The sequence below is a fragment of the Ailuropoda melanoleuca genome, chromosome X (assembly GCF_002007445.2).
Source record: "Ailuropoda melanoleuca isolate Jingjing chromosome X, ASM200744v2, whole genome shotgun sequence".
In the NCBI taxonomy this organism is placed as follows: Eukaryota; Metazoa; Chordata; class Mammalia; order Carnivora; family Ursidae; genus Ailuropoda; species Ailuropoda melanoleuca.
Window position 1 is genome coordinate 40,403,571 of NC_048238.1, and position 144,179 is coordinate 40,547,749.

General features: G+C 42.7%; 2 protein-coding genes and 3 pseudogenes across 7 annotated transcripts; 3 read left to right on the plus strand and 2 right to left on the minus strand.

Moving 5' to 3' along the window:
• Positions 1–5,801: 5,801 nt before the first annotated feature.
• Positions 5,802–43,160, plus strand: ZNF157 (zinc finger protein 157). Of its 4 annotated transcripts, none has more exons than XM_019798119.2 (5): positions 5,802–6,005; positions 7,772–7,979; positions 39,984–40,110; positions 40,402–40,497; positions 41,452–43,160. In XM_019798119.2, exons 2-5 carry the CDS (start codon positions 7,908–7,910, stop codon positions 42,672–42,674), a joined length of 1,518 nt encoding a protein of 505 aa, XP_019653678.1. In that variant the 5' UTR covers positions 5,802–6,005; positions 7,772–7,907; the 3' UTR covers positions 42,675–43,160. The 4 variants fall into 4 exon arrangements, with proteins under 4 accessions (XP_019653678.1, XP_034504722.1, XP_034504721.1 ...); XM_034648831.1 differs by having other exon boundaries at positions 40,029–40,110; XM_034648830.1 differs by lacking the exon at positions 5,802–6,005 and adding an exon at positions 6,018–6,189.
• Positions 43,161–55,923: 12,763 nt separating this feature from the next.
• LOC105237004 lies at positions 55,924–56,672 on the plus strand (annotated as a pseudogene).
• Positions 56,673–57,476: 804 nt separating this feature from the next.
• On the plus strand, positions 57,477–57,938 carry LOC117797376 (annotated as a pseudogene).
• A 4,487-nt stretch (positions 57,939–62,425) lies between these two features.
• On the minus strand, positions 62,426–106,088 carry ZNF41 (zinc finger protein 41). 3 transcript variants are annotated; one of them, XM_011223133.3, is made up of 6 exons: positions 105,658–106,084; positions 96,961–97,196; positions 87,342–87,677; positions 74,111–74,237; positions 73,749–73,844; positions 62,426–68,860 (listed from the first exon to the last, which is right to left on the minus strand). In XM_011223133.3, exons 3-6 carry the CDS (start codon positions 87,411–87,413, stop codon positions 66,828–66,830), a joined length of 2,328 nt encoding a protein of 775 aa, XP_011221435.1. In that variant the 5' UTR covers positions 87,414–87,677; positions 96,961–97,196; positions 105,658–106,084; the 3' UTR covers positions 62,426–66,827. The 3 variants fall into 3 exon arrangements, with proteins under 3 accessions (XP_011221435.1, XP_011221434.1, XP_034504720.1); XM_011223132.3 differs by lacking the exon at positions 96,961–97,196 and having other exon boundaries at positions 105,658–106,088; XM_034648829.1 differs by lacking the exons at positions 96,961–97,196; positions 105,658–106,084 and adding an exon at positions 91,399–91,460.
• Positions 106,089–132,061: 25,973 nt separating this feature from the next.
• LOC100481995 lies at positions 132,062–132,790 on the minus strand (annotated as a pseudogene).
• Positions 132,791–144,179: the final 11,389 nt, after the last annotated feature.

Here is a 144,179-nt window from a genome sequence, read left to right on the forward strand (position 1 = left end):
TCTCCTTGTGGTTATTGGGCTTGCCTCATGTTGTCAGAGGGACTTCCATTTGATCCGGGGGAGAAATGAACCTGCTTAAGCTGCCTCATGTTCCCAGGTTGGGTGTCAGGAAATGCTGGGCCTGAGTTGCTTTCTGTTGGGTTGGGGGGTGGGGAATATAAGATACCCTGCAGTCGGACTGTTCCTCCAGTCTTGGGTTGCTAAATGAATTCACTTTTTACCCCCCTTCATAGTTTTCTCTTGATGCTCTCTTGTTTTATTTTTAGGGTCAATATTTGCACTTAGCAGGAGGGAGCAGGGAGAAACAGGTCTATGGTATCTTGTTGGGACTAGAAAACTCTATTTTTTAACCACCCACACCTCTCAGGGCTGACCTCAAACCTGAGCTTCTGTTAACTCTTCCACCATCCGTGCGACTTTGGTCTGTCCTTGAACGTGGGCTTCTGTCAACAATTCAACACTGTTTGCCATCTTTTATACATCTTCAAACCTGGCCTCTATGAACTCTTCTACCATCCATGCCTACCTGGTCCACAACTCCAAACCATGCCTCTTTAATTTGACTATGATCAGTGGCATGTTGTCTAGAAATATGCCATTTGATACAGCAGACACCAGCCACATATGGTTATGGGATACTTGAAATGAAGCTAGTGAGACTGAGCATTTTATATATTTTTTAAGATTTTATTTATTCATTTGAGACAGAGAGATACAGAGAGAGAGAGAACATGAGCAGGGAAAGAGGCAGAGGGAGAGGGAAAGCAGACTCCCTGCCGAGCCAGCAGCCAGACGTGGGACTCGATCCCAGGACCCTGGGATCATGGCTTGAGCCGAAGGCAGACGCTTAACCATCTGAGCCACCCAGGTGCCCCTCAGAATTGAATTTTAAATTTGATTTATTTTAATTAACTAAACATTTAAAATAGATACTCAATTCAGTTACTGGAAAACTTCTCAAGTTCGTTTGGAAGAATTTGTGAATATTAATCTGTTTTCAAAATTAAATGTTATGAAATCTGAATGCAAATCAAGTATTTCTGGTGGAAATGTAGTATTCCAACCGAGACATCTTGTAAGTGGAAAATACACATCTGACTTCGCAGACTTATTTACAACAAAGAGAATGCCACATATCTCGTTTGTAATTTAAAAAATTGATTACAAGTCAAAATGATAATGTTTTGGATATGTCATTTAAATAAAATCCGTTATGACATTTCATTTGTTTCTTTTCCTTCCCAATCTGTCACCTTTCTGCAGGCAACAGTGAGAGGCTTCATTCTTATCGATAGACTTTGGAAAGGCAATGCTATTTCGGCATAGTAACAGGGATGTTCACATTTCATTGGCCATGGAAACTAAAGCCTGCCTCCCACAGGGAGCCATTGGCCAGCTGCATCCTTGGTCCAAAGCAACCTCAGGCCTTAACCCCTCCCACTTCCACTTCCATCCTGGATCTGTACCCCCTCAGAGGATGCCCTGCCCCCTCCCTGCATTGGGCAATAGGGACTTCGACTGGTTTACAGACCTGCCACCTTATTTGAGTGGGGAGGCCAGAGCCTGATTCTTACGCTCAGCCATTCGCTAACTGCACCTTCTGTCTACAGCTTCTCAGGTGCCACTTTGGCTGGCTCACTTCACATGGCACTGGGGTTACTACATAGTAACAGGCCACCATAGGCTGAAGTCCAACTTCTCCTGCAGTCATTGGCTAACCCTTTGTCTGCAGCTCCTCAGGTTAGACCCTGCCTCTCCTCCTCAGCACATAGCAACAGGGTCTTCTCCTTAGTAACAGGCTGCTCCTTCATCTCATTGGCCACCACAAACTATACCCCACCTCTCTGACACAGCCATTGGCCAGCTCTACCGTTTATCTACAACCCACGCGCTTGGTCTAGACAAGAGAGCTCAAATTGCTGGCTTCTGTTAACTCTTCCACCACCACTGCTCATCGAGCTGGCCCTTGAACTTGGTCATTTGTTACCTAATCCACCATCAATGACTCTTGTCAAAATCTAAACTCCAGGCCCCTTTTAACATTTTTACCACCTCTGGACCAATTTCTAACCCCATATATTATTCTAGTCTGACTCAGAGCTCTGATAACTCTTCTACCCTCAGTGCTTTTCTGGCATGGCTTAGTGTTCAGCCTTCAATTAATTACTCCTCCATCAATGCCCCTTTGATCTGGAGCTTCAATCCAGGTCTGTTAAATTTTCCACCATCAGTGCATATGAGGACTGATCTCAAACGTGACCTCTGTGAACCCTTCCAACATTAATGACCTTGATAAAGCCTACCTGATAAAGACCACCAGGGTCACATCCATAGTCTGACATTCATGGGCTTATTAACGTGCTGTAGCAAGGGAGACCACACACCGCAAGGACTGTGGGGGATCTCACCCACGGTGGCCAACTTGTTCAAGTTTGTCTGTGACTTGACTGGTTTCAGCAATGATTAGCCCTTGTCCCAGTAAATCCCTCAGTTTGGGCAAAGAAGGATGGTTGATCACCTTAGTTTTGGCAAACAAAGGAGGAAATGGGATTACCATAGGGTTTTGGGGAAGAGTTGAGTTTAGTTAAAATTTAAATGAGGGGTGCCTTCCACTCAGGTCATGATCCCGGGGTCCTGGGATGGAGCCCATCGGAGCCCATCGGGCTCCCTGCTCAGTGGGGAATCTGCTTTTCCCTCTGCCTGCTGCTCCCCCTGCTTGTGCTCTCTCTCTCTCTGACAAATAAATAAAACCTTAAAAAAATAAAATTTAAATGAAGCAGGGTTTTGATTAGCCCAAAGCAAAGCAAGTTGGTATATAAAAGAGTCAGTGTTAAGTCTGGACTGTGAAGTGGATTCAGGGGCCTTTTTATTTAGAAACACTAAAGTAAAAATAGATGTGACATGTTCACAGATGCCCCTTATTTGAACCTCTGAACTTGGGCTGGAAATTGAGGCCTGCTCCTGTATGTCAAAGCGACTTCGATCCTCCAGGCAGAGTAGGATGTTTTATTCTTATTGATCTAATTTCAAATAGCAAAGTTTCTGATAGTCTATGATTTTAGAGAAGAAGTTTCTTAGCAGGGCTGGGACTAGGGTGAGGCACTCACCTCAAAGTGTAAAGTTTAAGCGGGCACCAAAAAAACTCAGTAATCAAGATAAATAACATTTAGTGTGATGTTTTCTTTTTAAAATTTTATTTTTTTGAAGAATTTATTTATTTATTTTTTATTTATTTGACAGAGAGCACAAGCAGGGGGAGTGGCAGGCGGGCGGAGAAGCAGGCTCCCTGCTGAGCAGAGAGCCGGACAGACGGACAGACAGACAGACGTGGGACCTGATCCCAGGACCCTGGGATTGTGACCTGAGCCAAAGGCAGACGCTTAATTGACTGAGCCATGCAGGCGCCCCAGTGCAACGTTTTCAAAAGTCAAAATTAATGCAAAAATCCATGATGGGGGCGCCTGGGTGGCACAGCGGTTGGGCGTCTGCCTTCGGCTCAGGGCGTGATCCCGGCGTTCTGGGATCGAGCCCCATATCAGGCTCCTCCGCTATGAGCCTGCTTCTTCCTCTCCCACACCCCCTGCTTGTGTTCCCTCTCTCGCTGGCTGTCTCTATCTCTGTCGAATAAATAAATAAAATCTTTAAAAAAAAAATCCATGATGAACAAAATACCAAAACTTTAAATGCTTGTATTGTTATCTACTGCTGCACAGCCAATTACTCTTAAACGTAAAGGTTAAAACAAGAAACATTTATTATCTCACAGTGTCTGTGGGGTTAAGAACTTGAGAGTGGCTTGGCTTAAAGAGTCTGTCTCAGGGTCTCTAACTGAGTTGTTGCCTGGGGCTGTAGTCTGCTGAGGCTGGAGGTTGGCTCATTGATACGGCTACAGGCTAGCGGCCTCAGTTTCTCCCTGGCTATTGGCAATGTGCTTGGCACATGGGCCTTTCCAAAGGCTATCTGCTTGAGTGTCATTATGACATAGCAGCTGGCTTCTCCCAGAGTGAGTGGTATGAGGCATGAAGGGAGACACACAGAGAGAGAGAGAGAGAGAGAGAGAGAGAGAGAGAGAGGTGGAGAGAGAACAAGATGGAAGCCTCAGTCTTTTTAATCTGTTCTCTGAAGTGACAAACCATCACTTCTGACCTTGAACCCTGGGCCTCCATTAGCTATTCCATGTCTTATCTTAGGCACATATGAACTTTTCAACATCATCAATCTCCCTGATTTGACCTAAAAACATATGCTAATGATTTTGCCAGAAATCACCATCTTGTTTTACTGACGATAAGCCCAGCCTTGTAAGCAATCTTCTACCATGAATGAACTTGTACTTTTGATGGTCCTCAGGTCCAGTTCTTGAACTTGGGCCTCTGTTATTCTTCAGACATCATTTCCCCTCTGGTTTGAACTGGAACCCAGTCATGTGCAACATATGTCTGTTTTGGAGGTCTAATCCAAAGGCCATTGATGGTGGAAAAGTTAACCATGGTCCAATAGTTGAGATCTAGACCAGAGAGGCATTGATAGTGGAAATTAAGAAATGCCTAGTCTCTCAGTCTATAAAAAAAGGGCACATGTGGTAAAAGAGTTAGCAGAATCTTGGATTCATGGTCAAAATACAGAGGCACTGGTGATGAAATCATTAATAGAGGATATGAATTCAGATCAGAAGAGTGCAACAAGGTGTTGGTAGAGTTAAGAAAGACCTAGGTTTGAGATCAGCCCAGGAGGCACTGATGCTAGAAGTTAGCACAGTCCAGGACTTGAGATGTTGCCCAAAAGTCATGACAAGGATGTTTGGGAAATTTCAGTAGAAGTGTGTGTGCTACAATAACGTTCTCACATTTGACCCTCTTTCTTCCACTCCATTCACAAATACTGAGAGGGTGACACTCTAACTCTCCAGATGGTTGTGCTGAGACCCAGAGAGAGGGTCTGAATATTCTTAGGGGACCCAGCAATCCATGCCCAACCTTAGCTAGGGTCTACCTGCTGTGTTTGAAATGCCTTCAGCAGGGCAAAGAGCCCTCTACCTCTTGTCAGAGAAGGCCTGCAGGAGGGGTATATGTAGGAGTAGGTTTTGAAGAATGTTTAGGTTAGGAGTTCAGAGGTGAAGAACACCTAGAATTCTCTCTTCTCTCCCCAGAGTACGTAGTAGCTCCTAGATTCCCAGGTAAGAGAGGTTAAGTGGCTGCAAACTGGTTGACAGGAGGAGTTAGGGTTGTGCCTCAGAGATGTATTTTCAGCGAAAGTATGTTTACAATGTTTTCTAAATATTTTTCTATTGGCAATTTGCTTGAAAATATTAGTTGTCCATATCAAAGGTTGTTATTATTATTATTATTATTATTATTATTATTATTATTACTACTATTTCTAGCCACTAGCATTTTAGTGGGGTAATGGAGGTAATGGAGATTGAGGGGGTTTCAATTCCCCTCTATACCTATTCCTTCACATCAATACAATGTATCACTACGACCCCTCCTCGCTCTTCTCCAGTGGTATCACCCAGGAATAACCTGACTTTCCCCACCTCTTCCCAGTGGTATCTCCAAGGAGAGGACTGTACCACACCGACTCTTTCCCTCTCTTGCCCAGTGGTATCTGCCAGGAGGGGGACTGTACCATTCTAATTTCACCTTTCCTCCGAGTGACATCTTCCCGAAACTAATTCTGGTTTTCCCCCCTCTCCCCACTGGCATTTCCCTTAAAGATCAGGACACATCTCCCCTGCCCCCGGCACCTCTGCTTCTGTAAACTTTGCACAAACCTACAGAACTCAGTTCCAAAGACCAACTCCTCCCGGAATGCTTGCCCTCAGGTTTCTACCCCTGAACAACGCCCCCCGCCCCCGCCTTCGGTGGAACAGCCCACTGTACGGAATGGGCGCTAAGATGGCGGCCTCCATGCAGGAAAGCCTCGGCACAGCCATGTTTCTCGCCCAGCAACTGCACTCATGGACAAAGTCTCTGCAGATCCGTAACTGCACCTTGCTCAGAGTGAGTAGACCACAGCATCACAGCCCTTACGATGTGTGCGAGACCAACACCCCAGAAGGGGCACTGTCAGGGGTGAGGACAGGAAACGGAAGTGGCCCTCAGAGGACGTTTAAGTCTTGTTGGCGCGCGGCGCTAAAGCGAGTGCACGAGGTTTTATGGAGTGACAGTCATCAGTGATTTTGAGGTGATGGCTTTGTTGGCTTTTGGGAATGACGAATTGTCAGTTTGTAAGGTCCACTGGTGGGGAGTTGAAGAATCTGGTGAATGAGAATCTGTGCAGGTCAGGGATGGGGGCTCCTGGAGTAATCAGTTTTTAGATTCTTGCTGCGTCTTGTTGTCAAGTCTTCATAGAGTGTGTTTAGATTTTTTCCTTATCAGTCTCCCCAGAGGTGTGCTAATCTTACTAGTCTTTCCAAAGAACCAACTTTTGGTCTTGTTGATCCTCTCTGATGTACCTTTGTTTTCTATTTCCCAAATTTCTGCTTTTACCTGTACCATTTTCTCTTTAACTTTTTGAATTGGATGTTAATTCATTAATGTTCAGCCTTTCTTCTTTGTTAAAAACCATGTAGAACATGAATTTCTCTAAGAATCTCTTTAGCTGCATTCCACAAAATTTTACATACGTCATCTTATTATTATTGAGCTTTATGTTTCTTCTTTATTATTTACGTTACTTTAATAAAATGCTTTTTGGGAGGGTTGACATTTTTATTACGTCTTATCCAAGGATATGGTGTATCTGTGTGACTATTTTATATTTGTCAATTTTTTTAATTGTAGAAGTTCAACTCCTTCTTGCTGTCATTAGTGATGGGTTTTTTCCCGTTTTCATGTATCATTGCTATCATAGAGGAAAAACTATCTGCTCTTATAATTTTATCTGGTATCCAGCCCCTTTTCAAATTGCCCTATGAATGCTAGTAGTGGCTGTTTTTTCTATGTATAAAATCATATCCTTGGCAAAGAAAGCCACACTTCCATTTCCTTGCAGTATCCATTCTGATTGTTTCATCTTCCATAGTGTGAGCTAGATCCAGTGAAACAATTTTGAGTTGTATGAGACATCCCTATCTTGTTGATAATTTTAATGGCAATAGCTTCATCATTTTACGTTTTAGCATAATAGTTCAGGGCTATGTTTTGTAAATGATTTTTGTGATATTTAAGTGATGTACATCTTCCCTAATTTTCGCTGGAGTTGTATTGGTAATGTCTCCTGAATTGTGTCAGATGTTTTTCTGGTGTAAGTTAATAGCAGCATGCCCCCTGCCATTTGTTGATTAATAAATATTATTACTGCTGGACCATCTTCTGGAAAGAAGAAGCTAAGGGCTTCTTGTAGGAGAATTGAAGAGGGATTTTTCACCCTAAAATGGCAAAATAATTAAAGAGGGCAGAAGAGATACCTTTCAATCAGATTACCAGGTTTCCAGGGTTCCTGCCTCCACAGTCACCCAGCAGGTCCCCATGGACAAGTCCTTCGTCTGTCCACCCCATAGGGCTTTAGCACCATTCGCTGCTCCAATTCTGCCCTCCCTGCAAACCCAGATCCACCTTGAACCTAGAATTGAACACTAGGCTGGCTAGGTAAGGTGTGAAGCCACCTGTGGAGGCATTCCAGAAGAAAGGACTCTGAGGTCATTAATTTGACTTCAGATATCATGATTGTTTCCATAATCCACCCTAACACTCAGAGTGGGGGTTGCTGAACTTTGTGGTGTAAACGTGGAATGACACTGATGACACGGATACTGTCCTTTTAGGATTTCTTGGTGTGTCTGTGGAGCTGTTGAGGTTTCTCCTTACTGGAGGCTGCAGAATCTTCCATTCATTCTGACCGCAGCCCACATACCAGACTCCCCTCCAGCTTTGGAAGGTGGGCTGAGCCCCAGGGTGAACATGCCTGCTAATGGGAAATCACCCCAGAGGTTCCCTGCCCTGGTTCCAGGACAGCCTGGCAGATCGTTTGAGGTAAGGAGGAGGAGCCTACTTAAAATTTTATTTCTTTTATATTTTTAAGATAAATTTTAATTTTGAGGTAATTGTAGATTCGAATGCAATGTACCATTTACCCAGTTTCCCCCAATGGGAACATCGTGCAAAACCTTGGTACAGTATCACAACCGGGGTATTGACATAGGGAACATTTCCATCATGACAGGGACCCCTTGTCTTGCCTTTTAATAGACACTTCCCTCCTCTCCCACTCCCTCCTCTCCCACTCCCTCCTTAACTCCTGGCCAGCACTAATCTATAATTTTGTCATTTCCAGGATGACATATAAGTGGAATAATACAGTATGTAACCTTTCAGGACTGGCTTTTTTTATACAGCACAATTCTCTGGAGATTCATGCACGTTGTTGAGTATGTGAATAGCTCATTCCTTTTTATCGCTGAACAGTATTCCACGGTATCAATGTACCACGGGTTGCTTAACCAACCTCTTGTGGAAGGACATCTTGGCTGTTCCCAGTTTTTGGCTGTTATCAATAAAGATGCTCTGATTGTGTAAGGATTTTGTATGAGATGAATGCACATGAATGCAATTGTTGGCTTGTATGCTAAGTGCATTTCAAACAATTGACTTAATTTTTTTTAGTACAGCTTTAGATTTCTAGAATAATTGAGAAAATGGTACATAGAGTTTCATATACTGCTCTGCACCCTCCTATATTAATATGGATACCCTATTATTAATTATAGTCTGCAGTTTATAGTAAGGTTCATTCTTTGTGTTGTACATTCTTTAGGGTTTGACAAATGCGTAATGACACATATCCACCATTACAGTTTCACACAGAACAGTTTCATCTGTGCCTTAGCTGTTCATCCTTTGTCTCCCTCTGCTTGAACCTCTGGCAACCACTGTTTTTTTTTTTTTTATTGTCTCTATACTTTTACCGCTTTTAAGATGTCATATAGTTGAAATCATATAGTCTGTAGCCTTTTCAGATTAGCTTCTTTCACATAACAGTTTGCATTGTAGCTTCCGCCGTATCTTTTCATGGGTTTATAGCTCATTTATTTTTTATCACTGACTAATACTCCATTGTATGGGTGTACCACAATTTGCTTATCCATTCACCGATTGAAGGACATCCTAGTTGTTCCCAGTTTTTGGCAATTAATGAATAAAGCTGCTATAAACATTTCTATACAGGTTTTTGTGTGCACATAAGTTTTCAGTTCACGTGGGTAAATAAGTAGGAGTGCAGTTGTGGGTCATATGGTAAAACTGGCTTTGCAAGAAACTGCCAAACTGTCTTTCAAAGTTCTTCACCATTTTGCATTCAAATCAGCAATGAATGAGAACATTCTTGTTGCTCCATATCCTCGTTAGCATTTGCTATTGTCGGGTTTTTGGATTTTAACCATTCTAATAGGTGTATAATGGTATCTCGTTGTTTCGATTTACAATTCCCTAATGAAAAATGACGTCGAACATAGTTGTACATGCTCATTTGTCATCTGTATATGTTTCTATTCAGATCTTTTGTCCTTTTTCTTTTTTTTAAGATTTATTTATTTATTTGACGGGGCATCTGGGTGGCTCAGGCGGTTGGGTGTCTGCCTTCGGCTCAGGTTATGATCTCAGGGTTCTGGGATTGAGCCCCATGTCGGGCTCCCTGCTCAGTGGGGAATCTGCTTCTCCCTCTCCCTCTCCCCCTCCCCGCTGCTTGTGCACTCTCTCAAATAAATACATAAATAAAATCTTAAAAAAATAAGATTTATTTATTTGAGAGAGAGAGAGCACGTACGCATGTGCACACACGCACAAACGTGCAAGTGGTGGGGGGCAGAGGAACAAGCAGACTGACACTGAGAATGGAGCCTGACTCAGGGCTTGATCCCATAACCCTGAAATCATGACCTGAGCTGAAATCAAGAATCAGAAGCTTAACCGACTGAGCCACCCAGGCACCCTGGGTCTATTTCCCTTCTGGTTTTTCCACTGATATATTTGTCTATTCTTTCACCAATACCATGCTCTTTTTTTTTTTTTTTAAAGATTTTATTTATTTATTTGTCAGAGAGAGTACAAGCAGGGGGAGCCGCAGGCAAAGGGAGAAGCAGGCTCCCTGCCGAGCAAGGAGCTCAATGTGGGGCACGATCCTAGGACCCTGGGATCATGACCTGACCCAAAGGCAGACTCTTAACCGACTGAGCCACCCAGGGATCCCTACCATGCTTTTTTTTTTATTGAGGTCTCACTGACTTACAACATTATATTAGTTTCAGGTGTACAACATAGTCATTCGATACTTGCATGTATTACAAAATGATCGCCACAATAAGGCTACTTAACATCCATCACCACATGTAGCTCTAGAATTTTTTCTTGTGATGAGAACTTTTAAGGTTTACTCTCATAGCAACTTTTAAATATGTGATACAGTGTAATTAACTATAGTTGCCCTGCTGTACATTATATCCCCATGACTTATTTTATAACTGGAAGTTTCTATCTTTTGACTCCCTTCACCCATGTTGCCTAAATCCCACATCTGGCAACCGACAGTCTGTTCTCTGTACTGTGAGCTTTGTTTTTGTTGTCGTTGTTGTTTTTAGATCCCACATATAAGGGAGATCATATAGTATTTGTCTTTCTCTGATTTATTTCCCTTAGCATAATGCCTTCAGGGTCCGTCCATATTCTTTCAAATGGCAAGATTCCCCCATTCTTTTATGGCTGAATAATATTCTATTGTGTACACACACACACCCACACACACACCATATTTTCTTTATCCATTCATCTATTGATGGACACTTAGGTTGTTTCCATATCTTGGCCATTGTAAATAATGTGGCAATGAACATGGGGTGCTTATTTTTCTTTGTTAGTGTTTTTTTATTTCCTTTGCATAAATACTCAGAAGTGGAATAGCTGGATGGTATGGTAGTTCTATGTTTAATTTTTTGAGGAACCTTCATACTGTTTTCCATAGTGGCTGTACCAGCTGTTATTCCCATCAACAGTGCTCAAGGGGTCCCTTTTCTTTACATCCTCACCAACTTGTCTTTTGATTTGCATTTCGCTGATGTTTAGATTAGTGATTTTTTAAAAGTAGGCTCCACGCTCAGCGTGGGGCTTGAACTCACAGCCCTGAAATCAAGAGTTGCGTGCTCTAACGACTGAGCCAGCCAGGCGCCCCTAAATTAGTGATGTTGAGCATCTTTTCATGTACTTGTTGGCCATTTGCATGTCTTCTTTGGAAAACTGTATTCAGATCCTCTGCCCATTTTTTTTTTAAAGATTTTATTTATTTGAGAGAGAGAGCATGCGAGAGAGAACGTGAATGGTGGGGAGGGGCAGAGGGAGAGGGAGAAGCAGGCTCCCTACTGAGGGGGGAGCCCAACACAGGGCTCGATCCCAGGACTCTGGGATCATGACCTGAGCCAAAGGCAGATGCTTAACTGACTGAGCCACCCAGATGCCTCTCCTCTGCCTATTTTTAAATGATTGTTTTTTGCTATTGAGTTATATGGATTTTTTATATATTTTGGATATTAGACTCTTATCAGGTATATGATTTAGAAATGTTTTTTTGCCCTTCGATAGGTTGTCTTTTCATTTAGTTGATGGTTTCCTTTGCTGTGCGGAAGCTTTTTAGTTTGATATAGTTCTGCGTGTTTAATTTTGCTTTTGTTGCCTTTGCTTTTGGTGTCAAACCCAAAAAATCACCAACACTGACTGATGTTAGGGAGCTTACTGCCTTTATTTTCTTAGAGTTAGTTTTATGATTTCAGGTCTTAGGTTCAAGTCTTTAATCCTTTTTGAGTTAATTTTCATATATGGTGTAAGATAGTGGTCCCCAGTTTCATTTTTCTGCATGTGGCTGCCCAGGTTTTCCAACACCATTTATTGAAGAGACTGTCCTTTCTATATTGAATATTCTTGGGTCCTTTGTCTTAAATTAATTGGCCGGGGGCGCCTGGGTGGCTCAGTTGTTAAGCGTCTGCCTTCGGCTCTGGGTGTGATCCTAGAGTCCTGGGATCGAGCCCCACATCAGGCTCCTCTGCTGGGAGCCTGCTTCTTCCTCTCCCACTCCCCCTGCCTGTGTTCCCTCTCTCACTGGCTGTCTCTCCCTCTGTCAAATAAATAAATAAAATCTTGAAAAAAATAAATTAATTAATTGGCCGCATAAGCATGGATTTATTTCTGAGCTCTCTGTTTTGTTCTGTTGGTCTATGTGTCTGTTTTTATGCCAATACCATACTGTTTTGATTACAACAGTTTAGTATGGTAATTTAAAATCAGAAAGCATGATCCCTCCAGCATTGTTCTTTTTTCTCAAGATTGCTAGTCATTAATTTACAAGTTTTGTACATGTTTTGTTAGATTTATACTTAAGTATTTCATATTTCTGAGTGATTATGAATGATTTTATATTTTTTATTTTGGAGTCCACATTTTCATTGCTAACATAGAAATACAGTGGGGTTTTGTATTGTATCTTGTTTCCCGTGACTTTGCTGAAATCAATTATTAGTTCTTGGAGGTTTTTTTTTTTTGGAGATTTTTTGTGATTTTCTCCATAGACAATCATGTCATCTATAAATGAGGACATTTTTATTTTTTCTCCTTTATTCTGTATACCTTTCATTTCCATTTCTTGCCTTATTGCACATTATTAGAGCTTGTGTGTTGAATAAGGATTGTAAGGATGGACATTCTTGCCTTGCTTTTAATATTGTCTTTCACCATTAAGTATAATGTCAGCTGTAGTTTTGGTTTAGATGCTTTTTATCAAATTGAAGAAGTTCCAGTCTATTCCTTTTTTTTAAAGATTTTTATTTATATATTTGACACAGAGAGAGAGAGAGAGAGATAGAGCACAAGGAGGGGGAGCGGCAGGCAGAGGGAGAGGAAGAAGCAGACTCCCCGCTGAGCAGGGAGCCTGATGTGGGACTCGATCCCAGGACCCTGGAAACGTGACCTGAGCCAAAGGCAGACACTTAACTGGCTGAGCCATACAGGCTCCCTGTTCCTGTCTATTCCTATTTCTATTCCTATTTTTCGCAGAATGAGTGTTGAATTTCCTTAAATTTTTTTTTTACATTGGTGGGTATGATCATGCGATTTTTAAAAAATCCTGTTAATGTGGTGAATTCCATGGGTTGATTTTTGAATATAGGACCTGTCTTGCATTCCTGGAATAAACCCCAGTTGGTCATGGTGTAGAATTACTATCTTGTGGAATTATATTTGCTAATATTTTGTCCAGAATTTTTGCCTCTGTATTCATGAGTGATATTGCTGTGTAGTTTTCTTTTTTTATAAAATATTTGTCTGATTTTGTAAGCAGGGAATGTGTTAGTTTCATGTGGCTGCTGCAACAAATGACCACAAACTTGGTGGCTTAACACAACAGAAATGTATTCTCTCGTAGTTCTGGAGGCCTTCAGTCCAAAATCAGTATCTCTAGGCCAAAGTCAAGGTTTTTTTTTTGTTTTTTTTTTTAAAGATTTTATTATTTATTTGACAGAGAGAGACAGCCAGCGAGAGAGGGAACACAAGCAGGGGGAGTGGGAGAGGAAGAAGCAGGCTCCCAGCGGAGCAGGGAGCCCGATGCGGGGCTCGATTCCAGGACCCTGGGATCACGCCCCGAGCCGAAGGCAGAAGCGTAATGACTGAGCCACCCAGGCGCCCCCAAAGTCAAAGTTTTGGCAGGGCTGTACTCCCTCCAGAGCCTTTAGGGGAGAATCTGTTCCTTGCCTCTTCTAGCTCCTGGGGGGTTGCAGCTATTTCCTGGCTTCATCATTCCGTTCTTACGGCCCGCATCTTCAAATCTCTCTCTGTTCTGTCTTCACAGCACTGCCTTCCGAGTGTGGGTGTCCAATTTCCTTTTGCCTCCCTCTTATCAGGATCCATGTGATTACTTTTAGGAGCCACCTGGAGAATTCAGGGTACTCCTCTCATCTCAAGATCCTTAATCCCATCGGCAAAGACCCTTTTGTTCCTGCCATGTAAAGTCGATATTCACAGGTTGCCAGGATTAGGATGTGGGTATCTTTGGGAGCCCCTTTTTAGCCTGTTACAGGTAAATACTAGTTTTATAGAGTGAATTAGGGAAAGTTACCTCCTCTTCTTTTTTTCTGGTAAGAGGTTTTGTAATTGGTGTTAATTCTTTATAAGAATTTGATAAAATTCTCCAGGAAAACCATCTGGGCCAGAGCTTGATTGATTGATTTCTTTTTTGGTGAGTTTTAAATTATGGATTAAGTTTCCTTAGTAGTGCTAGGGCTGTTCAAATTATCTATTTCATATCAGGCAGCTTGTTTTAGTTGGTGTTTTTGTTAAAGAGTGAGTGTATTTCGGCGCACCTGGGTGACTCCGTCCGTGAAGCGTCTGCCTTCAGCTCAGGTCATGATCCCAGGGTCCTGAGATCGAGCCCCGCATCGGGCTCCCTGCTCAGTGGGGGAGCCTGCTTCTCCTTCTCCACCTCCCCCCAACCCACCCCACTTGTGCACACTCTCTCTCTGTCAAATAAAAAAAATTCTTTTTAAAAAAGATTTTATTTATTTATTTGTCAGAGAGAGACAGCGAGAGAGGGAACGTAAGCTGGGGCAGTGGGAGAGGGAGAAGCAGGCTTTCTGCTGAGCAGGGAGCCTGACACGGGGCTCTATCCCAGGACCCTGGGATCAGGATCTGAGCTGAAGGCAGATGCATAACAACTGAGGCACCCAGGCGCCCCTCAAAAAAAAATCTTAAAAAAACAAAAAGAATTACTCTGCTTTATGGAATGCCTGGGTTAAGCATCTCATCCCCTCTCCTACTGCCATTTTCCCTGCCCCCCTACCCCACCTTGTGCTCTCTCACTCTTGCTCTCTCTCAAATAAATAAATAAATAAATAAATAAATAAAATCTTTAAAAAAAGAATTAGTCCATTTTATCTAATTTTATCAAATATATAAATGAAGAATCATTCATATTTGCGTTAGTATCCTTTTGGTGTTTGCGGGGACTGTAGTGAAATCCTTTCATTCCTGATACTGGTTATTTGTATCCTCTTTTTTTCAGTCTTGCCAAAAGTTTGTCAGTTTTATTGATCTTTTCAAAGAACCACCTCTTTGTTTCTTTGATTTTTGTCTGTTATTTTTCTGTTTTCAACTTCATTGATTTCTGCTCTTTTCTGTTTCCTTCCTTCTGCTTGCTCTGGGTTTATTTTGGTCCTTTTAAAAAATTAAAATGTGGGATGCCTGGGTGGCACAGAGGTTAAGCCTCTGCCTTTGGCTCAGGGCGTGATCCCAGTGTTCTGGGATCGAGCCCCACGTCAGGCTCCTCTACTGGGAGCCTGCTTCTTCCTCTCCCACTCCCCCTGCTTGTGTTCCCTCTCTCGCTGCCTGTCTCTATCTCTGTCGAATAAATAAATAAAAAAAAATCTTAAAAAAAAATTAAAATGTAATTGATATATAACACTGAGTAAGTTTAAGGTGTACAATGTGTTGGTTTGCTACATTTAGATATTACAATATGATTACCACTGTAGTGTTTGCTAACATCTCTGTCACATCACATAATTATCATTTCTTTTTTGTGGTTGGAACAATTTAGGTCTAGTTCCTTTTTTTTTTTAAGATTTTAGTTATTCATTCAACAGAGAGAGAGACACCCAGTGAGAGAGGGAATACAAGCAGGGGGAGTGGGAGAGGAAGAAGCAGGCTCCCAGTGGAGGAGCCTGACGTGGGGCTCGATCCCAGAACGCCAGTCACGCCCTGAGCCGAAGGCAGATGCTTAACGACTGCGCCACCCAGGCGCCCCGACTTCTTTTTTAAAAGATTTTATTTATTTGTCAGAGAGAGAGTGCAAGTGAGCACAAGCAGGGGGAGCGGCAGGCAGAGGGAGAAGCAGGCTCCCCCACTGAGCAAGGAGCCCGATATGGGACTGGATCCCAGGACCCCGGGATCATGACCTGAGCCGAAGGCAGTTGCTTAACCAACTGAGCCACCCAGGCACCCCTTGTCTTAAATATTTCATCTACATATATTTAAAACCTCATCAAATAGTGTTATAATTTTTTGCTTCAACTGTCAAACATAATTTGGAAACCTCAAGAAGCGAAGGAGGGGCGCCTGGGTGGCTCAGTCGTTAAGCGTCTGCCTTTAGCTCAGGTCATGATCCCAGGGTCCTGGGATCGAGCCCCACATCCGGCTCCCTGCTCAGTGGGGGAGCCTGCTTCTCCCTCTCCCTCTGCCTGTTTGTGTTCCCTCTCTCCCAGTCTCTCTCTGTCACATAAATAAATAAAATCTTAAAAAAAAGGTAATGTAATTCTTAAAAAAAAAGAAGTAAAATCTATTGTATTTACCCATATTTTTGTTTCCCATGTTCTTTCTTCTTTTGTGGTGTTGCAAGGTGTCTTCTTCTGTCTTTCATTTTCTGTTTAGGGAACTTCCTTTAGCCATTCTTTTAGGGTAGTTTTGCTGGGCACAATTTCTATTAGTTTTTTTTTTTCATCTGAGAATGTCTTGGTTTCTCCTTCATTCCTGAAGGATATTTTCATTGTTGACAGTTCTGTCCTTTCAGCTGGCAAATGTCGTGCTACCTGCTGTGGCCTCTGTGGTTTCTGATGTGAGCTCTGCTTCACTCAAATTGTGTCTGTATGTAAGGTGCCATTTCTCTCTCATGGCTTTCCATATGCATATTTTAAATCTTTGGTTTTCAAAAGCTTAACAGTATGTCTTGGTGTGGATTTTTTTGCTTTTATCCTGTTTGTGGTTTTTTCTGTACTTCAGTCTGTAAATTTATTTTTATTTATTCATTATTATTTTTTAATTTTATTTTTAAGTAATTTCTGCACCCAACGTAGGGCTCAAACTCACAACCTCAAGATCAAGAGTTTCATGCTCTTCTGACTGAGCCAGCCAGGCACCCCTGTAAATTTATGTTTTGCCAAATTGGGACATTTTTAGCCACTATTTCTTCATGTACATTTTTTCCTTTTTTAAAAAATTTAAATTAAGGGGCACCTGGGTGGCACAGTCATTACGCATCTGCCTTTGGCTCAGGGCGTGATCCCGGCGTTCTGGGATCAAGCCCCACATCAGGCTCCTCTGCTATGAGCCTGCTTCTTCCTCTCCCACTCCCCCTGCTTGTGTTCCCTCTCTCGCTGGCTGTCTCTCTCTCTGTCAAATAAATAAATAAAATATTTTAAAACATTTAAATTAAAGTTAGTTAACATATAGTGTACTATTAGGTTCCGGGTAGAGTTAAGTGATTAATCAATTGTGTATAATACCCAGTGCTCATTTCATCAGTTGTCCTCCTTAATGCCTTCTACCTAATTACCCCATCCCTCTACCCACCTCCTCTCTAGCAACCCTCAATTTGTTCCCTCTAGTTGAGAGTCTCTTACAGGGACGCCTGGATGGCTCAGTTGATTGGGCATCTGCCTTCAGTTCAGGTCATGGTCTCGGGGTCTTAGGATCGAGCCCCACATCGGGCTCCCTGCTCAGCAGGAAGCCTGCTTCTCCCTCTGCCTGCTACTCCCTCTGCTTTGCTCTCTCTCTTTCTGACAAATAAGTAAATAAAATCTTTAAAAAACAGTTAAACTTTAAAAAAAAAGTCTCTTACAGTTTGTCTCTCTCTCCATTTTTATCGTATTTTCTTTTTCTTTTCCTTCCCCTATGTTTATCTCTTTTATTTCTTAAATTCCACATGAGTGAAATCATATGGTACTTCTCTTCCACTGACTTATTTTTCTTACATAATACACTCTAGTTTCAACCACGTCATTGCAGATGGCAAGATTTCATTATTTTTTATGGCTGAGTAATATTCCATTGTGTATATATACCACATTTTCTGTATTCATTCGTACATCAATGGACATCTGGGCTCTTTCCATAGTTTGGCTATTGTGGACATTGCTGCTATAAACATTGGGGTGCAGGTGCCCCTTCAAATCACTATTTCTGTATCCTTTGGATAAATACCCAGTAGTGCAATTGCCGGGTTGTAGGGTAGCTCTATTTTTAACTTTTTGAGGAACCTCCATACTGTTTTCCGGAGTGGCTGTACCAGCTTGCATTCCCACCAACAGCATAAGAGGGTTCCCCTTTCTCCACACCCTCCCCAACATCTGTTGTTTCCTGAGTGGTTAATTTAAGGCCTGTCTTTCTTTTCTCCTTCCTGTTTTCTGATGACATGATGTTGGTTCTTTTGTTGTAGATCCTTGAGGTCCTTTTTTCCTCCGGTCAGTTTTGTCTCTGCTGTTCAGATTGGGTAATTTCTGTTCCCTCTGTTCTGTTTCGGGGACCATCCATTGAATTTTTTAAATTTTAGTTATTGCATTTTTCAGGTCTGAAATTTCCATTTGGGTCTTCCTTATGTCTTCTGTTTTTTTTTTTTCCTGAGATGGACTGACTGAAGCATTTTTGTGATGGCTGATTCAAAGTCTTTGTTGGATAACTTTCTGTTATCTCAGTCTTGGTACCAATTGATTTTTTTTTCCATTCAGTTTGAGATTTTTTGGTTTTTGATGTGAGTGATTATCTGTTGAAACCTAGATATTTTTGATATTATTTTATGAGAATCTTGTTCTTATTCAAACTGTTGTATCTGGCTTCCTCTAATTTCAATACAGCTGGGGAAGAAAGGGTACCATCTCATTACTGCCATGTCGGGGAATGAGTCCAGGTTTCCCATTTGGCTTCCGTTGAGCCCAAGATGGAGAGCTCATTACTTGTGGACAGGGGTGGAGTTTTTTTGGGTTTTTTTTTTGTTTTTAAAGATTTTATTTATTTATTTGACAGAGAGAGACACAGAGAGAGAGGGAACACAAGCAGGGGGAGTGAGAGAGGGAGAAGCAGGTTTCCCGCTGAGCAAGGAGCCCGATGTGGGGCTCAATCCCAGGACCCTGGGATCGTGACCTGAGCCGAAGGCAGACGCTTAACGACTGAGCCACCCAGGCGCCCGGAGGTGGAGTTCTAGCTTTCCATTGCGTCTTCCCTCATACCTTCCAGGGTGGGAGGGTGTTCGCCTCCTTAGCAGTGGAGAAAGTCCTGACTCCCCACTAGCCCCTCTCTGATACGACTCCAGCAGGATGGAGGAAGGATGCCTCATTACTGCTGATTTGGGATGGAAGTCTAGTCTCCCCATGGTTTCTCGACTGAGAACACCGAGTGAGGAGGCTCATTACTGCCCAGGAGAGATGAGCCTTAGCTCCCTACTTTGTCTTTTTTGATAGCACCCCAGTGTTGTAGGGGGAATAGCGCCAGACAGAAGTGGAGGTCTATGCTCCCTGCTTGGCTTTTGCTGATGGGATGGAGGTGAGACCCACGGGTTTTTTGTTTTTGTTTTTGTTTTTTTTTCATGATACTTGGCTGGAATAAGGTGGTTATCACTTTAAAGTTTTCTTGCTAGGTTGTCGCTTTCCTGGTCCTTTGACCAGATAAAGCAGCCTTTCTTAGAGCTCTTTCTGTCTGTGCCCGTCGGCATTGTTGGTTTGCTGGCTTCTCCAGCACCTAGTCTGGGATATAAGAGGTAAAAAGAAAACTCAGGGGACTCACTGCTGTGTTGTTCCTAGGTTTTTAAGTCCCCTGCTGCTCTGCGTTATCTCCAGGTGGCACCGTCTTCTCTTCTTCGTTTTACTGTATTTTTTGAATTAAATTTATTTTATTATGAGCCACATACGGAGCAGCACAGGTAGGAAAGAGTTATTATTTTTGACTACTGAAATATATTGTATTTATTTAAGTTCTTAATTTGACTATAGTTGGCACACAGTGTTACCTAAGTTTCAGGTGGACAACATAGTGGTCTGACAAACTTACACATTATGTTATGTTCACCACAAGTGCAGCCACCATTATGCTGTGGCTTCTGCTCCCATGATTTATTCATTTTATAACTGGAGGCCTGTATCACCCATTCCCCTCCACCCATTTTGCCCATTCCCCCACCCCCTCCCTTTGGCAACCATCAGTTTGTTTCCGGTATTTATAAATGTGATTCTGCTTTTTTTTTTTTAAATTCATTTAGTTTTTTTTTTTTTTTTAGAGTCCACATATGAGTGAAATCACATGATATTTGTCCTTCTCACTCTGACTTATTTCACTTAACCTAATACCTTCTAGGGCCATCCGTGTCACAAATGGCACAATACCATCCTTTTTGATGACTGTAATATTTCATTATATATACACCACATCTTCTTTATTCATTCATCTATCAGTGATCACGTGGGTTGCTTCCTTATCCTGGCTAATGTAAATAATGCTGCAGTGAACATAGGGCTGCAGATATCTTTTCATTTTTTAAAAAAATATTTTATTTATTTATTCGACCGAGATAGAGACAGCCATCGAGAGAGGAAACACAAGCAGGGGGAGTGAGAGAGGAAGAAGCAGGCTCATATCAGAGGAGCCTGATGTGGGGCTCGATCCCATAACGCCAGGATCACGCCCTGAGCTGAAGGCAGACGCTTAACCGCTATGCCACCCAGGCGCCCCCCATGATTATTTCTTAAAGACGTTTTTCTAGAAATTGAATTTTTGTGTCACGGGAGAAGGATCACTAAGTTGTAAGGAATTCAGTGGATGACAGTGAAATGTCTTCCTCTTCATACCCGACATGGTCCTACTATTTGGAGGCTGATGATTTTGGGCCATGCGTGGCAACTTTTTCCTTGCTGGCACTGCACCCCACCCCAACTCTTCCTTCCCAGATCTTCCAAAGAGGAGTTAGAAATGACCACATCCCCAGTCAGTTTTTATTTGTTCATTTATTTACTTGTTGCTTTTGTTTTCCTGTGGTTTTTAGGAAGCTTCTAAGTATAAGTAGGTAAGTATTAGGATCAAAGAGGGAGTGAAAAGAAGAAAATAGGAACATAAGTTTTAGAATGTGGGCATGCAGGTAGACAGTCCTGCAGAGCTAGATACTTTGAAGTCCAGATTGATCTCTGAGATTTTGGGAAGAAGTGCAATCAGACACGTGAACTACAATATCTCCATAAAGAAATCAATAACTCCTCCATAGTAAAGATTTCCTGATACTTGGGGGTCAAGACATCTTTTGATAGGTCTTCATATGGATGATGGAACCGATATCTTCAATTACAACCTCCTCATACATGCCATCACGGCTCTTCTGTAGCTGTTTTTCTTTTTGAAAAGATTTTTCATTCGGTGTTTGTGATTAAAACCTACAAGATTTGGGGCGCCTGGGTGGCACAGCGGTTAAGCGTCTGCCTTTGGCTCAGGGCGTGATCCCGGCGTTATGGGATCGAGCCCCACATCAGGCTCCTCCGCTATGAGCCTGCTTCTTCCTCTCCCACTCCCCCTGCTTGTGTTCCCTCTCTCGCTGGCTGTCTCTATCTCTGTCGAATAAATAAATAAAATCTTTAAAAAAAAAAAACCTACAAGATTTGCTTGCAGTTGATGAGTGATACGAGAAAGGCTAAAGCATAGATTATCATCTGATCAGTTAATTAAAATGCATCTGATCCAGAGGCAAGTTACTCAGCAACATACCAGTTACTTTGTCCTGGCTTAAGAGTTTTTTTTTTTTTTAAAGATTTTATTTATTTATTTGACAGAGATAGAGACAGCCAGAGAGAGAGGGAACACAAGCAGGGGGAGTGGGAGAGGAAGAAGCAGGCTCATAGCGGAGGAGCCTGATGTGGGGCTCGATCCCACAACGCTGGGATCATGCCCTGAGCCGAAGGCAGACGCTCAACCGCTGTGCCACCCAGGCGCCCCCTGGCTTAAGAGTTTTAGAGCAAAATCCTTCTAAGCAAGACATGCCATCTAAGAGCATAGTGATACTGGGTATATGAAATACCACATAAGAAAGCTGATGGAAGGGGTGGCGCCTGGGTGGCTCAGTCTGTTAGGCGTCTGCCTTTGGCGTAGGTCATGATCCCACGAGGGGCGTTGGGCTTCCTGCTCAGCAGGCGTCTGCTTCTCCCTTTCCCTCTGCCCCTCCCCCTGGCTTGTACTCACTCTCTCTCTCTCTGCGTCTCTCATTCACTCACTCTCTCTTTCTCAAATAAATAGATAATAAAATCTTAAAAAAAAAAAAAAAGAAAGCTGATGGGAGTTATTTGCGCCAGACTTTTAGACTTTTAAGGCTTCTGACAGTTGGTTACCATATGCAGGGACTTCACAACCAGTTGGTTATTTATCTTTTGACTTTCCAAGTTAGAATGTTACCCCACCCCAGGTGAATATATAGATTATGGATTACAGGTTATAGAATCTTTTTTTTAAATTAAAGTATAATTAACATACAGTGTTATATTAATTTCAGGTGTACAACATATTTTTTAAAATATTTTTTAAAAATTTTATTTATTTGACAGAAAGAGAGGCAGTGAGAGAGGGAACAGAAGCAGGGGGAGTGGCAGAGGGAGAAGCAGGCTTCCCACTGAGCAGGTAGCCTGATGCAGGGCTCGATCCCAGGACCCTGGGATCATGACCTGAGCCGAAGGCAGACACTTAACCGACTGAGCCACCCAGGCGCCCCAGGTGTACAACATATTGGTTCAGCAATTCTGTATATTACTCAGTGTTCACCACGTAAGTGTAGTCACTGTCACCATATGTTATTATTACAGTATTATTAAGTATATTCCCTATGCTGTACTTTACTTTTTTAAAAAAAGATTTATTTATTTATTTGAGAGAGAGGGTGTGCATGCAAACAGGGGGAGGGGCAGAGCAGATGGACAGAAAGAATGTCAAGCAGACTCACCTCTGTGTGCAGAGCCCGACACAGGGCTCTATCTCACGACCCTGAGATCATGACCTGAGCCAAAATCAAGAGTCGAAACTTAACCGACTGAGCCACCCAGGCACCCCCCTATGCTATACTTTTCATGTGTGTGACTTATTTATTTTACAATTGGAAGTTTCTACCTCTTAATCCCCTTTATCTATTTTGCTCGTTTCCCGGCCCACCTACACTCTGGCAGCCACCAGTTTGTTCTCTGTTTATGAGTCTGTTTGTTTTGTTTTTTAGATTCCATGTATAAGTGAAATCATATGGTTCTTGTCTTTCTCTGTCTGACTTATTTCACTTAGCATAATACCTTCGAGGTCCATCTGTGTTGTCCTAGATGGAAAGGTCTCATTCTTTCTTAGGGCTGAGCAATATTCCATTGTGTGTATGTATCTTCTTTATCCATTCATCTATGGACGGACACTTGGGTTGCTTCTGTGGCGTGGCTATTGTAAATAATGGTGCAATAAATGTAAGGGTGCATATGTCTTTTCAAATTAGTGTTTTCATTTTCTTTGGGTAAATACCCAGTAGAGGAATTACTAGATCATATGGTATTTCTATTTCTAATTTTTAAAGTATCTCCATACTGTTTTCCACAGTATATGCTTGTACCAATTTACATTCCCATTAATGGTGCACTAGGGTTTCTTTTTCTCCATATCCTTGCCAACACTTGTCATTTCTTTTCTTTTTGGTGCTAGCCATTCTGATGGGTATGAGGTCGTGTCTCATTGTGCTTTTGATTTGCATTTCCTTGATGAGGAATGATGTTGAGGATCTTTTCATGTGTCTGTTGGCTATTTGTCTTCTTTTGGAAAATGTCTATTTAGGTTCTCTGCCCAGTTTTTATTTTATTTTTTTTAGTTTTTAAAGATTATATTTATTTGAAAGAGAGACAGAGAGAGAGAGAGTGAAAGCGGGCACACAGGCAGGGGGCGGAGAGGGAGAAGTAGGCTCCCGCTGGGAGCCCAATGTGGGGCTCGATCCCAGGACCTGAGCCGAAGGCAGATACTTGACTGACTGAGCCACCCAAGTGCTCCACTCTGCCCATTTTTTATTTTTTATTTTATTTTTATTTTTTTTTAAAGATTTTATTCATTTATTTGACAGAGATAGAGACAGCCAGCGAGAGAGGGAACACAAGCAGGGGGAGTGGGAGAGGAAGAAGCAGGCTCATAGCAGAGGAGCCTGATGTGGGGCTCGATCCCATAACGCCGGGATCACGCCCTGAGCCGAAGGCAGACGCCTAACCGCTGTGCCTCCCAGGCGCCCCTGCCCATTTTTTAATCAGATTTTTTTTTAGTGTTGAGTTGTATAAGTTCTTTATGTGTTTTGCATATTAACCCCCTTATCAGATATATCATTTTCAGATATCTTCTCTCATTCAATAGGTTGCCTTTTCATTTTGTTGTTGGTTTTCTTTGCTGTGCAGAAGCTTTTTGTTTTGACACATGAAAAAATGTTCAAAATCATTAGTCATCAGGGAAATTCAAATCAAAACCNCATTAGCCATCAGGGAAATTCAAATCAAAACCACACTGAGATACCACCTTACGCCAGTTAGAATGGCAAAAATAGACAAGGCAAGAAACAACAAATGTTGGAGAGGATGTGGAGAAAGGGGATCCCTCCTACATTGTTGGTGGGAATGCAAGTTGGTATGGCCACTCTGGAAAACAGTGTGGAGGTCCCTTAAAAAGTTAAAAATTGGGCTACCGTATGACCCAGCCATTGCACTACTGGGTATTTACCCCAAGGAAGATATAGTGAAGAGAAGGGCCATATGCACCCCAATGTTCATAACAGCATTGTCCACGATAGCTAAATCGTGGAAGGAGCCGAGATGCCCTTCAACAGATGACTGGATTAAGAAGATGTGGTCCATACATACAATGGAATATTACTCAGCCATCAAAAAGAATGATTTCTCAACATTTGCTGCAACATGGACGGGACTGGAGGAGATAATGCTAAGCGAAGTAAGTCAAGCAGAGAAAGACAATTATCATATGGTTTCACTCATTTATGGAACATAAAAAGTAGGAAGATCGGTAGGAGAAGAAAGGGAAGAAGAAAGAGGGGGGATAAATAGAAGGGGGAATGAACCATGAGAGACTATGGACTCTGGGAAACAAACTGAGGGCTTCAGAGGGGAGGGGGGGTGGGGGAATGGGATAGGCCGGTGATGGGTAGTAAGGAGGGCACGTATTGCATGGTGCACTGGGTGTTATATGCAAAGTAATGAATCATGGAACTTTACATCAAAAACTAGGGATGTACTGTATGGTGACTAACATAATATAATAAAAAATATTATATAAAAAAAGAAGCTTTTTGTTTTGGTGTAGTCCCAGCAGTTTTGTTTTGTTTCCCTTGCCCGAGGAACATATCCATAAATATGTTGCTAAGGGTGATGGCCAAGAAATTATTGCCTATGGTTTATTTTAGGAGTTGTATGGTTTCAGGTATTACATTTCGGTCTTTAATCCATTTTGAGTTTATGTGTTTGTATGGTGTAAAAAGTAGTCCAGTTGCATTCTTTTGCGTATAGCTGTCCAGTTTTCCCAGCACCATTTGTTGAAGAGACTGTCTTTTTCCCAATGTATATTATTCCTCCCTTGCTGAATATTAACTGACATATATGTGTGGGTTTGTTTCTGGGCTCTCTGTCCTGTTCTACTGATCTCTGTGTTTTAACTCACAACCACTAAACAGGATTAAAGAAACACTTGAAAATGTCGATTAGTTGGAAAACCTAAAGCAGTCCTACTTCCCCAATAGAATTTTTTAAGTTTTTATTTACATTCCAGTTAACATACAGTATAAAATTTGTTTCAGGTGTACAATTTAGTAATTCAACACTTCCATATAATATCCAGGGCTCATCACAGCAGGTGCCCTCCTTAATTCCCCCAGGAGAATTTTCGTTGAATTAAATGATAAGAGAAACAATGATTAGCGTACACATTGTACTAGTCTCACTACATCTGTTGAGTAGAATTTGCATTCCACGTGTTTCCATCTTCACCATCATCTTCAGTGCTTGATCTATTACCCTTCTCTTTTTAAGTCTTTCCCTTCCTTTTGTGACACTGTCCTGGCTGGTCGTTTTTCAGTTTGTTTGTGAGTTGCTGTATGGTGCCAACTTGAGCGTTCGGATGACGTTGTCAGATATGTCTGTACAGGTGGTCAGTATCCAATTGCTAATCAATATCCAGATGACAAGTCAGGGATAAAGAAGTACTGGACCCAGCAGTGTCCAACTGTCTCCATCGGAAGAGTGTACCATGTAGTTGGTCTTTCTGGATGTTCAGCAAACTGCCGTGCTTTTTCCCTGTTCGAGTCCAGAGGAAACTGATTTATAAAGGAAGAACCACCAGGAAGACAGAATTGAGTTATTGCAATAGTGCTTCTTTGTCTTGCATAATAAGATTCATTCTTGAGCTTCTGGGCCTATGGCGACACTTCTCGCCTCTGCAAAGCCTGCAGCTGGCCCATTGGTCTCTACCTCTGGGCCCACGCTTCTATTCTGAGGCACCTGGGGCTCTACCTTTTAAGTCATTCTTCCTTTTTTTCTTGCAGAGTAGCACGCATTTTACAGCTAGGTAGTTCCATCAGCTGGTTTCCTACCTATAAAATTTTGGAAGTCTGGCAGCCTTGTGTCGTTTAGCAGTTTATTAAAGGATATGATAAAGGAAACAAACCAACAACCAGATGAAGAGACGTATAAGGCGAGGTACGGGGAAAGGACGCAGAGCTTCCGTACGCTCTCCGGACACACCAGTCTCCCCACCTCTACGTGTTCACCAACCTGGAAGCTGTCAGCATTTTCTCATTTTGTCCCATATCGCTGTCTTTCAGTTCAAGCTGGCAGTGTTTCTATGCCCATGATGTTCTCAAAAGCCTTGCGACTCTCTTGTGTATGTTCCCTTTAGACAAGAGGGACCCCAAAGATCTGTACTGGATAATCCCATCTCTATTCCTGGATTTTGCTGAGATGGTTCAGGGGATCGATGAGCCACATATCTAACCTTTTCAGGAAAAGATTAGCCATACCCTTGGCTTCCCACAACACTAGTTCCCAACAATGAATTTTCTAATTTTAGCATTCATTACAGTATGTGTAGGCTGGGAATATACCAAATCATCAAGTGTTGGTTCTTTTCTGCTTAATAGTTCCTTACTCAATATATTCCTTTTGTCTTACCTTTTACTATAAGCAGCAAGATAAAAGCAGGCTATACCTTCAATACTTTGCTTGAAAATCTCCCAGCTAAATATCCAAGTTCATTCCTTACAAGTTTTAGTTCCCATGGAACTACAGAACACAATTCTACCTAGTTTTTTTAGATTAAATTTTAATTTAAGTTTTAAAGATTTTATTTATTTATTTGAGAAAGAGAGAGAACAAGCAGGGAGAGAAACAGAGAGAGAGGGAAAAGCAGGCTCCCTGCTCAATAGGGAGCCTGATGAGGGGCTCGATCCCAGGACCCTGGGATCATGACCTTCTCCGAAGACAGACACTTAACTGACTGAGCCACCCATGCGCCCCTCAATTCTACCAAGTTTTCTGCCACTATATAACAAGGACAGTCTTTCAGTTTCCAGTAACATCTTCCTCCTTTTCATCTGAAACCTCGCCAGAAGCACCTTTATTTTTTTTTAACGATTTTATTTATTTATTCGACACAGAGAGAGAGAGCCAGCGAGAGAGGGAACACAAACAGGGAGAGTAGGAGAGGGAGAAGCAGGCTCCCAGTGGATCAGGGAGCCCGATGCGGGGCTCGATCCCAGGACCCTGGGATCACGCCCTGAGCCCAAGGCAGATGCTTAATGACTGAGCCACCCAGGCGCCCCCAGAAGCACCTTTAATATTCATATGTCTGTTAACATTGCGTTCATGATATACGTATTCTCTAAAATGATAGAAACTTCTTCTGCCATCTTTTTCACTTCCTTCCGAGCCTTCTCCAGCAGTGCCTTTGACGTCCATATTTCTTCCAACAGTCTCTTCAGGGCAGTCTGGGATTTTTCTGTCAAAATTCTTCTAGCTGCTACACATTAGCCCAAGCCAAAGCCACTCGCACATTTTTAGGTATTTATTACAGCAGTACCCGACTTCCCGGTAAGAAACGTTTGTGCTAGTTTCCTTGTTCTGCCATAACTAACGACCATAAACTTGGTGGCTTAAACAACAAAAATTTCTTCCCTCACAGTTCTGGAGGCCAGAAGTCTGAAATCAAGGTGTTGGCAGAGCCATGCTCTCTCTGAGGGCTGTGAGGGAGAACCCTTCCTTGCTTCTTCCACCTTCTTATGGGCCTAGGCACTCCTTGGTTTGTGGCTGTATCATTATCATCTCTGCTTCTTTCTTTCTTTTTTTTTTTTAAAGATTTTTTATTTATTTATTTGACAGAGATAGAGACAGCCAGCGAGAGAGGGAACACAGGCAGGAGGAATGGGAGAGGAAGAAGCAGGCTCATAGCGGAAGAGCCTGATGTGGGGCTCGATCCCATAACGCCGGGATCACGCCCTGAGCCGAAGGCAGACGCTCTAACTGCTGTGCCACCCAGGCGCCCCTCTGCTTCTTTCTTTACATGGCCCTCCCCTTCGTGTCTGCCTTCTCCTCCTCTGTGTCTAATAAGGATTAAAGGCCCAACTGGGTCCTCTGAGTTCTACTGGAGAAATAGAGCCAATGGGGGATGTATATGTGTACGTACTTTAAGAGATTTATTGCAAGGAATTGGATTAAATGATTGTATGAGTACCTAGGCAAGTCCAAAATCCATAGAGTAGGCCAGCAGGAAACTGGTAGGAGCTGACATTGCCATCCACAGGGAGAATTTCTTCCTCAGGGAAACTTCAGTTTTGCTCTTAATGCCTTTCAACTGATTGGATAAAACCCACTCCAGATTATCAAGAGTTAGTATTTGATTGAGTGACTGAGGATGATAGCTAGCCCACTCGACACATAAAACCGACCATCACAGTCCACCCCTTGTCACCTTGGCACCCACATGCATCACCTTAAATCATACTCAGTCCCCAACTAGAATAACAGGGTCGTCCTTCTGCCCAACGTAATACAGCTATCATGTGTACAACCGAAAACAGGCTAATTATTTCGTCAGAAGAGGAGGCAAAGTCATTGAGTGATGTTTACTCTTCTCCTTGATATACTGTAACTTAAAATATTGTGCTGTAAAGCTAACCATTGTTAATAGATTTTATGTTGGATGATAAGAGGATAAGAGAGGGCACAAAGCAAAAATCATTGTCTTATACACATGTTCATAACAAAACAAGGAAGAAATACTCGTAAAAATTATAGTCCTCATTTCTGTAACTGGTCATGTGGTCATAACTAGTATTCATAAATACATTCTGCTACCCATTCCATATTCCCTTTGCCCTCACCAGCACTTCAGTTGGTCATGGTTCCTTACTTAGTGCAGTGACCCAAACCTTCATTCCTTCAGGGTCGTCTTGCCTGAACTGGGTTGTGTAGTTTTCCATTAACTTTAATCACAGAGCATGATAGGGGACTTTTTTTTTTAAAGTCGGCTCTAAGCCCAGCCTGGAGCCCAACACGGGGCTTGAACTCGCAACCCTGAGATCGAGACCTGAGCTGAGATTGAGTCAGACACGTAACCGACTGCGCCACCACCCAGGTGCCCAAGGGGACCTTCTGCATTTCAGGCATATACTTCCTCACCTCCATTGTGTAGCAGCAGCCCAATTTCTCTCTGGTAGTCCGAATCAACCACCCTAGCCGACACTGTACTTTCCTTTCTTGCCTGTTGTTGACGCAGAGGCTGGAGGAGCCCAAAGCCGCCGGGTTGTGGTCTTAGGTTCCAGTGAAATAGAATCACTGTGGTGTCTCCTGGTGGAAGCATTCATCCCCTTGTAACTAAGATCTCTGCACCAGCAGAGCATAAGGTCACATGGATGAGAAGGGACATTTTTGCTAGTTGACCGTTACGGGTAATAGTGGGTGGTACCATTCCCTTTTCCCCCCCTTGAGTTCTTGATCCATGGCTCCTGTCTATGGGAGAAGCAGTACCGTATATTAGATGCTGATTCAGAGGCCTCAGCTCTGCAAGGTATTACCCCCTAGTCGGCACTGCGGCTGAGTCTTCAAAAAGGCCAATCACCATTCTGTCAAGCCAGCTGCTTTGGGATGGTGGGGAACCTGGTAAGACAAGTGAGTTCCACGAGCACAGGCCCAGTGCTGCACCTCGCTTGCTGTGAAGTAATTCCTCCATCAGAAGCCATGTGGCGCTGGGTGCCGTAACAGCAGATACGGCATCATGTGAGCCTGCAGGTGGTCGTTTTGGTAGCACATGGTGTGCAGGACAGGAGAATCCATACCCAGAGTAAGTGTTCCAGTAACGAGAATGTGTTCTCCTCTCCATGATGGAAGCAGTCCAGTGTAATCAATCAGGTGGCTGGCTCATCACCCCAGTGTTGGTCTCTCTGCGGGCACCCTCGGGCACTACGCTGTCGTAGGAGCCAGATCCGCCTTGATGAGTGGAAGTCCATGTTGCTGGGTCCGTGCGTAACCGCCGTCCCTGTCACCACTCGGGTCATTTGGCTCATGAGCCTCCTGGGCTCCTGTCTTCGTTAGTACAAGTTGCAGACGGTTCCAAAATCATATCTGAGTATGGATCATAATGGCCAAAGGCATCAAGAGAGCTACGGTTCCCTTTCATGAAGATGGCAGCGAAGGTGAATAAGTAAGTGCCTGCCCTTCCCGAAGCTGAAGCCAAAGCAAAGGCTTTGAAGGCCAAGAAAGTAGTGCTGAAAGGCATCCAGTCACACAAAAAAGATCTGCCGACATCCGCCTTCTGATGGCCTAAATGTCCTCCAAAGAGCGCCCCCCAGGAGTAATAAGCTTGACCACTGTGCCGTCATCAAGTTCCCCCTGACTACCAAGTCAGCCACGAAGAAAACGTGGCTGAAGAAGACAACAGCACACTTGTGTTCATTGTGGATGTCAAGGCCAACAAGCACCAGATCATACAGGGCTGTGAAGAAGCGCTCTGTGACGTTGACGTGGCCAAGGTCAACATCCGGATCAGGCCCCGTGGAGAGAGGAAGGCCTCTGTGTGACTGGCTCCTGACTACGACGCTTTGGATGTTGCCAGCAAAAACGGGATCATCTAAACTGAGTCCAGCCGGCTAATTCTAAATATAAGTTTTTGCACCATGAAAAAAAAAAGAGAGAGAGCTACTGCTTTTTGCAGTTGAGACAGCTTCCTTTTTTTCAGGATCTTATTCAGATATGACCTTCTTTGGGTAATTTTATAGTTAGGAGCTAGCAATATCCACAGACGTGGAACATGCATCCTGCAGAAGCCAAGGAACCTGGTCAGGTGCTGTATTGTGTGCTTAGTACCAGCGGTAGGCAGCAATAGTTTTGTTTGTTTGTTTTAATGTGTTCACTTACTTTAGTAACACTGCAGTTACATGTTCTCACTATGGGCTGTAAATTTAGGTTAGACAAGAGAATTTCAGAAGGGCAATAACACATTCTGGAGTATACCAAAGGTTGTGTATAATGTCTGACCAAACCAGCTTGCTCATAAGTCATTAATATTTCCGTTATAGGTAATTTGTTAACATTTATGATTCTTATGGGAAAAAAAAACATACTTCATACGTTTAAAAAGTGTTTTTCATTTACCTTTGCATTAGTGCTTAAAATACGCATTTCTATTTCAAGATGACATTTAAAAATTATTCCAGTATAGCAGCAGCATAAATATAATTCCACAGTTACGAAAGAGCTAGACGGGATCCATAATTAAGTTAGTCTCCTGTTTGCAAATATGATCCTGAAATAAACACTACTACTTCTAAGCAGTTCTTTTATGAGCTTTTTAGGTTTGGTTTAAACACGTGCACATATTTTCAACTGTGGGGAGGCTTAGAATGTTATATTCCATGCAGGGTTCTGAAAGGATTCTTCAATAGCTAACCAGCCCTAAAAAGTGAAGTACTCAATCAGTCCACAAAGCAGGCAGAAAAAGAGTTAAATTAACTGGAATAAATAGGATTCCTGCATAACATCATTCTGCAGTGACTGGAAGTACATCGGGACTGGCACGTTGTCCTCTTTACAACTAATTTCATCAGAAGAGTTTATGAAGGTAAACATTTTACCACTATCAAGTGCATTTAAAAGTGACATCTTTGGGTGCTAATTTGACTCCCCTGAATGACCTGGTTAGTGAAGTCGTCACTAGTAATTTGGTCACCTGGCAGATGAAGCCTGCAAGAAAGGAAGCCAGCATTCAGATCACTATGTTATTGTCTGACCCACTCTAATGATTTATCTTCAACATGAACATATAACGTCAAAACGAGATGTCTAGCTAAAGCAACTATCACCAACAAGATTAAGACAACGTCTCTTCTTCTAAGGTTTAGGCTTTGCCCAGAATTCCTTATACATGGAATAGCCCATAGCAGGAGTCATTGCTCCCACAGCAAAGCCTTGCACATGTGGATCAGGTGAACAGACGACATTTTAGTATTTGCCCCACTCTTCAATTTATATAATCCACGCTCGGTGATTGCCGCAAAACCCGCCATCGCAATGGGAACACATGGTGCCTCTGTAGCTTTTCAGGTAAGTTTATATGTAATCGACACCCAGCTTGGTGTTGAGTCTGGTTGGAGGCCAAGATAAATCGTGAGGGCATGCTGATACTAAATGAATGAACAAGGGAAAGGGAACGTTCTTCCTTAATGTCTAATGCCAGTTAATAATATGGAAAGAATGAGAGTTAGAAAAATAACCATTTTGAAACCAGTGAAGTAATAATTGAGCCAAGCAAGAATCACTGATGGGTGTGAAAGTTATTGAATGAAAGTTTAATGAGGAACAAAATATTTACATAGTCTCAAGTTATAGTCCCACAGATTACTCATTAATTACATAGGGAACATTGGTAACTTTATAATGGAGAAACCTGATAGACACCACCTTAACTAAATGACCAGGAACATAAACATTTTAATTTGAAAATTCCTCATAATCTCACCTTCTGGAGATAACCAATGTTAACAGTTGAGGAGAACCTTCAGGAACTCTGGAGTTTTTTGGCTATGACTATCCAGTTGTTCTGGAGCTGTTTGTTGAGAAGACTATTCTTTCTCCACTGAATATCCTTGACATCTTAGTCAGACATCAATTGACCATTTATGTGTGGGTCTGTTTCTAAACCTTATTCTGTCTCACGTATATCTTTACCAAAATACCGTACTGTCTTGAGCACTGTAGCTTTGTAAGTCTTAAAATGAGGTAATGTAAGCCCTTTAACTTTCTTCTTCTTCTTTTTTTTAATAGATTTTATTTATTTATTTGACAGAGACAGCCAGCGAGAGAGGGAACACAAACAGGGGGAGTGGGAGAGGAAGAAGCAGGCTCCCAGCACAGGAGCCTGATGTGGGGCTCGATCCCAGAACGCCGGGATCACACCCTGAGCCGAAGGCAGACGCTTCACGACTGCGCCACCCAGGCACCCCTGACTTTTTTCTTCTTTTTCAAAATGGCTTTGGCTCTCTAGGTCCTTTTTTTTTTTTAATATAAATTTTAGAATCAGCTCGTCAGTTTCTAACTCTTAAATTTCTTTACTGATTGTAATTGGTGCTCATAATATTTCTATTTTGAGGAACCCACTGAAATTATCTTCTTTGTGCCCTACCGTATGGTCAGTTTTTGCGACGGTTCCATGTGTGCTTGAGAAAGAGTGTATTTTGTATGATCTGGGTGTAATGTTCCGTATAGATCCAAAAGTTTCACCTTATTGATTATGTTGCTTGGGTCCTATGTATCATTGCTTATTTGTTTGTCCACTTAATCTGTCTCATTTTGTGAGTGGTGTATTAAAAGTCTCCCATTAGAGAGGGTGGCACAGCGGTTAAGCGTCTGCCTTCGGCTCAGGGCGTGATCCCGGCGTTATGGGATCGAGCCCCACATCAGGCTCTTCTGCTATGAGCCTGTTTCTTCCTCTCCCACTCCCCCTGCTTGTGTTCCCTCTCTCGCCGGCTGTCTCTATCTCTGTTGAATAAAAATAAATAAAATCTTTAAAAAAAAAAAGTCTCCCATTAGAGAATGCTTCTGTTTCTCGCATTCCTATGGGTTTTGGTGTATATAGGCTTTTGCTGTGTAACTTTGTGCTTAGGCATTTTCACATATCGTTGTTGTTAAATCTTCATTTTGGACGGGGCTTTTAACATTACAAAGTGTCCTCCTTTGGCTCGTGAAATTCTACTTTGGCATCAGGATTTCTGTCCCTGCTTTTATATTCTTTTCATTTGGTAAATCTTGGTCCATCTCTTTAATTTTAGCCTTTTTGAATGACTGTGTTTTAAACATGTCTCTTTTGCACGGCGTTGTTGGGCTCTGCTTTATGAGGCAATGTGAAAACTTTGTTTGGTCTCAATTCTTTCATTTTCTCTTCTGACGTAATTACCGTGTATATATGTTATATTCACTGTGTTTTTCTCTTTATTGAGTGTTTCCTCTAAATTTTTTTTTGGTAATTAAGAAGGTTGTATTTTTATGCTGGTGATTTCCTTTGTGTTAATACTTCTTTTTTTTCTTTTAGAGAGAGAGAGAGAGCAAGTGCGAGTAAGGTGGGGGGGGCAGAGGGGCCGAGGGAGAGGGAGAAGGAGAGAGAGAATCTTTTTTTAAAAAAATTATTTATTGGGGTGCCTGGGTGGCACAGCGGTTAAGCGTCTGCCTTTGGTTCAGGGCGTGATCCCGGCGTTCTGGGATCGAGCCCCACATCAGGCTCCTCCGCTATGAGCCTGCTTCTTCCTCTCCCACTCCCCCTGCTTGTGTTCCCTCTCTCGCTGGCTGTGTCTATCTCTGTCAAATAAATAAATAAAATCTTTTTAAAAAATTTATTTATTTATTTGAGAGAGAGAGCGTGCAAGTGAGGGGAGGAGCAGAGCGGGACAGAGAGGGAAAGGGAAAGAATCTCAAGCAGACTCTGCATGCTGAGCTCTAGGCGGGGCTCAGTCTCATGACCCTGAGATCATGACCTGATCCAAAACCAAGAGTCGGATGCGTACCCAGGCATCCCATGGGAGAGCGAGAATCTTAAGCAGGCTCCAGGCTCGCTGTGAGGCCTGTTGCAGGGCTGGATCTCACGACCCTGAGATCATGACCTGAGCCAAAATCAAGAGCCGAAGCTTAGCCAGCTGCACTACCCAGGCACCCCTCTGTGTTAATACTTCTTATAGTGCCTGTAGTCAAGCCTTCTTTCTTTCTGTTTACTTATTTACTCATAAAAGTTGCATATATTTAAGGTATACAACATGAATTGATATACATATTAAAATGATTACTACAGTTAAGCTAATTAACATATTATCTCCTACATAGTTACCATTTTTTAAAAAGTTGTATTTATTTAAGTAATCTCTACACCCCACATGGGGCTTGAACTCACGACCCTGAGATCAAGAGTCGCACACTCCTCCAACTGAGCCAGCCAGGTACCCCCATAGTTACCATTTTTTGTGTGTGGTGAGTACACCTGTAACTTACTTTCTTAGCATTTTCCGTTGCTTATATAGTAGTATTAAGTTTAGTCTTCATGCCTATACATTAGATCTCTAGACTTTTGTTTTAAAGATTTTATTTTTAAGTCATCTCCATACCCAAAGTGGGGCTTGAATTCACAACCCTGAGGTCAAGAGTTGCATGCTCCACTGACTGAGCCCGCCAGGTGCCCCGTAGATCTCCAGACTTTATTCATCTACGTAACTGACTTTGTATTCTTTGACCAACATCTCCTCATTTCCCTCATACCCCTGGTAACATTCTACTCTGCTTCTATGAGTTTGACCTTTTTTTAAAGAACATTTCACGTATAATTGAGATCATACAGTATTTGTCTTTCTCTGATTCATTTCCTTTTTTTTTTTTAAGGATTTTGTTTATTTATTTGTCAGAGAGAGAGAGAGAGCATAAGCAGGGGGAGCGGAAGGCAGAGGGAGAAGCAGGCTCCCTGCTGAGGAAGAAGCCCGATGTGGGACTTGATCCCATGACCCTGGGATCATGACCTGAGCCAAAGGCAGATGCTTAACTGACTGAGCCACCCAGGCATCCCTCATTTCTTTTTTTAAAGATTTATTTATTTATTTATTTATTTGAGAGAGAGAAAGAGTGAACAAGGGCAAGCACAGAGGGAGAGGGAGAAACAGACTCTCTGCTGAGCAGGGAACCCAATGTGGATCTCGATCCCAGGACCCTGAGATCATGACCTGAGCTGAAGGCAGATGCTTCATCAACTGAGCCACCCAGGTGCCCCTTTGCGATTCATTTCACTTAGCATTATGTCCTCCAGTTTCATCCAAGTTGTTGCAAATGGTAGGATTTCCTTCTTTCTCATGACTGAGTAATTCGGTTGTATACATATACCACATCTTTAGCCATTCATCCATCTATGGATACTTAGGTTGTTTTCCATATCTTGGTTATTGTGAATAATGCTGCAGTGAACATGGGAGTACAGATATCTCTTTGGGATAGTGATTTCATTTCCTTCAGATATATACCCAGAAGTAGGACTGCTGGATCATATAGTTCTATTTTTAATTTTTTTCTTTGTTTTTTTAGAAGATTTTATATATTTATTTGAGAGAGGGAGAGGGAGAAGCAGGCTCCCCACTGAGCAGGGAGCCCGATGTAGGGCCTGATCCCAGGACTCTGGGATCATGACCTGAGCCGAAGGCAGATGCTTAACCAGCTGAGCCACCCAGGCGCCCGTATTTTTAATTTTTTGAACAACCTCCATACTGTTTTCCATAACAGCTGTATCAATTTACCTTTTTTCAATTTATTTTATTTTATTTTATTTATTTATTTTTTTAAAAAGATTTTATTTATTTATTTGACAGAGAGAGAGAGACAGCCAGCGAGAGATGGAACACAGGCAGGGGAGTGGGAGAGGAAGAAGCAGGCTCCCAGTGGAGGAGCCTGATGTGGGGCTCGATCCCAGGACCCTGGGATCACGCCCTGAGCCGAAGGCAGACACTTAACGACCGAGCCACCCAGGCGCCCCACCTTTTTTTTTTTTTTTAAGATTTTATTTTTGAGTAATCTCTACACCCAATGTGAGGCTCAAACTTACAACCCCGAGATCAAGAGTCACATGCTCCACTGACCGAGCTACCCAGGTGCCCCTTTTTTTCTTTATTAATCTTTTATAACATCTAATTCGTCTCTCACCTTTACCTATACAGCAGTCAATGATCTTATTCATGTTTTCTCTTTTTCTTTCTATTCTTCTTCCATTTTTAGTTGTTTTTCTACTTTGTCAGAAGAACTTAATGATGTTTATGCATTATCCTTCAACCCATGACCCCAGCCTTGTTTTAGCCTTAGCTTTACAGTAAGTATATGAAATGCTCATTCACTGGTTTTGGTTGGCCAAAGCTCATCACTTGGTATAGTGTTGGCCAACAGAATTACATGTGGCTCTTGAACACTGGAAATATGCCTGCTGTGACTCACAAACTCAATTTTCTATGTTATTCCATTTTCATTAATTAAAACTTGAATTTAAATAGCTACATGTGTCTAGTGGCTACCACATTGGACGATGCAGCTCTATTAAATTCCTTAGGAAGGGCACAAGTGTTTTGGCACGCTCAGCTGTCCTCCTAATAGCCCTGATACTTGAAGAGTATCAAGTATAAAGCATAGAATTTCCTTGGTTTCTACTTTCTCCCCCTAACTTTCTTGAAAATACTGTATTACTATTGCTTTGTTTTTGAGACATTGACGCCAGTTTAATTCTCTTGTCTTGGAAGTTATTTCATCTTTTTTTCTGGAGGTCCGGATGAAAATTTTCTTTGTCTTTAAATTCTCGTTGTTTTACTGAGGTGTATCTCAGAGTTGGCTGTTCCAGGTTAATTTTCCTTGGCACCCAATGGGCCTTCGATTGTGCTGAGGTTTGTTTTATTTATTTATTTATTTATTTATTTATTTATTTATTTATTGAGGTTTGTTTTATGATGCCGGGTATGTTCTGGCTCGGTGAATATTCCATGTGTACTTGAAGAAACTTAATGTCTATATTTTTGAGTGGAATGCTCTGCACAGTCAATTGGTTGGTTGGTGGGGTTCAGATTTTCTATATCCCTGTGGATTTTCTGTCTCCTAGCTACTTTTATTAGTAAGAGAACTGTTGGAAGTCAGCAGCCGTAAGCGTGGATTTACCCATTTCTCCTTCCAGTTCTTTCGGTTTGGTTTCATGTATTCTGAGGCTATTTTATTAGGGCAGTCTCCCCCACAATCCCCTCCATGGTCTTTTGGCTGGACAGTTAGGGCTTTAGTCTCTCCACTTTGGCACTCACTTTCTAGAACTGTGTTTGCCCTCGGGGCCAAGTGGCGGGAGGTTAGAGAAGAGGCAGTGGGGATCCTTTCCACACTCTTCAGACCACTGTTCTCCTTGCCAGAGAAAAGGATTTCTGCATGATGTGCTGTATGGTGACTAACATAACATAAAAAAAATAAACTTAACAATAAAACATAAAAAAACAACAACAACAAAGGAAAGGATTTCTCTTGCTTAGAGTGTGAGGTGTCTCCTGCTACAAGGTTGCAGCTTGGGCTCTGGGGCTTTCTTTGCAGCAGGAGTGCATAAAAACAGAAACAAAACAAAACAGGAGTTCTCCCATTTTCTCTTTCCCACAGTACCCTCCTCCTTCAAGCTCATGTACTTTTGGTGTCCCTGCTGACTACCTACTTGGTACTTACTGAGTCCCTACTTGGTACTTCTCTCAAGCTCTTTGTTTTTTCTCAGCCTCCCAATCCTTGGCCTCTCCTAGCCTTCTCTTCTGGGCTTCGGAATCATATATCCACCTGCCAGCTGGATGTCTATCACTATGTGTCATAAACACTCCAGCTGAGGTCCAAGATCTATTTTAATTCCCCCTTCTGCCAACCTGCTATCTCTCTTGTTTTGCTAATCTCAATATATGGCTCCAGCCTCAACCCATCTGCTCACGCCATTTTCCGGGGAGTTAATATTCTGTGCTTTTCCCCCACTTGACAGTACTTCTGTATAATTCATAAATGTAAATATATTGTGGGATGGTCAGAAAATATTCTTTTTTTTTTTTTTAAAGATTTTATTTATTTATTTGACAGAGATAGAGACAGCCAGCGAGAGAGGGAACACAAGCAGAGGGAGTGGGAGAGGAAGAAGCAGGCTCATAGCGGAAGAGCCTGATGTGGGGCTCGATCCCATAACGCCGGGATCACGCCCTGAGCCGAAGGCAGACACTTAACCGCTGTGCCACCCAGGCGCCCCATCAGAAAATATTCTGATGGTGTAAGGAGTCAAGTGTCTTAGAGACTGACAATCTGTAGCAAAAAAGAGTCGAAAATCCCTCCCCTCTGGCCCGTGAATGTCTCTACAGGCCTTTATTTCATCAGTAGCCTGAAGTGCTGTTTTTCTATCATAGTGTTCTGTATGTGGTTCCATAACTCGCCATGTGTTATTTTATGTTTTCCTGCCTTTTCTTATGCTATTGGCCCATAGTTTTTGAGAGAAATTATATTCTTGTTTAAGGATTCAAAGCTCTATCTCCCCAAGTGAAGTTGAATCTGATAACACAAAGTGGAATCCCATTCCATCCCTTGTGAAAGCCTATTGCCCCTTGTACACATGTCTAGCACAGCTCCCGTAATACCTCATTGCAAGAATATGTTTATATACAAGTCTCTTTAATGGGGTATGAGCTCTTTGAGAACAGGCTCTCCATCTTATTCCTTTTTTTTTGAGATTTTATTTATTTGAGAGAGAGAGTGTGCATTTGCAGGGGGAGGGGCAGAGGGAGAGGGAGAAGCAGGCTCCCCACTAGGATGGGGCTTGATCCCAGGACCCTGGGATCATGACCCAAACTGAAAGCAGACGCCCAACAGACTGAGCCACCCAAGGGCCCCTTATTCCTTTTCGTTTAACCAAAAACGGAGACACGTCCAGGTACATAGTGTTAACTCAGTAGTCAGTAGTCTTTTCTTCATAAATTGATAAATTAACACTGTAGCAGGGCTGTTTTGGGTTTCCCCCCCAACAGAATATAACATCAGGCAAGACACAGGGTCAGGTGTCCAGTGTACCTCCTAGTTAACTCTCAGTAGTGCTCTTTGGAGAGAATTAGTTCCCACACATCCTCTCCGTGTGTCCCATTCTGATCACTGCAGATTGTTGTTACAGGGATCTGTGTCATTTGAGGACGTGGCTGTGGATTTTACCCGACAGGAATGGCACAGACTGGACCCTGCTCAGAGGACCATGCACAAGGATGTGATGTTGGAGAACTACAGCAACCTGGCGTCTGTGGGTGAGGATTGCTGTCCGTGTAACTCCTGGTAGCATGGGCTTCCTTTCTTGGTTACTGTAACGTGTGCAGTCTTCGTAGACTTTCACGATACTTGAGTTCTAGATTCAAGGGTCACAGGCGATCGATCACTTTGGGGCACCAGGAAGAGTGTGTGTGTTGTCACTCCCCCCAATGAAAGGTTTAAATGGGCCCCCTTCCTTGTGCAGCTCATGAAGATGCACCTTCCTCCTCCATCAGAGGCCCTAAGCTCAGACAACTGGGCCCATGTCCTGTGCCATTTCCCATTAACAGGCCTCTGCGTGGCCAAACCAGAGATGATCTTCAAGTTGGAGAGAGGAGAAGAGCTGTGGATATTAGAGGACGAATCCTCAGGCCACGGTTACCCAGGTGAGTGTGCAATAACCAGACATATGGAAACAGGGGAAATAAGAGCCCAGAAATTCAGGTCAGAATACTTTGGGCAGTGTTCTTCAGTAATCGCTTTTTTAGAGGCCCTTGCTCTTTGAAAATGACTGGAGGACATAAGGTCTACATGCTTCAGTTGCCTGAGTCAGACACACCATTATTATACTCCCACTTAAGTGCTCTGTCCTATTTTATTTTGATTTCTGTAGTTACCTACCACGTTTATCTATCCCTGCCTGCCTCATCTAAGACATTCTTAGATGGTCTGTCTCTCTTTAGTATTCTAAATTGCCTTCCTTCCTTCCTTCCATTGCCTTGGATGCCTTCTGTTGTCAGGCATTCGCTCATTCATTCTGTGTTCCGCCAAATCTTAAATGAGTATCAACTCTAATCTGGTCATGTTCGAGGTGTAAGGGTCCAGCAGTGAATAAACTAATGTCTCTGTTCTCCTGGAGCTTGCAGTCTGATGAGGGAAAGAGACCAGAAACAAATATATAACGTTTGGTGGTAAAAAGAAAATCAGTGCAAGATAAGAAAGATAGATAATGATGGTTGTGTGCTTGTGGAGAATGGGCTTAGGGAAGACTTTTTGGTGAGGTTAACATTAGTGCACCAACGTCAATGATGCGAGAGAGACAGAACCATGCAGATTTTGAATATTCTGGGTGGAGTGAATAGGACGTGTCAGGCCTGGTCTGACTGATATATACTAAAAATAGCAAAGAGGCCTGTGTAGCTTAATGGTGGGTGGTGAGGGTGGTAAGAGGCAGTATCAGAGATTTAGCTAGGGGCCAAATTATGTAGTCTTAGGCTATGTTCAGCACTTTTTTATAGGCTGTGTTTTATAGGCTTTGTTAAGCACTTTAATTTAATACTGTAACAAGGGAAGCCATTGTTGAGTTTTAAGTGAAAGAGTCATCTGATTTGTTTTTAAAGGATCTCTCTCACTGCTGTGTGGCAACAGTTCTGTTGGGGGTAATGCCCTCAGGCATGATAATGACCTTCGGAGTCAGAAGATTCAAACTTTGGATCAGACTGTTGAATATAATGGATACGGGAAATTCTTCTACAAGAAAACAGGCTTTGTGGGACATAAAAGAGCACACACAGGAGTGAAAAACTTTGGGTGTCATGAATGTGGGAAAACTTACTGCAGGAAATCAAACCTTATTGAACATCTGAGAATACACACAGGGGAGAGACCTTATAAATGCGGTGAATGTGCAAAGACCTTTAGTGCAAGATCATACCTCATTGCTCATCAGAAAACTCACACAGGGGAGAAACCCTTTGAATGTAATGAATGCAGGAAATCTTTTGGCAGGAAGTCACAACTCATTCTACATCAGAGAACACACACAGGAGAGAGACCCTACGAATGTACTGAATGTGGGAAAACCTTTTCTGAGAAGGCAACCCTCATGATTCATCAGAGAACTCACACAGGAGAGAAGCCCTATGAATGTAGTGAGTGTGGAAAAACATTTCGAGTTAAGATATCCCTTACCCAACACCAGAGAACTCACACAGGGGAGAAACCATATGAATGTGGCGACTGTGGGAAAAACTTCCGTGCAAAGAAATCCCTAAATCAACATCAAAGAATTCACACAGGTGAGAAACCCTATAAATGTGGTGAATGTGGGAAATTCTTCAGAATGAAAATGACTCTCAGTAATCATCAGAGAACTCACACAGGTGAAAAACCCTATCAGTGCAGTGAATGTGGGAAATCTTTCAGGGTGCACTCATCTCTTGGGATACATCAGCGAATTCACACAGGAGAGAAACCTTATGAATGTAATAAATGTGGCAATGCTTTCTACGTGAAAGCACGCCTCGTTGAACATCAGAGAATGCATTCAGGAGAGAAACCCTATGAATGTAGCGAATGTGGAAAAATCTTCAGTATGAAGAAATCCCTTTGTCAGCACCAGAGAACTCACACAGGAGAGAAACCCTATGAATGTAGTGAATGTGGAAATGCCTTCTATGTGAAAGTACGCCTCATTGAACATCAGCGAATTCACACGGGAGAGAGACCCTTTGAATGTCAAGAGTGTGGGAAGGCCTTTTGCCGGAAAGCACACCTCACAGAACATCAGAGAACTCACATAGGCCGGCCCTTGCCTTGTACTACAGAGAAAGCTCCTTTGTGAAGACTCCCATCACCATTTGATCAAGCCCTTTGGGTCTTCTGGTCACCACGCACACAGAGAACACCTACAACAATTTGGCTCCTACACTGGTGTGAAAATACATTCTGATTCCCATTAGGGGATAGCTCATTGTTGTTTTCATTTCATTTGGCTTTCCCTAATTAATGGTGAGGTGGAATAGCTCCTCACCTGTTGATTGGCCATTTGGGTTTTTTCTTCTGTGCACTGACTGTTCTATATCCTTTGCTCATTGTTTATAATGGGCTGCTTATCTTTTACTTCTTGGTTTAAATGATGTTGTTTTTGTTTTTTAATATACGAGAATATAAAAATCTTTTTCAGTCATGTCTGTTACATATATCTTCTCACGGACTGTGCCTGGTTATTTAATTTTGTTAACTCTTCTGCTGAGATTATTGGTTTCAAGGTGATAATATTCTCCTAGCCTTTCCTCTAAAGTTAAGGTTTTCCTTTCAACATTTAGAATTTTTCATCTATCCCGAGAGTTTTTGTGTGTGTAGTGTGAATTGTACAATATATACTTTACATAAATGGTATCACATGGTGTCAAAAGTTCTGCAGCTTGCTTTTTTCATGATATGTTACCTTTCCAAGGTCTATCCTTGTTGATAAATATAGGTCTGGTTCATTCACTTCTCTCTCCATTCCCCTAGTGCAAGACATTTGTACTGTTTCTGTGTTTAGTATCTAAAGCTAAGAGTGGAACTGATGGGTCATATAGAGTGTAGGCAGTGTCTAAGTTATTAAGCTCTTGTGCCCTCGCTCCAGCACCCCCCTTCTACACTGTGCTTTGTGATGCTTGGGCTGTGACTCTACAAAACGTGTTTCTGGCTTGCCATCTGCTTCCTGTTGGGCCTTGCCAATAAGAGATACTAAATACAAACTTCGAGGATGAGGAAGGAAGAAGGGACCTGCTCCTTTTCTTCCCTTCCTGTTAGCTCCTTGTTAATCTGAGCGTCAGCCCAGTGTTGCTTCTTCCCTTGGGCCGCAGCAGTTCCTCTCAATGGTAGTAGTTTAATCCAGGTTGTAGATTTCTAGCACTCACAGAACAGCCTACAGTGCCTCACCTCCTCAGAGATGGTAGCAGCAGCTGGCTGGTGCCACCACCTTAGAGGTATGAGTCCCACCCATATGACACTACTCCTCCAACTTTTCAATGTTTAATAATTCCAGTTCCTTCCCTTGTTACCTAAGCTCAGCTGCTTCCTGCAGTTGCTACCTCCATGATAATTTTAATGTTCTCTTTCTGTCTTTTCAGTTACATGGTTAATAACTTTGTGACTCGTTAAAAATTCTTTGTAGTAAGTTCTTTTCATTAAAATAACTGGTATTGTTTCTGTCCCCTAGCTGGGTTCTTCTGATTGATATGGAAGTCTTTCAACTTTGTTAAATAATTGGATTTTTGCCCTCTAGGTTGTACTAATTTGACTCTCATGAGCAGTTTGAGATGAAGTTTACATTTTCCCATATGTTCACCAGGATTTATCAGTCTTTCAAACTATTGCCAGTCTGAAAGGTGTAAAATGGCTTTAAGTCATTCTATCCATGAATATGGTTTGTCATTTTATTTTTTAAGTCACCTTTTTGACCTTCAATAGTATTTTATGGTTTTCTCCAAGAAATTGTCTTTTAAAGCTAATTTTTAATAGAAACTTTGCTCATATACCTGTATGTACATATATATTTCAAAATATAATGATGTATTATGGGGTTTATATAAATATTTATATGTAATATATATATGTATATATATACACATACATACACATACACAGATACACACTCATATATCCCCCCCCAAACACTTTTGTTTTATATGTTCATTTCATTTTACCCACATGTTTACCACCTTGGTTGCTCTTCATTCCTTTCTGGATTCCATCCAAGATCATTTTCTTCTTTGCCTGAAAAATACCCTTTAGTGGAGGTCTGTTAGTGACAAACCTCTCAACTGAGAATGTTTTCTTTTTTTTTTCTTTTTTTATTTTTTGGTAAAGATTTTATTTATTTATTTGACAGAGACAGCCAGCGAGAGAGGGAACACAAGCAGGGGGAGTGGGAGAGGAAGAAGCAGGCTCCCAGCAGAGGAGCCCTGATGTGGGGCTCGATCCCAGAACACTGGGATCACGCCCTGAGCCAAAGGCAGACGCTTAACGACTGAGCCACCCAGGCGCCCCTAGTATTAGTTACATTTATAAAGATGTTATCTTATTGATTCTTTTAATCTTCCACTCATCCATTTAAAAAGTTTCAATTTTATGTTTTAAAATTATTATTATTATTATGGAAAATGTCAAGCATAAATAAAAGTAATCTATAGTGACAGAAAGCAGATCAGTGGTTGCCTCTGGGATGGGGATTAACTCCTAAGGGGTAGGAGGGAACTTTCTGGGGTGATAGAACTATTCTGTATCTTGACATTGGAATGTGTATTGAGTTATCAAATGAGTAAATTTGATTTTTGAACTTCATTGATATAAATTATATCTCAATTAAAATTTAAAAACAACAATAAAAAAATTACCTGTTCCCACACCAGGAGTCAAATGTGGTCTTCCAGGAAAACCAGGAATCTTGACCACTAGATCAGATAAAAGACACTGGCAGTGGGAGACTTAGTCCTCCCAAGGCTTTAGAAATGGCCTTGCTGCATGAAAATGACCTTCACTGAGGCCCTGTGATGGGTTGTGCTCGTCCTCAGCCACCATTACTTACGTAGTGATCCCTTGCTGCCAACACTGCTGTGGGTATTTGACTCCTAATAGCTTAAGCACAATCCCTCTTGATCTTCCATTAGCCACCACCAAAGTAATTTTTACCCCCAGAGTATGTCAGCATGGTGTCTACTAATACCCATTAAGTTACAGCACTTCTTTTCACTTCTATTAGCCTAGAGCACAGTGTCTGTAAGATGACCTACCATCAGCACACAATATCTTGTCTTACCACAACTTTTTGCTCCAGCAAAGTCTGCTGATTCCCCATTAGCTCGTAGCATCATGTCTCACCACCCCTTTTAGCTGCCATTACAATTTTTGCTGACCCGTTTGCTCACAGCAGAGTGTCTTTTCACCCCTTTAGCCTCCAGCTTCGTGACTGATGATCTTCCATTAACTCAGTATCATGGTTTTTCTTTTTTTTTTGCCTTCCTTAAAGATTCAGCATGGTGACTGCTGACCTCCCATTAACTCACAGTAATGTGTCTTGTCACCTTCCTTTAGACCTAATGTAGTGTCTGTTGACCCACATCGGCAGTGTCTATTGCTCCCCCATTGGTTCCATACAATATCTTCAGCCCGATGGGTTCTAATCACAATGTCTGCTCATCCGACATTGGATGCTATCAGTATGGTGATGTTTATTAGCCACCAATAATCAGTGTCCGACCCCCCATGAACCCACAGCACAGCACAATTGCACCAGTATTAATCTGCTGTTCCCCAGTTATGCACCAATGTGGTGAGTCTGATCCTTCTGAACCCCCAATACAATATCTGCAGAACTCAGATGACCTTGTTACTCTGTCTTCTGATCCCCTGTTTACCAAGCTTCATGATTTTTAACCTTGAGACCCAGTGGTGTCTGCTTAAAATAGCCCCATCACTGTGTCTTCTGACACTACACTGCAGCCTGTCAGTGTATCTGCTGACCATACACCAATGTCTTTTGACTGATTGATTTTTTTTTTAAGATTTTATTTATTTATTTGACAGAGATAGAGACAGCCAGCGAGAGAGGGAACGCAAGCAGGGGGAGTGGGAGAGGAAGAAGCAGGCTCATAGCAGAAGAGCCTGATGTGGGGCTCGATCCCACAACGCCAGGATCATGCCCTGAGCCGAAGGCAGACGCTTAACCACTGTGCCACCCAGGCGCCCCTGACTGATTGATTTTTTTAAAAGATTTTATTTATTTATTTGACAGAGAGAGACAGCCAGTGAGAGAGAGAACACAAGCACGGGGAGTGGGAGAGGAAGAAGCAGGCTCCCAGCGGAGGAGCCTGATGTGGGGCTCAATCCCAGGACTCTGGGATCATGCCCTGAGCCGAAGGCAGACGCTTAACGAATCAGCCCCTTGACTGATTGATTTTTAAAGATTTATTTATTTACTAGAGAGAGAGAGGGAGAGAGAGTGTAAGCACAGTGGGGAGGGGCAGAGGGAGAGGGAGAGAGAATTTTTTTAAAAGATTTTATCTATTTATTTGACACAGAGAGAGCGAAAGAGGGAACACAAGCAGGGGGAGTGGGAGCTTTCCGCTGAGCAGGGAACCCGATGCGGGGCTCAATCCCAGGACCCTGGGATCATGAGCTGAGCTGAAGGCAGAGGCTCAACGACTGAGCCACCCAGGCGCCCCAGGGAGAGAGAATCTTAAGCGGACTCTGTGCTGAGCGTGGAGCCCAACACGGGGCTCAGTCTCATGACTCTGAGATCAGTACCCAAGCCAAAACCGAGTCAGAAGCTTAACCAACTGTGCCACCCAGGCGCCCCAAAGTGTCTTTTGATTTATTAGCCACTAGCAGAGTATGAGCTCCTTGAGGATGCATCACCATGTTTTTTCTTTACAGTAGTCAAATCATTGTGTCTGCTAAATCTCCTGCCTTCAACCACTAATACTCTGTCTTTGACCAGTCGAAGCCTCAGTCAAGTCGGCTGACCCCACTTTAGCCCCTATCATAGTGTCTGTTGATCCTCCATTAGCCAACAGTAGCTTCTCTGACACCCATGAGGCCCCAGCAATGTATCTTCAGATCCTACTTAGCTACCCTCCCTCTGTCTGCTGATCCCCAATTAGCCGCAAAAGCCGAGACTACCTTCCATGAGCTTCCGGTACAGTAGCTGCTGATTCCACATCAGCCCCACCTTGCTGATCACCCTTTAGCCATAAGTGCAGTGTCTTTGACCCTCCTAAGTTCCAATGATGGTGTTTGTGACCGCATGAACCCTCATCACTGTGCCAGCGGATCCCTCATAAGCCTCTGATACAGTGTCAGAATGCAGTGATGCCCCAGCAGACTGTATGTTGACCGTAGAGTTCATCACTGTGTATGCTCACATCATATTAGCCTCAACACTGTGACTGTTCATTAGTTTAATCTTTGCTTCATGCTTCTCAGTCATGGCATCTGCTGCTGACCCTGTATTAGTGTCATCACTCTCAACAAATACTGGTCACAAATACAGTGTTTTTGATCATAAAAAAATCAGCCCTTAGCCCTTAGTCACTCTGCTGATTAGCCATTAACCACCACTAAAGTGATTTTGTCTGTATCTCAGCATCCCTTCATTTACTACCCCCATTCCTGTGGATGCTTGTCCCTCATTATCCCCTAGTACTGTGTATTGGCCTCATGAACCTCATCGTAATGCCTGGGCCTCATGAGAGCCTACCCTACATTAGAGCCCTTCATGGTTCAGATGATCCTGTGTTAGCCACCTGTATAGTGTCTTTGATGCCCGGTAGTCCCCCCTAGCTACGCCTGTTGGCACTGTATTAGCTACCATGACTGTCTGTTGAATTCCCACTAGTCGTAAGTATGGTGTCTTTGATCTCTGTGATTATTTCCCACAGTTTCTGATGACCCTCTATTAAGACCAGCCATTGTTTCCTGATCTCTGTATCCTGGTTTGTTGGCCATTGTTTCAATCCTTGCAATTGTTCCTTGGACTCTGGTGGTTCCCCAGTCCCTCAGACTGCTATTTTATTCTTCTGTTCCTTGTACTTCAGAGCTTTATCCTTGGCCTTTTCTTTTGCTGTGGTCTGATCCTTAGGGTCTATCCCCTGTTGCTCTGGCTGTTTGGCAGTCCCTCTGATTATCTTCCAAACAGAACGACTATTTTGTGGTCTCTCCAGATGTTTGATCCTCAGGTCCAGACACTGTTCCCTTGTCGCTCCAGCTGTTTCCTTGTTTCTCTGGCTATTCCCTCGGCCTGAGACTGTTCCCTTACCTCTCTGGATGTCTGCTAGGTATTTCTGGCTATTGCATAACATTTAGGAATGACTTCCATTTGGCCGTTCTAGAGTTTCTATGGTTATCCTATTACTGTAAGGACTGTTCTCTGTCCCTATTGCTGTTTTCTAGTGTCCTGGAATATTTCCTCAGCCCTGGCTATTGTCTGGAACCACAGACTGTTCCTGCTGCTTCTGGTTGTTCCCCAATGCCTGGAATAATTTACCTTACTCTCCCGGTTGTTACCTCAATCCTAGGTATGTTCACACATGCTTGTTTTCTGGTTTATCCAACTGTTTCTCAACACCAAGGACTGTTGTATACACTGGATGCGGCTGGGGGTATTAAACAGCAAGGAGTTTCAGGCTGCAGAGGGAGCACCTTCCCTCCACGTAGTTCCCTTTAGTTGTGGCTGGTATGGAGAAGCATACCTTACAGAGAGGCTTCCTACTTCAGAGTCCTTGCGTGGCTCCTGGCAAGCTATCTGTAGTCCTGGGGTCACTACATTTCCTCCCATTATCCTTCTAGAAAGATCCACTAAAGTGAGTAAAGTGAGTTACCCTCCACCCCAGCATTCCATGTGTCTGGGTATGAATCTCTGATTGAGAGAGACTGATGGCTGAGAGGAAGCACGTGGGGGCCACAGCCCTGTAAGGTGTACAGCAAGGGGGGGTCCTGCTCAATGGGTAGCCTGGGGGCAGGCCCCTCCCTCCACTGAGTCTCAGTACCTCCCCCTAAAAAATGGACCTCACACTCCATACCCAGAATCCTTCTGAAGTCTTTGTAAGGGTTGGAGGATGATTAATGGATGTATTTTTTCAGGTCAAAACACAAAACACATAATAAAAAGTTCATGTGTAATATTCATAACAGTGATTTAATTTCTAGACAGGTAACGTAGCGTAATGAAGAACACAAGTGCTGGGGCCAATCTGTATTCAAATCCTGTCCCTTAATGGTTTCTTAGATAACAACATCAAAAGCACACACTATAAAACAAACAGATAAATTAGATTTCATCAAAATTAACAACTTCTGTTCTGCAAACAATACTGTCAAGAACGTAAAAACCCAGAGAACGGGAGAAAGTATTTACAAATCACATATCCTTTATCTAGAATATATAAAGAACTCTTATGACTCAATAATTAAAATATAAATAACCCAACTTAAAAATGGGCAAAAGATCTGAATAGACATTTCTCCAAATGAGATACAGAAATGGCCTAAGCATATGAAAAACTGCTCAACATCATTAGGCATCAGGGAAATGGGGATCAAAACCACAATTAAAAAAAATACCACAGTGAGAGAGGACTTCACACCTACTAGTATGGCTAGGAAAAAAAAGTATAGACCGCAACAAGTGTTGGTGGGGATGTGGAAAAATTGAACCCATCCTACATTGCTGGTGGAACACAAAGTGGTGCAGCCATTTTGGAAAACACTTTGAAAGTTTCTAAAAAATGTTAGAGTTACCATATGATTTAGGAATTTCAATCCTGGGTATCCACCCAAGAAAAATGAAAACCTGTCCATATAAAAACTTATACACAAATGTTCACAGCAGCATTATGCATAATCACCTCAAAGTGGGAACCACGCAAATGTCTTTTGACTGATGAATGGAATATTCTACAGTAATATTACTTGAAAGAAGTCAGTCACGAGAGAGCACATATTGCAAGACTCCATTTATATGAAATGTCCAGAAGAAGCAAAACTGTGGAAACAAAATAGATTAGTGGTTGCCTAAGGCTGGGGTGGGAGGAGGTGGGAGCAACGGAGAGTAGACTGCTGATGGGTACAGGGTCTCTTTTCGGATGATGAAAATATTCTAAAATTCTATTGTGATGGTTGTGCAACTTTATGAATATACTAAAATTAATTTACTTGTCATGTTAAATGGATAAATTTTATTGTATGTGAATTACACCTCGATCATGTTTTAAAAAGAAAAATACTATAAAAATAAAAAAGATTTTAACTAGGTCAGTATTTTAAAAATCGAGTCTTTGTAATTTTTTTTAAGGAAAAAAATTTTAATTAGTGTCTGCTTATAATTTGGACTAAAAAATTCCTAACTTTTCCTTGTCCTAGCTGTGTGTCCTTGGGGAAATTATATTATCTCTCTATGTCTCAGTTTTTACATCTGTAAAATGGAGATTAAAAATAATGCCTAACTCATAGGAACAGTGTGAATATTAAATGAAGTCATATATATAAAGTGCTTAAAACAATGCCAGGCACCTAGTCTGTATTACTTACTATTATGAGTAGTAACAGTAAATATAATTTATAACTTAGTAGTGATAAATCCTAGTAAATTACTTACAATATTGCAAATAATGTTTTATTAGGAATGGTAATTTATAATATTAGAAATAAGCTATAATACTAGGAGTAATAGTTTCATGCACACTGGCACCTTTAATTTATTATTTTGATGGTCTTTCCCCAAAACATTACAGATATTAAAATGCTCATTTGCAATGTCTTTTGTCTGATAATGATGCCCAAACACTAATTTCCAGCGTGTAAATACCCACACTGGCAAATACCGATGTTTTCCAAGACTTCTGAGGACAACCATCCCCCCAAGTGGTAATGTTCCTGTTACTATTTCCACGTAAGGTCACATTGTAAGTTACTGGGAGTTAGGGCTTCACTGTACTTTTTTGGAGGACACAATTCAACCCATAACAGTTAGTTCCCCTTTATGCAGTCCCCACTGTAGACAAATTCCCCTGTTTATAAATCTCAACTATTGCCAAAATTGCAGAGGACAAATCCCCAAGCCGTTGGTAAATAATTGTCTTGAAAAGTCCCCTCTCTTTATGGCATATCCCCTCTTTCAGAAATAATCAACTGGCAAATACTTTATTAGTTTCCTATTGTGGGTAACAAATTGCCACAAACTGAGCCACAAAACAACATCCATTTATTATCTCACAGTTCTGTAGGTCCAAAGTTCAAGAGAACTTGGCTGAATTCTCTGTTTAATGGTCTCACAAAACCAAAGTTGACCACACTGAACTCTTACCTGGAGGCTCACAGGAAGAATCCATTTCCTTTTTTTTTTTTTTTAAATATTTTATTTATTTATTTGACAGAGACAGACAGCCAGCGAGAGAGGGAACACACAGGGGGAGTGGGAGAGGAAGAAGCAGGCTCCCAGCAGAGGAGCCTGATGTGGGGCTCGATCCCACAACGCTAGGATCAAGCCCTGAGCTGAAGGCAGACGCTTAACAACTGTGCCACCAGGAAGAATCCATTTCCAACCTCGGTCATGTTATTAGCAGAATTCGGTTTCTTGCAGTTGTAATACTGAGGTTGCCATTTCTTTGCTCAGCCAGGGGTTGTTCCCTGCTTTTAGAGGGATTAGCGTATGAGCATCATGTGAATTGCACGTCTCACCACATGGGCCTGTTTGTCTTCAAAGCCAATTAAGATGTGCCACATGTTTCTCATGCTTTCAGTTTCTCCGATGTCCGCTTGTGCCACCAGCAGGAGAAAATGGCATTTTGAAGGGCTCCTGTGCTTAATTAGATTAGGCTCACCTGGATAATCTCCCTATTTAATGGTCAACTGATTAAACTTAATTTCATTTGCAAGATCCCTTTTGCTACTTAATGTAATAAAATCATGGAGTTATATGTCTTCATATTCACAGGTTCCACCCACATTCAGGGGGAGGAGTTTATGTAAGGTTGACAGGGATATTGGGGGTCATTCTCAGAATTCTGCCTCCCGTAGCCACTTTTGTGCTATCTACTTATTCATGAATATTCCACTGGCGTATCTCCATTTATGATTCCTACTGAAAAATCTCCCCTTTCATAAATACCTACCCATTGGCGAATCTTTCATCCATTAACTTCTTGGGAAATAAATCACGCCATTCAAAAATACCCTTTAAAATATCTCTAGTCAAGACCGCTACTGACAAACCTCCCCACTGAGAAATAAAAACCATTGACATATCACCCATAGATGTCTGCCATTGAGAAATCTTTTTTTTAAAAAAGATTTTATCTATTTCTTTGAGAGAGACACACAGAGATAGAGCATGAGCAGGGAGGAGAGGGAGAAGCAGGCTCCCTGCTGAGCAAGGAGCCTGACACAGGGCTCGATCCCAGGACCCTGGGATCATGACCTGAGCCAAAGGCAGATGCTTAACCGACTGAGACACCAGTCCCCCCTGTCATTGAGAAATCTTATTTGTAAACACCCATTGGCATATTTCTTTTTTCTTTTTCTTTTTCTTTTTAGAGAGGGAGAAAGAGAAAAAGAGAGAAGGGGGAGGGGCAGAGGGAGAGGGGAGAAAGAATCTTAAACAGGCTCCATGCCCAGTGCAGACCCTGGCGAGGGGGTTCAATCTCCCAAACCTGATATCATGATCTGAGCTGAAATCAAGACTCGGATGCTTAACCAACTGAGCCTCCCAGGAGCCCTTTCTTTTTTTTTAAGTTTTATTTTTATTTACACCCAACATGGGGCTTGAACTCATGACCCTGAGATCAAAAGTCCCATGCTCTTCCCACTGAGCCAGACAGCCACCCCCATTGGAATATTTATTATAACCCCTGTTTGTTTGTTTGTTTGTTTGAAACACATAGGTTTTATTTTTTTGATTTGTTTGTACATTTATTAAAATTGAAATTATAAAAAAACTAAAAAAAAATGTAAACACCAATGATATTTTGCACATAACAAACTAGTAAAATAAACCTATATATAACCCCTATTTAAAAATCTCTCTTTATTGGGGCTCCTGGGTGGCTCCATTGGTTAAGAATCTGACTCTTGATTTCAGTTCAGGTCATGATCTTGGGGCCATGAGATCGAGCCCCATATTGGGCTCTGCCAGGGCATGGAGCCTGCTTAAGATTCTCTTTCTCCCTCTGTCCCTCCCCTCACCTTGCACACATGCACTCTCTCTCTCAAAAAAATCTCTCTTTATTGATAACCCTCACAATACATACTCCATTGTTGCTTGCCTTTGAAAAATATCTCTATTCTTAAATATCCACCTGATTGCATAACTCGTTTATGATCTTTAATGACAAATTGCCTTATTTTTTACACACCTGCCTATTGGCTTATGCTCTGTTGCTCAGCTGGTTTTACAACTCTACCGATTGGTCATAATATCCCTGTTGACATATACTACATTGGCCTATACAATACCTATTATATAGGGGCGCCTGGGTGGCTCAGCCAGGTAAGTGTCTGCCTTCGGCTCAGGTCATGATCCCAGGGTCCTGGGATCGAGCCCTGAATCGGGCTCCTTGCTCAGCGAGGAGTCTTCTCCCTCTGTCCCTCCCCCTGCTTGTGTGTTCTCATGCTCTCTCTCTCTTTCTGTCAAATAAATAAACAAAGATCTTTAAAAACAAACAAAGCACAATATCTGTTGTATGTCTCCGCATTCATGTACACCTATCAATGTACCCGGATTGGTAGCTCCACATTTATCAGGCCCCCAACCTGTATAACTCCACTGATGATCACTGGTGAAAAATCTCTTTGTCCTTAAATACTCATCAAGCATATCTCTCATGCACAACCCAATTTACAGATCTGATTTGTAAATGCCTGCCCAGTGGAATTTTTTACACTGAAAATCTCAGTTGAATATACTCATAAATTTTCACATACTGGAGAATATTTCTTATTGACAGCCTACATTAACATATCTCCTCTTTCTTAAATACTTCCCAAAATATCTCACACCGATGAGCACTTATAGATATGTGTTCCCGGGGCGCCTGGGTGGCACAGCGGTTAATAAGCATCTGCCTTCGGCTCAGGGCGTGATCCCAGAGTTCTGGCATCGAGCCCCACATCAGGCTTCTCCACTAGGAGCCTGCTTCTTCCTCTCCCACTCCCTCTGCTTGTGTTCTCTCCCTCACTGCTGGCTGTCTCTGTCAAATAAATAAATAAAATCTTTAAAAAAAATAGATACATGTTTTCCATTCACTAATATAGGTTCATTGGCATACATATTTGTCTCAAGCCCAGGTTACAGTGTTCCCTATTCATAACAATTATATTTCATTAACTCAAATATATTTCATATTGGTGACCTCTACCGACAAATCTTCACATTTCTAAATTCCCTTCTGTGACTTATTCTGGCCAAGATGGAGTCACAGGCCCCAGATTTCCCTTAGGCCTGGAACAAACAAAGAAAAAAAAGACCAGACAAAATACATTGACCCTCTCCCCCCCACCCCCCCCAGTTTTCAAGGCACTGGATATCAGGCAATGAACACCAGTGATGCCTGAAGAAAGGGAAACAAATGAAGTGAGCCCTGTGATTGGTCTAGCATACTTCCTCAAGAGACTTTCCAGGGGATTGCACAGAGAGGGGGAACTGAGGCAAAGGCTGGTGAATTCCCTGACTTGAGAAGGAACTGAGAGTCTGAGGAGAAGAAGGCAGCTAGAATTCATAGGACAAACCACCAGAATGGAGAAAACTGCACAGAGAGAAGATCCAAGTGATCCGTCTAGGCTCTTCTTCTTCTTTTTTTAAAAGATTGATTGATTTAGAGACAGCCAGCGAGAGAGGGAACACAAGCAGGGGGAGTGGGAGAGGAAGAAGCAGGCTCCCAGTGGAGGAGCCCGATGCGGGACTCCATCCCAGGACCCAGGGATCACACCCTGGGCCAAAGGCAGACGCTTAACGACTGAGCCACCCAGGCGCTTCTGTCTAGGGTTCTTCTTAAATTTCAATAGAGTACTGATCAGCACATGTGTGTGAGGCAACTGAGGCCATTGAGAGAACCATCTGAAAGGATAAGAGGAAACGGTTTCTGATGCTCATACATGGCTGGTAATAGTGCCTGTGATCACCAACCAGACTGGAAAAATAAGGCATTGCTTAAAAAAATGCCAGAAGCTATTGCCCCAGTAGTGGGGAATAACTAGCCCTAGGTTGAGCACTGCTTCAGATACACCTAAAAATTGTATAAGGAAGACCTGATCTGTAAGGGAAAAGCTTTCCAAGGAACTTACTTGTGTCCCAGAATGAAACTCAAAATAATTTATAAAAATGCATAAATATCCAGTATCCAACAAAGTAAAATCCGCAATGGCATTCAATCAATAAGGTATGCAAAGAGGTAGGAAACCAGCACACATAATGAGAATAATCAAACAATCAACTAACCCAGAACTGACACATGTTAGAATTTGCAAATAAGGATATTAAAAAAGTTATTATAAATTTCTTGCACAGTGGCTTCTTTCCCCAGCTCTTTGGCCTCAGCCACCTAAATGAGATGATGAAGGGGACGTCATCGTTTGGAAAGCACACGTTGTTCTGCGCCGTGGCTCTAAGGTCTACCACTTTCGGTAGTTGACCGGTGGCAGATGCGGCTATCCCACCAAGCGGAAGAGAAAGTATAACTGGAGTGCCGAGGCTAAAAGGTGAAATACCACTTGGACCGGTCGGTTGAATGAGGCACCTAAAAATTGTATGCCACCGATTCAGGCATGGATTCCATGAAGGAACGATGTCTAAACCCAAGAGGGCAGCTGTGCAGTATCCAGTTCCTCTTCAGGATTTCAATGATGAGTCACACAGTAAGTGTTCTGGTTTATTTAATAAATGAATAAAAGAATGAATGAATGAACAGATGTATTGCACATCCTCAGAAAGTTAGTAGAGACATGGAAGAAATATATATAAAGACCCAATATAGGATTTCCACTTCTGGGAAAATGGAGTAGATGCCCTTTTCCCTGTCTCTCCCACTGAGTACAAAACCCCCCGGAAATAGTATTTCTAAAACCAAATATAAGATGACTCTGAAAGGTGGAGCGAAGAATGCAGATGGGCTAGGGACCTCAGAACCCCAAAAGGAGCACACTGGTGAGTTCCATGGATTTTTTTTCTTCATGTATTTGAGACTGTGCTGGAGAACCTGGAAACCTAGAGATGCCAATGGATCCAAACAAGAAAAATGACCTTACCGAAGCCCACTTTCTCTTGTCAAAGAACCAGGAAATGGGCAGCCTAATGAAATAGTAAACTTTTAAAAAATACTTTACAGAATCAAAACAATGTAGATAAAAAAATGTGTCCTAATTTCCACCCACACCAACAGATGCCCAGTGAGGAGCTTATAGTTTCACCCTCTACAGGCTGTAAAATTCATGCCAAACTCCTGCCAAGGTGATCTCAGAAAAGACTGATTATAGAGCTAGGACTTTTGTCTTGACTGGGTTGTAACAAGCCTTCCCCTTTGTGGTGTCAGTGGAGACCATGTGGGGAGCCTGGAGTTGCTCTCTTACCTGTCAGCATCAAGGCACCCCTCCCTTTCCCCCCAGGGTGGTATCATTGCAGGCCATGTAGAGAGCAGAAAAGAGGCACAGCTACCCCTTCCATCCAGGGAAATATAAGTGGAGCCCTACTTGTGAGCAGAAATCCAAGCCCTACCCAACAGTAGAAGGAGCCTCCACTCTGTTATCAACAGAGGCCAAGTGGGGAAACCAGACTTCTTCCTATACCTGGCATTAGCAAACTAGCACCCTCCACTCATTTTCCTAGCTGGAATGGTATCAGAAAAAGCCAGTTTAAAAAGAAAGCTTAAATAAGAACCAGAGTTTCACAACATACCTAAAATGTTCAGCCTTCAATTAGAAATCACTTGTCATACCAAGAGCCAGGAATATATCAAACTGAACGAAAAAAGACAGTCAATACATGTGAACATCAAGATGACAAATTATCTGACATTATCTTTCAAAGATTTTAAATCGGCTGTAATAAAAATGCTTCATCTTCCTTGGCGTTGCCTGCGGAAATGGCAGCCATCTCCGACTTGGTATCATGGCTGCCCTCAGACCTCTGGTGAAGCCCAAGATCATTAAAAAGAGGACCAAGAATTTCATCCGGCACCAGTCAGACTGATATGTCAAAATTAAGCACAACTAGGTGAACCCAGAGGCATTGACAATAGGGTGTGCAGAAGAATCAAGGGCCAGATTTTGCTGCCCAACGTGGGTTATGGGAGCAACAAGAAAACAGAGCACACGCTGCCCAGTGGCTTCTGGAAGTGCCTAGTCTATCTCAAGTGCTGCTGATGTGCAACAAATCTCACTGTGCAGAGACTGCTCACATGTCTCCTCCAAGAACTGCGGAGCCATGGTGGAAAGAGCAGCCCAGCTGGCCATCGGCGTCACCAATCCCAATGCCAGGCTGCATGGTGAAGAAAATAAATATGCAGACAACCTATGTGCATGTCATATTTATGTTAATAAAACCATAAAACTAAAAAAAATGCATCAGTGAGCAATTAAGAACACTTGAAACAAATGACAAAATAGACTCTCAGCAAAAAAATAGAAAGTCTCATCAAAGATATAGAAGTATATATAAAAACCACATGGAAATTTAGAACTGAAAAATACAATAACCAGGATAAAAACCTCAAAAGATGAGCTCAGTGGAGGAACAAATGAAGGAATCAGTGAGCTGGAAGATAGAAGAACAGAAATTACCCCATCTAAGCAACAGAGAGGAAATAGAATTTAAAAAATGAACAGATCCTCAGGGACTGAGACTATAACACAGTATTTAATAATCATGTCATCAGAGTCCTGGAGGAGACAAGAACTAGGGCATGACTAAAGAACTCCTCAAATAAATAACTGCCAAAAAATTCCTAAATTAGGTAAAAGGCAAATTTATAGATTCAAGAATCTGAGTGTTAATCTGAGAATGTGTTTATTCTTCCTTCATTTTTATTTTTTATTTATTTTTTTAAAAGATTTTTTTATTTGTAAGTAATCTCTACACCCAACATGGGGCTCGAACTTAACAACCTGAAGACCAAGAGTCACATGTTCTACTGACTGAGCCAGCCAGGCACCTCTCTTCCTTCAATTTTTAAAAATTTATTTTTACTTTTTATTTTTTTTTTTAGAGAGGGAGAGAGAGAATCTTTTTTTTTTTTTAAAGATTTTATTTATTTATTTGACAGAGAGAGACAGTCAGAGAGAGAGGAAACACAAGCAGGGGGAGTGGGAGAGGAAGAAGCAGGCTTCCAGCGGAGGAGCCTGATGTGGGGCTCGATCCCACAACGCCAGGATCACGCCCTGAGCCGAAGGCAGACGCCTAATGACTGAGCCACCCAGGCACCCCAAGAGAGAGAATCTTAACGCAGGCTCACACATCCGTGGCAGATGTGTTTGCCTGCTTTTTAATTTATTATTATTATGTTCAGTTAGCCAATGTATAGTAGATCATTAGTTTTTGATATAGTGTTCAACGATTCATTAGTTGTGTATAACACCCAGGGCTCATCACAACATGTGCCCTCCTTAATACCCATTACCGGTTACCCCACCCCCCCACTCCCCTCTCCTCTGAAACCCTCAGTTTGTTTCCTGGAGTCCAGAGTCTCTTGTGGTTTGTCTCCCTCTCTGATTTCTTCCCATTCAGTTTCCCCTCCCTTCCCCTACGGTCCTCTGTGCTATCCCTTATGTTCCACATATGAGTGAAACCATACGATAATTGTCTTTCTCTGCTTGACTTATTTCACTCTGCATAATCCCTTTCAGTTCTATCCATGTCCATGCAAATGGTGGGTAGTCATCCTTTCCGATGGCTGAGTAATAGTCCATTGTATATATTAACCACATCTTCCTTATCCATTCATCTGTTGAAGGGCATCTCGGCTCCTTCCACAATTTGGCTATTGTGGACATTGCTGCTATGAACATTGGGGTGCATGTGCCCCTTCTTTTCACTACATCTGTATCAGAGTAGTGGTTTGATAGAGAAATGAAAGAGGCATTTGAAACATTTGTTGTCTGAAACTAGGGGAGATAAAGGCATGAGAGGCTGGCTTATACCTTTGCAAGTGTGCTCGCACTCAGTATGGGGTGGGGGCAAGGGAGGGCCTCCAATAGATAGATTCCTTCACTTTTCAGAAGGATCTGGGGAAGAAGGGGTGGGACAGAATGTTGATATGATTATAGTTTCCTCTGACATCACCTCAACTTTCTTTTTTTCCCCTCCCGGATTCAGTGGTCCCAGGACGAGGGCTACAACTGCAGGCGCCAGAACAGGGATGATCCCTGAGCAAGAAACTTTAACTGTACTTTTAAGTGTTTATGTCAGAATTCCTAAGGGCCTAAGTGATAGATTCTGCCTTCACCCATCTGGCAAAATTGGGGTTGACAAAGAATGCAGGTGTATTACTTAGTGGTTGAGATACCCCAATAGTTCTGAACCCATGTAATGATACCCTATAGGAATGGGAGTAGACTGACGGGGAAGCATTTGCTAGACTGGCATTGCTGTTGGCAATCTGGACTAGGACAGTGGCCAAACCTATTGTTTCCTCTAAGGGTGAAACATTTTGGATTAAATTCAATGATAAATGGAGAGGAGGAATAGTGGCTTAGAGTAAAAGAATGAATAAATAGGTTATGCAACAAGGGAAATCCATTCAATTGGTACCCTGAAAGGCTCAGAGCAAGAGATAATATTGTCTTTTTAAAAAAAAAAAGATTTTATTTATTTATTTTACAGAGAGACACAGCGAGAGAGGGAACACAAGCAAGGGGAGTGGGAGAGGGAGAAGCAGGCTCCAAGTGGAGGAGCCTGATGCGGGGCTGGATCCCAGGACCCTGGTATCATGACCTGAGCCGAAGGCAGATGCTTAATGGCTGAGCCAGCCAGGCGCCCCGATAATATTGTCTCTTAACTCTGTTATATCAGATGGCTGAAAGAATGAAGCCATATGTTGCCAAGACTACTACTACGTTTGGAACCTGACAAGGTGGAATGGGAGCCTGCAAACTGAGTGGCGTTGCTTTGGGAGATGAGCTGGACCAATTGTTGATGACTGAGTGGGACTCTAGTAATGTGCCAGTATCTTTTGAGTATTTTATTTTATTTTGGAAAGAACACTTAACAGGAGATACACAAAATTTGAAATGTACAATACCTTATTGTTGACTATACGTAGAGTGTTGTATGCAGGTTACAGCTACTACCATACTATGATACGGTGTAACACTGCCATTGTTGCTAATATTATATTTATATTGATGGTCAAATATATTCAGTAATTGAGCTAAAGGCTTTTCAGGATATAATACTGATGGAAAATGGTTTGAAGAACTGGACTTAGGTAACCATTAGTTAATTTCTATGCTAAATAGTTCATCACAAATTAATAATAAGGTACAAATAGAGGTAGATCAAAGGGGAAAAGTGATCAAGTAAGCACAAAAACATGAAAATGTATATAATGGCCTTATAGGATGGATTTGTTTTTTACTATTGCTGATGTCATATAAATGCTATACTACAAGGAGATGCCCAGGTAAATATATTTTGCTGTGAAAGAACATTGGCCAAAGGTCAGGGGGTGGCCTGTATAGTGAATAATTTAACCGTACTCAAAGAGAAGTCTTGCCTTTGCTTCTGGAAAATAATCTCTAGGCCCTTGGAATGTCATGTCTGATAGGAATGTCTTTGTTTACCTGGGGGTCTTATGCCTTCCAGATAGTAACTCTGAGATTTAGGGTGAGGGTCAGAGCCATATGAACAACATAATGAAGTGTGGGGGCTTTGGTTCATGAAGCTTGGCCTCCTGAGGGTTGGAAACTGAAATCAGCCATGTAAGCAGTCAACCATGCCTGCATGATGGAGCCCATTGAAGCCTCTGGACACCAATGCTTGAGTGAGTTTCCCTGGTTGGCAGTACTCCATGCCATTGTCACATATCAATGCCAGGAGAATAGTGTCTTGATTCCATGGGGAGAGGACAACTGGAAGCTCTTCCTTCCAACTGGAAGCTTACCTTCCAGGACTCTGTTCCATTCACTTCTTTCCTTGACTGATTTTAATGTCTATCCTCTAGCCATAATAAAATGTAACCGTGAGTATTAACAGCTTTCAGGGAGTTCTGAGAGTCCAACTAGTGAATTATTGAAACTGAGGGTGGTCTTGGAGACCGTTGAACTTGCTGTTGCTGTCAAATGAGGGCAGTCTTGTGTGTGGACTGTTTTTTCTAACTTCTGCACAAGATAAACACATAAACATCAATTAACTTTCTATATTCTAGTAACTAACAATAAGAAATTTAAGTTAAAGGGGCACCTGCCTGGCACAGTCAGTGCAGCATGCGAACTCTTGATCTCAGGGATGTGAGTTCAAGCCCCATGCTGGGTGTAGAGATTACTTAAAAAAAAGAAATTGAAATGAAAAACCAATATCACACGATAAAGTAGAAACAAGATGACACCAAGTAAAAAAGCATGAAAAATATGAAAAATTTAGGGAATAATTTGTCAGAAGATGTGAAAGACCTGTATACTGAAAACTACAAATGTGGGACGCCTGGATAGCTCAGTCAATTAAGCGTCTGCCTTTGGCTCAGGTCATGATCCCAGGGTCCTGGGATCAAGTCCTTGCTCAGCGGGGAGCCTGCCTCTGCCTCTGCCTGCCCCTCCCCCTGCTTGTGCTCTCTCTCTCTCTGACAAATAAATGAATACAATCTTTAAAAACAAAACAATAAAGTGAAAACTACAAATGTAATAAAATATAACAACATTAAAGAATACTTAAAGAAATGGAGAGATATACCTCATTTATGAATCAGAAAACAATATTGTTAAGATTTCAGTTATCCCCACTTTGATCTGTAGATTTGAACTAATCCAAATAAAAACCACAGCAGCTTTTTTGTTGTTGTTGAAATGGACAAACTTATTCTACAATTCATACAGAAATGTAAAGGACCTAGAATAGGTAAAACAAACTCTGGAAAAGAAACAACTTTATTGAGGTATAATGCACACTCCATATTTAAATTGTACAGTTCCGGGACTTTTTTTAAACAAAAGTTTATTCTTAAATATACAGCAGGCTCCAAGACAACAGTTCATTCTAGCTATAGGTGGCAACAGATGTTATGGCAGGGAATCCAGATGTTTAAAAAGGAATGGCATTAAGGATCACCTCAATGACCTTTATTAAATTTGCCACATCCATCACCACGATCAAGTTCTAGTACATTCATATCACCCCAATAAGATTCCTGTACTAATTTACGGTTACTGACCATTCCCATTTTCACCCCCAGACAACCACCAATCTACAGATCTTTATGGATTTTTCCGGAAATTTCATATAAATACAATATACAAATACAATCCTTGATCGTTTGTGTCTTGCTTCTTTCACTTAGAGTAATATTTTGGAGATTCATCCATGTCGTAATATTTGTTAGTGTTTGTTCCTTTTTATCGCTGAGAGCACCACATTTTGTGTATCCATTTACCAGCTGATGGACATTTGGATCATCTCTACTTTTTGCCTTGTATAAATAATGCTGTTATAAATAGGTGCAAATGTTCGTGCGAACACGTTACGTATCTTTTGGGTGGATACTAGGAGTGACATCGCTGGGTCCTACGGTAAATTTATGATGAACTTTTAGGGAAACTGCCACTTTTCCAAAGTGGCTATACCACTTTAATGCATTCACACCAGAAATGTATGAAAAGTTCCTAATTCTCCCTATATTTGCCAACATTTGTACGATTGTCTTTTTTTATTATAGCCATTTTAGTGCACATAAAGTCGTATTTCATTGTGGTTTTCATTAGAATTTCCCTAATGACTCATGATGTTGGGCGTCCCATTCTGTGCTTACTTGCACTATATCTTCTTCGGTGAAATGGCTCTTCAAGTCTTTTGCCCATTTTAAAAATGGGTTGTTTGCCTCCTTTTACCGAGTTGTAAGAGTTCTTTATATATCCCACATACAAGTCCTTTATCAGACATAGGACTTAGAAATGTTTTCTCCCAGTCTGTTTTGTCTTTCCATTTTTCCAGTGGTGTCTTTTGAAGCACAAACCTTTTCGGCTTTTGGTTTGATGAAGTCCAGTTTATTATTTTTTTCCTTATGGATCCTGCTCTTGGTGTCCTATCTAAGAATTTTTCGCCTAAAACAAGGTCATAGAGAGTATCTCCTGTTTTCTGCTAAAACTTTTAGTTTTAGCTTTTATATTTATGTCTCTGATCCATTTTGAGTTGTTAGAATGGTGTGAAGCAAGATTTAAATTTATCTTTTTGCATGTGAATATCCAATTATCCCCGCACCAAATGTTGAAAGGCTTTTCTTTCCCCATTGAACGGCCTTCACACTTTTGTGAAAAAAAAAAATGTTTACCGTAAGTATGAGGGTTTATTACTTGACTCTATTTTGTTCTGTTGATCTATGTATCTATCCCCATGCCAGTACCACACTGTCTCAATTACCGTAGCTTTATAATAATTTTGAAACTGGTAGGCAAATGTCCTTCCTCTTTGTTCTTGGGCAGATGCCTTTTTGCTATTCTTGATCCTTTCTACCTCTTTCTATATTTTGAAGATTAGTTGATCAGTTTTGGGGGAAGAAAGCCTGCTGGAAGTTTGATAAAATTGTATTGAATCTGTAGATCATGTGACTTTTCTTCTTCAGTTTATTAATATGATTACATTGATTTTTGAATGTTGAAGCAGCCTTGCATCATGGAATAAACCTCACTTGGTCATAATGTATAATTCTTTTATATGTTGTTAGGTTTAATTTGCTAATATTTTGTTGAGGATTTTTACGTCTATATTCATGAGGAATATTGGTCTGTAGGTTGTTGTTGTTATGTGTTGGTATGGTTGTTAAATATCAGGGTAATACTGGCCTCACAGACTTGGGGAATGTTCCTTCTTCCTCTATTTTTAAAAGATTTTATGGAGTTTTGATATTATTTCTCCTATAAATGTCTAATGCAATTAACCAGCTAAACCATCTGGCTTCAAGCTTTTTTTGTGTGGGAAGATTTACATTTACTATTTGCTTACTGTTGTTGGTGAAATAGAAATGGTGCAGGCATGTGAGGACCATGCCTGGGTCTCAGATCTCAGCTATCAGTTAACCATCTTGGGGAACTACTATAGTGGAATTGGAAGACAAGATGTAAAAATTAAAATCACACTGAGATATCACTATATACTAACCATTATGGATATATATGGATATATATATATAGTAGAGATATATATATATATCCATATATATATGGATATATCCATAATGGTATATATGCTAATATATATATGTATATATATATATGAGCTAAAGTAAATATAATATATATATATGAGCTAAAGTAAAAAAGATGGAAAATACCAAGTGATGGCAAGAATCTGGAGCAACTACAACTCATATACTGTGCTGGTGGGAGCGTATATGGGTACAGCCACTTTGGAAAACTAGTTTTATAAACTAAAGCTGAGCATATGGATACTGTATGACTTGGTAGTTCAAATCCTAGAAATATGCCTAACAGAAATTCATAAATACGTTCATTAATAAATAGGCACTAAAATCTTTATAGCCTGAAGCTACAGACAACCCAAATAGCCATCAACAGTGGAATAAACATACTGTAGTATAGTCACACAATGGAATATAACATGACCACGAGAATGAATTATCTACAACTGTATTCAACAAAACGGATGAACCTCACATTTACAATGTGAATGAAAATAGACACTAACAGACATTATAATATATATAATATATATAATAGACATTTTCCACCAAAATATGAAATACAATTGTTTGACTCAATTTATATAAAAGAGCAAACAGACAAAACTAATCTATGCTGTTAGAAGTCAGGATAGTGTTTATCTTGGGGGTTGAGGGGACAAGGCCTGGAAGGGAGCACAGGGAATGCTTCTGGAGTGCTTGCCATGTTGTGTTTCTTGATCTGGGTATGTTCAGTATGTAAGAGTTCATTGAGCTGTTTGCTTATGATCTCTGCATTTTCTGTATGCATTATACAGTAATAAAAAGGTTTAAAAATAAGGTAAAATTGCATGCTAGAAAGCCCCTTTTCTTATGAGAATCATAAGAAACATTTAAGGAAAAATGAGAAAGTGTCTATATATCAGTGCTTAAAAAAAGCAGTGCTCTTTCTAGAGAAGTCTTCCAGTTCTTCAACGATAATTATATCTTAGACTAACCAAACACATGACTTTATCCCATAGCAATCGACACAATACTACTCTTAACGTGTGTGTAGAAAATGAATGTATCTTACCAAATTGAAAGAAAAACAAAATCAAAATGTTATGTATTGAAACCCAATTAATCAAATGCTCCTTTTCAAATAGGAATCCCAAAGAAAGCAGAAGCTTCAGTGGATGAGACCGGAAGTCCAGCGTGTTGCGGCTCAGTTCCATTGTTTTAGCATCAGTTACTAAGGGGATGAGAAATCTATGGTCTGCAGCTTACATAAATGATAGCTTTTGGGGTACAGGTTAGGAAGTACGCATACCTTTTGGGGATGTGAATCATCTGCTGCCAAGGCATGGAAGTAATGAGGAAACAATTGCCACCTTTAGATGTCTGTAAGGTTTAATAACTATATTCCTGTAACATCGGCTAGAGCTATGCCTAATTTGCCAATGCATACAGTCATTTTAAACTTAAAGAGATACATTAAGTTAAAAAATTCTAGTCCGTTTTTTAAAAATATACTCTGGTGAAGGGAAGAGAAAGAACAGTTCCTTGTGGCAATCTTTTCTGTGTCTTAAATGTCAACGATCACAAAAACTTCTGGCTTCTACTCACAGATCTGCCTTCCCAAATAGGTTTTGGCCTTGACTTTGGTGCCCTGCAGGTGTTTGGACAATGAAAACTCTTCTCCCCACCCTAGAAATTTCAAAAAAGGTGGCCAATATTAAGTACTTTTACATTTCAGGGTATGAAGAGCTAATCAGTGCTGAATTTATAAAGTCCTTCACCCAAAAAGTGTAAGAGATTACAAGTCATCTCCTGGGGTCTGTCTTTTTACCATGTGTAGGAGCTTGGGGGTCTCTGTGTGAATCATGCAGCCAAACAGGACTATTGCTCAAATGCCCTACCCGAGTGTCTCCCTATGCATATAATTGCACGTCAACTGTGGTGGTACAGGTACTTGTATTTTCAATTGACTGAAGGATACTTGGCTTTGTCTGCCTTCTGTTCACTTAAGCTGTAGCCTGTCATGCCCACTTCCCCCTGCACCCCCGATCACAGCATCCAGCACCCCTCTGCCCCACTATGAGACATCTGATGCGTCCCCTGCTGTGAGTTCCAGCTGAAGTCTTTCTCAGTCAATGGCTTTATACTTTTTCTCCACTATGAGTTTTCTGGTGTTTCATGAGATTTGATCTGTCAGTGAAGGCCTTCTGACATTCTGTACAAGCATAGGGTTTCTTTCCGGTGTGAATGATCTGATGCATACTTAATGTTGCTTTCTGGATAAAGGCTTTCCCGCATTTACTGCATTCATAGTGTCTTTCTCCAGTATGAGATTTCTGATGGATAGTGAGGCGGGACTTCCACGTGAAGGTTTTCCCACAGTCACTGCATTTGTAGGGTTTCTCTCGAGTGTGGATTTTCTGGTGTGTTATAAGATTTGACCTGTCAGTGAAGGCCTTTCCACATTCAGCACATATATTGGGTTTCTCTCCTGTGTGGATCTTCTGATGCACACGGAGTTGTGATTTCTTAGTAAAGCATTTTCCACAGTCACTGCATTTGTAAGGCTTCTCTCCAGTATGAATTCTATGATGTGCGATGAAGTGTGATTTCTGGATGAAGGCCTTCCCACATTCAGGACAAACGTAGGGTTTCTCCCCTGTGTGGATCCTCTGATGCACACTTAGTGTTGATTTCTGGATAAAGGCTTTCCCACATTCATTGCATTCATAGTGTCTCTCTCCAATATGAGATTTCTGATGGATTTTGAGGCGTGACTTCCATATGAAGGCTTTTCCACAGCCATTGCATTTATAGGGTTTCTCTCCAGTATGAGTTTTCTGGTGTTTAATGAGATTTGACTGGTCACTGAAAGCCTTTCCACATTCAGCACACATATAGGGTTTCTCTCCAGTATGCGTTTTCTGATGTGTAGTGAGGTTTGTCCTATGAGTAAAGACCTTTCCACATTCTGTACATATATAGGGTTTTTCTCCTGTGTGAATTCTTTGATGCACGTGCAGTTGTGACTTCTTAGTGAATGATTTTCCACACTCACTGCATTCATAAGGCTTTTCGCCAGTATGGATTCTCTGATGTGTATTGAAATGTGATTTCTGGATGAAGGCCTTCCCGCATTCCGTGCATACATAGGGTTTCTCTCCTGTGTGGATTCTCTGATGCATTCTGAGTGCTGATTTTCTTGTAAAGGCTTTCCCACATTCACTGCACGCATAGTGTTTCTCTCCAGTATGAGTTTTCTGATGTATAGTAAGGTCTGAATTCTGGGAGAAGCCTCTTCCACATTCCCTGCATTCATACGGTTTTTCTCCGGTATGAATTCTCATATGTCTAAAGAGATAGGATCTGTGGAAAAAGGCTTTTCCACATTCACTGCATTTATAGGGTTTCTGCCCAGTATGAATTTTCTGATGTGTAATGAGGTTTGACTTGAGAGTAAAGGCCTTCCCACACTGAGTACATATATGGGGTTTATCTCCTGTACAGACACTTTGAGGTACATTAATCTGTGGCTGTTGGATGAGGGCTTTGTCACTTTTATGGCATACATGGGCTTTTTCTTCAGCATGAATTCTCTGATGCTCAAAGAGATGTGACTTCTGGGGGAAGCTCTTTACACACTCAGTACATACATAAAGTTGTTCCCCAGTCTGAATTTTCTGATGGTGGATGAGAACTTGTTTGTTGCCAAGATGTTTTTCACATTGATTAATTTCACAGGGATTTGCTCCTATATTCACATTCTCAGTAGAGGAAGAACTATGGGTGAAATTATTATCATTTCCAAAAATCTTATCAAGGTTCTTTGTCGCATTGCTTTTATTATGATTGTGTAAGTTTAAAGCATGCTTCAAACTCTTTCCAAATGTGTCATAGTTATGGAGTCTTTTAATTGAAGGAACAAGCTTGGTACTCACATGAATTATTTTTTCAATATTTTTACATTCATAGCCCCTCTCCTTAATCAATACTTTCACATGACTTAAAGGGTGATTTTGGCTTTCTTGATCTCTCTCTAGCTGGCTATTATTTTGCCACAATTCTTCTAAAATGGAACACAATGGATCTTTTCCTATGGGTTGACCAAATTTCTCATAGTGGAATGAAACTTTTCCAGAAATTCTCTGTTGTTGCATTTCCCCAATACCCTCATCTAGAAAGAAAAAGAAAAAAGTAAAAATGACTCAAAGGACAATCAGCAGAGGGTAAGGGGTACAGGTAGTTCAGACAAGATGAACACAGAAATGGAAGAGTCCCTGTGACAATAATGAAAATAATATAGTAATACAAAATTCTTCTAAAGTGCTCCCTATATACAAAAGAATTATATGCCATTTATGATGTGCCAGGCACTGTTCCAAGTGCTTTACACATCATAGCTCATATAATCCTCCCTAAACATGAAGAGGTAGCCATCATTACCAATCATGTTTCATAGATGAGAAAACAGAAGGACAGAGGTTATATAACTTGCTGAAGATCAAATGGCTAAATAAGTGAGAGAGATGGGATTTGAATCCTGGGGATTCATATCCACTAAGTAGGAGGTCTGGAGAGCGAGTCTAACCAGAAGAAGAAGGTGAAGTTTGTTAAGGGAAATCCTAGCATAGAAGAAATAGTTCAGATTCATGTCTTTATTACTTATCAGCTCTAAACCTTTCTAATCTCTTTGCTTTGTCTCTCTTTTCCCTCTGAACCATAGGAGCACCAACATAAATGTATGTGCCTCAAAGACCCACTCCTCTACGTCTACAGGAAACACTGTGGCAACATCAGCCATCCAAATAGTAAATAGGTATCTGGGCTCCAACTCAATAGCCAGCTGCAAGTTTTCCTTGGTCCCAAGGATATATGCTTTCAACAAGTGTCAAATAGGTGAGGGAAGGCCACCTATGGCAGAAACTGCAAGCCATCCACCAAAAACTACTGGCATTTGCCTGTTCTTTATAGTTCTAGAATGTAGCTGGGCATTACATGTACCAGCCTCACTTTGTCCTCCCAATGGAGTATGGATAGAAGCGTTATATGCAGCTGTCAGGTTCGGCCTTAAGACAGTGGGCAAAACTCTTCCCCTCTCTCCTTCCCACTGGACCCAGCAATGGCCCAACATTAACCACACAGCTGACAATGATGCCTTAGGAGATGGCAGGGCAATGACTTGGACCATGGTCCCTGAGTGACCCATTGGGATCAGAGTCGACTTGTTGAATGAATCCACTCGTCTCAGAATTCTTCTATGAGAGAGGACATATGTTGATACTAGGCTTGTTGTTTTGCCCCTCTGCATATTCAGAATGTATCGTCCTTGATATTGGCTCTAATTCCAGTGCACTTCTAGGCAGGTTGTATCTACTATGAATTTACAAATCAGACATGGTACCGCTCATATCCATACTTCATTTGGCACGGTTTTCTTCTGGAACACAAAGACTGAAATTGTTAACATTTCATGCAGCTGTCTTCCCTTTCCAAATATAATCCATGGTCCTTTGAATTCCTCTGAGCAGACACTTGAAAAATCCTCCCGAAAGAGAGCAAAATATCCTCCTCTGCCTAGCTCCCCAGATTCAATAAATTTAAGTTTACCAAGTGTTTTCCGTGCTTCGCTTCAGAAAACTGAAGAATAAATGTGCCGGGTATCAACTTATTGCCTCTCAACTCTAAATTCACTCCTCTTTCCCTGCTCTGCAAAAATGGATCTGAGTCTCTTTAAATATCTGTCACGATGTTGAGCCTTTTCAGCACAGGGCTGATGGAGAAACACTGCAGGAGGGGGGGGGTTGCTTCCCGGTCCTGGTGGGCTCACGCAGCGGGCTCCTGTCCAGCAAGGGCAGCTTGTCTGGCACCAACACTGGGCTCCTGATGCACAAGCAGCTTCCCAGGCACCCAGGTCTTGCGGCGTGGGTGGCTTCTCTGGACCTCAGCTCCTGCAGCGTGGATGCCTTTGCTCGCACCCAGCTCCTGCAGCCCATACGGCTTCCCGAGCACCCGGCCCCTGCAGTGCTGGAAGGGCCTCCGGCTCCAGGTTCCTGCAGTCTATTGCAGCCAGTGGCACTCGGCACCCGGCACTTACCCTGGCGCCCCTCTCAGATGATGTGTAGGGGGCTACCTCCAGTGAGAAGCTTCCCCATGATCAGCTGTCTCTGGAACCCCAGAGCGCAGCTTTCTGGCAAGTTCTACCAGCATGGTACCAGAGTAACTCTTCTTCCATGCTCTGGGCCATGACTGGGTCCCTCAACAAGGTCTGGATTCATCCCTGGGAAGCAGGGGAGGCTCTTCCTTGGGTGCTCCTTCAAAGCCCTAGAGGCACTGGCTGTTCCTTTTATCTGCTATTCCTTTATTCTTTAGATTTCTCTTTGGTTTTGCTCACTAATCTCTTGTCACTTCCATCTCACCAGAGCTAAGAATTCTTTATGTTATGCTTTCCCTGTTCAAATTTGTATGTAGTTTCTCTTTCCTGATCAGCCCCTGAATTATACAATAAGAAACAGGCTTTTAATTCTGGGAACTTTCTAAAAACATAGAGGTAAAGGCCTCGGTTACCACACAGTCTAAAATCTGTGCTTTTTTTCCTGAGTTCCTGTGGAAAGAAAGGTGAGAAAAAGGAAAGAGCCGCATACGCTGGACTAAGTGAGCCATTTCACAGAACACTAACGTCTGATCACCAGGTGAAAATGTATCATCTGGATAGACAGAGCACAGAATAAAGAGTCAGATTCACGGAACACTAACAAATGTGGTAGACACCAAGAAAATGTTAAAAATGCACAGCAAAAGAAACAATCAACAAAATGAAAAAGCAACCTATGTAAGGGGAGAAGATATTTGCAAGTCATGTATCTGATAAGGAGGTAATATCCAAATTATATAAAGAACTCCTACAACTCAACAGCACAAAATAAGCAAACCCATGAAAAAATGGGTAGAGGAACAAAATAGACAGTTTTCCAAAGAAGATATCCAAATGGTCACTGAAAGTGAACTAGTAAAAAGAATGGAATCAGCAAATTCAATGAGGAAAAAAATCACCATAATCCAGATTTAAGAAAACATGGAGCTGGTTTTAGGTGATATTACTGGGAACTGAGAAGATGAACCGAGAACTGAAAATGATATTTGCAAAAATGGAAAAGCACTAGGAACTGTAGGGTGACTAATTAAAAAAAAAAGCTGAAAGATTTAAGGAGCACTAACAGAATGTGACAGAATTTGGAAGGTGGGAAGGCGATGTGTGAGATGATGATTCCAATTTCTGAGGGTCAAGAGAAACATTTCATGGGAACTTTCTGCATAGCTAAATCTAGTACTAAAGTACCAGTGAAAACCAGACTGGAGATGTCAAAAGCAGAGTCATTAGAATTCAGTATGGATGAATCTTTGCACATATACAAAGAAAAGATTGGTGAACAGTGGACAGGGTCCCTAGGGCAACCTCATGTATGGGGATAAGGAGGAGAAGAAAGGGGTGCCTGATGGCTCAGTCGTTAAGCATCTGCCTTCAGCTTGGGTCATGATCCCAGGGTCCTGGGATCTAGCCCTGCATCGGGCCCCCTGCTCAGTGGGGAGCCTGCTTCTCCCTCTCCCACTCCCCCTGCTTGTGTTCCCTCTCTCACTATGTCTCTCTCTGTCCAATAAATAAATAAAATCTTTAAAAAAAAAAGGAGGAGAAGAAGGCTGGAAAAAAGGGCAAGTAATAAACTGGATGCAAATCAGTAAGAAACAGACAGGAAACTCAAGCGAAACAAGATAAAGTCACTCATAAAAGGAAAGCTCAAAAAGACCACAGCAGGTCAATAATGAAAGGCTGAAAGTAGGTATTGGAGAAAGGCAAAATAAAAAATGAGATACCACTTTATACCCACTGTTGGCCAAAAAATGAGGAACTCTGGTTCTAGTAATTGTTGACAGAAACTTTAGGATAGCAAGAATCTTTGCGCACTGTGGGGTTGGTATAGATTTGTGCAGCCAATCTGAGAATAATATGGTGGTGCTCGGTCAAATTCAGGATTAAAATATGCAATGGTTAGGCAAATCCCCTCTTCTATAAACATTCCCAAGAAATTCTCACCCTCCAAAAGGGAACACTTCTGTAGAAATTTATCGTAGAGTTGTTTGTCTTAGTTGGGAATTTGTATTAGCAACAACCCTAGGTTCCACCACCGGGTGAATGGTTAAGGAAGATGTGGTACTGGCACATTGGGGAATACTGTGCAGCCATTTGAAGGAATGAAGCCAGATAAATACACCGTGATATGGACAGACCTTATGGGTGAGTGAAAAAAAAGGAACACAATTAAGACATGGGGTGCAATATAATTTATATATACTAAAAATACATACTCAGAAACCAATACATCAGGCTTTTAAAGACTATCACACAAATTCACAGATAAAACACAGTAGCTCAGCTGCCCCTGGGAGGAGCTGTAAGGAATGAGCATGTGGAATTGGAATAAAAGGGAAGAAATGTTAAAATACCTGAATGTACAAGGAAAGAATCTAAGATAAAGGGGGTGAGAGTGGAATAGGAAGAATGGAAAGGTCTTAGATAAGATAGGGTGGTATGTATGGGATCTAGGGTACAGAGACTAGAGACAGCTCTCTTGTCAAAAAGCCAAGCAATGAAGACAATGGCTATTTGCAAGGGTTGTACTTGGAGAAACTTCTTAGGCATCAAAGGAGCTCCTGTGAACTATAGCCAATAAACTACAGAAATTTAGAACTTTCGCACCTGGGTGCCTCAGTTGGTTAAGCATCTGTTTTCAGCTCAGGACATGATCCCGGGGTCCTGGGATCGAGCCCCACATCAGGCTCCCTGCTCAGAGGGGAGCCTGCTTCTCTCTCTCCCTCTGCCTACAGCTCCCCTGGCTTGTGTGTTCTCTCTCTCAGTCAAATAAATAAATAAAATCTTAAAACAAAAAAAGGAAGTTTGGAACTTTCAAGGCAGGTGATTTTCACAGTCTTTCAAAGCTATCAGCCTCTTCTAGAAAAAGTGAGATTTACTTCCATGTCCCCCATTTGCATGAGTCACACTCACCCACCTGAACAGCTCTGATGTGGGGTTTCCCCCTCCAACGTCCACGGCCCTTCTCCTTGCTCCAACTTGAAGATGACCTCTGGTTTGGGAACCCGGTACCCTGTTAACAGGACACGGTACAGGATTGGGTCCAGCTGATTGGATTTCAGGGGACTTTCAATGACATTTCCATTTGCTCTTCAGAAAAGTAATCACATTTCACTGGGAACAGAGTAATAATGATAGTGCTGAAAAGGGCCTGAAGAATCTTGGACAAATCCAGGATGACACCATCACACACTTAAGATGTTCCAGAACACCCAGCAGCTGAGAATGGAAATAGCCACACTCAGGCCCCTGGCAGACACACAGGGCAGCTGTGCTTACCCACTGACAGCAAGTGGCTGTAGTTCTCCAGTGTCACATCCTGGTACAGGCGCCTCTGAGCAGGGTCCAGTTGCTGCCACTCCTCCCTGCTGAAGTCCACAGTCACATCCTCGAATGACACGGAGACCTGTAACAACACACTCCTGTTCAAGGCAACATGGTCAGCACTGGGGGTTGGAAGGAAGACAAACAGGAAGTTGTCTTTAATGATGTTTTACCATTAAGTATCACATAGGGTTTGCATTCAGTACCTGGTTTTGTATATCATTTTGTGAGAGGAAAGAAACTTATTGATGTTTCTTGACATTCATTGTGTAAGTAGTACGTTCACTTGTTTATTTATTCAGTCACTCTTTTGCAAAAATGAGGATTAAAATAGGCTCTCTTTAAGTCGTCTAGTTAGTGTAGGAACTGCATACGTGTACTGATTGATTATGTGCCAGGCCACGGCAATACAGAATTGAGTAAAACAGAACTGAATAAAAAGAAACACAGAGGGGAAAAGGCGAAGTAATAGAGCCTTTAAAAACAATACAGGGGCGCCTGGGTGGCACAGTGGTTGAGCGTCTGCCTTCGGCTCAGGGCGTGATCCCGGCATTGTGGGATCGAGCCCCACGTCAGGCTCCTCTGCTATGAGCCTGCTTCTTCCTCTCCCACTCCCCCTGCTTGTGTTCCCTCTCTAGCTGGCTGTGTCTGTCTCTGTCGAGTAAATAAATAAAATCTTTAAAAAAAATAAAAAATAAAAAATAAAAACAATACAGAAGATTCATTCCCAGGTTTTGGCACCTCCCCCAAATACAGAAAGAAGATAAATACAGACAAATATCTTTATGATCTCAGATTAGGAAAATGATTCTCAAGCAAGATGCAAAAAAACGTTAACCATAAAGAAAAAGATTGGTGTCTGGCTACAATAAATTTTAAAACTTCTATTCATTTAAAAGACAGCATTATAAGAGAAGAAAAGGAAAGACACAGAATAGGAAAAGATATCTGCAACACATGTTACTGTCAAAGGGTTCATATCTAGAGGATGTGAAGAACTCTTACAAACCAATAAGAAGAAAGGAGACCACTGAGAAGAAAAGTGGGCAAAGCATTTGAACAGGCATTTTACAAAAGGGGAAATCCAAGGTTTCAATAAACAGGAAAAGGGCTTAACCTTAGTAACCAGGGTATGCAAATTTAAACCACAGTGAGGGGCACCTGGGTGGCTCAGTTGGTTGGGCGTCTGCCTTCAGCTTAGGTCATGATCCCAGGGTCCCAGGATTAAGCTCCGCATCAGGCTCCCTGCTGAACTATAGCCAATAAACTACAGAAATTTAGAACTTTCGCACCTGGGTGCCTCAGTTGGTTAAGCATCTGTTTTCAGCTCAGGACATGATCCCGGGGTCCTGGGATCGAGCCCCACATCAGGCTCCCACTCTCCCACTCGCCCTGCTTGCACGCACTCTATCTCTCTTTCTCTGTCAAATAAATAAATAAATAAACTACAGTGAGATACCACCATACAACCCCTAGAATGTACTCAATGGAAAAGACCGATAGTACAAAGTGTTGAGGAGAATATGGTGCAATGAGAATTCTCATATTGCTAATGGTGATCTGAATTGGTGCAACTATGTTGGAAAGGGTTTTGTCTTTATTGGGTAATGTTAAAGCATGCATACACTAGGACACAGTGATTCCATTCATGGAAATATGCCCATTGGAATATGTGTACATGTGCAATAGGAGGCATGGCCAAGAATATTTGTAGCAGCATTATTCAAAATGTGTGTAATATTGCATGATAATAAAAAGTTAAAAATTAATAGTAATTAAAAATCAGTGTTCAACATAATAGCAACAGTATCTACTCCCTTTGTGAAAAATATTAAGAACATTTTCTGGGGTGCCTGGGTGGCTCAGTCGGTTGAGTCACCAACACTTGATTTTGGCTTAGGTCATGATCTTGGGGCCGTGAGGTCGAGCCCTGTGTCAGGCTCTGCACTCAGTGCAGTCTGCTTGAGATTCTCTCTCTCCCTCTCTCTGCAGTTCCCCCCTCATTCTCTCTCTCTCTAAATACATAAAATTCTTTTTTAAAAAAGAATATTTTCTTAGTTGCTTTTATTTGCATAATCCTTAAGCATATACCCCACCCACCCATCCATGAACTAACCAAGACCGGTTTTCTGGTTAGGGAGATCTGGGGAATTGATGGAGAGAACGATGTGAATGCATTACCGATTCAAAAATTAAGTTAAAAATTACCAATGGGACCAAAATGGCATAGACATAATTCTCTATTTCTCCAGCTAAGTACAGCTAAAACCCCTGGGTGTGGTATATAAAACAAAGATAAGAACACTCTGTAGCTGGAGAGAGGGAGGCAAACTTGCCACGATCCTCAGAACCTGAGGAACGACACAGTGGTGATTTCCCCGAGTTTTCTTTTTGCCCCACACATCTTGGACTAGGTGCTAGAGAAACTGGCAACCTAGAATGCCAACTGGCACAGACAGAAACAGCCCCAGGAAAGCCTGCTTTCATTAGTTAAAGTACCAGGAAAAAGGCAACATCGCAAGAGAGAAAAACTTAAATAATATTGCCCTGTTCCAGCCAAGCATCACAGAAAAAAACAAAAACACAAAAACACTGTGCTCCTACTCCCATTCCCATCAGCAAAGGCTGAATGGGGACTCTAGAATTTCATCCCAGTCTGGGATGATGGTAATGAGACCCCTCCCCGACAGTGTCAGTTTAAGCTGTGTGGGGATCTTGGGACTTGCAGCCCCACTCGATCACAAGGTGTCCTCTGCCTTCCCACCAGGGTGGTGTCAGAGGTGGTGTTAGTGGGAAGCCTGAAATTCTACCCCTGCCCAGTAGCAACGAGGTGCTTGTCCCCTTCTAGGGGGTCATAGGAGGTCAACTGGGGAAACTGAACTGCTACCTCCACCTGGCAATAAAGAGCATTTTTCAGGATCCTCTTCAAACGAAGAAGATTCTCCTTTTCTAGCAGAACGGTGTCAGAGGAGGCCTGTTAAACACAAGATGTAAATAATATGCAGAGTCTCTTAGTTCCCAAAATATCCAGGACGTAATTGAAAATCAGGCATCATGAGGAGAAGCAGAAAAATCTCAACTGGAACGAGAAAAGACAATCAGGAGACACCAACATTGAGCTAACACAGATGTTAGAATTATCTGACAAGAATTTTAAAGCAGCTATCGTAAAAATGTTTCAATATACTTAAAGGAAATTTGAAAATAGAAAGTCTTAGCAAAGAAAGAAAAGATAGGAAGATGAACTGAATGGAAATTTTAGAACTGAAAAATACAATGACTGAAAATTTAAAACTCCACTGTGGGCTCAACAGCACAGTAGAGAGGGACAGAGGAAAGAATCAGAGAACTTGACAATGGAACAATGGAAATGATCCAATATGAACAGAAAGGAAAATTGGCTGGAAAAAAAATGAGCAGAGCCTCAGGGACCTGTGAGACTATAATAGAAGATCTGGCACTTGTGTCATCAGAGTCCCAGAAGGAGAGGAGAAAAAGTGTGCGGCTGAAAAAGTATTTGAAGAAATTGGCTGAAAATTTCTCAAATTTGGCAAAAATATCAACTTAGAGTTTCAAGAAGCTGAGCAAACCCCAAAAGGAAAAACCAAAGGAATCTACACTAAGACACGTTATAATCACACTTCAGAAAACTAAAGACAAAGAAAAAAATCTTAAAATCAGCAAGAGAGAAACCACAACTTACCTATGGGGGAAAAACAATTAAAGTGGCAGTGGATTTCTTATCAGAAATCATGGAGGAGAGATGAAAGTGACACAACATTTTTCTTTTTCTTTCCAAAGATTTATTTATTTATTTTAGCAGGGAGGGGCAGAGGGAGAGGGAGAGAGAGAATCGTCAAGCAGACTCCCCACTGAGTGCAGAGCCCGATGCGGGGCTTGATCCCAGGACCCTGAGATCATGACCTGAGCCAAAATCAAGAGTCGGCTGCTTAACCAACTGAGCCACCGAGGTGCCCCGGCACAACATTTTTAAGCGCTGGAAGAAAAGAACTGTCAACCTTGAATGCCATATCTGGCAAAACTGGTAATGGGCGCCTGGGTGACTCTGTCGGTTAAGCATCTGACTCTTGATCTCGGCTCAGGTCATGAATCTCAGGGTCATGAGATTGAGCCCTGAGTTGGGTTCCATGCTGGGCATAGAGCCTGCTTAAAATTCTCTCTCTCAGGGTGCCTGAGTGGCTCAGTCGGTTAAGTGTCTGCCTTCGGCTCAGGTCATGATCCCAGGGTCCTGGGATCAAGCCCCACGTCGGGCTGTCTGCTCAGCAAGAGCCTGCTTCCTCTCCCTGCCGCTCCCCCTGCTTGTACTCATTTCTCTCTCTGTCAAACAAATTAAATTTTAAAAAAAAGATTCTCTCTATCCCTCTCCCTCTGCCCCCCCAAAAAAGAAATGAAGTGATAATGGCCAAAAAATACATGAAAAGGTCCTGCCAATAAATACATGAAAAGGTCCTCGGCATCATTAATGATCAGGGAAATACAAATCAAAACTACAATAAGATACTTCCTCACACCCACTAGGATGGCTAGAATCAAAAAGTCAGAAAACAGCAAGGATTGGTGAGGATGTGGAGAAATTAGAACCTTCGTATGTTGCCAGGGGAGCGTAAAACAGTGCAGCTGCTTTGGGAAACAATCTGGCGGTTCCTCAAATGATTAAACATAGTTACCATTTGACCCAGCAATTCCATTCCTAGGTCCATGCATCCTCAAGAGAAATGAAAATATACAGCCACATAAAAACACGTACACATAACGTTGATAGCAGCATTACTCATAATGGCTAAAAGGTGGAAACCACCCCAGCGTCTATCAGCTGACAAGTGGATAAACAAAACGTGACACATCTATACAACGGAATATTATTCAGCCATAAAAGAGGAATGAAATAACTGACACATGCTAAAACATGTACATGTATGGCATGCTCCACTTCTTCCCGATCTGTATCTACGTACACATTTACCCACCTGTATGGACTGGCGGCTTCCTACTTTATTCATCAGGTTATAATAAATTACTATCATTATTTATTTTGCTACCCAAACTGTCCCAGATTTGGCCAGAGGGAGTTCCTTGAAACATTATGCTGAGTGAAAGAAGCCAGACACAAAGATCACAGATTACATGAGTCCATTCGCGTAAACTGTCTAGAATAGTGAAGTCTATAGAGACAGAAAGTACATTAGTGGTTGCTTAGGGTCGGGGGAGGCAGGGAACAAGGGTGGGGTGGGGAGGAGTGATGGCTAAGGAAATGGGGCTTCTTTTTGAGGTGATGAAAATGTCGTCAAATTGATTGTGGTGATGTTTGCTTACATCCATAAATATAAAAGTCAGTGAACTGAACATTTTAAATGGGTAAATTGTATGGTATGTAAATTTTATCTCAGTAAAGCTGTTATTAAGAAAGAAGAAATGAAAAGGAAATCAAGATATCTTCAGATGAAAGAAAACCAAGAAAATTTGTGGCCAGCAGACCTACCCTAAGTGAATGGCTAATGGAAGTTCTGTAAATAGAAAGGAGATAAAAAGAGAAAGAATCTTGCAACATCAGGAAGGAAGAAAAAATGGAAAAAGCAAAAATATGGGTAAACACAATAGACATTCTTTCTCCCTTCGGGTTTTCTAAATTATGTCTGAAGGTCGAAGCAAAAAGTATTACTGTCTGTTGTGGATGCATGTATGTAGGGGGACTATTTAAGAATATTGTATCATAATATAACCCGGTGAAGGTAAAGGGATTTAAAGGCAGTTAAGTTTTCTATACTTCACTCTAACTGGTAAAATGTCAACACCAGTAGACTTATTTGGCGGTGGAATAGATCTGTATCTGTATTATTGCACAAGAGTCAATACATGAATGGCAGAGAACTACACACACTCTGTAGCAATGTCAGTTTCCTGTTTGTGATACTGTACGCTGTGATGCAGGATGTAACCACGGGCAGAAACTGCGTAATGAGACCTCTCTGTACCTTCTTCACGACTTCCAGTAAATCTATAATTATTTCAAAAATAAAAAGCTTTAACAAGCTACCAATATTACCTTCAGAAGGACTGCGGTAATGGGCACACCAGTAAAATCAGGATGCTACGTAAAAGGAGCATTCATTTCTTCCCTATCTATCTGCCTACCTGTAAACCTATCTACCTATTATACGAACGGGTGACTTCCTACTTTATTCAGTGGGCTATCATCTATTGGTTTCATTATTTATTTTGCTACTCAAATTGTCCCAAACTTGGCCAGAGGGAGTTCCTTCAAGGTGGCTCCTGTGTACTTTCGACATGCCCCCATCTTTTGAGCACTTTATTACTTTCCGGTACAATGAGCTCTTCCAGGATCATTTTGTACTCTCTCTGCTCTAACCCTGGAGTCAGTCAGTCATTTCTCCAAGAAGCTCTGGTTCCTATTAGTGACTAATGACAAATCAAGGTGTGCTCATTGGGCCTGGAGTGTAATTGTACTTTCAGCAGTCACAGCGAGGGAAGTTTTTCCTTACCGTAGAATGCCAACTAATCAATGTGGAAGAAATGATGGGATTAGAAAACATCATTAGGGAAACCGCACAGTAATTAATTGTTACCAGCAAGAATCATCACTGGATGCTAAAATCAGTGACCAAAAGCATGAGAAATAGGATATTTACATGGCCTCAAACTATCTCCCCGCGAAAGAGTTATTAATTACACAGGGAAAGATAGTCACATTACAGAACTTGACAGACACCATCTTAGTCATGGTGATCAAAGTTAATATCAATAAAGGCTAAATTGATATTGAATGCCTACTGACATGAAGCACTGTGAAGAACACAGCATTGTTTCTGTGACACTCTTGAGAAAAAAAGGAATAACCTAAATCTAATTATGAGGAAGCAAGAAACAAATCCAAGTTGAGGGACATTCTTCCAAACGGTCTGTGTCATGAAAGTTGAGGAAAGGCTGAGACACTGTTTCGGATTAAAGACTAAAGGGCCATGACAAGTAAACACAATACATGAACCTGGATTGCATCCTGGATCAGGGGAAAATGCTATAAAGGACCTTCTTGTGACAACTGGGGAAAGTGTATATTATACATTATATATTAGATAATTAGATAATACGTGGTATGTTAGTACCTTATCAATGTGAAAATTTCTTCATTCTGAAAACTGTACTGTGGTTACGGAAGAGAACGTCCTTGTTCTTAAGAGAAATGCATCAAAGTATTTAGGGGTAAATACTAAAAATAGTGTCCGCAAATTACTCTCAAATGGTTCAGAAAATAAAGTTTTAAATATAGCTGTGTGTATACACATAGACACGTACTTACACACATGCATAAATCGGGAACAGAATGAAAGCAAATGTGACAAAATGTTTTGGGGTGATTTTGGATGAAGAGGATATGTAGTTTTTTGTGCTGTTCCTGTAACTTCTCTTTAATTTTAAAATTATTTCAAAAGAGGGGCACCTGGGTGGTGCAGTCGTTAGGCGTCTGCCTTCGGCTCAGGGTGTGATCCCGGCGTTCTGGGATCGAGCCCCACATCAGGCTCCACCGCTGGGAGCCTGCTTCTTCCTCTCCCACCCCCCCTGCTTGTGTTCCCTCTCTCGCTGGCTGTCTCTCTGTCAAATAAATAAATAAAATCTAAAAAAATAAAAAATAAAAAATAAAATAAAATTATTTCAAAAGAATCAAAAGTTAAAAAAAAAACAACCAAAGCTTTGAAACTCCTAGTCGAAAATTTAAGTGAATATTTGTTTAGGCCTTGGGGTGGGTAAGGATTTCCTAAATGGAGAGAAAATGTGCTGAGTATCAAAGAAAAGACCTAATGATTTGACTATGAGGTAATGAAGAAGCTTTACTCACTGAAAGACCCTTTGGCCTTTGGGGGCCCTGGTCTCCCTCCCCTTGTTAGTGGATGTTCAGGTGCACCAAGCGTGCAGGGAACACTCAGTACCTTCTCCACCAGCAGCAGCTCCTGGAGGCAGGTCCACAAGCACTGGGCCATGCCCAGCACTTTGCCACCCACCAGCTCCCCTGAGCACAGCCCCGAGGGGTGCTGAGAGGAGGCCCTCCACTTGAGCCCCCAGCAACACACCTGACCTGGGCCCTCTTCATCACCTAAGGGCAGTCAACCGGGGGAGCCCTGGGGTCAGCCGCAGGGAAGCTCTCATTCTGCCTTTCCATCCTCCGGAACAGCTTGCCAGCTACCCCAGGATAGACCAGCAGGTGTGTGGGTAACACAGCAGGGAGGGGCCTCAGGGGGCAGGACAGGAGTGGCTATTTACCAACCAGTTTGAAAGAATGAAAATATTCCATCATTTGACACTGTTAAACATTTTAACAACTCCAGTGGCTCAAGTTGGTGGACGAAAGACCACTCTCATCTGTCTCTCTCTCCCTGGGAGTCACTAAGGCCCCATTCTCAGGGAAAGTGTACAAAGTTCATGACAGGCATTCTCAGCATTAACAGACACAAGATGCATATATACAAAGTATACCGCCCACAGAGGCCCCTCTTTGATCCCTTTCCCCACAAAAATAGAAGCTTTGGGAGGGGGATTTTGGCGCTAGAAATCTGGATACAAAGTTGCTAACACAGACTCACCCAGATTTCAGCCTCACCTGCCACATATGAAAAGGTTTGATTTCCTGTGCCATTTCTACCATGGAGGATGGCATGTGTGCCTACCACCACCAGGACCCCTAAAAGGACTTCCTCATCCTAGGTGAGGATCCCCACTCCAGCTCCTCACGGCTCTCCAGCGACCCACACCGCTCTCCTGTCTCCCTTCAAGATCATCCAAGCTAGCACACTACGTGCTCTCATCCCCGGGGCCGTGCTGGGCTGCCAGAACTGACCACTCCCTGTCCGTTGTGTTCCTGGCCCCCTGCTCTGGCCCATCCTGCAGTGGGCTTAGGGCTCAGTCCCCCTACTTCTGGGCTGCCCTCACTCCTGCCGGAGAACACTTCCACGTCACCTCCTGTGATATGACCCTGCCCTTGGACACCCTGTCCTAGCCTAGCAGAAGGGCTTCCGTGGTGCTTATGAGGCTGGCTCGAAGTGTGCAGTGAGTTCTTGGCTCCCTGTGCCCTCACTAGGGGCCAGAAACCCAGCTTCTCTGTATGTTTGCCTTTGGCTGGGGTTGCTCTGATCTTTCCTGCTCCCTCTGGCTGTTCCCTCGTGCTGTTGTGCTGTTCTCTGTAGCCCTCCGCTGCTCCCTCTGGCTTTCCCCTGCTTACCCTGCCCACTCCTGTCTCTTCCTTCTCCCTGCTGCTCCCTCTGCTGGACCTTATTCCTTCTGCGTAGTCCCCATCCGACTCTTCCCTGGTCCCTCTGTTTACTGTTCCCTCTAAATGTTGCTTGCTTCTTCTGAGTGCCCCCAGGTCTCTTTCCGCATTGCCCCTGGCTTCCTCTAACTATTCTATGCCTCCTGTTTCTTCTTCCCTTTGACTGCTCCCTGGTGCCTCTGGCTGTCCTGTGTTTCCTTTGACAGTTTCCCCTGTAGCTGATCCTTAGTCTGTGGCACCATTCTTCTGATTGTGGCCTAGATCTCTGGCTGTTCCCTGGTCCTGATGAGCTCTTTTTATTCCTTCTTTTTTTTTTTTAAAGATTTTTTTAAATTATTTATTTGACAGAGATAGAGACAGCTAGCGAGAGAGGGAACACAAGCAGGGGGAGTGGGAGAGGAAGAGGCAGGCTCATAGCAGAGGAGCCTGATGTGGGGCTCGATCCCATAACGCCGAGATCACGCCCTGAGCCGAAGGCAGACGCTTAACCGCTGTGACACCCAGGCGCCCCCTCTTCTTATTCCTTCTAGTTGACACAGACTGACTGTCCTTTGAGTCCCCTGACTGCTGTCCAGTCCCAATTCTTCCCTGTGCCTTGGGCAAATCTGGAATGCATTTCTAATACACCCTCACTTAACACTCCGACAACTAGTTGCAGGGGGGTTGGCGGGCAGCACACTCTGCGGAGAGCTGGTCGACCTGGCTCCTAGCCTAGGATCTTGATCACCAAAGTCTACTAGTTCTGGGCACTCCACCATGCTTGATTTTGTAATATCATCTTCTCCATCACTTACATCATGTCTGACTATTTCCTGGTTCCTCTGGTTGTTTCCTGGGTAGGGTAACCAACTGTCCCATTTGCCCAGGACTTTCCCTATTTTAGCACTGAAGTCCCACATCCCAGGAAACCGCTGTCACCCTGTCACCAGAGAACTCTGGTTGTTCCTCAGTCCCTCTCCAGCTTCTGCAACTGGCCCTTAACCCCAGTGCCTGTTACATGGGGCCTCTAGCTGCTAACCAGCTTCAGGAATGCATACTATGCCTTTCAGGTGTTCTCTAGTTGCTCTAGCTGTTCTCTGGTCAGTCAGGCTGCTCTCCAACACCAGTTAAACTTTTAATGCCCACTTTGTTGTTCCCTAGTACTCTGGTTAGCCCCCTGGGACTCTAGTAGACACCCTGTGCCCAGTACAGCTTTGCTATTCCCTCTGGCTGTTCCCTGACCTCAGAGACTATTCCTTGTTCCGTGTGGCTCCTGATGTCCTCAGCTACTCCTCAGACTGGGAGGCCTTTCTCTGTCTTTCCAACTGTCCCATGGGTCTGTCCCCTCCACACCCCTCCACCTGTTTATAGCCTCAGCAGCTGGTCCCTGCTTCCTCTGGCTGCTATCCACTTCCTTCCCATTCTTTCCTATTTTTTTCTTCCCTGGTACCTCTACCGTTCCCCATCCCCTCAGATTCTCCCCTAAACTCTGGTGCTTTGTGAAGTTGCTTGTCCCACAGACTCTTGCCCAGAACACCAAACCTGTCTGCTTTTTCCATTTTAGCCACATCTTCTATTTTCTCATCCCTCTGGATGGTCCCTGCTCCCTCTGGCTGCTATCTGGTTCCTCTACCTTCTGGTCCTTCCTCCTATTTTGAGATCCCTCTTACTGTTCTTGGACCTGTTGGCTTTTCCCTGCTCTCCACTTCTCTAGTACCTGATGACTATTTCTTGGTCTTCCTGCTGCCCCTGGCTTCTGGGCTTCTGTTTCCCATTTCCTCTGTTCCAATGCACTCTCATCTGTCCCCTGGGTCCCTTGGCTATCCTCCATCTCCAGTAAGTACACCATGGTCCCTTCAGCTGTTCCTCATCCCTCTTTCTCTTACTGACCCTTCTGCCTATTTTTCAGCTTCATCCACTATTTCCTGGTCCCACCGGCTGTTCCCTACCCCTGGGGACACTTTTATTGGTTCCTTGGTATCTCTGCTCATTCCCTGCTCCCTGACATCTAATGAAACAAACAAAAAACCTAACAAATAAATAAGTGAATAAATAGCATTCAACAGGGTCTGGGTCATTTCCATCTCTCCTTGAAAAGGGGCAGAGGTCTGTGGTTGGGAAGGAAGAGACAAGTGGAGAAATGTGCCCCATAGAGCCCAGAATCTTTCATCTAGAAATTCCCACACACTGGCTGGGCAAGAGGCCACCTGCAGAAAGACTGGGGAGGACCACATTGTTGTGGCCCCAAACTGTGGGTCTGTGATTGATATGATGGAGCAGAGCCTAAACATTTCCATAGGTGGAAGGGCACTAAGGTTAGGCAGCAATTCATTTACCATTCAGTGCCTTTATACCTTTGACCAAAATATAATTTCAGTGACTTGGACAAAAATATTTAAGTGCAGGAATTTTACCACAGGAGTGTTAATCACAACAGCAAACCTGAAACACCCTAAATGCACACACAGTGGATTGGTTAAATGAATTCAAGTTTATCCAAAGGACAGAATGCTGTTGTTATGTGTATATGAAGCAAATAATATTTAATGCCTGGAAAATCATGTCAAGCTGTAAAATTTAAAAGGAGGCAACCAAATACTGTAATTCCATTTTGAAACTTGAGCTATAGAATGTATATGTGTATGGTATGTATGCACACCCACAGCCTCACACATATACCCACATACACGCATGCATGCACATACGAAGAAAAAAATCAACTGAAAGGAAAGGAAATATAGCTAAATGTTAACAGTAGTTAACTCTGGGTAATGCTGGAATTACAACTAATGTTTTATTCTCTTCTATTTGTTTACCTGCATTTTCTAACATTTTATTGTGAAATAATGAAATTATGAAAGAATAAAAACCAAAATAATTTTTTAAAGTTTAATATCCTAATGTCCATGTGACCCTGAGCTCCTGTGACAAGAAGCCTGTCCCAGAGGTGACAGCTTCCACAGGAAGGTCTGAAGAAGGGAGCTGTCGGGCAGGGTCTGGTTCTCTCATCATCTTCCCCCGTTTACAGATTCTCAAGAGGAACTTTTATTTTATTTATTTTATTTTTTTAAGATTTTATTTCTTTATTTGAGAGAGAGAGAGAAAGAGCATGAGTGGGGTCAGGGAGGGGCAGAGGGAGAGGGAGAGAGAGAGGGAGAAGCAGACTCCCTACTGAGCAGGGAGCCAGACACGGGGCTCGATCCCAAGACCTGGAGATCATGACTTGAGCTGAAGGCAGATGCCCAATAGACTGAGCCATCCAGGTACCCAAAGGGAACTTTGAGTAGGCAACTTGGTCTTGGCTGTGGCGGTGAGGGTGGAGGGCACATTCAGGAGACCTGGTTCCACTCCAATGCTCTTACTCACAATCTAAGAGGCCTGGGCCTTCTCAGCCCATTTTATTACCTTTGAAAGGAGGAGGAAGAACCTGAAGGACCCTGGAGACTGTTGTTGCCCTAGTACCCTGCCATCCTCTCAGTTCAAGAGAAAAGGGATTTTTCTGCCCTAGATCAGGACAGAGGAGAGGTCAGCAAATCCCCAGAGACAAGGGGGAAAGGAGGCTGGGGTGTGGGGGGGATCAGCTGAGCATCTGCAAAGAGCCAATGGAGATTGCAGGGCCTGTGCTGGGGGTCGGGGGTAGCATCTCCCTGTCTAGGACCCCAGATGTGGGGTGACCCTCCCATCCCCCCTTTCTTCCCTCAGCCACATCACATGTCCATTGAAACACACAGGTCTCTGGATATGGGACATCAGCCACGTGGTACTCACACAGCAGGAGGATAGTGACCTGGGAGCCTAGAATTTGCCACTTCTGTGACCCACCTGCCCCTCCCCTGAGGCCTTGGTGACAGGTCATGGCTGTCTCCTCACGGAATGAATTCCTGCCTCTGGAGCCCTCTCCCTCCTCACCTCACACAAGCTGCCACGTCCCTCTGCAGCCAGGACCGAGGACCACTGGGGAGAACTCCGGTTAGCTGGCATGTTCCTGCTGGGCCTCAGCTCTCGGGCTCTCTTGCTGATGACTCCGCTCTTCCCAGGAGCTTGAAGCCAGGCAGGCACCTGGGGACTCAATCAGAGCTGCTGGGGCCGGGAGGTAGTTCCTGCAGCCTCTGCTATGGGGTCTGGCCCAGGGGCTCCGCAGAGACTCCAAAAAACCCTGGAAAGCCAGTGTCCATGCGGTCATTCACCATTCACCCCACAAATGCTTCCTGGGGGCACCAAGGGGGCAGCTCTCTGTGCTGGATACTGTGAAAAAGAGAAGTTCAGTAAAAACAACACCAAGTGTTAGCATGTAATACGAAAAAAATACTCATAAGACTTGGTATAAAACAAACGAGGGTTTGAATTCCACATCGTCTACGTTCTAGCTAGAGTCTGGGGAAGTCACTTTAGTCTGAGTTTCTTCATCTTAAAACTGAGGATGAAAACACCTGTCTCATAGGGTTGTTAGAATTAAATGATATGATGCTACCTGGAACATATTCCATTGATATTAAATATTGCTATTATTATAAGATGCAAGGCAGGTACCTCATTTAATTTTCAAACTCATCCTGTGAACTAGGTATTCTATTATTATTATTATTCCCATTTATCATCAGATAGAGATGTTTGGAGATATTAAGAAATCTGCCCCAATATCACTCAGATTAGGGGGAAGGACAAGGACTCAAACCCAGGTATGCCTGGTTTTAGCTCCAAGGTACATTTCCTAACTACTATGCCATATGGTATTCTGTACATGGCAGGTCACAAAAAACATTATTTCCATTTCCTGCTGCCCTTAAAGTGGTCTGGCTAGGGGTGATCATGTCACATGTGCATAAACTGAGCTTCCGTATAATTCCGTGTATGTTGTGGGCAACTTAGAAAGCCCACCCTCTTCTGCCATAGACGAAAACATAAACTCATTGCCTCCCTCCCCCAGCTCCCATCTGGGCACTGAAAACCAGCATGTCTGTACAGGCTACTAAATCAGTAACCCACACTGCTTGACAAAACCGTGTCCCAGATGGTACCATCACAGGCTCCCCAAATAATCACCAACACAGGCAGTGCAATACACCCTCAGTAGAAAACCAACCACTGATCCACTCAATGCCCTTCGGGGGTCAAACTGACCTCCTGTAGGACCCCATAACTCATAGCCCATATATAGAATTAGTGACTCCCATTGAACCTTCAATAATATACCAAATTTACCACACAGTCCCGCATTTACCGATATTCACGGGTCTCAATCAATGACTCGCATAGGGCCACCAAAATTGACTCCCAAAAACTTGTAATCCCAGGCTTGCAAGCAATCATTCGCCACCTCAGTATTCCAATCAATAACTCTCGTGGGCTAATCAATGACTTCAGATACTTACATCTCCAACTCTTCTAAAACCTCCAGAATTTCCCGAGACTGTCACTCACTGCCCCATTGTGAATCACATTTATAGGCTTTAGATTATCTAATTCTACTGGCCCCTACCTCATTGATACTTCCCCACAGAAATCCCCCCAATTCTTGACTCCCAGAGGAAACAATTCAACCCCAAATCTGATTTGGCCTTGAATGTAAAGGATAAAAAGAAAATCTTACAACACTTCTGGGCAAAAATAACATGTTATTTACAATGGAAAGGGCTCACAATGGCACTAGACTTTTTGTTTGCAATGACAGGAATCATATTAGAAGAAAATATCTACAAATTACTGACAGAAAGGGGCTGAGATTCAAGAATTTAAAACCCATCCTAGTTTGATACTATTCTTCTGTCAGAGCAAAAGACAATTTTAGACATAAAAGCATTTATAACATTAAATGCCACCATTCCTAGCTCAGGAGAATACTCAAGGGAATAGCCTAAGCAATTATAAATTTAATAGCAACAGAAACTTCAAAATCAGAGGAAAGCAGTCTTGAGAAATGATTCTTGTAATATATAGTTATATCTGAATAAAGAAAAATAACGTAACTCGGCATATGGAATAAATAAGATTATTACTAAGTGGAAAATTTAAAATACCCTGGAAAAATCTACTGAGCAAAATGAGGATGAGAAGGCAAATCACGCACCTCTACTCCTAGATCCAAATATGATTACAACATTACTGGATCTAGTAACAGAGAATATATAATTAGATTTGTAAGGAAGAAATTGATAAAAATAATCAGAATTCCTAGCTATCAGAATTCCAAGATAATAAGAACCCAGAGGGGAACGAGAAATGTGACCAAACCAGAAAAAATAGGGAAAGGGAAAGAGTGGAAATATCAACTGAGTAAAATAAATAGTGAACATAAAATAAAAGAAGGCACGAAATTTAATGTTATAATTCAACTAAATTGAATGAGCTGAATCCTGCCATAAAAGATAAAGACAATGGGATTGGTTCACAAAACAAAACAAAACACAGGTGCCACATATCTAAAACCAAAAGACAAAGATGTGAAATGAAGCGATGGACAGAAACATGCCATGCTATTTATCCCTCTTTCTGTTATGGTTGGCACGTGTTATGTCTTAGTAAGGAAAACCTTGCCTACCTCAGGGTCATAAAGATGTTTAATGTTTTCTTCTAAATTGGTATTATTCTGTCTTTTACATTTAGATTTATAGCCCACCTTCTTGGGAAGGATTTTGGTGTGTCATATGCGTTAGTGTCAAGATTCACTTCTTCCAGGGCACCTGGGTGGCTCAGTCAGTTAAGCATCTGCCTTTGGCTCAGGTCATGATCCTGGGGTCCTGGGATGGAGCCCCAGGCCAGGTCCGGCTCCCTGCTCAGCGGGGAGTCTGCTTCTCCCTTTCCCTCTGCTGCTCCCCTTGCTTGTGTGCTCTCTTTCTCTCCCTGTCAAATAAATAAAATCTTTTTCTTAAAGATTCATTTCTTCCATATGGATATTAAGGTGATCCAGCATGACTTACTGAAAAGACTATCCTTTCTCGACTGCTCTGCAGTGTTGCTTTGTGACCGTCTATGTGGAGGTTCATTCCTGGACTCTGTGTTTCGACTGGTCTAGTTGCCTATTCGTGGGCCAATACTGCAGTGTCTTAATTAATGTGCTTCATATCAAGTGTTGACATCTGCTAGAATAAAAGGTTATTGAATCGGACTACAGTAAAATTAAAGACCTTGGTTCATCAGAAGACAAAATTAAGAGTGAAAAGGCAAGGGGCGCCTGGGTGGCACAGCGGTTAAGCGTCTGCCTTCGGCTCAGGGCGTGATCCTGGCATTCTGGGATCGAGTCCCACATCGGGCTCCTCTGCTGGGAGCCTGCTTCTTCCTCTCCCACTCCCCTGCTGTGTTCCCTCTCTCGCTGGCTCTCTCTCTCTCTGTCACATAAATAAATAAAATCTTTAAAAAAAAAAGAGTGAAAAGGCAAATCCCACAGTGGGAGAAGATGACCGTAATCCTGGTATCTGACAAATAATTCATATCTCAAATATATCAACAATTCCTAGAAATCAATAGGAGCAATAGGAAAAGAGCAAAGGGAACAGGCACTCCCCAAAGAAGACAGGCCAAGTGGCAAACAAGCACAGGAAAAGATGCTCAACTTCATTAGTTAGCAAGGAAATATAAATTAAATTACAATCAGATAATCCTTCATACCCACCAGAAATGGCTAAAAATGGAAAAGACGGAAAATAACCAAGAGAGCTGGCGAGGATATGAGCAATGGAAACTCATAAATTGTTTTTGAGGAGCATAAAATAGTACAAACACTTTGTAAAACTGTTTGGTGTTATCTATGAAAGCTCAAGACAGGGGCACCTGGGTGGCTTAGTCGGTTAAGTGGCTGCCTTCAGCTCAAGTCATGATCTCAGGGTCCCGGGATCGAGCCCCACGTCGGGCTCCCTGCTCAGCCGGGAGTCTGTTTCTCCCTCTCCCTCTCCCCCTGCTCGTGTGCTCTCTCTCTCTCTCTCTCTCTCTCTCAAATAAGTAAAATCTTAAAAAAAATAAAAGAGGGCACCTGGGTGGCTCAGCTGTTAAGCATCTGCCTCAGCTCAGGTCATGATCCCAGGGTCCTCGGATCGAGCCCCGCATCGGACTCCCTGCTCGGTGGGAAGCCTGCTTCTCCCTCTCACACTCCCCTTGCTTGTGTTCCCTCTTTCGCTGTCTCTCTCTGTCAAATAAATAAATAAAACCTTAAAAAAAAAAGAAAGAAAAGAAAGTTGAACACATGCACTAGCCTATGACCAAGCTACTCCACTCCCAGGAATACACTCAGGAGAACTGTGAACATATGCTGACTGAAAGACAAGTATGATGATGTTCAGAGTGGCTTTATTCAAAACTGAAAATTATGCAAATGCCCATCAACATCAGAATGGATAAACAAGTTGTCCTATATTCAAACAAGACGTACTATACAGTAACAAGAATGAACAAATTACTACGCACAACATGCATGAATCTCATCTCATGAATATTACATTGGCCAAAGAAGCCAGACTCAAAAGAGCAATGAATCAATACTGTATGATTATGTTCATATAAATTTCAAAAACATGGAAAACTAAATCTATGCTGTTAGAAGTGAGGCTGTTGGTACCCCCTGGGAGGAGGTTAGTGATTGGAAAGGAATACAAGGGGTATTTCATGGGTGCTAGTGATATTCTATTTCTAAAGCTAGGCAGTGGTTGTACGTGTTCACTCAGTCTGTTAAAAAATCATCAAGCTAAATACATAATCTGTGCAGTTTTGGGTGTTATGTCATAATTAAATAAAGATTTAAAAAAGATACAATACACCAGGCAAATTTAAGAAAACGAAAGAACATCTAGAAATATAATTATTGAGGTGGAAATTAAGCCCAAAGCGCTCAATGGATTAACAAAAGGGTCCATTTTTATTTTATTTCTTATTTTTTTATTTTTTAAATTATATTATTATTTTTTTAATTTTTATTTTTTTAAAGATTTGATTTATTTATTTATTTGAAAGAGAGAGAGGGAGGGAGCCCATGCAGGGGGAGGGGCAGAGGGAGAGGAAGTAGGCTCCCCGCCGAGCAGGGAGCCCGATGCGGGGCTCGATCCCAAACCCTGGGATCATGACCTGAGCCAAAGGCAGACGCTTAACTGACTGAGCCACCCAGGTACCCCCAAAGGGATCCATTTTTAATAACAAAATATACAATAAAGAAGTACATAAACCTTTGTATAAATCTTTAGGGCAATTCAATATACACAAATAAAACCAACATAAACGCATGAAACCACACGAAGCCTTCAAAATCATAATTATGGGGACTTCCTCTTCTGGAGATGGAGTAGATATTAGTTTACCTATTCTTTCTGCTAAATACAACTAAAAAGTGTGGACATTAGATATAACACATAGGAAGATTCTGAAAGGTGGAATGAAGAGGGCAGACTGGCTAGGGATCCTGAGACCCCAAAAATGATGTGGCAGAGTTCTCTGGGTTTTCTTTTAGCCTCATATATCCTAGACTTGGTGCTGGAGAAGCCAGCAACCTCGAAAGGCCAATGGGTACAGACAAAAACTGCCCCAAGAAAAGCCTGCTCTCTCCAGTCAAAGGACCAGGAAAGAGGCAGTCTACCAAGACAGAAAACTTTTAGACACTGATGGCTCTACTCAGGCCAAACACCACAAAAAAACACAGGGGTTCTACTACCATTACTAACAGCAAAGGCCAAGTGGAGAGCCTAGACTTCCACCCTTGACAAACTATAAGAAGGTACCCCCAACCCCTAACCCCCTACCCCCTGCCCACTGCCCAGGTGGTATCAGAGAAAGCCCATTAGGGTGCCAGATCTTTCTTCCTTGCTAGGCAGTAACAGCTGCCTCCTTCTCCCCTGCCCTTTGGTGACAGTGGAGACAATGTGGGGAGTCTGGGCTTCCATTCTCACCCACAGATAACAGTGTCCTTCCTCCTCCCCACTGAGTGATGTCAGAGAAGGCCTACTGGAGCTCTCACCAGGGCTCAGCAGTAATAAGGGCACTTGTGCCAATAGTGTCAATGGACATCCAATGGGAAGCCGTGACAAGGTACCTACCTCCCAGTCAGGGTGGTATCAGCAGAGGCCTAGTGAGAAGCATGAACCTGCTACCCCCAACAGGCAATAAAAAGGAGCCCACCCTGGGGCACCTGGATAGTTCAGTAGGTTAAGTGTCTGACTCTTGATTTTGGCTCAGATCATGATCTCAGGGTTGTGAGACTGACCCCCGTGATGGGCTCCAAGATGGGCATGGAGCCTGCTTAAGATTCTCTCTCTCCCTCTCCCTCAGCTCCTCCCCCTGCCATTAAAAAAAAAGGAACCCCCCCCCTTTGGAGCCCAAGAGGCCAAGTGGAGAACCTGGACTTCCATCCCCACCTAGCAGTAATGAATGAGGTGACATCTCCCTTTACCAAATGGACCTCTGTCAAGGGAGGTCTGTTAAAACACGAGAGTTAAATAAATTCCAGAACCTCTTAATACCCAAATGTCCTGAACACAAAGAAAAATTAGATGTCATACCAAGAACCAGGAAAATCTCAACTCAAATGAGAAAAGACACTGAGCAGATCCCAACACTAAAATAACACAGATGTTGGAATTATCTGACAAGGATTTTCATTTTTTAAATATAATTTTATTTTATTTAAAGATTTATTTATTTATTTGAGTGGGGAGGGGCAGAGGGAGAGAGAATCCCAAGCAGACTCCCCACTGAGCACGGAGCCCGATGCAGGGCTCGATCCCATGACCCTGAGATCGTGACCCCAGCCAAAATCAAGAGTCTGATGCCCAGCTGACTGAGCCACCCATGCGCCCCATCTGACGAGGATTTTAGAGCAGCCATCATAAACATGCTTCATTGGGCAATTATGAAAAATGCTTAACACAAATGAGACAATAGAAAATCGCAGCAAAGAAATACAGGCATATCTCATTTTATTGTGTTTCCCAGATAGTGAAGCTTTTACAAATTGAATATTTATGGCAACTCTGTCAAGTAAGTCTATCAGCGCCATTTTCCGAAGAGCATCTGCTCACTTCATGCCTCTGTGTCACATTTTGGCAATCCTTGTAATATTTCAAAATTTTCGTTATTATTATACTTATTATGGTGACCTGTGGTCAGTGATCTTTGATGTTACTATTGTAATTGTTTTGGGGCACCACAAACCACACCCGTGTAACCAGCCACAGCAATCCCTTAAGCCAAAGCCTAATCCAGATAAGGCCCTAACTCTCTTCAGTTCTCTGAAGACTGAGAGTGAGGAAACTGAAGAAGGAAAGTTTGAAGCTAGCAGAGGTTGGTTCACGAGTTTTTTTTTAAAGATTCTATTTATTCATTTGAGAGAGAGACAGAAAGAGAGCATGAGTGCGGGGGGGGGGGGGGGCAGGGGGAGAAGCAGACTCCCTACNAGGGGCCCCATCCTGGGACCCCGGGATCATGACCTGAGCCAAAGGCAGACACTTAACTGAGCCACCCAGGCGCCCTGTTCGTTCGTGAATTTTAAGGAAAGAAGCCGTCTCCATAACATAAGAGTGTAAGGTGAAGCTGCAAGTGCTGGTATGGAAGGTGCAGCCAATTATCCAGAAGGTTCATCTAAGATAATTAATGAAGGCGGTTACACTAAACAACAGATTTTCAACATAGACGAAACAGCCTTCTATTGGAAGAAGATGCCACTATGACCAGAAGGAAATGGCACAACATTTTTCAAGTGCTGAAAGAAAAGAATTGTTAGCCTAGAATCCTAAACCCATAGAAAAGATCCTTCAGGGATCGAAGAGCTGTCGAGACGTTTTCAGATGAAGGAAAACTAAGAATTTGTTATCAGCAGACCTACAGTAAAAGAATGGCTACAGGAGGTTATCTAACCGAAACGCAATGATAAAAGAAGGGATCTTGGAACATCATTAAGGAAGAAAGAACACGGAAAGAGCGAAAATATAGGTATATATAATATGCTTTCCTTCTCCTGAGTCTTCTAAATTACGATTGACAGTTGAAGTGAAAATTTTACAGCATCTAATGTGGTGTTCAAGGCATGTAAAGGAAATATTTAAGACAATTTTATTATAAATAGGGGAGGATGAAGGGACATGAGATAAGTAAGGTTACCACACTTCCCTGGAAGAGGTAAAGTGATGCCAGTGGACTCTGTTATGTATATATTACATGATACATAGAATATCTGGTTAAAAAAAGCTATATAAAGAGATCCCCCTGAAAACACTAGATAATCAAAACAGAATTCTTTAAAATGTCCAAATACCCCAAAGAGGGGCAAAAAAAAAAAAGAAAGAGAGAGAGAGAAACAAAAACAGAGAGAACAAACAGAAAACACAAAATATGACAGACTTAAACCTTAACATATAAATAATTACAGAAAGTGTAAATGGTATAAGTGCACCAATTGTAGACAGAAATTAGCAGATTCTATTTCGAAAATCATGACCCAGCTATATACTGTCTACAAGAAATGTGCTTCAAATATAATGATATATGTAGGTTGAAAGTAAAAGGATAGAAAAGATATATCATGCAAACATTGATTAAAAGGAAGCAGGAGTGGATTTATTAATACTGGATAGAGTAGACTTCAGAGTAAAGAAAATTACCAGGGACAGACAGGGACATTACATAATGATAAAAGGGTCAGTCCACCAAGAAGACATAGCAGTTTTAAATGTGTATGCATCATGCAAAAGAATTGCAAAATATATGAAGAAAATCTTGATAAAACTGAAAGGGGAAATAGACAAAATCACAATTACAGTTGGAGACTTCAATACTGTTCCTTCAACAACTGAAAGAACAATTAGGCAGAAAATCAGCAAGGTTATAAAAGAATTCATGAACATCACTAACCAACAGGATCTAAGCAACACTTATAGAACTTTCCACCCAAAAGTAGCAGAATACACATTCTTTTTAAGTGCCCACAGAAAATATGTTATATAGACCATATCCTAGACCACATAACAAACCTCAACAAATGTAAAAGAATTAAAATCATACGTAGTATGTTCTCTGACCACAATGGAATGAAACTAATAATCAAAACAAAGAGGTAACAGGAAAATCCCCAAACACTTAGAAACTAAACAACATACTTCTAAATAATCCACAGCTCAAAGAGGAAGTCTCAAGGGAAATTAAAAAAAAATACACTGAACTGAATAAAAATTAAAATACAACATATCAAAATTTGTAGGCTACAGTCTCAGGCACATCATCTTTTAAACTTCCTCCCTTGACCATATAAGAATGGACCTTGGGCCTGGAACACTTCCTTACCAAGAGACAAAGACCCCACACAGCCTGTGTGGGGCTACTGCCTTTGTGTGGGATATCTTTCCCTATTTTGAACTCAGTGTGTGCTGTTTTGTCCTGCGGAAGTTTGTACATCAATGGCTCTTAGGCCTGCCCCTAGCTTTCAGTATTTCAGACTCCATGGGGGAGTGAGTGGGGTCCTTTCATTGCACTATGAGAGGGGTGTGAATAGTATCTTAGTTTAGTTTAATTTAGACTTCTTTGCTAACTAATGGAGTGAAGGATCTTTTCGTGTGCTTACCTGCCATTTGGCTGCCAGGGGACCCGCAAGCTACGAGGAAAGGATGCGTACTATGGATGCTGATCTTGCTGTCTCTTCTCTATGCAGGTAAAGCTTTGTTGCATTCAGTGTCTCACTGCGGCTGTGTTTTCCTTGGCGACTCTGATACCAAGGTGCAGTGGGCAGAAGTGTTTGGAGTCCTCCCCTGGGATTTGATAACCAGCGCACAATACTCCGCTCCATAAACCAAAGCAGTGCTGTAAGGAGAATTTATGGCACTAATGTTTACAAGTGAAAGGGAAAAAGCCTCAAAGCAATAACCTAAACTCTTGTCTCAAGAAATTAGAAAAGAAGGGGCACCTGGCTGGCTCAGTCAGTGGAGCACATGACTCTTGATCTCGGGGTTGTAAGTTTGAGCCCCACATTGGGTGTAGAGATTATTTCAAATAAAATATTAAAAAAAAAGAAATTAGAAAAGAAGAACAAAATAAACCCAAAGCCAGCAGAAGGAAATAATAAAAGTAGGAGCAGAAATCAATGAATTGGAGGTGCCTGGGTGGCTCAGTCGGTTAAGCATCTGCCTTCAGCTCAGGTCATGATACCCAGGGTCCTGAGATTGAGCCCCACATCAGACTCTCAGCGGCGAGCCTGCTTCTCTCTCTCCCTCTGCCTCTTCCCCAGCTTGTGCTCTCTCTCTCTCTCTTGCTCTTGCTCACTCTCTCTCTCTCAAATAAATAAATAAAATCTTAAAAAAAAACTTCTAGAAGTAATAAGTGACTTCAGCAAGGTTACGGGACACAAGAACAACACACGAAAGTCAGCTGTATTTTTATATACTACAAATGAACAATGAAACAAGTTAAAAACAAAATACTTTACATCACTCAGAAAGTATATATTTAGATGTAAATGTAACGAAATACGTACAGGGCCTGCATGCTGAAAACTAGAGAATGTTGATGAAAGAAGTTAACAAAGAGCTAAATAAATGGAGATAGATACTGTGTTTATGGTTGGGTAGCCTCAACACAGTAAAAATATAAATTCTCCACAAGCTGATATACAGACTTAATATAATTCCTATTAAAATCTCGGCAAGAATTTTTTGTAGATATAGGCAAATTTATTCTTAAATTTATGTGGAAGGACAAAGGATCTACAATAGCTAGAACAATTCTGACAAAGAATAAAATGGGAGAAATCAATCTACTTGTTTTCAAGGCTTTTTATTTAACTACAGGAATCAAGAAAATGTGGTACTGATGAAGGGATGGACACATAGATCAATGAAACAGAAGAGAGGGCCCAGAAATAGCCCCACACAAGTACAGCCAACTAATTTTTTTTTTTACAAAGGTACAAAAACTATTCAATGGATGAAGGAAAGTCTTTTCAACAAATGATGCTGGAGTAATTGGATCATTCATAAGGAAAAAACAAAATGAATCTCAATCTAAGTGACACACTTCATAAAAAATTAACCTGAAATGGATCACAGATTCAAATGTAGAATGTAAAACTATAAAACTGGGAAGACTACATGGGAGAAAATCATCAGAACTTAGGGCTTAGTAAAAATTCTTAGATATGACACCAGAAACATGATCAATAAAAGAAAAAATATGTATTTTGACTTCAACAGATTAAAAACTGCAGTTCTGCAAAAGACACTGTTAGGAGGATGAAATGAAAAGCTATAGACTGTGAGAAAGTATCTGACAAAGACTCATAAGTATAACATATAAAGAACTCTCAAAAATCAACGTTGAAGAAACAAACAATCCAATTAGAGAATGGGCAAAAGACATGAAGAGACATTTCACCAAAGAGGATATATTGGGGCGCCTGGGTGGCACAGCGGTTAAGCGTCTGCCTTCGGCTCAGGGCATGATCCCGGCGTTATGGGATCGAGCCCCACATCGGGCTCTTCTGCTGTGAGCCTGCTTCTTCCTCTCCCACTCCCCCTGCTTGTGTTCCCTCTCTCGCTGACTGTCTCTATCTCTGTCGAATAAAGAAATAAAATCTTAAAAAAAAAAGAGGATATATGGAGGGCAAATAAGTACATGAGAATATGTTCAACATCCATACACAAGGATATTCTAGAATTTATATGGAAAGGCACAGATCCTAGAATAGCTAAAGCAGTCTTAACAAAGAAGAATAAAATGGGAGCGAACAAAATAATTTAACTAAGCATTATGAGCAGCTCTATGAGAACATAAAATCCCCAGCAAACACAAACTACCAAAATTAATCCCCCCGAAAGTAGAAATCTATTAAGACCAATAATCAGAGAAAATAAAATGATTACAATTTACCATTTTAAAGATTTTTATTTATTTATTTATTTGAGGGAGAGCACGAGCAGGGGGGAAGTGCAGAGAGCGAGGGACATGCAGACTCCCTGCTAAGCGAGGAGCCCGATGCAGGGTTTGATCCCACGACCTAAGCCAAAATCAAGAGTCAGATGCTTAACTGACTGAGCCAGCCAGCACTCCTACAGTTAACTGAATTTAGATAAGCACTCCAATATAATTCCATGGGGAAAGAAAAGTCTACGGCATCAAAAGCACAAGAAACTAAAGAAAAAAACAGATAAATTGGACTTCATCGAAATCACAAACTTTTGTGCTACAAAGTCAACCACCAAGAAAGTGAAAAGATACCCACGAAATCGGAGAAAATAAATGCAAATCACATATCTGACAAGGGACTTGTATCCAGAACATATCAAGAACACTTACAACTTAATAATAAAAAATCAAATCACTCAATTAATGATAAGCTAAGGATTTGAACTGATATTCCACCAGAGAAGATACACAAATGGCCAACGAGCACATTGTCAGTGAGTTCGGGCTGCTAATAAACTACCACAGACTGATGGTTTAAACGACAAACGTGGGGCGCCTGGTTGGCACAGTCGTTAAGTGTCTGCCTTCGGCTCAGGGCATGATCCCAGTGTTCTGGGATCGAGCCCCACATCAGGTTTCTCCGCTAGAAGCCTGCTTCTTCCTCTCCCACTCCCCCTGCTTGTGTTCCCTCTCTCGCTGGCTATCTCTCTCTGTCAAAATAAATAAATAAAATCTTTAAAAAAAAAGTAAATAAACGACAAACGTTTCTTTCTCACAGTGCTGGAGGCTAAAAGTCCAAGATCAAAGCACCAGCAGATCTGAAGTCCAGCGAGAACCTGCTTCTTGGTTCACATCTCGCTATGTTCTCACATGGGAAAAAGGGGAAAAGGATTCTCGGGGGTCCCTTTCATAAGGGTACTAATCCCATTCACGAGGGCTCCAACCTCGTGACCTCATCACCTCTCAAAGACCTCGCCTCCTAATACCATCACACTGAGAATTAGGATTTCAACCTATGAATTTGGTGGGAGACCTAAACATTCAGTCCATTGCATACATGAAAAGATATTCAATGTCAGCAGTCATTAGAGAAATAGAAATCAAAACCACAATGAGATACCACTTCCCACCCACTAGGATGGCTAGAATTAAAAAAGGCAGTAACAAGTGTTGGTGGGGATGTGACTAATTGGAACCTACATACCTTCCTGGTGGGATGGAAAATGGCACAGCCATTTTGAAAAACGGTTTGGCAGTTCTTCCAAGTGTTAAACATAGAGGTACCATATGATCTAGCAATTCCATTCCCAAGGGAAGTGAAAATAGATGTCCACGCAAAAACGTGGACACAAATGTTCACAGCAGCGTTATTCATGGTAGTTAAAAGTGGAAACAACCCAAATGCCCCTCAACTGATGAATGGAAAAAACCAAATGTGGTATATCCTTACAAAAGAATATTATTCAGTAATAAAAAAGGAATAAAGTACGGATACATGCCATAGCATGCACGGATGAATCTTGACAACATTATGGTAAGTGAGAGAAGAGAGTCACAAAAGACCACATTTTGTATGATTCCATTTATATGAAAAGCCTACAACAGTTAAATCTTCAGAGACAGAAAGTGGTTGCCTGCAGCAGGGGGATACAGAATGGGAATGATGAATGAGTACCATGCTTCCTTCTGAGGTTATAGAATGTTCTAAAATTAGATTGTGGTGGTGGTTGCATAACTCTATGAATATACTTAAAACTACCGAATTGTAAGCTTTGAATGGGTAGTTTACCGTAAGTTTATGGTACATGAATTATATCAATACATCTGTTAGGAAAAAAATCATGTAGCTAGGAAGTGGCCATGCAGGATTTCAAACCCAGTCTCTTGGCAAGGGGAAGGTACTCAATAAACATTTGTTGAATGAATGAATGAATGAATGAATGAATGAACGAACGAACAACTTTCACTTTCAAATTAGCAACAAAATAGGGATACCCTCTATCAAGTATCATTCAACATTGTTCCAAAAGTGGTAGCTAATGCAAGAGAAGATGAGGTAATCAGAATACATATTTGGAAGGAAGAGAGAGTATCATTGTTGATTGGATGCAATATGGTATTCTACCTAGGAAAACTAAGAGACTATAAAAAGCAGCTAGAATTCACATGAGAATCTGATCATTGCATTGGATAAGAAATAAAATACAATAAAGAAAATAAAAATTGACAGATTTTTTTTCCTTTGGAAATAGAAAATGTATGCTTTTCACCATGGTGACAAAAAACAAATGTAAAATATCTAAGAATGCAATTTTTTTTTTTATAAAAAGGTGCTGGGTCTATAAGAAGAAAACTATAGGGTTGCCTGGGTAGCTCAGTCAGTTGAGACTCTGACTCTTGGTTTTGGCTCAGGTCATGATCTCATGGGTGGTGAGATCAAGCCCTGAGTCAGGCTTCTGGCTCAGTAGGGAGTCTGCTTGAGATTCTCTCCCTCTGCCCCTCCCCCCATTTTCATGCACTTGCTCTCTCAAATAAATAAATAAATCTTTAAAAAAAGAAAACTATAAAATACATAGTTTTAATGGTTGTTTTGAAACAAAATAAGATGGTTTTAACATTCATATGGAAGAATAAATGCTAAAGAATATTAAAGAAAACATCCAAAAAAGAAAAAAAGTACAGTGAAGGGGCTAGTACTATTTGATATTAAAAGTATTTCTAAAAGTCGATACATTTTTTTGAAAGGGAGTAGATACATATATCAGAAGGAAAAAACAGAGCTCAGAAATAGAGCAATATACACTTGGAAATTTATGTGACAAAAGTGGCATGTAGTTGAGTTAGAAAAGTGTATTCATTTAATGACTGGTGCTGGCAAATTTTCTATCCAAAGGGAAAATACAAACTTCAATCTCATTTCATACCACACACCAGAGTAAATTCCAGCTGGATTGAAATTTAATTTTAAAAATTAAAACAATAAAAATGTTAAATTTAAGGCATATATTTGTTTAAGCATGAAGTGGGGAGAACTCACTAGGCAAGACAAGATACTCAGAACCTGAAAAGGAAAAAGACAGGTATCTCTAATCAGATGATTATTTTTTCTAATTATATGTAGAAACATCTTTCAAAAATCAAGATATAAAGAGAGATAAAAGGGAAAAAATCACAATAAATGACAGAAGGTTAATGTTCACAAATTAGAAAGACAAACCACCTAAAGGAAAAAAAAGAGCAAAAGATATGAAAACTTTAAAAAACATATGCAAAGATATTCAACCACTAGTTGCCAGGAAAATGCATATCTAAGTAAAACAAGATACTAGATACCATTTACTTTACCAAAGTAAAAACAGATATCATTCTGTTTGGGCCTCAGAATGGGAAAAATTAAAAAAGCAGCAATATTCAGTGTGGGAGAGGATGTTAGAGTGAGCCCTTTTATTTTTTTTTTATGTTTTTCTATTTTTAAAGATTCTATTTATTTATTCAAGAGAGTACTAGCACCAGTGAGGGTGGTGGTATGGCGGGGGGGGGGGGGGGGGGGGGGGGGGANTCCAGCTGGATTGAAATTTAATTTTAAAAATTAAAACAATAAAAATGTTAAATTTAAGGCATATATTTGTTTAAGCATGAAGTGGGGAGAACTCACTAGGCAAGACAAGATACTCAGAACCTGAAAAGGAAAAAGACAGGTATCTCTAATCAGATGATTATTTTTTCTAATTATATGTAGAAACATCTTTCAAAAATCAAGATATAAAGAGAGATAAAAGGGAAAAAATCACAATAAATGACAGAAGGTTAATGTTCACAAATTAGAAAGACAAACCACCTAAAGGAAAAAAAAGAGCAAAAGATATGAAAACTTTAAAAAACATATGCAAAGATATTCAACCACTAGTTGCCAGGAAAATGCATATCTAAGTAAAACAAGATACTAGATACCATTTACTTTACCAAAGTAAAAACAGATATCATTCTGTTTGGGCCTCAGAATGGGAAAAATTAAAAAAGCAGCAATATTCAGTGTGGGAGAGGATGTTAGAGTGAGCCCTTTTATTTTTTTTTTATGTTTTTCTATTTTTAAAGATTCTATTTATTTATTCAAGAGAGTACTAGCACCAGTGAGGGTGGTGGTATGGCGGGGGGGGGGGTGCAGAGGGAGAGGGAGAAGCAGATTCCCCCCCAGTGCAGAGCCCGAGTTGGGGATGTGACCCCGAGATCAAGTCCCCAACCCAAGTCAGATGCTCAACTGACTGAGCCACCCGGGTCCCCCACAATGAGCCCTTTTATATGTTGTTGGTGGGAGTACCAATTTTACAAAAGTTTTGGAAAATAATTTAACTTAAAGTTCAATACATACTATCCACTTTAAGGAACATCCATTTCTTCACCTAATAATCACTCAGATGACAGTCTCTGAGTGTAGTTTAGAAATCAATAACAAAAATTTCAACTTTTGGGGCACCTGGGTTGGTCAGTCGATTAAGTCCTGGGATCCAGCCCCCCCATCGGGCACCCTGCTCAGTGGGGAGCCTGCTTCTCCCTCTCCCTCTGCCTGCCGCTCCCCCTGCTTGTGCTCTCTCCCTCTCCCTGTCAAATAAATAAATAAAATCTTTTAAAAAATTTTCAACTTCTTGGAAAACCAGAATCTCCTATTTAAATAACTACGGGGTCAGAGAGAAAACTGCAACAGAAATTAGAAAACATTTGAAGTAAACTACAGTGAAAATGTTACATATCAAAATTTGTTACATAGAGCTAAAGTGTTCTTAGAGAAGAATTCATGAACTTAATGCTTATATTATAAAAGGAAAGTGATTGAATATGAATGAGATAAGCATTCAACTTAGGAATTTAAAAATAAGAATAAATGAAAAAACCCGAAGAAGAGAAATAATGAAATCAAGGGGAGAAATTAATGATGCAGAAAAGAAAAATAAAAGGAGGCCCAACAAAGTCAAAGTAGGGTTTTGAAACAATCCCATCTCGGTTTAAGACCACCCATCACTGACTCCATGAGGCAGCATATCTGATTCCATTGGCCCCTCCATCAACCAGTCCCAAATAAATTCATGACTGACACCACAGAAACCTTAACCATCCACTCAACCCCATCATGCATCTCATAGACCATGCAACAGTCACCCCACGGTCGGAATCATTCATTCATTGATTCTTCAATACTCACCCCCAAAACTCTCCACCATTCACTCCATAGACCACCCATTACTCCCCAAACACCCTCACCACTCACCCACTGAACTCCGATCATTCATCTTGCAGGCCCCCTATCACCTACCCCAGTAACCCCCTATGATTCACCCCACAGACCTCCGTCACTTATCCCCCAGGTCCAATCTCTTAGTCGGCAGACCCCATCAGTGACGTCTGAGAATCCTCACCACTCCCCCCCACCAACAGACTCCTCATCGCTCACCCTATAGACCCCCCAGCACCCTCATCACTCATCCCACGGACTACCCATTTTATTTTCCCCACTGACCCCATCACTCACCCCAAACCCTTGTCACTCACTCCACGCCCCTCCTACTTAGTGACCTCGGAGAAGCCTCGCAGTAGCATCACTGAGTGCGAAATCCATGTCACCACACCCCCATAATCATGTCAGTGCTTTACTGGCCCAACTGTGCCGCCTCTGTGAAACTCAGTCCCAGAACCCTAAGTGTGGAAACTACCTCTGAGGGACTCTTCTGTGTCTGGACTACACCGTGCACATGCCCAGTGTCGGCTTGGGAGCGCCCGGCCGCCCGCAACCCCATCGGGTGCCCTCGCGCTGTGTTAGCGCGTGTGCGTGGCGGAGGAGAGGCGGGCTTTCAAATGTTCTTTAGTGACTTTGTCAGGCAACTAACATGGCTGTCCCCTCGGGAGTGTCTCTACGGGAGTCGCCATCTTGGAAGGGTGGTCATTTCGGCCGCGGAGCCGGCGGTCCCCGGGCCGATCTGCCCTTGCGGGATTTCCCGGAAGCCCACCGGGCCGGAGCCGGGCCGGAGCCGGGCCGGGCCGCCGGCACTTCTCCCGCCCGCGCCGCGCTCTCCACAGTGGCCGCCCGGGCGCAGGCCCCGCGTTCGCCTTTCCCGGCGCTCAGGGGCCCCGCCCTCGGGCCGCATCCCCGGGGAGCCTCGGCTTCTTCACGCGCCGCTAGGCCACCCCCCACCCCGCCCCGCGTCCCGCCGCGCCGTCCCCGCTAGGAAGACTCCTCCGAGCTGCAGGCCTGGAAACGGGCCCGCCCCGCCCCGGCCTCCGCCCCGGCTCCCCTTCTAGAGCGAACGGAACGGCCCCTGACGGGCGCGGGTAGCTCGCGGCGGCGCGGCCCGGGGCGCCGCGACGTGCCCACCTGCCGGCGCCTCTGTCCCCGCGTCGGCTGAGGGCATCGCCGGGTTCCTCGACTGTCACCGACCCTGGGTAGTTGCCATGGGGGGAATAGTACGTGTCAGATTTAGGCCAGGAAGCGGAAGTCGCCCGCAGCGAGAGTTTAACCACTCTGGGCGCGGGCAGCTGAGGTGATTTAGCGCCGGGGACCGAGTATCTGTGGAGCCACTAATTGGGGGCCCGTGATATCCGTGGTGGGGCATTTCATCCAATTTTTAAAAATCAAGTGATCAACTTTCCTTCTAAAAGCATGAAGGCTGAAGTTCTAAAGATCCAAGTTTTTATTTATTTCCATGAGTGTTTGGTTTCAAGCGCTAATTTGTAACTTTTTCCCCCTTTTAACCAACGAATTATTTAGAAGTCCACAGGGCAAGAGAATGGGTACTTTTTCCAGGCTGCTGCGACAGGGAGAACAGCCCAGGCTCACGTTTCCTGGAGCATGGGGGGTTTTATAAGGGAGAGGAGTTTTGGAAGGGAAGGAAACTAAAGCGGCTGACTGCCACCTGCACGTTTGGTGGGCTTTAGGTCCGCAGGTGTTGAAATGCTGCCCCAAAGGAGAGGTTTTCCGATTCGACTCATCTTAGTCTGTCACATACTCCTCTGGGAATTAATGACTCCAAGAAGGAGTTCAGAAGGAGTGCAGAAAATTTTACAGTTCCTGACACCATTTTTCATTTTCCCAAACAAACACAAAGTTAATCTGATGTTAGTGATTTCTAATTGCACTGTGGTCTGGCAACGTTGTCTGAATGATGCTGAGTCTTTGAAATTTGTTGAAACTTGCCTTAAGGCTCAAGCAAGGGCCCAGTTTTCAAAAATGTTTCATCTCTTGATTAAAAAAGATTGTATTTTCCAGTTGTTGGGTTGAGCATATGGGTTTGTTGGCTCAAGCTTGTTAGTTGGGGCTTTAAAAAATGTATTTCCTTCCTGATGATTTTCTTCTGCTTGACCCATGAGTTCCTGAGAGAGGAGAGAGATTCTCCCACTGTATTGTTAGGTCACATTTTCATTGTGCTAGTCAATTTTTGCTTCCTATATTTTGAAGTTTATTATTAAAAGCAGGTAAGGGAAAATTGGACAGCTACATGCAAAAGAATGAAACTTGACCACTCTCTCACACCATACACAAAAATAAACTCCAAATGGATGAAAGACCTCAATGTGAGACAGGAATCCATCAAAATTCTAGAGGAGAACATAGGCAACAACTTCTATGACATCGGCCAGAGCAACCTTTTTCACGACACATCGCCAAAGGCAAGAGAAATAAAAGATAAAATGAACTTATGGGACTTTATCAGGATAAAGAGCTTCTGCACAGCCAAGGAAACAGTCAAAAAAACTAAGAGACAGCCCACAGAATGGGAGAATATATTTGCAAAGGACACCACAGATAAAGGACTGGTATCCAAGATCTACAAAGAACTTCTCAAACTCAATACACGAGAAACAAATAAACAAATCATAAAATGGGCAGAAGATATGAACAGACACTTTTCCAATGAAGACATACAAATGGCTAACAGACACATGAAAAAATGTTCAAAATCATTAGCCATCAGGGAAATTCAAATCAAAACCACACTGAGATACCACCTTACGCCAGTTAGAATGGCAAAGATAGACAAGGCAAGAAACAACAATTGTTGGAGAGGATGTGGAGAAAGGGGATCCCTCCTACATTGTTGGTGGGAATGCAAGTTGGTACAGCCACTCTGGAAAACAGTGTGGAGGTCCCTTAAAAAGTTAAAAATTGAACTACCCTATGACCCAGCCATTGCACTACTGGGTGTTTACCCCAAAGAGAAGGGCCATATGCACCCTAATGTTCATAGCTGCATTGTCCACAATAGCTAAATCATGGAAGGAGCCGAGATGCCCTTCAACAGATGACTGGATTAAGAAGCTGTGGTCCATATATACAATGGAATATTACTCAGCTATCAGAAAGAACGAATTCTCAACATTTGCTGCAACATGGACGGCACTGGAGGAGATAATGCTAAGTGAAATAAGTCAAGCAGAGAAGGACAATTATCATATGATTTCTCTCATCTATGGAACATAAGAACTAGGATGATCGGTAGGGGAAGAAAGGGATAAAGAAAAGGGGGGTAATCAGAGGGGGGAATGAAGCATGAGAGACTATGGACTATGAGAAACAAACTGGGGACTTCAGAGGGGAGGGGGTGGGGGAATGGGATAGACTGGTGATGGGTAGTGAGGAGGGCACGTATTGCATGGTGCACTGGGTGTTATACGCAACTAATGAAGCATCAAACTTTACATCGGAATCTGGGGATGTACTGTATGGTGATTAACATAATATAATAAAATAAAAAAAAAATAAAAGCAGGTAAGGGTATTTTGTTGTCAAATAACAGCCAAATCACTTCCCCAAAAGACTGTAACATGCCTACTGCCACCAGCAAAATAGTAGTTCATTGAGGCACATCTTTTCAGCCCTGGATGTTGATGCTGTCTTTCATGTTTGCCAGTGTGAGGGCCAGTAGTAATTAATTGCTTTAATTTGCATTTTCCTGACTACTTCTGCAACAGAGCATCTTTCTCTATTTGTTGACCACTTAGATTTTCTCTTCTGCAGATCTTCATATCCTTGTTCCAATTTATTTGAAGTGATTTGTCTTTTTCTTATCGATTTGTAGAAGCTCTGCGCGTTAGGGATAGCAACCCTTTGTGAGTTGCATTGCAGTATTTCCCCCCAACTCCTTTTCTCCTTTGCATTTTATAGGTGTCCTTCAATATGTAATCAGAAAGATGTATTCTCTCATCAGAAATGTCTAAACTTTCTTTCCTGGCTTCTGTATTTACTGTCTTGCATGGTTCTCCTCCCCCATTCCAGGTCTGCCCCAAAAGAGTCTTAACGTTGATTTCATTTTTATTGCTTTAATTTTTTTCTACTTAAACCTTTAATCTAGTTGGAATTTGCTGTGGCGTATGGTATGAGGTCAAGGTCAAGATTTGTTCTTACTGTGTCAAATAGGGAGAAAGCTTCCATTTCAGAAATCTGCAATTATCTCATAGCCAAACAGAAAAAGCCTTCTCTTTTATAGATAGGGGAAGGAGGAGGCAAGCCGCGATAAGCAGAATCTGTGAACGGGGGGCTGCATTAGTGGGAGAATGGACAGTAGGATCTGATAGAAAGGCGCCCACTGTGGTCAGTCGGTTCCCTCCCAAGGGAGGCTGAGAAGAGAGGGCACATTCCACAATTTTTTGTGCTTTCTCAGGCTTGGGGAGAAGCCGAGTTCAGGAGGCTGTAGGAAAGAGAGATGCTCTACTGACATTTGACTAACAGGCATTTTGTTCTGATTAAATCAGTGTTTATGATGCAAGGACTGGGAATTTGGAAGGTCTTCCTTGTCATAGGTAAACAACAGGAGCATCCGTGAGTCCTGTCTAAGTCATGTAGGGAAGGGGAGTTCTTGGCAGTCAGCAGTTTTCCAGAATATGAAAGAATAAGGGGATTTCTCAACCTTCGCTGTTTACCAGGATCACAGGGCTCAGGTAAAATTCAGCAATGTCAGCTGGCACTGACATTGTGTCACTGTGTTTATGGAACACACTGCCCTGTATCCACTGAATTCAATACCAGTTTTGTCATATAAGACTGCACATATGTTTTGCTTGACCTGAACTCTTGATTGTGTCTCTGTAATCTGATTTCAAAGGAGTTCTCCTCTTGCAAATTTATTTTTCTAAGAACTCCTTGAAGTTTAAAATGAAGCTTCAAAATGAATGCTACCCCCCCTCCCCCAAACCCCACAGAACAAAACTGTTGGGATTCTGATTGGACTGTATTACCCTAATATAATAGTTCGGAAAGAGTTAATGCTTTTTGTTACGGTAAGCCTTTATATCTAGGGATTTCATGAGTCTCTATTTGATTATGTCTTACATACTGCAATGACATTTTGTCGTCTTCTTATAAGTCCATCACCTTTTTTGGTTAAATTTGTTCTTAGATATTCACAATGTCTTTGTTGTCATTGTTAAGGCTTGTTTGCTAATCCAGTCTGCTTACTGTTGGTATAGGAAGAAAATATCAATTTTTATAATTTTATCTTGTATCCAGCCCCTTATCAAAACTACCTACCAATTCTGGTAGCTTCTTAGTATAGTCTCCCCAGTTTCCTAATTGTACAACATATCAGATATAGGTAATATTTTCTCATTTATCCAATATTCAGTGTGATTCTTTTTATTGTGTTAGCTGTTCAGCACAGTAACCACTAAGCTCATGTGGCTATTTAAATTTAAATTTATTAAGAAACAGATTCTTTTCTTAAAAAGATTTTATTTATTTGACAGAGAGAAAGAGAGCGCCAACACAAGCAGGGGGGGAGTGGCAAGAGCTTGATGCAGGGCTTGATCCCAGGACCCTGGGATCATGACCTGAGCGGGAGGCAGATGCTTAACTCACTGAGCCACCAGGTGCCCCAAGAAACAGACTCTTAATTATAGAGAACAAACTGATGGTTACCAGAGGGGAGGGGGGTGAGGGGAATGGGTGAAATAGGGGATGGGGATTAAAGAGGGCACTTGTACTGATGAGCACTGGGTGTGTATGGAATTGTTGAATCACTCTATTGTACACCTGACACTAATGCAACACTGTATGTTAACTCACCGAAACTAAAACAAAAACTTAAAAACCCTAAACAAATACATTTTAATTTTAATTTATTTAAGCCAAATAAATTAAAATTCAGTTTCTTAGTCACCTAGCGACATTTCAAATGTTCAATAGCGGCATATGGCTAGTGGCTACTCTGTTGGATAGCACTAAATGTGAAACATTTCTGGAAAGTTGTATTGGAGAGTGCTGAAATACAGCCTCCAAAATAATGTTGAGTAATACATGTGATAGAAAGCATCCCTCTGTTGTTGCCAATTGTAATGGAAATGGTTTAAACATTTTACCATGTAGTATAAAGGTTTCTGGCAATTTTTGTAAAATGGTTCTATCAATTTTAAGTAGTTTCCTTCTATTGTTATTTTGAGTTTTTGTTATAAATATAATCTCTACTTAATTGTTTCATATACTTTTGAAATATCAATAGCATTATGTAGCTTTTCTAAAGTATTGGTGTAATGAATTCTGTTGATTGACTTATAAATTTTAAACCACACTAGCATTTCTAGAATCATCTTAATGGTTATGGGTTTTTTTTTTCTTTTTCTTTTTTTAGAGAGAGAGAAAGAGCATGTGCGTGAGGAGGTTGGGGGGGACAGAGGGAGGAGAGAGAGCCCCAGAGGTGGGGTTCCATCTCACAACCCTGACATGTCAGACCCGAGTTGAAATCAACAGTTGGATGCTTAACTGACTGATCCACCCAGGGGCCCCTTTTTTTCTTGAGATATATCTGGATTTGATATGTAGATATTTTATTTAGAAATTTTCATTCACATTTATGAAAGATTATCTCTAGTTATCTTCTTTTTTGAGCAGTATATTTCAGTTTTGGCATTAAGGTTATTCTTTCATAAACCGAATTGGAAAATTTCCATCTTTCTCTATGGGCTGGTAGAGTTTATGAAACATTGACCCATTTCAATGTGATTTATTTAGGAAAGTGTTTCTTCATTTCCAACTGGTTAAGATATTTTGGTAACGTTTTAATTTATTTCTGTTTTTACTGGGTCTTATCAGAGGAGGTGATCTGTCAAAGCCCTACTTTTTAAAATGTATCAATCATTTCTCTGATGCCAGGTTAGACAATTGAATGTCGTTTAATGTTGCAGGGGCATAGTAGAAATTATATAGTCTCCACGTAAGATATAAAGTTCTCGGGGTGCTTGGCTGGCTGAGTCGGTTGCGTGTCTGACCCTTGGTTTCGGCTCAGGTCATGATCTCAGGGTCATGGAAATAAGTCTGCATCAGGCTCCACTCTCAGCACCATGTCTGCTTGAGATTCTGTCTCCCTCTCCCTCCTGCTTGCACGTGCTCTCTCTCAAATAAATAAATAAAATCTTAAAAAAAGATATACAGTTCTTTTTATGTATATTAATTATGACTTATTGATTATAATTTTCATATCTTTTTGGCCTTTGTTTTTCTTAACTTGATTCATCATATTCTGAAAGAGGTATAATCTCTTACTATAAATTATGATTTTAAGGTTTTGTTTCATCTCTATTATTTTTTGCTGGTGTTATTTGTGTTTTTGTAAAGGTTTATACATATTATATCTTCATAAAATGTAGACTTTAGGGGCGTCTGGGTGGCTTAGTCGTTAGGCGTCTGCCTTCGGCTCAGGTCATGATCCCAGGGTCCTGGGATTAAGCCCCTCATCGGGCTCCTTGCTCAGCGGGAAGCCTGCTTCTCCCTCTCTCACTCCCCCTGCTTGCGTTCCCTCTCTCGCTCTCTCTGTCAAATAAATAAAATCTTTTTTAAAATGTAGATTTTAGGGGCGCCTGGGTGGCTCAGTTGGTTAAGCGACTGCCTTCGGCTCAGATCATGATCCCAGGGTCTTTGGATCGAGTCCCCTGTCAGGTTCTCTGCTCAGCAGGGAGTCTGCTTCTCCTTCTCACTCTCCCTCTGTGTTCTTCCTTTCTCTCTCTCTCTCAAATAAATAAATAAAATCTTTTTAAAAATGTAGACTTTATTATTATATAATGTCTACTTTTATCTGTTGAATGCTTTTAGCCATGAAATTTACCTGGATAATTATATCATCAGACCTGCTTTTATTCTGTTTGCATTACCTGACATGTATCCTTTGCTATTGTTCAGTTTTGCCTCTTTTAGTAAACAACACAGAACTCTTGTTTTTTTTTTTTAAGATTTTATTTTATTTGACAGAGAGAGAGCACAAGCAGAGGGGAGGGGCAGAGGGAGAGGGACAAACAGGCTCCCCGTTGAGCAGGGAGCCCAATGTGGGACTTGATCCCAGGACCTTGTATTCATGACCAGAGCTAAAGGCAGACACTTAACCGACGGAGCCACCCCGGTGCCCTAGGAAAATGAGCCATTTACAATGTTTTACTTCTTCATTCTACCCTCACCCAAAATGTCTGAAATAATTTTTTTTTTTTAAATTACAAAGGCTGCCGGGTTGCCTGGTTGGCTCAGTTGGAAGAGCGTGCTATTCTTGATCTTGGGATCATGAGTTTGAGCCCCACATTGGGTACAGAGATTACAAAAAAAATAGACTTTAAAAAATATTAGAAGGAATGGGGTAACCGGGTGATGGATATTAAGGAGGGCACGTGTTGGGATGAGCACTGGGTGTTATATGCAACTAATGAACCGTTGAACATTACATGAAAAATGAGTGATGTACTATATGTTGGCTAACTGAACATTATAAAAAATATTAGAAGGGATGCTGGAAACATGGTGGCAGGAGAGCAGCTTTTAAATCTTTCTTTATGCCAACATACAAACAGAGCAACCAGATAGAAAAATGAAAACCCATGGATGACATTCACAATGAAACTGGGGGACACACTATCCCCAGTATGGTAGATTTCCACCAGAAATGGCTGCCAACAGTATTTCCATCCCTGTACGTGCTTGCTTCTCCTCCCATCAAGATGTGAAGCATGTTTTTTCACTCTTTGTGTCTGGGCTGGACTTCTGTATCACCAACTAAGTGTGGTAGAAATGGCATTCTGGGACTTCTGAGCCCAGCCCTTATGAGGCCTTAAACTTCTGCTTTAGTGAGTAGAACCAGGCACGCAGTAAAAACGTCAGCACTATCTTTCTGATGACAGAGGCCCTGCACGGTGAGACAGTATTTTAAAAAGGGACCGTGTGCATGAGATCTGAGGCCCCAGCTCCCAACCAGCAGGGAGGTCCCAGGCATGTGACAAAATCATCTGGGATCCTCCAACCTCACTCTAGCTGCCTCAGACATCATATGGAGAAGAAATGAGCCATCGCTACTGAGCCCTCTCCAAGTTCCTGACACAGAGAATCATGAGCAATAAAATGGTTATTATTCTAAGCCACTATGTTTTGGTGTGGTTTATTTACACAGCAATAGATAGTGGAAATATCCATGAGTCTCAGAATACACGTGGGTGAGGACAAGTTACAGGAACTGCATGGTATAGTTATCTGTGTAGGAAAAAACAGAGGGAAGTAAGGGGCATTTGACAGACCTGAGAACAGGAGAATGCCAAAACAATCACCGGGGATGGCAGACCAACTTGCATTCAGCAGCAGAAACAGACAGGCATTTTGCTCCATCCAGTGAGAAGCAAGTGTAAAGGGTCTGTGCTAAGGTCTGAGTGGGCTGGAGCAACGTAATTCCTGTGAACTCTTTTTTTTAAAGATCTTATTTATTTATTTGACACACAGAGAGAGAGATCACAAGCAGGGGCAGTGACAGAGGAAGAAGGAGAAGCAGACTTCCCACTGAGTGGGGAGCCCAATGCAGGGCTCCATCCCAGGACCCTGGGATCATGACCTGAGCCAAAAGCAGATGTTGAACCGACCCAAGCAGGGAGCGGGACAGAGGGAGAGCGAGAGGGACAAGCAGCCAATCCCCAACAAGGGGCTTGAAGCAGGGTTTGGAGTGGGGTTCAATCCCAGAACCCTGGAATCATGACCTGAGCCGAAGGCAGACACTGACCCGACTGAGCCACCCGGGCACCCCAAACAAAGATATTCTTAACAGGCAGGATATCCCAAGGTCTTAGAAGTTGTCTCCTAGGAGCTGAGCAAGGGCCAAAACTTTCTTAAGAATGTGCGAGGTTTGGATACTCCAGACCCGCTGGATTAATCCTTTACTATATACTGATCCACTGGGGGCTCTCTTCTAGGACAGGGATCTACATGGAGTAGAAACTGCTGGGGGTGAAATAAAACTTGAGCAGGGTAAGACAATAGAAGGTGAGCGTATTCATTTCCTAGGGTTGCTGTAACAAATCATCTCAAACTTGGTGGCTTAAAACGAATTTATGGGGCGCCTGGGTGGCGCAGTCGTTAAGCGTCTGCCTTCCTCTCAGGGCGTGATCCCAGCGATCTGGGATCCAGCCCCACATCACGGTTCTCCGCTAGGAGCCTGCTTCTTCCTCTCCCACTCCCCCTGCTTGTGTTTCCTCTCTCGGTGGCTGTCTTTCTCTGTCAAATAAATAAATAAAAAATCTTTAAAAAAATTAAAAAATAAAAAAATAAAACAACGAATTTATGCCCTCGGTTCTGGAGGCAAGAACTCTGAATCCGCTTCACTAGGCTGAAGTCAAGGTGTCAGCAGAGCTCGGCTCCCTCCCTGGGCTTCGTGCATTCCTTGGCTTGTGGCTGCATCACTTCAGTCTGCTTCTAGGGTCATGTTGTCTTCTCCTCTTCTGTCCACACCATCTCTCTCTGTCTCTCTCTTATAAGAGCACTTGTGATGGCATTTAGGGCCCATTTGGATAATCCAAGGTAATTGCCCTATCTCAAGACTTGTAACTTAATGAGTCTTAATGCCTTATCTTAAGACCCTCACATCTGCAAAGTCTTTTTTTTTGCCAAATAGTCTAATATTCACAGTTCCAGGAGTTAACACATGGGTATCTTTGGGGAGCTGTTATACAACCTACCACAGTCCACCCTCTGGTCCCCGAATATCGATGTCCATCCCGCATACAAAATACATTTACTCTACCCTAACACCCTCAAAAGGGCCAACACATTACAGCAGCAACTCAAGTCCAAAATTTCATCTAAATATCATTAGCTCAGAAGCATTAAATCTCATCATCTGAATCAGGTATGAGTGAGACTTTTAGTATGCCATCCTGGGGCAAAATTTCTCTCCATCTGTGGACTTGTGAAACAAGAAAACAAGTTAAAACCAGCTCCCAAAATACAATGGTGGGACAGGCATAGGATAACTGTTATAGACATTCCCATTCCCAAAGAGAGAAAAATAGAAGGAAAATAGAAAGACTTTGTCACCGAGCCATTTTGCAACCCAGGAGAGCAGATGTCATTAGACTTCAAGGCCTGGGAATAATCCTTCATATCTCGAGGACCTACCCTATTGGCACAAAAGTCCACTCATTCATGCTTTTTCTTGAAGGGAAACACGTGTTCAAAGCTGAGTGGTTTTAGAACCCTGTTTCTTGTTTTAGGAGTCTGAGAGCCTTTCTTCATTTCATCCTGTCTTTGTCCCTTTCAGCCCACACTGGCAGTGTTTCTGATGCTATAACATTCTCAAAAACCTTGCAGGTCTCCTGTCTATGTCACAGGGATTCACACCATCAGAGAAGAGGAGGTGTTCCACAAGTGTTTCCTCATTAATCCCATCTCTCCTCCTGGCTTCTGCTGTGAAGGTTGAGGGGATCCCAGAGTCACATGCTTAATCTCTTCGGTACCAGCAAAATATTGTCTGACCACACCCTTGGCACCATCTCCAGAACATGCTTTCCTGACAGTGGATCTCCTAATTTTAGCACCTTCGGCAATCTGGACAGGCTGAGAATTTCCCAAGTCATCAAGTGCTGGTTTCTTTCTGCTTTAGCAGTTCTTCCTTCGGTTTCCCTCTTTCTTCTCACTTTTTATTGTTAGCAGCAAGGAGAAACCAGGCTGTCCCTTCAACACTTTGCTTAAAATTTCCTCAGCTAATAAAACTCAACACCCAAAAGACAAATAATCCACTTTAAAAAATGGGCAGAAGACATGAATAGATATTTTTCCAAAGAAGATAAGACATCCTGATGGCCACCAGACACATGAAAAGATGCTCGACATCACTTATCATCGGGGAAATGCAAATCAAAACTACAATGATATATCACCTCATACCTGTCAGAATGGTTAAAATCAATGACGTAAGAAACAACAGGTATTGGTGAGGATGCAGAGAAAAGGGAACCCTCGTGCACTGTTGGTGGGAATGTAAACTGGGGCAGCCACTGTGGAAAACAGTATAGAGGTTCCTCAAAAAATTAAAAATAGAACTACCCTACAATCCAGCAATTGCGCTATTGGGTATTTACCCAAAGAATACAAAAATACTAATTCAAAGGGATACATGAACCCCAATGTTTTGGGCATTATCAAAAATAGTCAAATTACCAAAAGAGCCCAAATGTCCATTGACTGATGAATGGATAAAGAAGATGTGGTATGTATGTATATGTGTGTGTGTACACACACACACACACACACACACACACACACAATGGAATATTACTCAGCCATAAAAAGAATGAAATCTTGCCATTTGCAATGATGTAGATGGAGCTAGAGAGTATTATGCTCAGCAAAATAAATCAGTCAGAGAAAGACAAATACCATATGATTTCCTTCACGTGTAGAATTTAAGAAACAAAACAAATGAACATGGGGGGGGAAAAGAGAGGCAAACCCAGAAACAGACTCTTAACTATAGTGAATAAGCTGGTGGTTACCAGAGGGGAGGTGGGGGGGTGGGGGAAATAGGTGATGGGGATTGAGGAGGGTGTGTGTTGTGACGAGCACTGGGTGCTGTATGAAAGTGATGAATCACTGAATCCTACACCTGAAACTAATATTGCACTGTATGTGAACTAGCTGGGCTTTAAAGAAAAATTTAGGGGGAAAAAAATCTCTTCATCCAAATATCTAAGCTCATTGCTTATAAATTCTGCTTTTCATGTCACGGTAGGACACAATTAAACTATGTTCCCTGTTACGATATAACAAGGATCACTTTTCCTCCAGTTTCCAACAACATGTTCCACATTTCCTTCTGAACCCTCAAGAACAGCACTTTAATGCTCAAATTTATGCCAACATGTTGTTGAATATCTCTATCTCTATATCTATCTATCTATCATCTATCTATCTGTCTATCTGTCTGTCTATCATCTATCTATCTTCTCTGAGACAATATAGGCTTTTCTACCATGTTCCTCACTTCTTCTGAGCCCTCACCAGCAGCACCTTCAGCACCAACAGTCTGTTTTAGGGGCGCCTGGGTGGCTCAGTCGTTAAGCATCTGCCTTCGGCTCAGGTCATGATCCCAGGGTCCTGGGATTGAGCCCCACGTCGGGCTCCCTGCTCAGCGGGAAGCCTAATTCTCCCTCTCCCACTTCCCCTGCTTGTGTTCCCTCTCTCGCCGTGTCTCTCTCTGTCAAATAAATAAAATCTTAAAAAAAAATCTGTTTTAGGCAATCTAGGCCTTTTTTCTGTCCTGTTCCTTAATGTTCTTCCAGCCTCTACCATGACCCAACTACCCTATTCTGAAGTTATTTTCACATTTTTAGACATTTCTTATAGTAACACCATTCTTCCAGTACCCAACTCTGTTTCCTATGGCAACTGGGACAAATTACCACAAACTGTGTGGCTTTAAAACAACAGATATTTATTCTCTCATGGTTCTGGAGGTCAGAAGTCCCAAACCGGTATTTCTGGGCCCAGATCAAGGTGTTGGCAGGATCATGCTCTCTCTGGGAGCTCTAAGGGAGAATTCATTCCTTGCTTTTTCCAGCTTCTGGTGGCTGCTGGCATTCCTTGGCTTGTAGCCCCATCACTCCGATATCTGCCTACATAGTCGCATTTCCTTCTCCTCTTCTATTTGTGTGATCTCCCTTTGCCTCCCTCGTACAAAGAGACTTTCCATTGCAGTTAGGGGCCACTTGGATAATGCAGGATAATCTCTTCACCTCAAATCCTTAATGACATCTGCAAAGTCCTTTTATGGTAACTTTCACAGGTTTCAGGGATCAGGACATGGGTTTCTTTTAGGAAGACACAATTCAGCCTACCTCAGTAAGGAAAGAGAATGTCCAGATAAAAGTAGGTGAATAGAGCGAAGAAGTCTCAGAAACAAGTTGCCATAATTTTTAGCACTATGCAAAAACAACAGAAGAGGGAGCTCTGACATTTAAGAAACTACCCTGAACCCCACCTCCCTCCAAAAGTTAAGGAAAACTAATTTTGTATAAGGAAGAGCAACAAAAATATAGAAGGAAAATCCCATACAATGTCCCTGTAAGAATAAAGGAATAAGAGGTGGAATACCATCCTTAGAGACAATGAAGGCATTCTAGAAACACACGCTTACAGAACAGATCAAAGCTATAGCCAGCTACTTTGAACAAGCTAAAAGACATTAAGAAAATGATGTAAGGGGACACCTGGCTGGCTCAGTCAGTGGAGCATGTGACTCTTGATCTCGGGGATATGGGTTCGAGCCCTGTGTTGGGTGTAGAGATTGCTTGAAAATAAAATCTTTTAAAAAAGAGAGAAAATAATGTAAGACAATGAAATAGAACATAAAATAAGTACGAGAAAAACTCAGAAATGACCTGATAGATCTCGGAAAATATTTGGAAATAAAAGAAAATAATCATTTCAGAATAGAAGATTAAAGTACAAGGAACACAAACCAAATAAACACAACACGTGATGGCTTAAGAGAAATAGAAGGTGACAAGGAGGAACGTATTTTCTTTTTTAAGGAACTAAAAAGATGTGAGAAGAAATGACAAATATCAAAGTTAGAAAGAGAAGATTTCAATTCATACACCATCAGAGTCCCTGAAAAAGAAAACCAGATCAAGGAAACAAAACAAATACTAAAAACTATAATTCCATTAAACTTCCTGGAGTAATAATAATAAAAAAGTCCTACATACCAGACTTTCTTCTGCTTCTGACCAAGATGGAGTAACAGGGACCAGATTTACCCCCCCACCTGAAACAACTAAAATGATAAAATATATGAAACAATGGTCCTCAAGATGATGGACATCAGCCAACAAAGAATAGCGATCCTTGCGAAAGGGGAAACAAATGAAGTGAGCCCTACAGATGCCTCAGCCTGGATAGCTTCCTATCACAGCACTGAGAGGGGTACCCAGGCAGAGCCTGGCACTGTCGGTGAGTTAAGGAGATGGACCTGGGAGTCCGAGGAGACCAAGGCAGCTGGAGGTCAAGGGCGGGGTACTAGAGAGGAGAGAGTTACATAGAGTTGAAAAGAACTTTAGAGGTCTGTAGAGGGCCCACTCAAGTCTTCAGCTAAGTACTCCTCAGCTCTTGCATGTGAGGAAACTAAGCAAGGCCGGACAAAGAACCGCCAGAAAGGATTAGAGGGAATAATCCTTGGAATTCAAAGAGACCTGGCAAGAGTTCCTGATCTCACCAGATAGAGAGGAAAACCTCATAATTTACAGAGCATTGAGTAGAGAACTTCGGAGGCTAACACTGGGGGCAACATTAACCCTGGAGTAAATGCTGCTCTGCCCCTGCTCAATAAAGTTTAAAAGCAAGACCAGAAGAATCAAACTGTTCCCAGATACATTAACTGTGTCTCAGAATAAAGCTTAACAATATTCATAAGAATACAAAATATCCAGCCCCAGGCAAGGTAAAATTCACAATGTCTGCCACCCCGTAAAAAATTACCAGGCATGCAGTGAACCAGTAAAACATGATACATAATTTGGAGAAAAATAAATCAATTTGAATCGACCCAGAAATGATAGAGATTTTGAATGAAGGACATGAAAACAGTCATTATAACTCTATTCTAAATGTTCAAAAGCCTAGATTAAGCATATTATGTAGAGACATGGAAGATTTTAAAAAGGTCCAAATAGAACCTCTAGAGATGAAAATATAAAGTTTGAAATGAAAAATGTACAGACAGCGTTAACAACAGATTAGACATGGCAGAAGAAAAGATTAGTGAATTTGAAGGCATAGGAATAGAAACCATCCCAACTGATATGTAGAAGGAAAAAGGACGGAACAAATGAGCAGTGTCTCTGCCATGGGGTGAATTCAAGCTGTCTAACATGCATGCGGCTGGGGTCTCTGGCAGGTGGGAGGCACAGGAAAAAAATAGTTGAAAGAGCACACCACATACTTGAGAATATCCACCAAGAGTGACCACCACCCCATCACATTCTCATAAATGATTGAACTTTAAAATAAAGAAAAGAGGAAAAATCTTTGAGCCTCTAGGGGGAAAAAAAAGCAAGTGATAGATAAGGGTAAGAAAATTAGATCATCAGATCGCGATGGCAGCCCTTTATGTTAGGATAAAATGGAATAACATTTAAAATAACAAGAAAAGAAAATGTGAGCCAAGAACTTTATACCAAGAAAAGCTGTCTTTCAACAAAATGTTATCAACATGCAAAAACTCAAGCAATATTGTCCTCATAAGTCCTTTCTAAGGAATCTATGAAAGAACAAGTTTCAGAAAACCACAATGGCTCAGGAGTCTTTGACCTAAGGACTGGTGGTAGTAAGCACAGAACTAAGAATTCAGACTCAGTCACAGTTCAAACGGAGAGTTTAGTATGTCATGGCTCAGGGAATGTAGATACAATGCAACCTGGAAAGAAGTTAGGAGAGAATGGGGGAGCATATGCTCATGTTTTTAAACTATTCGTGATAATCAAGTCAGTGGTGGTAGGATTAGTATTGTTTTCCTGAGACTGAAGAGCATGGGTGCCCAGAAAGGGGTTAACGTAGCAAGTCTGAGACTGCTAGCCTTCCAAAGCTCTGCTCACAAGGTTTGCCCTTGGCTGGAGTCTCGGAACTTGGATTTCCGGAGGGTTCCCGCCGTTCCCTGACTGATAAGGGTGGCTCATTACGCCTAGACTGTGCCCACGTTGTGGCTTATGTCAAACATCTGCTTTCGCGCTGGGGATCTGGAATATCGGTACGTGCTCCGCAGAGGGTGCCTAGTGACTAAGTCCCAATAAAATCCTTGGGCACCGAGTCTCTCATGGGCTTCTCCCGGAGGAAACATGTATTGCTGCATTTTTGTTGCTGGGGGAACCGCAAGCTGTGTGTGACCCCTCGTGGGAGGGAGACAGTGAGGAAGTCTGTGCATGGCATCCTCCTGTGTCGTTTTCCCTTGCGGATTCTACCACGTATTTATTGGCTGTTAGAAACCTTAGTGTGGATACCACTATATCCCAAGTCCCATGAGTCCTCGCAGCAAATCATCGGATGTGGTGGCAGTGGTGGGACTCCGTTGAACGACCTGACTCACCGAAATATGGCTTAGGAAAAAAGAAAAAGGGATAGGGGAGTGACAAGATTCTTGTGTCTGCTTGGCTACGGAGTGACTTACAGTATTAAACAGTAACAGCTGCCGCCTCTCTCTCTCTCTCTCTCTTTCTCGCCGTGAAAGCTCCCTCTGGACTTTGAAGACCATAAATCCAACCGCAGGGCAGTTGGCTTGCTAGAAGATCCCAGGGCCGTCCCTGGTCCTGCCGGCTAAAGGGAGGAAAAAGAACAACTCTGGAAGGTGGCTTTGGTTTCTGTTCTGTCCTCCAAGTGGAGGAGAAAGGGCCCAAATATCCAACCCCCTCCCCCACAATGAGCTTTGTACGAGTTCAAGACAAATCAAAATCAGTTTGTGGTTGCTCTCTCCTCCAGGTAGGAGGGGAAAGGATCTCCAAATTCCCCAAGGTGGATTTTGGGGTGCACCACAAATGTCAAGCGTGTGTTGCTCTCTCCTCTGAGTGGGAAAAAAAAAAGCTAAATTGGATCCGAGGGCTGGAGCAAGGCTTTAGATAAACCAGAGGGACAAAAATGGCAAAGAAAAGAAAAGAACAAAAAACCACTCTAGCCTTTTTTTTCAGCCTCGCAGCTGCCCGGTTCCGCTGCAGGGCCCCTCCTTACTTGGCTGCTCCGAGCCCAGAGCTCCGGGGTGGCTGTAATGTTAACCCTGTAAATGCTGATTTTACAGCTAGGGGTTCGAGGAAAAAAAGAGGAGAATTTTTAAAAAGACGTTGGATTCTGTGGTTATGGCATCTGGGGTCATGATAAAAATGGATGCGAAGTGTCAGACGTTTGATCGGCGCTAGGCAGGACATCCCTGTGGAGGAAAGCTGTAGAATGAAGCAAAAAGGATCGGTGGCTCCTATCGCCCTCACTTTGTCTTACATGGGGGCAGATGGCAGTTGAAAGTCCTTGAGTATTGGAGACCAAGCAAGAGTCCATAACCAGGCATTTTCGCCTATTGCAGTCTCTGGAAAAAAGAGAGACACCACGAAAAGTGGCAGTCTGGGGGCACCTGGGTGGCTCAGTGGGTTAAGCGTCGGCCTTCAGCGCAGGTCATGATCCCCAGGTCCTGGGATCGAGCCCCCGCAGAGGGAGAAGCATCAGGCTCCTTGCTCTGGGGGAAGCCTGCTTCTCCCTTTCCCTCTGCCTGCTGCTCCCCCTGCTTGTGCTCGCTCTCTGTCAAATAAATAAAAAAATAAAATCTTAAAAAAGAAAGAAATAAAAATGAAAAGAGGCAGTTTCCAGATAGAGATGGCACTTCTGGAGATGGGAAAGTCAGCTTTTAGTTTGCTAAGGTGCTCTTCTGGAAACCAGATGCCCGGCCCTTACAGAGGCTGCTGCAGGCTTCCCAGCCCCACGCCTGGATGTTTGAGTGGATCTGCTTGGACTCTAAAACTGACAAGATAAAAAGGGCTATTAGGGAAGCTTCGCTTGGCACTGGGAGTGGGAACACAGCTGTCTGGCCCTTCCTTGTCTTGGCTTTGCCGCTACTGAAGAAAAGCTGGGGGCTTTGAAAAACAACAACAACAACAATCCCAGATTCCCAGATCCTAATTGCCCAGGCCTGACTCTAAGCCGAAAGCTGATCCTGGCTTGGTGCAGCTGTTTTGGCTGTACTGCGAGTTGTGCTGACCTGAACGCACATCTCAAAGAACAGAGCTCAGGTTCTGGAACGTTTGCCTATTTAAGACAGCATCCGGGGGGCGGGGGGCATAAGCTAGGAACATATTGCGGGTGCGGATTGACTAGGACATTTGATATTTTTCCATTTTGATCTTTTTTTAATTAAGTACAGTTGACAGACAGTGTTATATTAGCTTCAGGTATACAGCGTGGTGATTCGACAGTTCTGTACATTACGCAGCGTTCACCGCGGTAAGTGCGGTCACCATCTGTCACCACACGACGTTACTACAGTATTATTGACTATATTCTCCACGCTGTACTTTCCATCCCCGTGACTTATTTCTTTTATCACTGGTAGCGTACACCTCTTAATTTCCTCCACCTGTTCCATCCATCCCCCACCCCTTCCCTCTGACAACCACCAAGTTGTTCTCAACAAATAAACCAACCAACCAAACCAAACCAACAAAAAAAATCAGAAACAGGGGCGCCTGGGTAGCGCAGTCGTTAAAGCGACTGCCTTCGGCTCAGGGCGTGATCCCGGGGTTCCGGGATCGAGTCCCACATCGGGCTCCTCGGCTGGGAGCCTGCTTCTTCCTCTCCCTCTCCCCTGCTGTGTTCCCTCTCTCGCTGGCTGTCTCTCTGTCACATAAATGAATAAAATTAAAAAAAAATTTAAAAAAAAAATCAGAAACAGACTCAGGGATCTCTTTGAATATTATATAGATGCCCATGGGAGAGGGCTTGTTCTCTGAAATGGAGCTGCTGGCTGGCTTTATTTTTATTTATTTATTTAAAGATTGCTTTTATTCATTCGAGAGAAAGAATGAGCAAGAGAGAGAAAGCACGAGTGGGGGAAGGGGCAGAGGGAGAGAAGAGGCAGGTTCCCAGCTGAGCAGGGAGCCCAATGCGGGGCTCAATCCCAGGACCCCAGGATCATGACCTGACCCCAAGGCAGATGCTTAACCGACTGAGCCACCCAGGCGCCCTCTGGTTGGCTTTACATCACTGATTCAGAGACTAACTGTGGGGGTGACATTGCGGGGAATGTGACCCTTCACCCACTCCGTACAGATGGGACTCCTTACACTGTCTTGGATATGTCTTGCTGCTGTTGAGTTGCTGTGTTCAAATTTCCAGATTACTTGCAGTTCGTACCCCTGAATTGATACCCTGACTCTTCACCTCTCTGCTACACACGCATTTGCCAGGTATTTGATTACTGAATGCAGCTGTCCCCAGCAAGGGCTTGATGTTTTTCTAGGTTGTTCACTGGGGAAATGATCAGGATGAAAGGAGTGGGAGGTTATGTAAACCCATTCTGAAAAAAAATTGAAAGTTGAGAATTCTTCCTGACCGATTCCCGGACATGATGCATCTTTCTGGTTAAAATTGTATAACAATGTTTTTCTGGGGGAAATGTTTCTGTCCTTCTTGCATGCAACACTCCCAGACAAAAGGTTTGGTGGAGAATAAAATGCTTGGGAAATGTAAGGTTAGGTCACTGAGTGAAACACACTGATGGTGTAACCATGGAGAAATAAGGAGACATCTGGGGAGGAGCCAGGGAGTACAGTGGGCATTAATGATCTTTGCTTTTCTGGAGTGTTCTGGAAGCTTCCTGTCTTCTGGAAGAAAAGGGTCCCACGGTGTTTGATATCCAAGCTGCTGTGAGCACCTTGAATGCAAACTGACTGCTGAGCCCATGTCACACCTGCCGGGGGCTCTGACACCTCCAGATGTCATCCACACTCATGAGAGGGAGGACATTTGTCTCAGACAAGCAGAACCGATGGAAACTTGCTTGCTTTCAGGCTGTCCCTCTGAAACCAAGGACTAAACAGAATTATTTGGATTGGACTGGGTGGGAGGCCACACTGGAGGAAGGTGCTCTGTTAACCCCTACCGCCTGACTAGCATCTATCCTGCTCGGGGTGCCCTAACAGTTGTAAACTGTTCCCTGGGGTGCCATGTGTGCCCCCTGGGACTGCACCTCCTGTGTGTGCCCCCGGACTATCCCGACACTGCCTCAGCCTGGAAGACTGCAAGCTTCCGCTTCCTGACCAGAGTACACGGAGTCTGAATGGATGCCATGAGCCAGGTCCAAAAGGGTTAATATAGAAACTTAAGTAAGAAGCCACCTGGCTTTCTAAGATAGATCTTTGTGGTTAATGGGATTTGTTTTAACTGGTGAAATCTAGGACCCCTGGAAGGTATGAATGAGGTCAAGACTGCAGGTGGGTCTCACCCTGCTGCTTGTGGTCCTACTGATAATTTTGCTGTAAAGTTGACTTGGCCAACTTTACAAGGGATGAACTCTCCAGAAAGAGGCTAATAAAGCAGGCCAGAGACTGCTATCCTTTGAAAGGCCTGCTTGCAAGGTTGGCACTTGGCTGGGAACTTGGATTTGGGGAGCAGCCCTGCTGTTCCTTAACTGATCAGAATGGCTCACTGTTCCCAGACTATTTGTGCAAACAGCGTGGTTTGTGCTGCTTATCCCCTTTCCTCCATTAGAGTCTGGACTTTTGGGGCACCTGGGTGCTCAGTTGGTTAAGCATCTGCCTTCGGCTCAGGTCATGATCCCAGGGTCCTGTGATTGAGCCTCATGCTGTGGCGGACTCCCTGCTCAGCGGGAAGCTTGCTTCTCCCTCTCCTCCTGGCTTGTGCTCTCTTCGCCATCTCTGTGGTTCTCTCTTTCTCCCTCTCAATTAAATAAATAAAATCTTTTTTAAAAAGGGTCTGCACTTTTGATTTGTGCTAGGCAGAGAGTGCCTATTGACCAGCCCCCAATAATTAGGCATTGAGTCTCTAATGGCTTCCCTGGGCAGAAATATCACACATGAGTCGCTGCATTTTCGTTGCTAGGAAACAGTGAGGTCTTCGTGACCCATCCTGGGAGGGAGAAAGCATAAGAAAGCCTGTGCATGGCATCCTTTAGATTCTGCCCATCTATGTCTTTTTCCCTTGCTTTTTCTGTCACAAATCCTTTTGCTGCAATAAACCTTAGCCGTGAATACGACTATATATTCCATCTTATGAGTTTTTCTAGCAAGTCACCAAATGTGAGGTGGTCTTGGGAACCCCTAACACAGTGGGATAAAGTCAATGATTAATTATGAGATACTCTACCATCTTGTTATCTTCAAGAACCTGTGTTTTGTCTGTGGAAGAAGGAAATACAGATACAATACATAAGAGGTTAAAAAACAAAAAATCTGTATTCCTGAATTTAAATAGGAAATACCAGTATGATCTCATAAGATAGTGCATTTTAAAAAAGAAGAATGTGAGTGCGTGCACTCGTGCGTGTACTTTCTAGTTCTGTCTGCTGAAGAGGCCTAGAAACAATGACCAACTCAGTAGCTAGCCACCCTGGCACCCAGACTATAGTCTTGAAATACCATTTCCCACGAAAAGAAATCAGTGTTTCTTGGAGAAATGGCCGATTCCAGGTCTGGGACTGGAAATGTACAAGATGATCCCAGAATCTTGTCATTGTAGCAGATTGTGAGGAAGTTGTCAAGACCTCCTTGTGTCATGGCCAAAGGACCCGGGTGCCAGCTTCAGGGGTCTCCCATTGGCCACAGATGAGATCATATGAGCTTCAAGAAGATAATAATTGCAATTTGATTGAAACCCATCTAATATGTTTAAATTAACGACTTCACAGTGATGTTTGATGAAGTCGTGACTTTGGAAGATGAGAGGGAACCAAACCATTCTCTTGAAAACTGACAAACAAAGGGGAAAGAATAAAGCATTTAGCCCGCCCTTCCTATATGAACTATAGCATTGGTAACCAAACATAGGTGGCTGAAAGCATCTCGTTATAAGTACTGCAATTAACGAATGAAAACGAATTGTTAAAATTTGGATATCATAATTTTGCAACCACCAATGAATGGATCTAGGCGTTGAGAATCTCAGCTGCTAACATCACAAAAAGAATGACAATCAGACAATATGTGCCCCTCGATGAGAAGACATGCCGGCATCTGTCCTATTACCCAAGAGATCAAACCTGAACCAGCTCTGGCCTCTGCATCCAGCTGCCAATTTGCAGGAAGCAAGAGTACAGAGAAATACATGAAACTGCCTGGGACATAATAGAAAAAAAATCTATATCGGTCTCTGCCCCTTGGTTCCTGGCACAGGGTTTGCAAGTCCTTTGGAATTTCCTGGATGATAGTCATGTCTTTTGTTCTAATGAGATGACTCTAGGTGAGTCCTGGATCCTGACTAAAGCCATGATTAGAAGACTGGGATTTTCAGCACCGCCCCCCGCCCCCCACAACTACTCCAGAGCAGGAAGAGGGACTGGAAACAGTTAATCATCGATCATGCCTACATGATGACGCTTCCATAAAAACCCCAGAGTAGGGCGCCTGGGTGGCTCAGGTGGTTAAGCGTCTGCCTTCGGCTCAGGTCATGATCCTGGGGTCCTGGGATGGGGTCCTCCATCGGCCTCCTTGCTCAGCGGGGGGCCTGCTTCTTCCCCACCTTTCCCCCTGGCTTGTGCTCTCGCTCATTCTCTCTGTCTCCAATAAATAAATATATAAATATCTTAATTTAAAAAAAAGTTCTTTCTTCCTCTCTCCCTCTGCCTCTCCACTAGTTCTCTCTCTCTCTCAAAATAAAATTAAAAAAAAAACCCAAAGTACACGGTTGGGAGCGCTTCCAGGTTGGTGAACATGTGGGGCTGCTGAGAGTGTGATGCCCCAGAGAGAATATGGACGCTCTGCACCCCTTCGCATACCCTCTCCTACCCACCTCTTCCATCTGGCCCTTCATCTGTATCCCTTATCATATCCTTCTGTAACAAACTGGTAAACAGTAAGTAAGCTGGTTCCCTGGGAGCCGCTCTGGCAAATTAATCGAACCCGAAGACGCTGTCAGAGGAACCTCTGATTGATAGCCCACCTGTCAGAGGCCCAGGTGACGACCTGGCCTTGGGATGGGCATCTGAAGTGGAGAGAACAGGGCAGTCTTGTGGGGCTGAGCCCTTACCTTGTGGGATCTGACCCTATGTTCAGGTAGTGTCAGAACTGAGTTAAATTGGAGGACACCCAGCTGGCCTCACAGAACTGCTTGGCACGGGGAAAACGCCCGCCCACCTGCCAGCACACCTGCTGTCAGAAGGGTTGCGAGTGTGGCGGTCACGTGACAGTAGAGGAGAAGCACATAGGAAGAGTCGTGTGGGTTTTCTAGGCACCGCACCACGTGTATGCAATCACTCCAGACCTGAGGGAGAAATTGGAAAATTAAGAGACTTCGAAACCTAACAATTGTTTAAAGTCTATTTATTTAAGTCATCTCTACGCCCAACATGGGGCTTGAACTCAGGACCCCAAGATCAAGAGTCACACGCTCTTCTGACTGAACCAGATGGGAACCCCCCCAAAAATATTTAACAAGTTTTTTTTTTAATAGAGAAGACTAAACTACAATGTTTGGGATGTACACTGGACAATAAAACAATAAAAAAATGCAAGGAAATCATTGCTGTAAAGTCGGTGTAATGGTTGATGGGTTAAATTTGGATGAGGCTTTGGGGGTGAGTGGCAAAGTTCTTTCTTGAATTTGGTAGTGGGGACAAGGAGGTTTGCCTTATCATAAACCCCGTAAGCTATGCTTTTGTAACATGTGGTTTTCTCGATGTATAGTTTATTTTATGTTTTTAATATTTTATTTTTTTAATAAAAATATTCAGGCCCTGGGCTATTATTGGTTTTTTTTCCTCTTACAGCCAAGAATATTTATCTTAAATGCCCAATCACATCCATTTAGATTTCATTTCATGTGTACATTACAAGAATCATTTCTTGCTACCATTTTCCTCATTTTGAGATTTCTGTTCTAAGGTTAGAGAATTTTGTCAAATATTTTTCTCAAGCCCAGAGCATTGACGGTAAATTCTCTGTACTCTTGGTCTGAAAATACCTTTGCATTGACCGATAGGAATTTTCATACACATCTTTAAGACAAAGCAAGTGAAAACTACCTTCTTTCTTTTTTCACATCTAAAAAGAGGAAGAACTGGAATAGAAACTTGTTAATTTTACTCAGAGTTTCGTGGTAGTTCCAGTATTTCAGCATGACTAAAATCTAGAGTTGATTTTGACTGTACTTTGTATATCGTATCCAGCACTGTGGCCTCTCTCAAGTGCCTCCACGATGTATTTGCCCAGTAAACTTAAAAATTACGACAACAGAATTGTGGGAAAGTACGTATAACACAAAATGTACCATCTTAACTGTTTCTAAGTGTATAGTTCAGTAGCGTGAAGTATTTTCACACTGCCGTGCAGCCAACTTCCAGAACTTTTCATCTCACAAAACTGAAACCCTGGACCCATGAACTGCTAACTCCCCAACTCCCCCTCCCTACACCAGCCTCTGGCACCCACCATTCTACTTCCTGTCTCTATGATTTCGACTACCCTAGGGACCTCCTATATGTGGAATCGTGCAGTGTTTGTCTTTTTTTTAAAGTTTATTTTATTTTTTTAAGATTTTATTTATTTGAGAGAGAGAGAGATCACGAGCAGGGGGAGGGGCAGAGGGAGAAGCAGACTCCCTGCTGAGCAGGGAGCCCGATGCAGGACTCGATCCCAGGATCCTGGGATCATGACCTGAGAAGAAGGCAAACGCCTAACCGACTGAGCCACCCAGGCGTCCGGTATTTGTCTTTTTGTGACTGGGCTAGTTCACTTAGCATGATGTCCTCAGGGTTCATACTAGTAAAAAAAAAATGTTAAAATACTTTTACTTTGGGAAATTTCGAACACCCACAAAACACGAGAGAACGGTATAATGAGCTCCTATGAACAGTTGTGCAGTCCTAACCATCAACATCTGTTTGCCATTTTTGTTTCATATATTCTGGGAATTATTTGTTGTTAGAGTATTTTCCCCAACGTTGTATTATGAAAATTTCGAACATCCGGAAAAGCTCAGAGAACGGTGAACACCCTCGTACCTCTATTTTGCTGTATTAATTTTATCAGTGGTGTGCTTGAGCTCAAGCAAACATCCCGCTCTATTTGCGTATGTCTCCCCATCTCTCCATCGCCCTGTCCACCAACCCATCTTTTTTCTTTTGACAGTTGATGAGAATTTAATACTTGTAAACGTTACAAACTGTAGATGTAAGTCATAAGTGACCCCCGTGTCCCTGGGGAGGGGCGGGGAGGAGACACAGGGTCAGAGATCTCCGTAGATGGTGGCAGCAACGAGCACACGCTGAAGGCCTACCTGGGAATGCCAGGTGTGTTGTCTCACTCGTGGGGAAACAGACCCGGAGAGGTCAGTGAGGAGTTCGCACGGTGGCCAAGTGGCAGAGCCAGGATTCAAACCCAAGCCCTGCTATGTGTACTAATCCCCCCAGGCCAGCTCTGTTCTGCTCGCAGGGTCCCCAGGGGGGCGAACTCACACTCACTGGCCTGGGTTGAGGACCAGAAGCACCTGGAAAGATCGGTAATAGGTCTCGTGCTCTGCCCAGGATGGAGGCAGCCAAGTAGGGGGCGTCACCTCACCCCCAAGCCCAGGGAGGACCGCCAGAAGGCAGCAGGGAGAGCAGGTGGAAGGAGCTGAGCCCAAGTGTGGCCCCTCACCTGCCGTCATTGGGCATCACCAGGTGGTGGGTTTTGATAGCAACATGGGAGAGCACCTGTCCTCCCCCAGGTACAGCACAACGGAGCCACCATTCCCAAGCCTGCCACATCCCAGGGCTGGGGAGACCCTACAACTGTGCTCCCATTACAGCACTGTCCAGTCACCTTGACTGTCTCTCTCACTGCTCCATGAACGTTGCCGGCAGCTGAGGGCAAATCTTACTCCCTTTCACAGTCCTAGTGTTAGGACCCAACATAGCTCCTCCAACCAGAGTTATAACCCGAGATTCCTGTGCTCCGGCCCCAGAATCAGAGGAACCAGAAAGTGCGGGGGTGGGGGGTGTCCAGCAAGGGCTCTGGTAGTCCTCGCTGGCACATCTCCCTGATGCAGTTGGATCTGGATTCAGCCAATGGCCCTGCTCGGTCTGCAAAACAATGCTGTGTGTAAGTGAGGTGCGCCCCTCTTAAGCTGGGCCAAGGAAGGGACAAAGCTGGTTTTCACCGCTCCTTCTGGAAGGAGTGTGAAGAAATGCCAGCCCTTGCAGAATGCCAGGCTTTCAAGCGAGTCAAGACGCAGTTTCTTTAAAAGGCATTAATCACTCCTTTTTTGTTGGGCTTGGTCTGAGAGCTGCTGGAAGCCTGGGGGCACTGCCCAAATTTGGAGGCGGGGAATTCAGCTGCTTCCACTCCTGGTTAGGGGCCCAGATCTAACACTATGTCTTCATGCCCACAGGGAAAACTACTGGAGAATAAGGACCGACCCTGTTTCCACTACCTCAGAAACCTGCCCTCGGCAGCAGCATCCAGGCCAAGGACAAACCGACCACCAGCGCCCTTTGTTTCACAAATCTGGTGAAGGCCGAGGGCCTCAAACTTGGCTCTGAAGGCTCTTTCCTGGAGAGACCAGCTCTCAGCTACCGGCTACTTCCAAGCCCCAGGCTGGAGAGGTGCTGGCATTCCAACTTGGGGCTGTGGAGTGATCACCCCAGCGTGGGCTGGGTCACAGGAACGGCCACACACTGAGACAGGACAGGTCCTTGCAGCCGAGGCTGAGAGCATGGCCCGGTTTGGGGCTCCCTGCTGGCTCTGCCGGGCTTTGCCTCTCCGCTAGGGGGGCTGGGTCCTACTGGTCCTCAGGCGCTTCGTGGCAGAGTCCTGGGTCAGTCCGGGGTATTTGCTCTTGACCTTCTTATGATCGTACATGCATCAATAGTGGGAGAGAGGAGACCCACTGGGGTGGCTGGGGGGCTCTGGGCTTCCCGGGTGTGGCTCTGGCTGGCTTCTCCATGGATGATGCTGCCTCCACGGACCCAGCCTGGCCCCTTGCTCAGGCAGGTCCCGGAGAGGTACCAGTTGCTGGTGGCGCTCACAGTGGCTGTGTGGTTGGGGTGGTCACACTGCGCCAACTCTGTCTTCGGGGTCACCAGCCACTGCAGCTCATGTGACTCTTCCAGAGCCTCCTCTCTCTCCGCCAGCATCTTCAAGGATTCCCGGGGGCGCTCCTCCCAGAGCTTGCGCCCCTTGAACTGTTGCGGCATGAAGGATAACGGCCTCCTTCTTCGGCTCCAGCTTCCGCTTGCGAACACCTGTCGGGTACTCCGTCTGCTTCTCCCTGAAGCTGAGAATGAGCAGAGGCCCCTGGTCATCACCATCTTGCTGCCCTTTGCTGTGGTCGTGGCTCAATCTACCTCATTTCTTGGTGCATTGCAAGTAAGGTGCGGACATCGGTGTATCTTGCCCTTGCTGGAACATTTTTAAGGAAAATCCCAGATGTTATTTCACCTATAAATACTTCGGTATGTATCTTTAATAAATAAATACTGCTTGCCTGAACAGAACCACAAGACCCTTACACACCTCACAAAGTTAACAATCCCTTGATACCACATCCTACCCAGTACGTCTTAAAATTTGGTGGACACGTGGACACTGGCTTCCCAGGGCTTCCTGGAGTCTGCAGAGCCCCTGGGCCAGACCCCGTGGCAGAGGCTGCAGGACCTGCCTCCCGGCCCCAGTGGCTCTGATTGAGTCCCCAGGTGCCCGCCTGACTTCAAGCTCCTGGGAAGAGCGGAGTTATCAGCAAGAGAGCCCGGGAGCTGAGGCCCAGCAGGAACATGTCAGCTAACCGGAGTTCTCCCCAGTGGTCCTCTGTCCTGGCTGCAGAGGGACGTGGCAGCTTGTGTGAGGTGAGGAGGGAGAGGGCTCCAGGGGCAGGAATTCATTCAGTGAGGAGACAGCCCTGACCTGTCACCAGGACCTCAGGGGAGGGCCAGGTGGGTCATGGGAGCACGGGTTGCAGACTCGATGCCCCTGAGACACATCACTATCTTTCTGCTGAGAGTGAGCACCACGTGGCTGGAGTCCTGTGACATGGACAGAAATGAACAAGATCCTGGTGGTTGATCACTTCGTCCTCAGTTTATTATTGCCTCCTTTTTTTTCCATTGGATTTTAGGATTTTTCTAAAATGCCCTGTAACGAAACGGCCAAAATAAATTGGTAAAATTTAGGATCAGGGAAAAGAGAGAGAGAGAGAGAGCAAAATATCAATACCAGGGCAATTTGGACTGTAAATCTGTCTCGAACTAGAAGGCATAGCAAGACACAAAATTACATCAGAAAATTAGAAACAGATTAGGTTACAGAAATGACAGGAATTACAGATTACAGATTAGGTTACTAATTATAGAAATTAGGTTATATCAAGTTTACACCTCTCATGGACTTATTTCACTTAACACTATACCCTCTAGGTTCACCCATGTTGTTGCAAATGGCAAGACCTCATCCTTTTTCATGGCTGAGTACTGTCCCATAGTATATACCTACCCCTTCTTTACCCATTCATCAGTCGATGGACACTGGGATTGATTCCATATATTGGCTATTGGAAATAATACTTCAACAAGCACAGTGGTGTATATATCTTTTTGAATTACTGTTTTCTGGAATTTCTATTTTAATCTTTTGGGGAACCTCTATACTGTTTTGCACAGTGGCTGTACCACGGTGTGTTAATTATACTTCAATAAACAAACAAAACAAACAACATTACACCTGCATTACAGTAAAAATAGGCAAATTTCTCTAAGGTCTGTTCCAAAAAAAAAAAAAAAAGCATTTCCTTGACTCCTCTGCCCCTTTTCCAGCTTCTCAAAGGGGAAGCTACTTTGATTTAATTGATTCTATCACTCTTACCTCCTATCTGTAAATTACATGAGTATATTGCCCGTTCGTTCTTTTGCAGGCATTGTGTTTTGTCTTTCCAGCACAGGAGATAGGGATTCAGCTCTCTCCCATGCATGCCACCCCCCTTTCCAGCATTCACACCCACACTTCCCGAGCTCCATCCTCCTAACATGACTGTGTAACTTGGCTAGATCTAAGGTCAGTAATTATTTTTTTGACCATGTAAGCTATTCACCACTCAGCCATGCTGTGGTTTGATTGTTTTTCCTTTCCTGCTCATCTTTTCGCTTTTCCTACAGCTAATAATTGTCTGGTTTAGAGGTTTATTTAGTTTTCTCTATGCTTACCAGTTATTGAACTTGGAATTCTTCCTAGTGGTATAAATGTTATCAACATATTCCACATATTAGGTTAATAATAATAATACTAGCAGCAAACACTTACGTAACAGGCACTGCTGTAGGCACTCCACAGATACCCCACAACTACCTGATGAGAAAGGTAATCTGAGTTTTCCCTATTTTATTAGTTGATGAGACTGAAGTGCAGAAAGTTTAAGTAAGTATCTCTGTGGGTAGAACCCACAATTCTCCCTCCTGTGAGTCTCCTTGACTCTCGAACAGACACTTCACTTCTTTTCTTTATGATTTTTTAAAGATTTTATTTATTTATTTATTTATTTATTTATTTATTTGTTATTTATTTATTTGAGAAAGAGCACAAGCAGGGGAGAGTCAGAGGGAGAGGGAGAAGCAGACTCCCCGCTGAGCAGGGAACCTGACACGGGGCTTGATCTCACGACCCTGAGATCATGAACTGAGCCGAAATCAAAAGTGGTTGCCCAACCAACTGAGCCACCCAGGCACCCCAGGACAGCGGTTTATTTACATTTACTTGTTTATTATAAAAGAATATAATACAGGATACAGATGAACAGCCACATGGAAGAGACTACTAGGGTTAGGTGTGGGGAAAGGGGGTGGAGCTTCCGTGCCCTCTTCCAGCTGCCACTCTCCCAGCACCTCCACGTGTTCACCAGCCCAGAAGCTCTCTGAACACCATACTGTTGGGATTTTATAGAGGCCTCATCATTTAGGCATGGCTGCCCTTCTCCCTTTTGGAGAGGATGGGGGGTGGGCCTGAAAAATCCCAATCACCTAATCATGGCTTGGTCTTTCCAGTGACCTGCCCTCATGGGGGAGCCGACCCACCGTTGCTTCATTAGAACAAAAGACACTCCCATCACCCAGGAAATTGCAAGAGTTTCAGGAGCCCTGTGTCAGGAAACAGGGTCAAAGGTCAAATCTGAGACCCAAAGGTGCTTCTAGTGCCCTTATCACTTAGGACATTACAAGGGGTTTTGGAGCTCTGGGCCAGGAACTGGGAGCAGAAACCAAACTATATTTTCTAGTATCTCATATCACCCCAAATCACAGGCTAGAAAGTGCTGGTGCTGGGATTCAAAACCAGGTAATCTGGCCTCGAGTCCATGCTTGCAAATAATAAACGTAGGTTATTCATTCCATCTGCTTGAAGAAATCTCTTGAAGAAATCTTGAAGAAATGTCTTCTGCAGCTTTCTGCTCTGCCCCAATCTGAACTGATTGTCCTACACTTGACCACCCACTCTAGTCCTAGACTCCAGTGAGGTCACTGCTGTGGGTCAGCTTACTGGCTATCCTTCCAGATCATTTTTCTATGCATTTACCTATATACGGTCCATAGAAAAATGCATAGTTTGTGTTTTTTCCTTTTACGGGAATCTTTTTATTCTTCTGCCAATTGCTTTTCCAATTAAAAATATAGGTTGACTATGGATCAGAGAGATTTCCTTGTTGATACATATAAAGCTACCTGTGGTATTCAGAATAATGACTCCTTCAAAGATATCCACATCAAAATCCCTGGAAGCTAGGAATATGGGACCTTACATGGCAAAAGGGACTTGCAGATACGATTAGATTAATTATCTTAGAACAAGGAGATTATTCTGGCTTATCCAGGTGGTCCCAATATCATCACAAAGGTCCTTAGAGAAGCAGGGGCACCTGGCTGGCTCAGTCAGTGGACCTTGATCTCAGGGTCTGAGTTCAAGCCCCACTGCTCCTAGAGATTACTTAAAAAAATAAGTAAACATAAACCCCCCCCAAAAATGGCATTCTCAGCAGAGAAATAGAAATTTAAAAAAAAGAGGGACTCCTGGGTGGCACAGTGGTTAAGTGTCTGCCTTCGGCTCATGGCGTGATCCCGGCATTGTGGGATCAAGCCCCATGCCAGGCTCCTCCGCTATGAGCCTGCTTCTTCCTCTCCCACTCCCCCTGCTTGTGTTCCCTCTCTTGCTGGCTGTCTCTATCTCTGTCGAATAAATAAATAAAATCTTAAAAAAAAAGAAATTTAAAAAAAAGAGAGAGAGAGAGAGAAGCTGAAGGGTGGGGGAGGGGAAGATTTCCTTGCCGATCTTTTGAAGATGCAAAATGGGATCATAAGCCAAAGAATGCAGATGACCTCTAGAAGACAGAAGGGGCAAGAAAATGCATCCTTCCCTAGAGCCCCTAGAAGGAATGCAGCCTGGCGAACCCTTTGATTTTGGCCCAGTGAGACCCTTTAGAACTTTCAACCTCCAAAACTGTAAGATAGTAACTTCGCATTCTGTAAACCACAAACTTCATGGTGATTTGTTACGGCAGCAAAAGGAAGCGAATACACTTACTCTCTCACCGTTTTTAACTGCTACACTCTCAGTGCTCCATAGTGTAGGGGGATGCTATTGCTTGTTCGTTCTCTTTGAAGTTTTTATGGGAATGCTCCGCAGAGTCCCTGGTACATGATTCTGTGGGCATCCGTGTGAATCTTTTCTTAGGACAATAGATATCTAGAAATAGAATTCCTAGGACAAAGATGGGCATTACTAATTTTAATCAAACTGCCAAATTCGGGCGCCTGGGTGGCTCAGTCAGTTGAGCGTCTGACTCTTGGTGTCGGCTCAGGTCATGATCTCAGGGTCGTGAGATCGAGCCCCACATGGGGCTCCATGCTCAGTGGGGAGTCTGCTGGAGAGTCTTCTCTCCCTCTGCCCCTCCCCACCTCTAAAATAAATCAATCTTTAGTTTAAAAAACTGCCAAATTATCCTCCAAAAGGCAGAACCAGAGTATGTTCATGAGTGGATGAGTCTGCCGATTATACACTCTCTCTTCAATGTTGGATACTATCGCCCTTTAGATCAAGCCAAACTAAATCTTATATTTGTTTTAATTTGCATGTCTCTAAATACCTTTGTACCGCTCTTGTGTTGAGCATAATTTCCTAAGTTGATTAGATATTCGTATTTCTTTTTCTATAAATCACCTATTTGTATAACTTACCCGGTTTTCAACTGGGTTTAAAAAAATCTTTTTCCCGGGGCGCCTGGGTGGCACAGTGGTTAGGCGTCTGCCTTTGGCTCAGGGCGTGATCCCGGCGTTATGGGATCGAGCCCCACGTCAGGCTCCTCCGCTGTGAGCCTGCTTCTTCCTCTCCCACTCCCTCTGCTTGTGTTCCCTCTCTCACTGGCTGTCTCTATCTCTGTCGAATAAATAAAAAATAAAATCTTTAAAAAAAAAAAATCTTTTTCCCATTGGTTGGTTGGAATTCTTGATTTTTCGATATTAAACTTCATTCTACTTTTGTGACTCATTTCACTGCTATTTATGATCTATTGTGCAGGAATGTTGAACTTAGATGTGGTAATATTTGCCAATGGCTTTTGTATTTTATATCTTACTGTAAAAAGCCTTCTACCAGCTGAGATTCTTTAGTAATGTTCTCTATTGTCATCTAACATTTTTATAGCCAGCATTTTTGTCCACCTGGAGTGTATTTTAATTTTTCTTATGCAAGGAAATTATTATTTAAAATTTTGCATACAGTATACATTGATTCGTGTAACCATCATCGAAATCGGTATACACAACAGTTTCCTATCTTAAAAAATGTCCTCATGCTTCTCCTTTATAATTAAACCTCTCCCTCATTCCAGCCCTTGGCAACCACTGATCTGTCTCCAAACCTATAGTTTGGTTTTTACCAGAATGCCATATAAATGGAATCATCCGGAGCTTTCGTTCAGATTACAGTATGCAAAGTTTTGAGCCTGGTTTCTTTCACTCAACATAATACTTTAAAATTCATCCATGTTGATGCATGTATCAATGGTTCATTTTTTTTTTTTTTAGATTCTATTTACTTATTTGACATAGAGAGAGGGCACAAGCAGGGGGAGCCCAGGCAGAGGGAGAGGAAGAAGCAGGCTTCCTGCCTACCGGGGAGTCCATGCAGGGCTCCATCCCAGGACCCGGGGATCATGACCCAAGCCCAAGGCAGATACTTTACCGACTGAGCCACCCAGGCGCCCCGGTTCATTTTTTTTCACTGCTGAGTGTACTGAGCATAGCGCACGTATGTTCTATTGTATGAATGTATCACGGTTTGTTAACACATTTACTCATTGAAGGACAGTTGGGTTGTTTCCAGTTTAGGGCAAGTATGGATAGGGCTGTGATGAACATTCATGTACTGGTTTCGTGTGCACGGAAGTTTTCCTTCCTCTACAGCAGAGGCCAGAAAACTAGAGCCTGTGAGCCAGAACCAGTCTGCTGCCTGTTTTTGTAAATAAAGTTTTATTGGAACCAGACACACTCATTTGGTCATGTATTGGTTGCTTTTCTGCTGTAATGGCCCAGTTGGGTAGTTGGGATAGAGCCTGTATGGTGCCCACAGCCTAAAATATGTACTGCTTGGCCCTTTACAGAACAAGTTGACTCATCTTGAGTTCATAAATCATTTTATGGGGTTGCTTTACCAAGTTCTTCAGTCTAAGAAGGGGGGAGGTCCTGCCCTCCTGGGCCCACAGCTCCACCTCCTGGAAAGGAAGTTTCCTCTCCCTCAGGGTTCTGGCTCCTACGAGGTCTCCTTTGTCCCTGGCTGATGCCACCATGATATTGCTTAGAGGCCTGGGCACAGGAGCCCAGAGAAAATAAAAATAAAAATAAAACGGTGGGGGATTTCCACACTCTCTCTGAGCGTTAGGCCTTCTCTTTTCTACTCCTCGCGCCAGAACTTAAGGGCTTCTCTGGGATCTCTTTCTATACCACAGCCCTCACTTCCTGTTTCAACCGCATTTAGTTCAATCTGGAGCATCCCTGAGGGGGAAAAATGGTAAAGTCAACGCCATTTCAATAGTACCTCGAACTCGAAGTTCCTTGTCTGTTTCCTTTTCAGAAGTCTCAAGTAGCTGGTCCGGGGATTTTGCTCAGGTTCTAGAACCAATTTAAATCTGTGAAGTCTGTCTCCCCTGCAATGTGCAGCCACTGATGACTCTGCTGGGGGGTTTTTTGTTTGTTTTTTGGGTTTTTTTTTTTTTTTTGTACTTAAGGTGGCTTTCGACAGGTCACCCCCTGTCTGTACAACATTGTGTTCCGCCAAAGACTGATCCGAAGTTGTGTGAAAACATGTCAAGCCGTGTTTGATTTTGCTTTACGGCTGGAGAGAACATGCAAACCCCAGGCCCTTGACAAGTCTGCCCTGGCTTTTATTTTTTCCCGGCGCAGGCTTGTGTCTTCTCCTGTCCACGCACGGGCTCAGTAAGCCAGAGCTACGTGGGTGAGTTGGGTCTGTTCTGAGCTCTGCTACGCATGCGTACGGGCTCCAGGCTGCCCAAGACGCGGGGAGTTCGTTTATCAGATCTCCTATGGCTGCCTCTCTTCCCAGACCTCCAAGTTCAATTCCCAATCGACTGGTCCATGGCTTGCCCCCAACAGGCTGTCAGGTCCGGCTAATGGCACCGCCGGCCCCCTGCCTTTGCTTGCTGCTGAGAAAGTCACTTAAGCTGGCCGCACTCCGAGTCACATTAGCCATTGCCGGCAGCCTCAGTGAAGCTCATTTTCGGGAGGAGGGATGGGACCCCCACTGGGAAAAAACCACCACGAACGATGCTGCTCTGAGCCACAGTTGGACAGTTTTGATGAATAAAACACTTCTCAGTTGGTAGTATGCATTTAGTCTAATTCCAGGGGACCCAAGTTTTTTGTTGTGTTTTTTGTTTTTGACAGTTTTTTTTTCCTCCAGCTTTTTGAGTTGCTTTTTGGGGAGAGAATGCATCAGCTCCATCATGCCAGAAGTGGCCAGCTCCCTTAATTTTTTTTTTAATTTTTATTTATCTATTTGACAGAGAGACAGAGAGACAGAGAGACAGCGAGCCCGAACAGGGGGAGGGGCAGAGGAGAAGCAGACTCCTCGTTGAGCAGGGAGCTCCATGCGGGGCTTGATCCCAGGACCCCAGGATCATGACCTGAGCCTAAGGCAGATGCGTAACCAACTGAGTCACCCCGGCGTCCCCATCCCTTAAGTTTTATACAAGCGAACATAATAGAAGAAAGCAGCATGCCTGCCACCAGACCAAAACCCCAAATTATAATCAAGACAGTCCACAGGGGCGGGAAGCTTGTCTTTTCACAACCATCCTCAAAACGAAACATCTAGTGCCTGCTGACAGCAAGATTAAGACCCCGAGCTTTCCCGTCAACTACACGCTTCTTCTGAATACAACTACATTGCACCATTTTCTTCCTCTGAACTTCAGAACGGAATTTCCATGAACTTTCACCTCTAGAAAGCCAGTCACTTTCCCAAAATGGAACGCGCAGGCCAACAGCGAGCTGTGTAACCAGACCCAACATGCTTACAAAACACTTCATCCGTTTTATTCTTTCCAGCCTCTCCATTTCATGTGAGGTGTTTCCACTCTCAATCGAATATAGCCGTATTTTATTCGTATAACCATTCCGAGATTCCCTGTCATTATTAGGGGTGAGGTTAATCATTTATACTCAGTGTGATTCTTTGGCCTTATTTCCAGACTGGTAATTCGCAACAGGGGCCAGTTTTGCCATACACACCCCACCAAGGACATCTGGCAATGTCTGGGGACACTCTAGTTTTTACACTGCAGTTGTGCTTGTGCTACTGGTGTTTGAAGGGTAGAGTCCAGGGTTGCAGCTAAACAGCCTACAATGTGCAGTATGGCCCCCACAACAACGAAGTTGTTCTAGATGTTTGGGGGATTATATATTTGATTTCTCAGGAACTATATCGGAGGGATGCCATCATTGCTATTGCAGGGCTGTGAATCACCGGCCCGTTACACACCCAGGAAATGACCTCCAAGAATGCTCCACCTGCTGACTTCCAAAGCCTCCTAATCACTGCATCACATGCTAGCATCGCTGACCCCAGAATCTGATGTTGGTTGAAAAACTGATCCGGAATTGCCTCCGTCTAGGTACCCTAGGAAACCCACTTGCTTGACCCCCCAACCTCTTAATTACTGACTCTGAATCACAAAGAGACATAGATTTCATGAGACTAAGGCCCTACACAGACCACACAGGACATAAGCCTCCCATAGTCACTAGTCGTATAACCCCTAACAATCGACCTCGAGAGCACCCACACCCCAGATGCCTCCCAATCACTTCCTTGCAGACAACCACCATCACTAACCCATAGGCCTCCCAATCATTCGCCCACACATGTCCCCCGAGTCAACAACTCTCACAGCCCTCAGTTGCTTTAAGCAACAGGGCTCCATTTTCTTGACCCTCACAGATCTTCAATCCTTGACATCAACAGATCACAAATCACTGATCCAATAGGCATCTAAAACCTGACAACCAGGGACTTCTACCTCGGACTCAACAGACAGCAAATAACTGCATAGATTCTTACACAGGGAACTCTGAAGTCCACTGATCACTGACAGCCACAGATTCCCATCACTGATCCCCCACAGAAAATTAACCATGAAGGAAGACATAGAGTTGGCAAATAAGCATGTGAAAAGATGCTCAATGTCATATGTCCTTAGAGAATTGCAAGTTAAAACAACAGTGGGATTCCATTACATACCTATCAGAATGGCTAAAATCCAAAAAACTGACAACACCAAATCCTGGCGAAGATATGGAGCAATGGGAGCTGTCATTCACTGCTGACGGGAATGCAAAATGGTATAGCCTTATTGGAAGAATTTGGCTCTTTCTTACAAAGCTAAATATAGTGTTACCATATGACCCAGGCATTGTGCGCCCGGGTATTAACCCAAATGAGTTGAAAACTTATGTCTACACTAAAACCTAGGCAGGAATGTTTATAGTAGCTTTAATTATAATTGCTGAAAACTGGAAGCAACCAAAATGTCCTTCAAAGGGTGAACAAAAAAACAAACAAATAAACAAACCAACCATGGCACATCTACACAATGGAATATTATTCAATTATTTAAAAAAACAACCAAGCTATCAAGCCATGAAAGACATGGAAGAACTTTCTTCTCTTTTTATTGTATTTTATTTTTTAGAGGTGGGGGCAGGGGCAGAGGAAGCTGGAGAGAAAATCCCGAGCAGGCTTCATGCCCAGTGCAGAGCCTGATGTGGGGCTTAATGCAGAACTTGATCTCAAGACCCTGAGATCATGAGCTTAGCCAAAATCAAGAGTCAGACGCCTAACTGACTGAGCCACCCAGGCGCCCCTGCACGGAGGAACTTTAAATACATATTGCTTAGTGAAAAAAGCCAATCTGCAAAGGCTACATACTGTATGGGTCCAACTATATGATATTCTGGAAAAGGCAAAACAATAGAGACATGTATACCCATGTTTGTAGCAGCACAATTCACAATCGCTAGGAGGTGGAAGCAAACCAGATGTCCACGTATGGAAGCGTGGATAAACAAAATGTGGTATATACATGTAATAGGATATTATTCAGCTTTAAAAAGGAAGGAAATTGTGGCACAGGCTGCAATGTGTGTGAACCTTGAGGACATTATGCTAAGTGAAGTAAGTCAGTCACAAAAATGCAAATACTCTGATTCCACTTTCATGAGGGATCTAAAGTAGTCAAAGTCATAGAAACAGAAAGTAGAACGGTCGTTACCAGAAGCTGGGGGAGGAGGCAATGAGGAGCTGTTGTCTAAAGAGGTCAGAGTTTCAGTTTTGTGAGATGAAAAGGTTCTTGAGCTCTGCTGCCCAACAACGTGCATATATTTGACTCCACTGAACTGTGCACCTGAAATGGTTACAACGGTAAATTTTATGTGATGTGGTTTTTTACCATAATAAAAAACACTTTATTTTATTTTCTTTAAGACTTTATTCATTTATTTGAGAGAGAGAGACAGAAAGCACAAGGAGGGGGTGGGGCAGAGGGAGAGGGAGAAGCAGACTCCCCAGTGAGCAGAGAGCCCGATGCGGGGCTCGATCCCAGGAACCTGAGTCGAAGGCAGACACCTAACTGAGAGAGCCACCCAGACACACCACGATAAAAAACATTTTAAAAAATGATGGGAAGAGTACAAAATCAGTGGTTACCAGAGTTTCATGGGGCGAAGGAGAAGGGTGAACAGGTGGAACAAGGGGAGCTTTAGGGCTATGAAACTATTCTGTACGATACTGTCATTCTGGATATATGTCATTATACATTTGTCAAAACCCCTACAACTGTACAAAACCAACAGTCAACCATAATGTAAACCATGGACTTCAGTTAATAATCAGGTATCAACATTAACTTATGAATTGTAACGAACGCATCCACAAACCCAAGATCTTACTAACAAGAGAACCTGTAAGCCATGGAGAGAGGAGGGATATGGGAACTCTGCCCTACCTGACCAATTTTAGGCAAACCCAAAACTACGCTAAAAAAAATAAAGTTTATTAAGTTAAAAAATGAACGCAGATGGTGTTGGTCATACAGTTAGTTGGATTATTTCTGTTTTGTGAAGCATGTGTTTGCAAGATTCACCAATGTTACTTAGTCCCTCGTGGTGTTTATTCACCAGTGTCAGACACCCAAACTACCTCCAAACAAACGAATCTACGTCCTCATCTATGTCTGCTGTGAGGACAGGATTTGTCCGGGGATACCTGCCTAGGTCTCAGATCTCTAAGCCATAGGACTTGGCTATACTTAAATAAGGACTGCCAGGTGGCACCCTCAAAGGGCTGCTGTTACCCACTGGGCATGGATTTCCTCTGTCCCCTCATCCCTGC

Coding starts and splice junctions, on each gene's coding strand:
- ZNF157 (XM_019798119.2), top strand. CDS start 7,908: ATGCCTGCTAATGGGAAATCACCCCAGAGGTTCCCTGCCCTGGTTCCA. Junction 40,111..40,401: donor CAGCAACCTGGCGTCTGTGG/GTGAGGATTGCT, acceptor TCCCATTAACAG/GCCTCTGCGTGGCCAAACCA. Junction 40,498..41,451: donor CTCAGGCCACGGTTACCCAG/GTGAGTGTGCAA, acceptor TTGTTTTTAAAG/GATCTCTCTCACTGCTGTGT.
- ZNF41 (XM_011223132.3), bottom strand. CDS start 87,413: ATGCCAGCTAACCGGAGTTCTCCCCAGTGGTCCTCGGTCCTGGCTGCA. Junction 74,238..87,341: donor GACGTGGCAGCTTGTGTGAG/GTGAGGAGGGAG, acceptor GTGTTGTTACAG/GTCTCCGTGTCATTCGAGGA. Junction 73,845..74,110: donor CAGCCACTTGCTGTCAGTGG/GTAAGCACAGCT, acceptor TCCTGTTAACAG/GGTACCGGGTTCCCAAACCA.